Source organism: Bos indicus, chromosome 11 (assembly GCF_029378745.1).
Source record: "Bos indicus isolate NIAB-ARS_2022 breed Sahiwal x Tharparkar chromosome 11, NIAB-ARS_B.indTharparkar_mat_pri_1.0, whole genome shotgun sequence".
NCBI lineage: Eukaryota > Metazoa > Chordata > Mammalia > Artiodactyla > Bovidae > Bos > Bos indicus.
In genome coordinates, this window is record NC_091770.1 from 105,884,934 (window position 1) to 106,014,790 (window position 129,857).

The 129,857-nt window shown below is 62.8% G+C and overlaps 18 protein-coding genes and 1 long non-coding RNA gene across 44 annotated transcripts; 12 read left to right on the plus strand and 7 right to left on the minus strand.

Annotated features, from left to right (window-relative positions):
- Positions 1-236: 236 nt before the first annotated feature.
- On the plus strand, positions 237-26,465 carry GRIN1 (glutamate ionotropic receptor NMDA type subunit 1). Of its 16 annotated transcripts, none has more exons than XM_070799722.1 (21): positions 238-949; positions 3,171-3,305; positions 6,082-6,258; positions 8,119-8,181; positions 8,882-8,982; positions 14,693-14,814; positions 14,885-15,059; positions 16,703-16,847; positions 16,944-17,027; positions 19,121-19,262; positions 19,352-19,479; positions 19,664-19,828; positions 19,905-20,023; positions 20,136-20,248; positions 20,321-20,469; positions 20,585-20,742; positions 21,296-21,457; positions 21,569-21,678; positions 21,786-21,931; positions 23,132-23,242; positions 25,234-26,465. In XM_070799722.1, exons 1-21 carry the CDS (start codon positions 692-694, stop codon positions 25,348-25,350), a joined length of 2,880 nt encoding a protein of 959 aa, XP_070655823.1. In that variant the 5' UTR covers positions 238-691; the 3' UTR covers positions 25,351-26,465. The 16 variants fall into 16 exon arrangements, with proteins under 16 accessions (XP_070655821.1, XP_070655818.1, XP_070655823.1 ...); XM_070799725.1 differs by having other exon boundaries at positions 25,598-26,465; XM_070799720.1 differs by having other exon boundaries at positions 237-949; positions 23,132-26,465.
- On the minus strand, positions 26,462-28,386 carry LRRC26 (leucine rich repeat containing 26). The gene is made up of 2 exons (XM_070799749.1): positions 26,934-28,386; positions 26,462-26,855 (listed from the first exon to the last, which is right to left on the minus strand). The coding sequence occupies exons 1-2, from the start codon at positions 27,610-27,612 to the stop codon at positions 26,548-26,550; spliced, it is 987 nt and encodes a 328-aa protein (XP_070655850.1). The 5' UTR covers positions 27,613-28,386; the 3' UTR covers positions 26,462-26,547.
- A 180-nt stretch (positions 28,387-28,566) lies between these two features.
- On the minus strand, positions 28,567-29,605 carry TMEM210 (transmembrane protein 210). The gene is made up of 4 exons (XM_070799756.1): positions 29,421-29,605; positions 29,164-29,299; positions 28,915-28,944; positions 28,567-28,789 (listed from the first exon to the last, which is right to left on the minus strand). The coding sequence occupies exons 1-4, from the start codon at positions 29,506-29,508 to the stop codon at positions 28,612-28,614; spliced, it is 432 nt and encodes a 143-aa protein (XP_070655857.1). The 5' UTR covers positions 29,509-29,605; the 3' UTR covers positions 28,567-28,611.
- Positions 29,606-31,776: 2,171 nt separating this feature from the next.
- Positions 31,777-41,173, minus strand: ANAPC2 (anaphase promoting complex subunit 2). Its single transcript, XM_070799734.1, has 13 exons — positions 41,011-41,173; positions 40,180-40,802; positions 38,864-38,996; positions 37,868-38,042; positions 37,382-37,501; positions 37,035-37,152; positions 36,262-36,443; positions 35,737-35,878; positions 35,364-35,439; positions 35,087-35,290; positions 32,576-32,705; positions 32,129-32,364; positions 31,777-32,048 (listed from the first exon to the last, which is right to left on the minus strand). The coding sequence occupies exons 1-13, from the start codon at positions 41,119-41,121 to the stop codon at positions 31,836-31,838; spliced, it is 2,463 nt and encodes an 820-aa protein (XP_070655835.1). The 5' UTR covers positions 41,122-41,173; the 3' UTR covers positions 31,777-31,835.
- A 74-nt stretch (positions 41,174-41,247) lies between these two features.
- Positions 41,248-42,778, plus strand: SSNA1 (SS nuclear autoantigen 1). The gene is made up of 3 exons (XM_070799759.1): positions 41,248-41,378; positions 41,765-41,964; positions 42,253-42,778. The coding sequence occupies exons 1-3, from the start codon at positions 41,327-41,329 to the stop codon at positions 42,358-42,360; spliced, it is 360 nt and encodes a 119-aa protein (XP_070655860.1). The 5' UTR covers positions 41,248-41,326; the 3' UTR covers positions 42,361-42,778.
- A 1,069-nt stretch (positions 42,779-43,847) lies between these two features.
- TPRN (taperin) lies at positions 43,848-51,384 on the minus strand. Its single transcript, XM_070799735.1, has 4 exons — positions 49,474-51,384; positions 44,551-44,782; positions 44,354-44,460; positions 43,848-44,251 (listed from the first exon to the last, which is right to left on the minus strand). The coding sequence occupies exons 1-4, from the start codon at positions 51,295-51,297 to the stop codon at positions 44,189-44,191; spliced, it is 2,226 nt and encodes a 741-aa protein (XP_070655836.1). The 5' UTR covers positions 51,298-51,384; the 3' UTR covers positions 43,848-44,188.
- A 2,181-nt stretch (positions 51,385-53,565) lies between these two features.
- Positions 53,566-54,995, minus strand: TMEM203 (transmembrane protein 203). The gene has a single exon (XM_070799757.1). It carries the CDS (start codon positions 54,846-54,848, stop codon positions 54,438-54,440), a length of 411 nt encoding a protein of 136 aa, XP_070655858.1. The 5' UTR covers positions 54,849-54,995; the 3' UTR covers positions 53,566-54,437.
- Positions 54,996-55,122: 127 nt separating this feature from the next.
- Positions 55,123-63,555, plus strand: NDOR1 (NADPH dependent diflavin oxidoreductase 1). 5 transcript variants are annotated; one of them, XM_070799740.1, is made up of 14 exons: positions 55,123-55,346; positions 55,679-55,756; positions 59,184-59,281; positions 60,227-60,325; positions 60,410-60,511; positions 60,590-60,799; positions 61,058-61,179; positions 61,281-61,501; positions 62,194-62,301; positions 62,424-62,517; positions 62,594-62,740; positions 62,833-62,951; positions 63,035-63,129; positions 63,213-63,555. In XM_070799740.1, the coding sequence occupies exons 1-14, from the start codon at positions 55,212-55,214 to the stop codon at positions 63,355-63,357; spliced, it is 1,773 nt and encodes a 590-aa protein (XP_070655841.1). In that variant the 5' UTR covers positions 55,123-55,211; the 3' UTR covers positions 63,358-63,555. The 5 variants fall into 5 exon arrangements, with proteins under 5 accessions (XP_070655841.1, XP_070655840.1, XP_070655842.1 ...); XM_070799739.1 differs by having other exon boundaries at positions 55,124-55,346; positions 62,403-62,517; XM_070799741.1 differs by having other exon boundaries at positions 55,214-55,346; positions 55,728-55,756; positions 62,403-62,517.
- A 446-nt stretch (positions 63,556-64,001) lies between these two features.
- Positions 64,002-66,159, plus strand: LOC139185966 (ring finger protein-like; the record flags this gene model as incomplete). The annotated part of the gene is made up of 1 exon (XM_070799847.1): positions 64,002-66,159. A coding segment is annotated over one exon (1,059 nt), but the record flags the coding sequence as incomplete, so codon positions are not given.
- A 532-nt stretch (positions 66,160-66,691) lies between these two features.
- Positions 66,692-70,335, minus strand: RNF208 (ring finger protein 208). 2 transcript variants are annotated; one of them, XM_070799754.1, is made up of 2 exons: positions 70,234-70,335; positions 66,692-68,169 (listed from the first exon to the last, which is right to left on the minus strand). In XM_070799754.1, exon 2 carries the CDS (start codon positions 67,668-67,670, stop codon positions 66,870-66,872), a length of 801 nt encoding a protein of 266 aa, XP_070655855.1. In that variant the 5' UTR covers positions 67,671-68,169; positions 70,234-70,335; the 3' UTR covers positions 66,692-66,869. The 2 variants fall into 2 exon arrangements, with proteins under 2 accessions (XP_070655855.1, XP_070655854.1); XM_070799753.1 differs by lacking the exon at positions 70,234-70,335 and adding an exon at positions 68,376-68,660.
- Positions 70,336-70,405: 70 nt separating this feature from the next.
- CYSRT1 (cysteine rich tail 1) lies at positions 70,406-72,235 on the plus strand. Its single transcript, XM_070799758.1, has 2 exons — positions 70,406-71,261; positions 71,557-72,235. Exon 2 carries the CDS (start codon positions 71,565-71,567, stop codon positions 71,961-71,963), a length of 399 nt encoding a protein of 132 aa, XP_070655859.1. The 5' UTR covers positions 70,406-71,261; positions 71,557-71,564; the 3' UTR covers positions 71,964-72,235.
- Positions 72,236-72,385: 150 nt separating this feature from the next.
- Positions 72,386-74,678, plus strand: RNF224 (ring finger protein 224). Its single transcript, XM_070799755.1, has 2 exons — positions 72,386-73,908; positions 74,207-74,678. Exons 1-2 carry the CDS (start codon positions 73,820-73,822, stop codon positions 74,676-74,678), a joined length of 561 nt encoding a protein of 186 aa, XP_070655856.1. The 5' UTR covers positions 72,386-73,819.
- Positions 74,679-75,804: 1,126 nt separating this feature from the next.
- On the plus strand, positions 75,805-81,478 carry SLC34A3 (solute carrier family 34 member 3). Its single transcript, XM_070799736.1, has 13 exons — positions 75,805-76,254; positions 76,906-77,029; positions 77,268-77,357; positions 77,729-77,857; positions 77,938-78,081; positions 78,150-78,261; positions 78,350-78,545; positions 78,741-78,830; positions 78,926-79,013; positions 79,127-79,294; positions 79,372-79,488; positions 79,647-79,771; positions 80,893-81,478. Exons 1-13 carry the CDS (start codon positions 75,805-75,807, stop codon positions 81,355-81,357), a joined length of 2,298 nt encoding a protein of 765 aa, XP_070655837.1. The 3' UTR covers positions 81,358-81,478.
- Positions 81,479-81,890: 412 nt separating this feature from the next.
- LOC139185930 (uncharacterized) lies at positions 81,891-84,412 on the plus strand. Its single transcript, XR_011569532.1, has 2 exons — positions 81,891-83,507; positions 84,125-84,412. It is a non-coding gene; the product is annotated as an uncharacterized lncRNA (long non-coding RNA).
- Positions 84,413-85,351: 939 nt separating this feature from the next.
- TUBB4B (tubulin beta 4B class IVb) lies at positions 85,352-87,817 on the plus strand. Its single transcript, XM_070799742.1, has 4 exons — positions 85,352-85,514; positions 85,782-85,890; positions 85,968-86,078; positions 86,609-87,817. Exons 1-4 carry the CDS (start codon positions 85,458-85,460, stop codon positions 87,667-87,669), a joined length of 1,338 nt encoding a protein of 445 aa, XP_070655843.1. The 5' UTR covers positions 85,352-85,457; the 3' UTR covers positions 87,670-87,817.
- CIMIP2A (ciliary microtubule inner protein 2A) lies at positions 86,988-92,480 on the minus strand. Of its 5 annotated transcripts, none has more exons than XM_070799746.1 (7): positions 92,378-92,480; positions 91,353-91,452; positions 89,194-89,761; positions 88,973-89,099; positions 88,684-88,778; positions 88,283-88,400; positions 86,988-87,896 (listed from the first exon to the last, which is right to left on the minus strand). In XM_070799746.1, the coding sequence occupies exons 2-7, from the start codon at positions 91,406-91,408 to the stop codon at positions 87,808-87,810; spliced, it is 1,053 nt and encodes a 350-aa protein (XP_070655847.1). In that variant the 5' UTR covers positions 91,409-91,452; positions 92,378-92,480; the 3' UTR covers positions 86,988-87,807. The 5 variants fall into 5 exon arrangements, with proteins under 5 accessions (XP_070655847.1, XP_070655848.1, XP_070655849.1 ...); XM_070799747.1 differs by lacking the exon at positions 92,378-92,480 and having other exon boundaries at positions 89,194-89,456; positions 89,547-89,739; positions 91,353-91,621; XM_070799748.1 differs by lacking the exon at positions 92,378-92,480 and having other exon boundaries at positions 89,194-89,456; positions 89,547-89,761; positions 91,353-91,529.
- A 332-nt stretch (positions 92,481-92,812) lies between these two features.
- STPG3 (sperm-tail PG-rich repeat containing 3) lies at positions 92,813-94,770 on the plus strand. Of its 2 annotated transcripts, none has more exons than XM_070799750.1 (6): positions 92,813-93,407; positions 93,497-93,651; positions 93,754-93,888; positions 93,969-94,057; positions 94,134-94,428; positions 94,515-94,770. In XM_070799750.1, the coding sequence occupies exons 1-6, from the start codon at positions 93,301-93,303 to the stop codon at positions 94,646-94,648; spliced, it is 915 nt and encodes a 304-aa protein (XP_070655851.1). In that variant the 5' UTR covers positions 92,813-93,300; the 3' UTR covers positions 94,649-94,770. The 2 variants fall into 2 exon arrangements, with proteins under 2 accessions (XP_070655851.1, XP_070655852.1); XM_070799751.1 differs by having other exon boundaries at positions 93,497-93,587; positions 93,810-93,888.
- Positions 94,771-95,064: 294 nt separating this feature from the next.
- On the plus strand, positions 95,065-104,938 carry NELFB (negative elongation factor complex member B). The gene is made up of 16 exons (XM_070799849.1): positions 95,065-95,166; positions 95,275-95,425; positions 95,583-95,650; positions 96,841-97,332; positions 97,609-97,772; positions 97,955-98,054; positions 98,388-98,618; positions 99,230-99,415; positions 100,043-100,155; positions 100,688-100,790; positions 100,936-101,031; positions 101,169-101,311; positions 101,385-101,491; positions 103,571-103,712; positions 103,822-103,930; positions 104,079-104,938. Exons 1-16 carry the CDS (start codon positions 95,065-95,067, stop codon positions 104,223-104,225), a joined length of 2,454 nt encoding a protein of 817 aa, XP_070655950.1. The 3' UTR covers positions 104,226-104,938.
- Positions 104,939-107,451: 2,513 nt separating this feature from the next.
- TOR4A (torsin family 4 member A) lies at positions 107,452-109,809 on the plus strand. The gene is made up of 2 exons (XM_070799761.1): positions 107,452-107,744; positions 108,423-109,809. The coding sequence occupies exon 2, from the start codon at positions 108,460-108,462 to the stop codon at positions 109,678-109,680; it is 1,221 nt and encodes a 406-aa protein (XP_070655862.1). The 5' UTR covers positions 107,452-107,744; positions 108,423-108,459; the 3' UTR covers positions 109,681-109,809.
- The last annotated feature ends 20,048 nt before the right edge of the window (positions 109,810-129,857 follow it).

Consider the following 129,857-nt stretch of genomic DNA (forward strand, 5'->3'; position numbering starts at 1 on the left):
ACACACACACACACAAACTGGCACGAACACATTCGGTCCTGTTAAAGGACACAGGCGGCCGCCTGAAGTGACACGAACTCTTCTTACCTCCTCACGCTCGACTCCCTACAGGTGCGAGACAGCCCAGGTCTCACAGTCTCAGCGACCCCTCCACACGCGCGCACACACGCGCGCGCACAGACGTCCCCCTCTGGCGCGTGCTCTGGAAAACGCTCGCACGAACGCAGGCGCACAATCTGGCGCGGGAGGCGCCCCCGCTCTGGCTCCGCGTTGGGAAGCGGGGGCGGCAGGAGGGGCAGGCGACGCTGGTCCCGCTCGCTGCTCCGCAGTCGCCGCAGCCGCCGCAGCATTGGAACCGGGACCAGCGAAGCCCGCGGAGGAGCTGCCGCCGCCGTGTCCTCGCGGCGCGGGGCACCCGGAGCTGCAGCGAGACCCGCTTCAGCACCGCGGACAGCGCCCGCCGCCCGGGCCGCGCGCCGGGGACCCACGCGCGCCGGGGGCCGCCCGGCTGGCCGAAGCCTCGCGGCACGCGTCCCTCTCGCGGGTGTCGCAGGACTAAGGCTCCTGGGGAAGACGCGGCGCCCTCCGTCCACGGGATCGGGCGCGCGCAGGACGGCCGGGGCTTCCCGCTGGGGATGCACCGAGGGCCCCGTGTTCTCGCTGCCCAGAGTCAGGGCGCCGCCCGGAGCCCATGAGCACCATGCGCCTGCTGACTCTCGCCCTGCTTTTCTCCTGCTCCTTCGCCCGCGCCGCCTGCGACCCCAAGATCGTCAACATTGGCGCGGTGCTGAGCACGCGGAAGCACGAGCAGATGTTCCGCGAGGCTGTGAATCAGGCCAACAAGCGGCATGGCTCCTGGAAGATCCAGCTCAACGCCACCTCCGTCACCCACAAGCCCAACGCCATCCAGATGGCCCTGTCGGTGTGCGAAGACCTCATCTCCAGCCAGGTGCCCGCCCCCGCCCCCCGCCGGGCTCACGCGGTGCCGGCCCCTCCCCCTCCCCCACCCTTCCCCCCATCCTCCTGGCTTCACCCTCCTTCCCTGCCGCTGTCCCCGTTTCATTCCATCCTTCCGTCGCCCTCTCGCTCCCCTTGAGAAAGGACCCAGAGGGCTGGTCTTGTCAGCAGCTGAACACCGAGCCGTCAGCTCTGTGTCGGCCCCATACCAACCGCCTGCCACCGGGGCTTGCCCTCACCAGGCGTCCAGCTGGTGTGTGTGGACGTGTGGCCGTTTGTTTGGTCACTGTGTTGTCAGGGTGGTGGCGGGCATCCTGGGCCGCCCACGAGGTGCTGGCCTAGCCGCACGCAGGGTGCAGGGCTTTAAACCAGATGGGGCCCGGGGCCATCTTTATTCCTTCTTGGAGACCTCCATCCCTTCACCCTCCCCTGCCCCCATCCACAGTACTGCTTGACAGGGGAAATGGCCCACGTGTTGAAGCAGGGTGCTCTCTGGGGTGGGGATGGGGACGACCTGTGTGGGAGGCACCAGGGCTCAGCGGCTGGCAGCCCGCACTGTGGGGGGGAGGACACAACTGGGGATTTTGCCTGCAGAGCTGTCCGCCCCCGGCTCCGCGCCTGCTGCATCCCAATGAGGCAGCCCAATCACTGCAATGCAGCCCTTTATGTAAGAGGCGGACCGACCCCGGTCCCAGTGCTGCTCACACACACTCACCTGACAGGCGTGCCACATCCACAGACACTCATGCTCACATGTGCAAACATATTCATCCACGTTTGTGCACAGAGATGCGTAGACTTAAACTAGTGCCCACTCATGCGTGTTGGCATTGGGTAATCCACTGCACACCCATTAACACAGACGCCCACTCCCACGCATCTCCATGGGCACATGCATTCCTGTGCCAGATATGCAAACACGTGCTCAGACATGCTCAAGCGTGCACACACATGCACATACACAAGTAGACATGCTGGGGCATGCCGTACACACACACACCCCCAGCACACACTCGTGAGCACCGGCATGGTCACACTCATGCACACACATGCTCAGGCAAACACTGACCAGCCACCTCTGGATGAGATGGGGTCAGGGAGGGAGATGGGGTAGGGCCCTTATGGGGATCCCTCCTCCAACTCACAGCTTTGCTGCCTGTGGGCACCGTTCTCCCAGGGAATAGCCAGTGCCGGGAGCCACGGTGACAGCAGTAGCTTTCACTCACTGTCACACGCTGTGGGCCAGGCATGGGCATGGCAGCCATCACCCCCACCACGTGGGGCCAGCACACTCCCACCCATTTGCAGAAGCAGGGGAGCCCTGTGGCTCAGACAGGGGAAGGCACAAATGGGACAGACAGGGCCTTCCAATCCAAGGGCAGCTCAGAACTACCGGGCCTTCTGCTCCATCTCCCTGCCTCGGGCGCTGAGCCACTGGTCCAGGCGGGAAGTCCAAGCCTCCTTGAGGATGTGGTCGGTGCTCAAGTCAGCACTGCATCCAGCTCAAACCAAGTGGGGCTCAGCCTGCTGCTGGAACACATCAGCAAAAGGCCTGGGCCTCTGGATGGCTCCTTGTCCAGCTTCTCCCACTAATTCCTAATTCTTGGTCTGTAATGCTCCATGCAGGCCTTCTGGAGGCACCCTCCATCTCTGGAGCATTAGCCTCTGTCCACCTCTGACCCAGGATGGGGGGTAGTGGGAGCTCTGGGTGTGGGTCTCCCCGGCCCACAGCGTGGTGGCACGTACAGCCCCAGACAGGACTAAGACTGGCCTTCGTCCTCCCGTGCAGCTCAGGGCAGCCCCCCAGCGTGAGGGGCAGGAGGGGAGGCCCCGGACAGTAGGAGCATGGGGAGCAGTCTGTCATCTCCCTGTGTGTCTTCTTAGACCTTGGAGTCTTGTTTTTAAATTGTTTTTTGTTTTGCTGTGCTGCGTCTTAGCTGTGACACTTGGAATCTTTAGTTGCGATATGTGGGATCTGGTTCCCTGACCAGGGCTTGCACCCAGGCCCCCTGCACTGGGAGTGAAGTCCCAGCTACTGCACCACCAGGGAAGTCCAAGCCCCTGGAGTCTTGCTCTCTCTCCGCCTCCAGACGAGGCACCAGTGCCCCCGATACAGCCCTGCCCGCCGAGCTCCACCCCTGCTGCTGGCCGGCGGCTCTGGGGCAGGGCCTCCCGCTTCCCGCGCGGGCTGACTGTGTCCCCTGTGCCCGCAGGTCTACGCCATCCTAGTTAGCCACCCACCTACCCCCAACGACCACTTCACACCCACCCCCGTCTCCTACACGGCCGGCTTCTACCGCATCCCTGTCCTGGGGCTGACCACGCGCATGTCCATCTACTCAGACAAGGTAAGCCTGACCGCTGTGCCCCGTGGGCAGAGCCAGGGCCACCAGCAGCTTCCCGGGGAGAGGGTGCAGGGCACAGGCAGAGGGGCTCAGACCATGGGCTCTGGGCTCCAGATGATATATTCAGGCACACTCACAACTCACACCAGAATACAGTCTCACAGAGACACACAAACTCACCCACACACATGCACACCAGTACACACTCATAGCACTCACACTCACACAAACTCACAGATGCGAACATATCTGTACACTCACGCCTACACACACACAGTCACACACAGTCACAAGGACATTCACCTGCTCTTACATACGCATACCCTGATGTTCACACGTGTACTCACACCATCACCCACTCATTCATGCTTGTTTGCACACTCACATAAAACCACTGTGTTCACTCCCCCACACTCATGCCCCATCACACTCTGTGCCAGGACCACACTCACACACACTCACATGCACACTCACAGTGACACACGCCCGCACACACTCAGGCACACAGCCCACTGACAGGTGACAGGTGCCAAAAGCAAGCCCTGGGAAGCGGCAGAGGCCCTCGTGGGTCAGAAGAGGGACAGATGGGGCAGCTTCGTGGACCGCAGAGCAGGGGCACTTGGAAAAGGGGTTCTCCAGGAGGAGGAGATGCCCAGAGGGGCAGCGACGCCAGGGACCAGCCCCCACTAGAGGGTGCAGCTGCGACGCCAGGGACCAGCCCCCACTAGAGGATGCAGCTGGAAGAGGGTGGAACTTGGTGCCAGGTGAACCGAGGAGGCAGCTCACGGCTAGGGGCCGGTCTGGGGATTGCGGTCCTCAGGGCTGCCTCGTGGCCCTTGGGCTGGGGGTCTGGCTGGAGCCGTCTAATCGTGGAGCAGCAGCTGGGAGAGTCGAGAGGTCCCCGAGTCAGGCTGGCAGGAAACTCGCCCCCAGAGCAGTGGGGAACGTGCGCTGGCTCACACAGCTCTCCCGCAGGGCCTGCCCCAACTCTGAGAGGACCAGTCAGCTGGGAGCAAATGCCACCAAGAGGCTGGGGGGGTGGTTGGCCCGCTCCACGTTACCCTCCAGGCCTGGGGCCTCCTGAGTGCTCAGTCGCTCAGTCGTGTCCGACTCTGCAACCCCATGGACTGCAGTCTGCCTGGCTCCTCTGTCCATGGGATCCTCCAGGCGAGAACACTGGGTGGGCCACCTGCAGACAGACCGTGGACTCTGGCTCGGTGTCTGAGCAGAGGGGCAGAGGGCTGGGCTCTTGGGAGCCTTCCAGCTCTCCCCATCTTCTCCAGATTCATCCTGTCCAGAGCCCCAGGCTCTAGATAACACCGCTGAATCACAGAGGTCATCTCAGCCAGGCCCGGGTGTCCAGGGAGGTCAGGGACAACGGGGCAACGGCAAAGTGAGAGCAGAGTGAGGGAGCCTCTGGGATGACCCCCACGGGAGGAGGCCGGCGGAGGCCGGGGCAGCCCCTCTTCCTGAGGCTCTGAAAACCACAGTCACAGCAGAGCCTCCCGAGCTGCTCAGAGGCACGTACCCCTCAGCCGTGAGTGGAGGGCTCCCTCCTGTGCCTTCCAGCCTCTGCCTTCCGCACCTCTCTGGGCATCAGGCCCGAAAAGTGCCTCCAGGGAGGACAGCAGCCGTGCGCCCAGAGAGGCCAGGGCAGGGAGCTCTCTCCCGGGCAGGACGCGGGCCTTCACGGGCTCCCACCCCAGATCCAGACCATGGCCCAGCACGAGGGCACACCTAGCGGCCGGACCTTAGAGCTCCACCCTGACCCTTCTAGAGTCTGTGCCCAGCAAGCGGGCCAGAACAACCTGGGTCAGAGCCAGTCCAACACCCCAGCCACAACGCCCTGGCAGCCGTGTCACCTGCCGGAGGACAGACAGAGGCAAAGGGGCGTTCTTGAGCCCAGATTCCAAGTCCCGAAGAGGGAGCAGACGAACCCCTGGTTCAGGGTGGTCCCTAGGAGCCCTGCTCCCTGGACAGACGCAGAGGCTCCGCATTGAGGAGGGTAGAGCCTGCTCATCCCCTGCCCACAGGCGGCACCCTCAGAGAAGCAGGCGGGGCAGGGTGTGGGCCAGACCAACAACCTCAACGAGGCCAAGAGACAGCAGTGTAGCCCCAAGAGGGAGGTTTCCTCAGAAAGACGGTTATACAAATTCAAGAAGGACCCGTGGGGGTCTCTGCGATGCTGGGCGTCAGCAAGAACTTTCTGAGCCCGAGTAGCTGAGCTGGAGTGTCTGCGAAGAGGTGGGGAGTCACCCCAGGAAAAATTCCACAAACCCCCTGCCCAGTCTCAGTCAGGGGGCTGGTGGGCAAGCCGAGCCTGTTTCTCAGATGAGATGATGTGGGGTGCGGAGAAGTCACAGTGGGCGGGGAGGAGTCGGGGAAGCGGGGCCCCCGGGTCCGGGGACTGGACGCCGCGAGCAGGACCAGAGACCTGGCAGGATCTCCAACGCGTGCGCCCGGGCGGCAGTCCGAGCCCCGCGCGCCCTGGCGGGGTTCTCCAAAGCGCGCCCTCACTTCTACGGCCCGAGAGCCCTGGCAGGGTCTCGAAAGCGCGCGCCCTGGCGCGGTCTCCAACTCCCGCCCTGGCGGGGGTCTCCAGCGCGCGCCCTGGCGGGGATCTCCAAAGCGCGCCCTCACCTCTACAGCCCGCGCGCCCAAGCGGGGTCTCAAACGCGCGCGCCCTGGCGGGGTCTCGAACGCGCGCGCCCTGGCGGGGTCTCCGGCGCGCGCCTCGGCGGGGTCTCCGGCCGCGCCTCAGCCCTGCTGTGCCCCGCAGAGCATCCACCTGAGCTTCCTGCGCACCGTGCCGCCCTACTCCCACCAGTCCAGCGTGTGGTTCGAGATGATGCGCGTCTACAGCTGGAACCACGTCATCCTCCTGGTCAGCGACGACCACGAGGGCCGGGCGGCGCAGAAACGCCTGGAGACGCTGCTGGAGGAGCGCGAGTCCAAGGTGAGGCCCGGGCCGGGGCGCCGCGCGCAGGAGCAGGAGCCGGCGAGCCGCCGCTGTGTCTGTGGCCCGTGTGAACACCCTTCTCTTTCCATCGTGCATGGTCAGCACCACTCCGTCTGGCGAGCGCCCGCCCCAGCCTGTCCTCGGCTCATTTCACTCGCTTTTGCCATTAGTCGAAATCTCCTTCGTGTCAGTCCCTGCGGGGCGAGGGCAGGACCACCTGGAGCTCCGCAAACACCCCGCCCCGCCCCCTCCCCTCCCCCAGCCCGCTCAGGCCCCAGGCTCTGAACTCACTCGGGGGCGCCATCTCGCCCCCACACAGCCCCTAGGGCTCCCCCTCAGTGCGGTGGCCCCACGCGCCGCGTCCCCTCTGCTGTGACCCCTCTGTGTCCTCTTGCTGGCCTCACTGCCGCAGCTGCCCTCCGCCTAGCCGCTGCCTGTCAACCTCACAGAAGCCCCATCCAGGGAAGTCTGCCAGCCCCACACCCAGTCTTGGCCCTGCCCCTCTTCGGCCCCTTCTCTCCTTCCCGCCCAGGCTCTGGACCCCTCCTGGGGACCAGTTAGGTGCCTGCTTCTAATTGACTGTTCTTGTCCAGCTGACCCCCACCCCTAGGGCGGCGGCAAGACCAGAGTGGTGTTTCTGGGGGTCCAGGTGACCCCCCCCCTTGTCCACCCGCACTGCCAGAGGAAGCCCAGGGTCCCGCCTCCACCCAGCCCACAGCCCTGGGTGCTCCGCACCCGGGCTGTGCCCCTCCCGGGTTGGGTGGTGGCCAAGCCGGGCAGAGAGGCCCAGGCTGGGGAGGGCCCCGGGAAGCCAGACCAAGGGGTGGCGGGTGCACGCGCTGTGTGCAGAGGCGGAGTTGGCTTCAATAAGCTGAGTGCCAACCCAGGCTCCCCCCAAGGTGCCATAGGCCCCAAAGGGAAGGGCGGGCACTGGCTGGGGGGAAGCAGAGGGCAGAACCAGAGGGCCCTGGGGGTCTTGCTTTAGGGGACGGGCTGAACCTGGGAGGGAGGGCTGGCTCCCAGGGCTGCAGTAGGCGGGCGTGTCCCCTCCCGGGGTGGCTGCACGCATGCCCAGTGCACGCTCACACACACACGCTCCCTCTCTCAGGCGCATGCGGTTGCTCCCAAGACCATCCACTCACACTCCCGCCGTCCCAGACTCAGGCCCCAGGGGCCCTCCGCCCCCCTGGAGGTCCAGCAGGCTCACAAGTGGCGTGTGCCCATGAGCAGGCTCACCCCGAATTCACACTCAGGTGCCTGCACGCACACGTGCTAGACGCGCTGACCCCCACCCCGCCCCTGCCGCAGGCTCACTAGGCCGACATGCACGCATGGACGCCCACAGACGCGCCTGTGCTCACAAACTCCCGTCCTAACTGCTCAGTGCCCGGGGGCGGCAGGGCATCCGCCACGCGTGTCAGCGAGGGCAGGACCCTGGGCCTCCCAGAGGGGCAGAAGGGGTGCTGGGGGAGGGGACACCACCCCATTCAGGACTCCCATGGCTGGGGGGGTGCGGCGGGGACCCCATGGCAGGTGCATGGCAGGGTTGGGGGCAGGAGGGATCCCCAGGGGGTGTGTTTCGTTTGGACGCAGACAGGGCTTCCTTCTCTCCTGAGCTTGACCATTTCCACGAGTGCAACTCCATGCAGGCAGGGAGCCTTGGTGGCCCCCTCAGCCCGCACCCCTGCCCCGTCCCAGCCCCAGCCCCGCCCCGGCCTAGGTGTTTGCGAGCTCCAGGTACGTGCCCGTCTGCAGACGTGCCGAGGAGGTGGTGTGATTGCTTTAGCGCCGTCATTTTCAACCGTTTATAATCTTCTTCTGTGTCTGCATATTTTCTCTGTGCACATTATTCATCAGAGTAAAAAAAGGAACTATGAAAGCCTCGACCAACTGTCCTATGACCACAAGCGCGGACCCAAGGTATATTTGCATGGACGTGCACGCCACCCACGACTAGGGAGCCCCGGCCGGGCGCCCCGGCCACCAGGGCTGCCGTGGGCCCGGCCGCGCCATGCCGCGGCCGAGCAGACAGGAAGGAGAGCCCGGTCCAGAGCAGGCAGCCTAGGCAGGAGAGGCCAGTGCTGGCCGCCGGGCCCCCGCCCGCAGGCGGCCCGCAGGAGGAGCGGCTCTCTGGGGAGTGCATGTGAATCTCCGGGCCCCCGGGTTTCCTCGCGGAACCCAGGAGGGAGCCCGCCTGCCCGCCTGCAGTCCAGTCCGGGCCGCTCCCGCAGGGCCGGCGGACAGGCCCCGGAGGACCTCCCGAGGTTTTGGAAAAGGCGGCCCGTCTCCGCCGTTTTGGATTGCGTTCCAAAACTTTCCTGTTTCCTGTCCGCTGCACGCCTCTTTCTGAGTCTCGGTCCACTTCAACTTGCATGCTCAGTGCAAAAGTGAGGCCAGGAGTGAGAGGAGAGCGCGGAGCGCAGAGAGCGAGCAGGAGCGCGAGCGGAGGACGCAGGAAGGCCGGCAGCAGGGCAGGCAGATGGCAGCGCAGGCGGCAGGCAGGCCGCGGCGGCCCTAGGGCGCGGCCTCGGGGTTCCTAGCGGCTGCAGCTCGACTCTCGCCCCTGAGGCGCTGTGTCCCCCGCCCCGGCCTCCCGCTAACGCTCCTGCTCGCACTGCAGGCGGAGAAGGTGCTGCAGTTCGACCCGGGGACCAAGAACGTGACGGCGCTGCTGCTGGAGGCGCGGGAGCTGGAGGCCCGGGTCATCATACTCTCCGCCAGGTGAGGCCAGGCTGGGCCGTCCACCCCGGCCCCCTCGGGGCCAGGCCCAGGGTGCGCCCTGCTGATGTACGGCTTTGCCTCCCAAACGCCCCCTGCCCCCCACACGCACACACAGGGCCTTGAGGACAGCAGAGGGATAAGCCCCTGCCCTTAAGAAGGCAGAGGTGGTCTGGGCAGTAGTGGCTGACCGGGGTTCCGGGAGCTGGTCAGGGAGGGGTCCCAGGGAGGGGACGAGGGGCCTGCAGAGAAGGCCCATGGCAGGGAGAGGCCGGGGCCCTGGGGTGGAAGGGTTGGAGCGGCCGGACTAGGCAGCTACGAGAAGGGAACCGGTTAGGGACCTAACCCCTGGCTGCTGCTGGAGGGGCCTGGCCCCACCGTGACCTTGGAGCTGAGCCCCAGTAAAAGCCTGCCTTTGTGCAAATGCCTCTGTCCTGCGAAGGGAAGGCCAAGCCGCCAGAAATAGGAAACGGCAGTGCCCTGCTCCGTGGGACATGGGGGGCCTGGGAGACCCACCACACTGTCCGCCTGTCCCAGAAGCTTTGCAGGCTCCAGTGGGGGTGAGACCCGGGGTGCCCCGCCTCCTGTCTCCCTGGGATGGAGCCTGCTCCTTGGGCTGGAAGGCAGTGAGCAGGCACTAATCCCCGACCAGGCACACACAGCACACGCACTCACACACATCCACTGAACACACAGAACCCACATGCTGTCCACACATGCACCGCACACACATGTGCACGCGACCCGCTTCTCTGCCCTCGTGTACACATGTATGTGCCACATACACAGGACACTCACACACACATAGGCAACCGCCACACACCACACACGCACACTCACAGGACACTCACATACACACACAGGCACACCGCCACACACCACACACACACACTCACAGGACAATCACACACACACACAGGCACACCGCCACACACCACACACGCACGCACTCACAGGACACTCACACACACACACACAGGCAACCGCCACACACCACACACGCACGCACTCACAGGACACTCACACACACACACAGGCAACCGCCACACACCACACACACCCACTCACAGGACACTCACATACACACACAGGCACACCGCCACACACCACACACACACACACTCACAGGACACTCACACACACACACAGGCACACCGCCACACACCACACATGCATGCACTCACAGGACACTCACACACACACACAGGCACACTGCCACACACCACACACGCACGCACTCACAGGACACTCACACACACACACAGGCACACCGCCACACACCACACACACCCACTCACAGGACACTCACACACACATAGGCAACTGCCACACACCACACACGCACACTCACAGGACACTCACACACAGGCACACCGCCACACACCACACACGCACGCACTCACAGGACACTCACACACACACACAGGCAACCGCCACACACCACACACGCATGCACTCACAGGACACTCACACACACACACAGGCAACGGCCACACACCACACACGCACGCACTCACAGGACACTCACACACACACACAGGCAACCGCCACACACCACACACGCACGCACTCACAGGACACTCACACACACAGGCACACCGCCACACACCACACACACACACACTCACAGGACACTCACACACACACACAGGCAACCGCCACACACCACACACACACACTCACAGGACACTCATATACACACACAGGCAACTGCCACACACCACACACGCACGCACTCACAGAACACTCACACACACACACAGGCACACCGCCACACACCACACACACACGCACTCACAGGACATTCATATACACACAGGCAACTGCCACACACCACACACACACACACTCACAGGACACTCATATACACACAGGCACACCGCCACACACCACACACACACACACTCACAGGACACTCGAACACACAAACAGGCACACCTCAACACACCACACACACACACTCACAGGACACTCATATACACACAGGCACACCGCCACACACAAAACACACACACACTCACAAGACACTCGAACACATACAGGCACACCGCCACACACCACACACACACACTCACAGGACACTCACACACACACACAGGCACACCGCCACACACCACACACACACGCAATCACAGGACACTCATATACACACAGGCACACCACCACACACCACACACACACACACTCACAAGACACTCGAACACACACAGGCACACCACCACACACCACACACATACACACTCACAGGACACTCACACACACACACAGGCACACCGCCACACACCACACACACACTCACAGGACACTCGAACACACACAAGCACACCGCCACACACCACACACACACGCACTCACAGGACACTCGACCATACACAGGCACACCGCCACACACCACACACACACACACTCACAGGACACTCATATACACACAGGCACACCGCCACACACCACACACACACACACTCATAAGACACTTGAACACATACAGGCACACCTCAACACACCACACACACACGCACTCACAGGACACTCACACACACACAGGCAATTGCCACACACCACACACACACACACTCACAGGACACTCGAACACACACAGGCAACCGCCACACACCAAACACACACGCACACACAAGACACTCATATACACACAGGCACACCGGCACACACCACACACGCACGCAATCACAAGACACTCGAACACACACAGGCACACCTCAACACACCACACACACACACTCACAGGACACTCACACACACACACACACAGGCACACCACACACACACGCACTCACAAGACACTCAAACACATACAGGCACACCGCCACACATCACACACACACACTCACAGGACACACACACACACACACAGGCACACCGCCACACACCACACACACACACACACTCACAGGACACTCACACACACACACAGGCACACCGCCACACACCACACACACACACACTCACAGGACATTCGAACACACACAGGCACACCGCCACACACCACACACACACACACTCACAGGACACTCGAACAACCAGGCACACCGCCACACACCACACACACACACACTCACAGGACACTCGACCATACACAGGCACACCGCCACACACCACACACACACACACTCACAGGACACTCATATACACACAGGCACACCGCCACACACCACACACACACACACTCATAAGACACTTGAACACATACAGGCACACCTCAACACACCACACACACACGCACTCACAGGACACTCACACACACACAGGCAATTGCCACACACCACACACACACACACTCACAGGACACTCGAACACACACAGGCAACCGCCACACACCAAACACACACGCACACACAAGACACTCATATACACACAGGCACACCGGCACACACCACACATGCATGCAATCACAAGACACTCGAACACACACAGGCACACCTCAACACACCACACACACACACTCACAGGACACTCACACACACACACACAGGCACACCACACACACACGCACTCACAAGACACTCAAACACATACAGGCACACCGCCACACATCACACACACACACAGGACACTCACACACACACACAGGCACACCGCCACACACCACACACGCACACACACTCAGAGGACACTCACACACACACAGGCAACCGCCACACAACACACACACACACACTCACAAGACACTCATACACACACACAAGCACACTGCCACACACCACACATACACACACTCAAGACACTCGTACCCACACAGGCACACCGCCACACACCACACACACACACTCACAAACACGTGCTCACCTAGACACATGAGCAGACACACCACACCGGCACACGCCCCACAGCGGCACACATGTGCTCACAAACATAGACGTGTGTGCCACACAGTGCACAGGCCCTGCGCATGCACATACACTGCCCACCGAGGCACAGCGTTCACCAACCACATGCCCACCTCTTGAATCCACTCACGGCCTCTGGATTTCAAGTGGGAAGGAATCCGCGCCCTCACACACAGGACCTTGGAGCAGAGAGGCCAGAGTCCCACGGCAGGAGGAAACCAGCCGGCCCGGCACAGTCCGCCCCTGGAGCCCAGGGATGCCAGCAGTCCCCTGGGCAGGGCCGCTGCAGCCCTGGCTCACCCTGTCCCCAACCCGACACCCCCGTCTCCTCCTCACGAAGTCTGTTGAGAGCATTTTGCAGAGAAACCTCATTAAGCCAGTCTTAACTTTTGACCAGTTTTATATTGAGCATGTCAGAATTTCTAATTTGTTTCCAAAACTTTTTTTAAAAGTAATCCTCCTGAAATTGTCTTTACTGGGATCAGTTATTTCCATAAAACAGTTTGACGTCGATCAGGCTTTTGTCTGCAACTGCTTTCCTGAAGGTATCGATTTACACAGACACAAGCGTAGGTGTGTGCTCACCACCAAGTCCAACCTCACAGACTTGGATGTGAGCAAACGGGCCTCTCCACCAGGCCTTGGGGGTGCCGCGCCCCGACATGCACGCGCTGGTGCTGCCAGCCGTCTTGGCTGGGTGCAGCCTGAAGCACCTCTATTTTGGGTGGCGTTCTTGTTTAAAGCAAACACTGAAGGTTTGGATCTTGCCCTGAGAGAATTGGGGCTGACCCCCTAGGGTCCCTAGGGCTGCCTGGGTTTTCTGCATCAGCCGTTGTAAAAATAACCCCGCCCTCGGACCATCTCCTGAACTGCATTGTCCCCCACTGCCCATGCATTAGAGAAGCAAAGTGTCCGTCGTGTCCGGGGTCAAGTTCCACCCTGCAGGGAAGAGGAGGTGGGAGTGCCATCAGGCCCAGGGTGCTTGTCCTGACCAAGGGGAGCCCAGCCCTAGGGGACGGGATCCACAGAGGCTCAGCTGTGAGGAAACACCAAGAGCTCAGGGCAACGTGTGCCTACAAGGTGAGGCCTGTGCTCTGTCCTGCCAGGGGCTCTGCCCTGGCTGGCAGGGAGAGCACCCAGGGCTGGGCACCCAGAGATGCTTGTTCAGACTCCAAAAGGGAGAGTAGGTGCCCTCATCCCCCCAGTGGCTTCTGCTGCAAGGCTCAGGGCAGCACCCTGGCACTTGGTCCCAGCAGCATCCAGAAAGGTCCCAGCCTTTCAGTTCACAAGTTCAGGCATGGAACAAGAGGGGTGTGGTTTGCCCAGGAAACTGCAGGAGCACGGGCTCAGGGGTGGATTATCAGACATAGACCTGACCCTCCGCTTCCCACCGTGTGCCTTGGCTCCTCAGTCCCTGTCCTGCCAGGGATCATGTTCTGCCTGCCTCACAGGGAGGTTCTGAGAATTAAATACAAAGGTGCGTGGAAAGCATTCAGAATAGTGTCTGGTACGGGTGAGCAAGTTATCCATCAATAATGAGCCACCACCATCCGTGTCACCCTAACCCTGTCCACAAGAGCAGGGGGCCAGCAAGAGACCTCTGGCAAGCTCTGGGGGTCTGGGCCCCACCGCATCACTTCGGGGCTAGTCTTCGGGCCCAGGTGCAGTGCCGGCTGAGGGAGGGGCCGGGGTGGGGGCTGCCCCCATCTCTGCAGTGCCTCCAGAGCTCCCTGCAGACGAGGGGCGGGGGGAGGGGGAGAGGCAGGGGAAGGACACGCTGTGGAGGGGGACCTGGGAGTCGAGCAGCCGCCGCCGGCCGCGGGTGGGGAGAGCTGGAGTCCTGGCCGTCACCCCGCTCTGCCCCACAGCGAGGACGACGCTGCCACCGTGTACCGCGCAGCCGCGATGCTGAACATGACGGGCTCGGGGTACGTGTGGCTGGTGGGGGAGCGCGAGATCTCGGGGAACGCCCTGCGCTACGCCCCGGACGGTGAGTGCTGGGCTCCCGGGTCCCGGCGGGCAGGGGTCCCCCGCGGGCTCTAAGCCAGCTCTCGCCCCAGGCATCATCGGGCTGCAGCTCATCAACGGCAAGAACGAGTCGGCGCACATCAGCGACGCCGTGGGCGTGGTGGCCCAGGCCGTGCACGAGCTGCTCGAGAAGGAGAACATCACCGACCCGCCGCGGGGCTGTGTGGGCAACACCAACATCTGGAAGACCGGGCCGCTCTTCAAGAGGTAGGCGGGGCCACTCTCCAAGAGGTGGGCGGGGCCACTCGGTGGGGCCGCCCCCGGAGATGGGCGGGGCCGCTCTTCCAGGGCGGGCGGGGCCGCCCTCCAGAGTGGGCGGGGCCACTCTTGCAGGGTGCGCGAACTGATCTAATGCGGACTTGGTCCCTCTCTTCAAGAGGTGGGCAGGTCCGCCCCTCAGGGTGGGCGGGGCCGTTCTCTGAGTGGGTGGGACCGCCGTTCCCAGGTGGGCGGGGCCGCTCGTCAAGAGGTGGGCGGGGCCACTCTTCCAGGGTGGGCGTGTCTGATCCGTCTGAAGCGGGAGGGGCCACTCTTCCAGGGTGGGCGGGGTCGCTCTGAGGTGGGCGGGGCCGCTCCGTCTGAGGGGGTGGGGCCGCTCCGTCTGAGTGGGTGGGGCCGCCCGTCTAGGGTGGGAGGGCCACCGTTCCGGCACCCGAAGAGTCGCTCCAGCCCAGCGTGCTGCGGCTACAAACACAGCCTCCTTCCCCGCTCCTCTCTGTCCCCACTTTGTCTCCATCCTCACCTCCATCCCCGCTGTGATAACCATCTGGTCCATTTCCAACACTGACACCATCGCCTCGAATGTCACAGAAGCATGGCTGCCTCCATTGCCCCTGTCCCCACCTTTAAACACTGCAGCCAACCTGAGACGCCACCCCAGCCACCAGGATGACTAATAGCCCTGGGGAAGAGGATCCTGCCTCAGGCGGGCACTGGGAGCTTCCTCAGGCCCAGGAGGTCAGACAAGGATTTGGGGGATGGCACCCAAGCCTGCTTCCCTGGTGACTCAGATGGTAAAGAATCCGTCTGCGATACAGGAGACCTGGGTTCGATCCCTGGGTTGGGAAGATCCCCTGCAGGAGGGCATGGCAACTCACTCCAGTATTCTTGCCTGGAGAATCCCCATGGACAGAGGAGTCTGGAGGGCTACAGTCCATGGGGTCTTAAAGAGTTGGACAGACTGAGTGACTAAGCACATCCAAGTCTGCCGAGAGCCAGGGTTGGCAAGATACACAGTGAGTGGCTGCAGCAGGGCAGGAGTTAACACACAGAACCCTGGACACTGTGCGACTAGTATGGGGAGGCCCAGTCCATCACCAACACCCACCCCCAAGTAGCAGGTGAAGAGTCCTGGTCCATAGTGCCCACAGCAGGAGCACACACAACTGCAGACATGCAGCATATGTGCACATAGGCGCATGCGTGTATATGCAGATTCGGAGAGGCTCATGGAACATCACACCTGTGCCACAAGTACATGCACAGGGCTGCACCCCATACAAAGATCTTGTGTGTGCACACATATATGGCCCAGTGGACACACCACACACACACACACACTCACGTGTGCACATGCAGGAAGATGAGACCTCAACCCAGCCTCTTCCACTCACTGGTGAATGGGCCACCGAGTCCTACCTGGGCTTCTGCCACCTCATCTGTAAAGCTGTGAGAATCAAACGTCCTAGCCCACAGGAACCCCTCAAAACAGGGTCTAGAGCCAAGGAGCTGCTTGGCTGATGTGGCTGTGCTGTCCATCTGGCACCGGCGGACGGGCTCACCATCCAGGCAGCTCACGGTGGGAGCGGGGATTGCATCCCTGATTGTTCCAACCACACTTCCCTCTCCAGGGTTCTGATGTCTTCCAAGTATGCAGACGGGGTGACCGGCCGTGTGGAATTCAATGAGGATGGGGACCGGAAGTTTGCCAACTACAGCATCATGAACCTGCAGAACCGCAAGCTGGTACAAGTGGGCATCTACAACGGCACTCATGTAGGTGGGGGTCATGAGGGGGTGGGGGCTGGGGCCTTAGGGTCCTGGGGCCGAGACCCCTGCGTGGCCACCTCCATCTCATACTCCCACCCCCAGGTCATTCCCAATGACAGGAAGATCATCTGGCCGGGTGGAGAGACTGAGAAACCTCGCGGCTATCAGATGTCCACCAGGTTGAAGGTGGGGGCCCCGCCTCCCTGCCCCAGTCTCTGTACGCCGTAGCCTCCATCCTGTGCCACGGGTGCAGAGGGGACAGTGAGGGCCCTGAAAGTGACTACAGGTCCTGAGACCAGCCCAGCACCCACAGCCACTGCACACACCTGGCGCGGCGGAGGGGCAGGGAGAGGGAGTGGGTGCAGGAGAGGAAGCCCAGCTCCCCGGCCCCTCCTGACCCCATCCCGCTTAAGCCTGGGACAGCCATGTGGACCTGGGCTCCCCTGGGGACGAGGGACAGACGGTTGGTCTTTCTGTGGACTTCAGTACTCTGAGTGCTGAGCCCCAGTCCTGGAGATGATGCCCCCACACTCTTCGGCACTCCTCCAGGTGGTCCCAGCCCACCGCCCACCCTTGGCCTTCCTGGCCTCCTGCTGGGACTGGCTCAGACTGTCCTTCTGAGCCGGGTCTCCCCGAGCTGGCCAGCCCCTCTGTGACTCACTGGGCCTCTGGGAGCCCCTCCCCTGGGACCTCATCTCTCACAGCTTCTCTTCCTCATCCCGACTCTGCTACACTCCTTCAGGCTCATCCCAGGATGCCTCCCAAGAGTCCCTCCCACACTGACCCACACCAGCATCAGGCTGGTACCTGAGCTCACCAAAGGCAAAGAGCCTCACACCGTCCTTCTTGTGGTGTCCCCAGGTCCTCTCTTGACCTCCTCTGCTTTCTGAGCTACCCCACCCCCGTGGCCTCTCACCTGGACCTCTTTGTCTGCACTTGCCTACAGGGCACCAACCCTCTCTATGGGCAGAAGGGAGTTCCCCCAAGCCAACGCTCAGGAAAGACGCTTTGTGTTGAAAAGTCTGAGTGTAAAACAGACAAAACAGATGACCAAGATGGTCCCCTATAGGCTTTGAGAGCCAGAAGGCCTTTTAGAACTTTTTGTGTGTGTTCTTATTTTTTTGACATAAAATTGTTTATTTTCAAATTAGTTCTCATTGGAGGATAGTTGATTTACAGTGTTTGTTTCTTCTGTACAGCAAAGTTACTCAATTATACACGCACATATACCCACTCTTTTTAGGTTCTATCCCCATATGGGTCACTGAGCGCACTTCCCTGTGCTATGCAGTAGATCGCATCAGTTATCTATTTTACGTGTAGTAGTGTATGTATATGTCAATTCCAATCTCCTGGTTTATCCCTTCTCTGTCTCACTGATTTTTTAAAAGCATGAGCATATTACTTGTATAATAGAAATGGTGATGAAAGTTTTAAAGGCAAATAAGCCCCTTCAGGGGCTCCCAATCCCCTGCCCTTGGGGGAGCTGGTCACCCTGCAGGAGAAGGGGCCTCTCTCACCAACCCCATTCACCTCGTAGTCTCAATCCCAGCACTATGTCCCCTGGGACCTCTCATCCCGTGCAGTGATTGGTTCAGCTCCGCTGCCTATGTCTATCCTGCCTACTCCCAGCCTTCAGAGCTCTGAAGGACAGAGAGGAGAGAGTGCCCCCCGTGAGCCCCAAGGAGCCCCTGGATTGAAGAGGCCACAGCAGAAGGGCAGCCTCACTGGGGGAGAGGCAGGCAGGCAGGATAGATGATCAGACAACGACTCCCTGTGGGTGGAGGCTGAGGCCAGGAGAAGCTGGAAGAGCCAACAAGGGCAGTCCCTGCATGTCCCTAGTCCTGGGCAGGCTCTGAGTGAACATGCCCCTGTCTTCATGGCAGTGGGTGGGGGCAGGGGGTAGGCTTTGGGCTGGGACAGGGAGGTCCTCAGCCTCAAGAAGTCAGAGAAGGGGCTCAGGGCAGACTGGACGTCTGGCAGGCTCCACTGATCAAGGGACTGTTCCGTAGGCCAGGACCTGAAGGAAAAGTGGCCGAGAGAAGGCACAGTGTTCCAGGAGGCCAGGCACCCTCTGCACACTGGGCGAAGTGTTAGGTTCTGGCGCCCCTCCTGGGGGCAGCAGGCTGATCGCTGCCAGAGGGGGCCGTAGAGGGTGGTGCGGGAAATGTCAGGGATCTGGGGAGGGGGGCTCCAGGGAAGTCTGTGTGCTGAGAAGAGGGCAGCGCCCAGGACAGCCCAGGGCTGGTGGTCCAGGCCCTGTGTCCCCGCGTCCCCAGATCGTGACGATCCACCAGGAGCCCTTCGTGTATGTCAAGCCTACGCTGAGCGACGGCACGTGCAAGGAGGAGTTCACCGTCAACGGGGACCCGGTCAAGAAGGTGATCTGCACCGGGCCCAATGACACGTCGCCGGGCAGCCGTGAGTGCGGGGCGGGGGCACTGGCTTCGGGGGGCGGGGACCGCGCGCCGGCGAGCCCCTGCTGACCGCGTCCCGCCCCCACTCGCCAGCGCGCCACACGGTGCCTCAGTGCTGCTACGGCTTCTGCGTCGATCTGCTCATCAAGCTGGCGCGGACCATGAACTTCACGTACGAGGTTCACCTGGTGGCCGATGGCAAGTTCGGCACTCAGGAGCGGGTAGGAGTGGTTCTTAGGAGCCGGCGCAGGACCGGGTCCTGCTCCCCCGAGGGTCTTCTGCAGGCGGGGCCTGAGCCTGGGAGGAGTCTGGAGTGGGTGACCCCTGAGATGGGTCGGGGCGGGAGCCTGTATGGGGAGTGGGGCCCGCGGTGTCCGCGTCCCCACCGGCGGTGTCGCCCCACAGGTGAACAACAGCAATAAGAAGGAGTGGAATGGGATGATGGGCGAGCTGCTCAGCGGGCAGGCGGACATGATCGTGGCCCCGCTGACCATCAACAACGAGCGCGCGCAGTACATCGAGTTCTCGAAGCCCTTCAAGTACCAGGGCCTGACCATTCTGGTCAAGAAGGTGCGTGGAGGCCCGGCGGGGCGGGAGGGGCGTCCCGGGAGGGCCGGGGCGGCGCTGACGGCCTGTGGCCCCGCAGGAGATCCCCCGGAGCACGCTGGACTCCTTCATGCAGCCCTTCCAGAGCACGCTGTGGCTGCTGGTGGGGCTGTCCGTGCACGTGGTGGCCGTGATGCTGTACCTGCTGGACCGCTTCAGGTGAGTGCGGCCCGGGGACCGGACTCCTCTACCTGCGGGCGGGCGGAGCGGGCGAGGGCCGGGGCAGGCTGCCCCTTCCGCCCTCTCCCGCCCGCCCTTTGCGCCCCCGCAGCCCCTTCGGCCGGTTCAAAGTGAACAGCGAGGAGGAGGAGGAGGATGCGCTGACCCTGTCTTCGGCTATGTGGTTCTCCTGGGGCGTCCTGCTCAATTCAGGCATCGGGGAAGGTGAGGCGACGCCAGGCCAGGGCCCCATCCTGCCCCGCCGCCCGCCCCGAGCTGACGGTCCTCTGCCCGCAGGCGCCCCCAGAAGCTTCTCGGCGCGCATCCTGGGCATGGTGTGGGCGGGGTTCGCCATGATCATTGTGGCCTCTTACACCGCCAACCTGGCAGCCTTCCTGGTGCTGGACCGGCCCGAAGAGCGCATTACCGGCATCAACGACCCGCGAGTGAGGCCGGGCCCGTCTGGGGACTGGGGAGGGAGGCGCTCAGGCCCTCCGCCCCGTGGGGCGGGGTGGGGTGGGGCCGGGGAGCAGCCACGAGCCTGGCTCTCTGGCCCCGCAGCTGAGGAATCCCTCGGACAAGTTCATCTACGCGACGGTGAAGCAGAGCTCGGTGGACATCTACTTCCGGCGGCAGGTGGAGCTGAGCACCATGTACCGGCATATGGAGAAGCACAACTACGAGAGCGCGGCGGAGGCCATCCAGGCCGTGCGCGACAAGTGAGGGGCGGGGCGGGGCCAGCGAGGGGGCGGGGCCACCCAGGTCGCGCCGACAAATGAGGGGCAGGGCCAGTGGAGGCGGGGCGGAGCCATCCAGGCCGTGCGCGACAAGTGAGGGGGCGGGGCGGGGCCAGCGAGGGGGCGGGGCCAGCGAGGGCGGCTCGGGGCCACCCAGGTCGCGCCGACAAATGAGGGGCAGGGCCAGTGGAGGCGGGGCGGAGCCATCCGGGCCGTGCGCGACGAGTGAGGGGGCGGGGCGGCAGAGGGGCGGGGCCACCCAGGTCGCGCGCGACCAATGAGGGGCGGGGCCTGTGAGGGGGCGGGGCGGAGCCATCCGGGCCGTGCGCGACGAGTGAGGGAGGGGCAGGCGGAGCGCGAGTGAAGGGCCGGCAGGACAAGCTGGGGGCGTCCACATCTACAGTCAGTGTCCTGGCCGTGTGGGAGCCACTGGGAGGGGGGACAGACGGCGGGTCCCCAGCTGGCAGGAGGAAGGCTCGCGGGGAGCCAGGGCCACCTGGAAGCGTGGCCGCCGTGACCCCGCCCTTGCCCGCAGCAAGCTGCACGCTTTCATCTGGGACTCGGCGGTGCTGGAGTTCGAGGCCTCGCAGAAATGCGACCTGGTGACCACGGGCGAGCTCTTCTTCCGCTCGGGCTTTGGCATCGGCATGCGCAAGGACAGCCCCTGGAAGCAGAACGTCTCCCTGTCCATCCTCAAGTGAGCTGGCCTCACCCGCCCCCTCTCCGCCCCGCCCCGCCCCGCGAGCCCCTCCCGAGGCACACCCCGCCCCGCCCCGCCCCGCGGGGCTCACACGCCCCGCCCATCCAGGTCCCACGAGAACGGCTTCATGGAAGACCTGGACAAGACGTGGGTTCGGTACCAGGAGTGCGATTCGCGCAGCAACGCCCCTGCTACCCTCACCTTCGAGAATATGGCAGGTGGGCCCCCTCCCTCCGCCACTTCAAGGCCCCTGATGACCCTAGATGGGCGCCCCAGGAGCCACATCCGGAGCAGGCACAGCTGAGGCACAGGATGTCGCCCCCAGGGGTCTTCATGCTGGTGGCTGGGGGCATCGTGGCCGGGATCTTCCTGATCTTCATCGAGATCGCCTATAAACGGCACAAGGACGCCCGGCGGAAGCAGATGCAGCTGGCGTTTGCGGCCGTGAACGTGTGGAGGAAGAACCTGCAGGTAGGGCAGGCCGCCCTCCGAGGCCTGGTGCCCAAGGCCCGGCCCGGCCCGGCCCTCCTCCATCCCCGCAGGCGGAAGCGCTGGCTCTGGCTCCCAGGAGCCCAAGAGGCAAGGACTGGAGCTGGGAGCCACAGCCAAGGCCGCAGTGCTGGGGGCCGCCTGTGGGTGGCTGCCTCTGCGAAGCCAGGCTCCAAGCGTCCACCTGGCCCCTCTGTCTCCAGAGTCGCCCACCGAGGCCCATTCCGTAGGAAGGCAGACTGAGGCAGGGTAAGACAGGGACCCAGCTGGGTGTAGCATGTGAGTCCAAGGTGCAGTCCGCCATCCCTCGCCGCCCCGTGCCCCTCCAAGGACCCTGTTCCCTGCCACCCTGCTGTGCTCCATGTAACTGCAGTCTGAGCTGGTCAGCTGGTCCCGCCGGGCACCCCAGGCTGTGCTCGTGGGGCTTTGCTGGCAGCAGGGGACGGGCTGCCCACAGCCCACCTGGGCCGGGCTCGTGCCCCATGGTCCAGCCCCAGGCTGCCCCATCTCTTCTCTTTCTCTGGGTGCCTCCCCAGAGCCTGTGTCCTGGGAGGAAGCCGGTGTTGCAGAGAGGGAGGGCCGGGGGAACGGGGTCACCAGTGTTCCCACACCTCTCATCTGCCCACTCTTGCTCTTGGGACCTGGCTTGCTGCTCCCAGTGGCGGGCGCAGGGCCCACTCTGGCCATCAGACCCGAAGCCAGGGTCCCAGGAGCTGCCACTGTCTCTCTGTCACTCCAATCCATCTCGCCACCTGCCTTTGGTCCCCTCAGCCCCTTCCTAAATCTCGGTGCGCTTCCTCTGGGGTCAGAGTGGCTGGTGGGGCCTGTGGGGGTGACTCACCCAGTGTTCAGGGGGCTCCTCCTCCTTGGGGCACCCATACACCAGGGGCACCTTGGAGCCAGGGAACCAGGCGGACCTTTCCTGGAAGAGAGCCAGCTGAGGACCCCACCCCGCCTCCCCAAACCCAGTCCCAGCACAAGGAAGGTCAGGCCGGAGACCCTGGCAGCAGCAGAGGCCGCCTGCGAGCGTGGGGCCGGCGGCTGGTCCATCCAGCACAGGGAGGCAGGCAGGAGCGAGGGCCCGAGTGGCCAGCCAGGCTGGGCAGCAGCCCCCAGGAGCAGGCGAGGGCAGGTGTGGCCGCCACCCTCAGCCGTCTAATCACTTATACATATTCATTTTAGGATAGAAAGAGTGGTAGAGCAGAACCCGACCCTAAAAAGAAAGCCACATTTAGGGCTATCACCTCCACCCTGGCTTCCAGCTTCAAGAGACGTAGGTCCTCCAAAGACACGGTAAGGGGAAGAGCGCCCAGTCCCACGTGTCCGACTCTCCCCTCGCCCCCGTGTCTGTGTCCCGTGCATCAGGCCCGCCCTCGCCATCCCACCACCCGCCTCCGCCCGCGCGGCCCTTCTGCGCTCACCGCTGCCCACCCGGCACACTAGGGCCTCTCTGACTCTGGGCCCCTCTCTCGGCCCTCTGCCGCGGGCCTGCCCGCCGGGTCGTCTTCCCCGTGTGTCTCTGCGTTAGTCTGCCCCCCGTGCCATGACGCCACACGCCATCTTAAAGCCGTGTCATGTTGTTGGTCAGCTGGTCAGCCTCCCCACTCGGGGCTGTGCCCGCAGCCCCGGGTGCCCAGGGCCACCCCGTCCCGGGCTCCTCAGCCGTCAGGAGGCCACACCACCTCTCTGTCGCGTCCGTTCCTCCAGCTTCTCCCAGGAAGAGGCCCACTGCCCTCGCTCCCTCCCTGCGACGTCCGTGGAGGGGTGCCTGTGATGTCCCATCCGTCCATCTGTCTGGCCGCCAGCCCCGCCACCCAGACACCTGTCTCTCGTGTCTCACCAGAGCCATGCCTGTTGCATCCCCTCCATGTGGTCTCTGTGTGGGCCGGGGCTGGGGGGCCGGGCCCGGCTCCACCTGGGTGGACGGCTGGGGCCTGGAGTTGGCACAGGCCCCTGGCCACAGGGGCCGTCGGATGGGGAACGGGTGGGACCAGAGGTGGCGGCTCCCACCCCCGGCCGAGCAGGGGCCCTGCGGGAGGTGTGCGGGCAGCACCCGGGGGTCTGAGAACAGGGCGGGGGGGGGGGGCCCGAAAGCTGTGGCTGGCAAGCCTTGGGCACCGAGGCTCAGGGAGGGGAGACCCCCACGGAGGGGAGCGGTGCTTCAGCACCTGACCCCCAGCCCCTTCTGAGCCTGAGCCAAGGGTTCCCTGTCCTCCTGCCTGGGCAGCCCGGCACTGTCCCGGGTGTGTGTGCTTGAACCCCAGGCCTCCAAGACTGGCCTAGCCCTGCTGGGAGCGTCCCCAGGCGAGGAGGGCCCGCCCAGGGCCAGCACAGCCCTCAGCCCAGCAGCCTCCCCGCGGTTCGGAGGCGGCTTGTCCTCCCGTCCACAGGAGCCCCAGTTCACAGGCAGTACTACCCCACAGTCTTACGGTCCAGGCGGGAGCAGGATTTATAGGCCCTGCCCACAGCACAAGGGAAGAGGGGCAGACACAGGACAGACAGGGCGCGGCACAGAGCCATCCGAGTCTGGGGTGAGGCCGCCACCTGCCCCAAAGGGGCCCCTGAGGCCTGGCTACTCCACTCCTAGGGCTCAGCACAGGCAGAGTGGGTGGACAGGGGTGGCCTGAGGGGCTGAGAGCACAGGCCTGGCGCTGTGCAGCCTGGGAACTGGGTGGGGCCTGAGCCAGGGGCCCCTCCGGGGGCTGGGAGGGCCAGAGAGGAGCAGCAGTGGGGCAGCCAGGGAGGAGGTGCCCAGCAGACAGAGCTGTGGGGACAGGCAGGCGAAAGGAGGATCAGGGGAGTCACGTAGGCAGGGGGCCACTTTCCGAGGGCAGCAGAATCCCATCCCCGTCCCGGCCCGGAGCCCACTCACAAGCCCTTAGCTGGCCTGGGTGCAGCTCAGAGACCCTCAGGGTGCCTGTCCCGGGACACGCTCCCAGCAGACTCCTTGCCCCGAGCCTCCCTGGGGACCACCCTCCAGGCCAGCTCTGGTGCCACGTGGCATCTGGGGCTGGCCGGCCCTGCAGGGGTGACTGGGGACACTGCCAGCTGGGGGCTGGGCGGGGGAGGGCAGCCCAGCCCCCCACCGTTTCAGGCTGGGCACCTGCTCGGAGGGAGGCCTGGGTGGGGGGCTCTGTCGGGAGGGGTGGGGTCAGTCCGGCTGCTGAGATGCGCTGCCCCTGTCCCGTGGCTGGTCTGGGCCAGGGCGGCACTGGGCGCTCAGGGCTGGGGTCCCTGGCGGCCGGCGGGGCCAGCGGGTATTGATTGTTGGTTCTTATTTATAGAGCACCGGGGGTGGACGCGGCGCTTTGCAAAACCAAAAAGACACAGTGCTGCCGCGACGCGCTATTGAGAGGGAGGAGGGCCAGCTGCAGATGTGTGCCCGGCATAGGGAGAGCTGAGACGCCCTGCCCGCCCTCCTCTGCCCCCCTCCCCCGCAGACAGACAGACAGACGGACGGGACAGCGGCCCGGCCCACGCAGAGTCCCGGAGCACGACGGGGTCAGGGGGAGGAGCGCCCCCCAGCCTCCCCCAGGCCGCGCCCGCCTGCCCGCCGGTCGGCCGGCTGGCCGGTCCACCCGTCCCGGCCCCGCGTGTGCCCCTGATGGCCGGGCTAACGGGCGCCTTGTCTGTATTTCTATTTTGCAGCAGTACCATCCCACTGATATCACGGGCCCGCTCAACCTCTCAGATCCCTCGGTCAGCACCGTGGTGTGAGGCGCCCGGAGGCGCCCACCCGCCCCGTTAGCCCGGCCAAGGACACTGAGGGGTCCTGCTGCTCGGGAAGGCCTGAGGGAAGCCCACCTGCCAGAGACTGCCCACCCCGGGCCTCCCGTCCGTCCGTCCACCCTGCTGCCGGTGGGCAGCCCCTGCTGGACTGAGGCTCGGACGAGAGCCGCTGAGGACGGGCCAGAGCTGAGCTGGCTGGGCAGAGCCGCAGGGCGCTCCGGCAGAGGCAGGGCCCTGGGGTCTCTGAGCGGCAGGGGGAGCATCTGACTCAGCCCAGCAGAGGGGCTTGGTGCAGAGACTGGAGCCCCATCCTTCCTGGCCGCTCCCAGAGCCACGGTGGGCCTAGGCCCCGGCTGGCTGGGCCACCCCTCCCACGCCCCTGCGCCGCACGGCCTCCGCCCCACCTCCCCCTTCCTGCCTGTACCCCTTCTCCGCTTCACCCCATCCTCTGAGCTGGCCCTGCCCTTCCTGGACTGCAGACCCTGAACCCCATCCGCTGGCAGCGCCTCCCTGGGGCGCGCTCGGGCTCCCCACTGCCTCCCACCTCCGGACCCTGCGAGGGCTGAGCCTTCTCTTTGCCTCCTCCGCCCGCCACCCAGGGTGGGCTTCGCAGACGCTGGCTCGGGACTATCCTCAGCCCCGCCAGGTGCAGGCCCGGCCTTTCCGCGTCCAGGCGCGCCTCCCCCGTGCGGCCCGTGCCCTCCACCCCAAGGGCCCGGCGCGCGCCGACCCCCGCCCCACCCGGTGTGTGCAGTGGAGATGCCAAAAGGAATGTCACGAAAATTTCGAGCTGTGTCGCTTGTTGACGCCTGTCAGGAATGCGGAAGGGGCAAGCGGGTCGGGGGAGGTTCGAGGGCGGCCGCGGCCCCTCAAGCTTGGGCGGCGGTGGCCGCAGGCGAGGCCGTGCCGGGGCAAGGATCCGGCTGCCTCCTCTGCTGGCGGCGGGCGGCGGCGCGGCGGCGGCGGCGGTGGCGAGCGCCGCAGGCAGTGAACGCGGAGCCCAGGGCCAGACAGGCGGCCAGGCTAGCGAGGAAGGAGACGGGCCCGAGACCATAGATCACGGCCAGATCCCGGGCGGCAAGGGGCCGCGCGCAGTGGCTGAAGGCGGCGTCCGGGAAGGCGGTTAAGGGGCTGAGCGTCAGGCGCCCCGGCGACACGCAAAGCAGCGTCTCGGCCTCTGCGGGACACGGGCGCGGCGTCAGACGGTCGCGGGGGTAGCCGCCCGCCCGTCCCGCCCGCGCCCGCGAGGGCTCACCTGGCGCGTGCCGCGGGTGCCCGCGAAGCCAGGCGCAGAGTGGGCGCAGCGCGCAGCCACAGGTCCAGGGGTTGCCGCGCAGGCGCAGCGTGTTGAGAGCCGGCAGGCCAGCCAGGAGCCCGGACGCGAGCGCAGGCAGGTCGTTGTCCTGCAGGCTGAGCGCGCGCAGCAGCGGGAGCGCGCCCAGCACCGCGGGCTCTAGGCGTGCCAGCCGGTTCTCAGCCAGCGAGAGGGCGCGCAGAGCGCGCAGTGGCGCGAAAGTGCCGGGCAGCAGCGCCTCTAGCTGGTTGGCGCTGAGGTCTAGCTGCTCCAGCGCGCCCAGGCCCCAGAAGGCCCGCGCGTGCACCCAGCGCAGTCCGTTCTCGCGCAGATCCAGGCGGAGCAGAGCGCCGGCATCCACGAAGGCGCCGGGAGGCAGCGCGTGCACGCGGTTGTGGTTCAGCAGCAGCACGCGGACGCGCCGGTTCAAGCCCCCCGGCACGGCGGGCAGCGCGCGCTCCGAGCAGTTGGCCTGGCCCCCCGGCGCGCACACGCACGCCTCGGGGCAGTCCAGGGCGCCAGGGGTTCCCCAGGAGGCGGCTGCAGCGGGCGCCTGGGTCCAGACTGGCCACGGCAACAGCAGCAGTAGCAGCTGCAGCGGCGGCGGCGGCCCCCACGAGGGAAAGGAGGGACTCCACATGGGGACAATCGTGGAGGTCCGCTGCCCGGGTGTTACCAGAGCCGGTCCGTCCCTGCGGTGCCCGCACAAATATTAACTCTCAGGCCTGAGCACAGGCAGTTCCTGTCCCACGGCTTGTCCTGCGCCTAGGGCGGAGGCTGGGCAGACAGCCAAAGGCAGGGCACTGCCAGCCACCTGTCCCGAAGCTCTGAGCTCCACTTGGCTCCGGGCCAGCAGCGCTGTAAAGACCGCGCCCAGTCCTCACCTGTGTGGTTCGCCATCCTGTGACCCCAGGAGGCCTGAGCAACTGGACCACGCCATCCCCCACAATCTCTCCCTCGCCGAACTCACAACAGCGACACAACATGGGAGCCGGTGCGCCCTGCTGCTCACCCCCTCTGTCTCCACTCAGCAAGTGATCCCAGGGCGCACACAGCAGTCCCCACCTAGCACGGCCCCATCCCCATGGTGGACGGTTGAGGGGCCCCTGAGCCCAGGGTCCAGGAGATGTGGTGGGGGGCAGGGGGAGGACGGCACCCCTGAGGAAGGGGAGGCAGTCACCTGCCCCCCTCTCCTGCCCCCCAAGGGCTCTCCCGGAACCTCAAGGAGACGCGTGGGTGGGGCAGGGCCACCGGCCCAAGTCCTCCGGTCACATGCTGCTTCTCTGGACTCGGGCGAGTCACAGGTCCTGTCTTGGCATTTTCCCGGGGTGGGGCAGGGGCAGGGGCGGAGGCCTGCGGGCTTCACGGGACGAAGCGGCAGGCAGAGGCAGGGAGGACCCGGGCTGAGGCAGGGAGGACCCGGGCTGAGGCGTGCAGGAAGTGCAGACTCCCAGAGGTGTGGACCCCTGCCCGGAGGGTGGACAGCGCGAGCCTAGAGCGGGCACCCCACTGAAGAGAAAGGGGGCGACCAGATGCGTGCAGGGCCCCCCCACCGCAGACACTCCCCAGAGGGGCCCAGGGAGGACAGCACAGAGTAACTAAATACTGTTTAATTCCCCTCCCCCCAGCGCCCGAAGCCCTACTCAGGTGGGGGGGGCGGCTCCTCCAGGGTCGGGTCCATGGTGATGGTCATGAGGCCATGCTCTTCCAGGGGCTGCATCATGGGGACCGCCATGTCGGGGTCCATGAGGTGGGACTCCACGTGCACCGTGCGCAGGTCCATGCGGTCTTCCTGCACCCCGAAGTGCCCCACCATCCTGCGCAGCACGGCCTGGTCAGGCCGGCTGCAGGCCGCCCTGGCCACCCAGGCCTCCACCTCCCGGGGGCCTCCACCTCCCAGGGGCACAGCTCACCCTTGGGGCCCTCCCCTGGGGTCACTCACCTGCTGTCCATGTGTGCAGGGCACGTTTCACTGGGGTGGGGGGGATAAAGGTGAGGCGTGAGTCTGTGAACAACGCAGCTGGCCTCCAAGCGTCCAGAGGTGCCCCCCCTCCACCTCTCCCTAACCCAGTCTGAGAGACATCCTTCCCAAGTCCTGCTGACCTCACCCGGTGAGACTGGGAGGCTGGGGGGACAGCTTGACCCACAGTCCCCACCCGCCCCCCGCCGGTCAGCCCTGGGATTCACGCACCCCTTGGCTCGAATGACACCAACGGCCACGATGACCAGGGCGCAGAAGCAGCTAGCGCTGATGCCCGCCAGCACCACCAGCAGGGCGATGAGGGCCTCGCGGCTGAGGCCGAGGCTGCACTCGCAGTAGGCTCCAGCTGCAGAGACACGGCCGGGCAGCCAAGGGGCCCAAGTCACCTGCCAGTGGCCGACCTGTGAACCCCGCCCCCGCGGCCCCTGGGCCTGGCTGGGCATGGCCGGGGCTGGGGGAGGCCGCACCTGCAGCAGGGATGAGCAAAAGGGACAGGCACATGAGGCCGAGGGGGCCGCCGAGCAGGCGGGAGTCGGGCTGGGGACAGGCGGCCATGTCCAGCCCCCGGCCCGCCGCACGCCTCTGGCCGGAGCTCGGCGGAAGGCGCTGACCTCACAATGGAGCTGTGAGGCAGGGAGGGCGGGGGCAGGGCCTCTCCTGGAGCTTCGCTGCCCTGGGAGCTGGGCGCCTCGGGGAGCCCTGGGCAGTTGGTCCCCAGGATGGACAGGGCTGATAGGGCGGCCTGGAGTGCCCCGGCCAGGTCTGAGGCAGGGTGGCGGCGGGGCTGCCCTGGCCTTGGGGGAGGACCACTTCATGGGAAGCGGTACCACCTGTACTGGGGCCCCTGGGGGCAGGGAGGCGGCGGCCTGGAAAGCCCACAGTGGGCAAGCCCCAGCCTCTGTTTGTCAGGATGAGGGCTGCAGCAGCTTGGTGGAGGGAGGCTGGCCTGGGGTGCAGCTGACTAATGTCCCCACACTCCCCAGAGCAGGAGGCCTGGGCCTGGACCTGGCAGTGTTCGCAGAACACCCTTGAGCAGGCGGCTCTTAAACCACTATGACAGCGTCTGGAGCTCTGGGTTAGTTGTGTTGTTAGTTAGAACTCATGGCCAGCTCTGCGGTCTGTTCCCTGTGTGACCTTCCCACACACCAGACAAGTGCGGCTCGCGGGAGCTCCAGGTTAACCTCAGCCCTTCCCCTCTTCCCCTAAGGACCTGGCAAGCAAACTCAGGCAGCAGGAGGAAATACCTGTCCCACACCTGACCCTCCAAGGCACTGGGGGCTGCAGCCAAACCCTGGTTGCCAGGGACTTCCCTGACCCTCGCACGGTGCCACTTCCTGGGGGCGGCTCCTGGCACACCTCTGCGCCCGATGACTGAGGCAGTGACTTGAGACGCTGGGTTTCACACGCTCGTGCAGAGTCCAGAGGGACTTGGGGCAGGTGTGCCCATGCCCAGGGGCCGGCAATGCCACCCTGCCAGGCCGGTCCAGCCGGTTTCACCCAGGCTAGGACAACGAAGACAGGCCCAGCCCAGTGCCAGGCAGGAAGTCCTCTTCCCGTGACCACAGCACAGCCCCCGGGTGGTCCGCGTCCAAAGGGGACACCTGCCAGCCCCTCACATCCACAGACCCCTCAGGCTCTGCGAGGCCCTCCACGTCTTCCTTCAAACCCCGTGGCAAACCCCAACCTGGGGCGTAAGGAGTCTTAGAGCGAGCTCCTGGTGGCCCTGCGGTCAGGGCTCCGGGTGCCCCTGCCATGGCTGGGGTTCAGTCCCTGATCGGGGAATCGAGACCCCAGATGACCCTTGGTGTGGCCAAAAAAAAGGGAAGGGCCCTGGAAGCAAAGCCAGCACTGGGGCCCTCAAGCAGAACAGGACAGGAGGGGCGCTGGGGTGAGACCGGGGGAGCCAGGGGGCCTGGGACGCCCTGCGGAGGGGGTGGGCAGTGCAGACGCTTGTCCTGAAGGGCCTTTGTCACCTGGGGCGGCAGTGCCACCAGGCTTGAGCGGGTCCAGCCAGACAAGCTGAATGAATGAAGGTTGGGCCGCAGTGCCTGTGATGCTCAGCACAGCTTGAAGGCCTCAGGCCTGGCACCAACACCCACCCCACCGCCTCCTGGGAGCTGGGGCGGGGCCAGTGCTGGGCCTCCAGAGCGGCTGGACGGGGCCTGTGCGTAGCCCTGGGGGCGGCTGGCTCCCTGGGCCCGGCCTCTCCCTTGGGGGAACAGCCTGGCCCCCGGGCGCCCCCAAGCACACCTCAGGGGCGTGGGAGGGGTGGGTCTTTCAGAAAGCACGCCTCACTGTCAGCCCCCAGCACTGACTGCTAGACCACAGCGGGGACACAGGCAGCCCCTCGCGCTGCAGATGCGAGGGGCCGCCTGTCTGCCCACCCGCCTCACACATTCTGACAACACCCTGGGGCCACAGGAGTCCTGGGGCTCTCAGCCCAGCACTGGGGTCTGGACCCTCAGGCCGGGTAGAGGGAGGGGGACCCGAGTTCTCTCCAAGGCCAGCGGGGTGAGGCCAGGGCTGGGGGCCCTTGGGCAGAGATCCAGGAGGTCTGTTTCCCAGTTGGCTGCCCCTCATTGGCCGGAGCCACGAGCCTGACGTGGGTTTTCGTTAGCCACGGTGACCGGACACTCATGTGCCAGGACTCCTCCTGGCCTGGAGCCCACACAGGTGTGCAGCCCCCACCTGCTGGGGGGACCCGCTCTGCCTGGATGCGAGGAGGCCAGATGTGCAGAACCGGAGCACACGCCCAGAGTCGGCGGCGCGGGGAGGGCCTGAGCACGTGTCCCTGGGGCCACAGAGCTGACACGACACGGAGCATGAAGAACCATCTCTTTACTCGCATTCTGGGGGGGGGGCGGGCGGGGCCTGGCGGCGGCTCAGCCACAACTCTTGGGCAGGCGGTAGACGCCGGCGGAATAGACGAGCTGCTGGTCGCGCACCTTCCTCTGCAGGAAGCCCTGGAGCTCCTGCAAGTCGATCTCGGCCAGCGCGGGGCCGGTGACCACGAACATGCGCAGCATGCTGTAGATGCGCTCCAGCGACAGGCTCTCCAGGTTGGTCAGCATGGCCTGGATGTACGTCCAGAAGAGCTGGGGGAACAGCCGCGGTCAGGCCGCCCCGCCCCACCCCCGCCCCCCGCCCCCCGCCCCCGCGGGCGGGCCGGGCGCACCAGCAGCTCCTCCTCCTTCTGGTCGGCTTGCGAGGCCAGGCCCGAGTCGCTCTCGTCGTCGCTGTCGACCAGCACCATGTTATCTCGGTCCTGTGGCCGCTCTTCCTCCACTACCGAGAAGGTGCCGGCCGGCTCCTCGCGCAGCACGCCCTGCTGCAGCCACACGGACAGGCGGCGCCGCAGCAGCGCGGCCGGCATCTTCACCGCCTCGCTCAGCTCCTCCAGGCCCCAGCTGGCTGCGGGCAGGCGGCGGGCGTGGGCGGGCGGGCTCCGCTGTGCCCCTCGCGGGCCCAGCTCGGCAGGACCTGGGGGAGGGGCTGGCGGCGGGGAGCCGCTCGGGCCCGCCCACCCTCCTCGGGAGACGGGGCGTGTCCTCCTGGGGGCGTGGCTGAGGCGGGGCCGGCTGGGGTGGGGTGGGTCGGGGGTGGGCGCGGCTGGGGAGCTCACCTTGGTCCTGGAAATACAGCAAGACCACAGCCTGCACCGGGGTCACCGCCACGGACAGGGTGCGGTCAGCCAGCTCCACGTCCATTGTCACCAAGCCCAGGGTGTGCTTCCAGCTGAGCGTCCGCATGGCCTGGGGAGGACAGGGTCAGCGCGGGCCGTTCGGCGGGTCCCGCTGGACCAGGCTTTACAACCTGGGAGCAGGCGGGGAAGGGCTCCACCCCCACCCGGCGGGTGGCAGCTGCAGTGGCAGCCAAACCAGCACCCGGTGGGGTTCCAGTTTCCTCCCCTCAGCAAGCAGCACCCAACAGCCAGGCCACCGTGTCCCCACGAGACATGCCCACTTCTTGATCCCAGGATCTCAGAACGTGACCTGACCTGCGGATGTCGGTAGGGAAGACAAGGTCTGGGAGGGACGCGGGCCCTAACCTAATAGACCGGTGTACCTGTCAGAGGGTGGGTGCGCAGACACGGGAAGCAGAGTGGAGCTGGAAGATGGGGGAGGGACTGGTCTGCAGCCTCCAGGAGGCCCGCAGCCCCGCCCAGCCCTCCACCACAGACCCAGCCTGCAGGGCCAGGAGCAGGTCCTACCGCTCTGCCACCTGGCGAGCAGGCTTTGTCACGGCCACCGCGGAATGGTGATAGACCTCAGTGCGGGTGGAGCGTGCTGCTGGAGCAAGCACCTTTCCCAGAAACACAGCTCTGGCTGTGGCGCTGGGGGAGGGGAGGACTTGGAACGTTCTGAGCTGCGTGCTGGTGAAGCCAGGGTTGCCCTGGGGAGACTACAGGGAGAAACATAACCCAAAAGGCCCTTCCGGTGAGGCCTGTCGCGGCGCCCCTGGAAACGACTGCAAGGCGGCCGCTGAAGGAACAGCAGAGACAGCTCCGCTGGGGTGAGAGGGCTGGAGGGAGACGCGGGATGCTGGGCTGAGATTTCCAAGTGAAGTGTGGGAAGTGCAGCCTGCAGCTTCCTCACTGCTCGTGTGAACCGAGGGGGAATCCAAGGAGGACCGGCGAGCCCAAAGGAGCGCACCACGCCACGCACTCCGCGACAGAGTGCACCTCCACGGGGCCCGAGAGGTGAGCTGTGTCAAAGCCACATCAGCCAGCAGCGTCCTGGGACCAGCATGGGGGGAGCAGGAGAGGCATGGGAGCCCCAGTCCGGGCACTGGACGCTGAGACCTGCGTGGACGCCCACAGGCTTAGGCCTCAGCAGCAGGGCAGAGATGCTGGCCTGGGTCCCTAAAGGCAGCTTGTTAAGGTACGGTCACACGGAGTGGGGCCTGGGGTCCTCAGAGGAAGAGGGAACTCTGCACCAGACACTGGGAGAGGCCGGGTAACACGAGCTGGGGTCAGAGCGACGCACCCACAGCCAGGAGCACCTGGAGCTCGGCCACCACGAGGACAGAGGACCCTCTCTTGGAGCCTGTGGAGGGGGCACAGCCCTGCTAACACCCTGAATTGAGTTTCTGTTGATGTCACAGATGCCCTTGACAGATGCTGCAACTGAGAAAACAGGTCTCTGTCGTGTTTACGGCACCTGTCTGTGGTCTTTGTTACGGCCACCACCGGGGACACCGGTAGGGTGACTCTGGGCCAAGCGCTGCCCCGAGTCCCGCAGCCTCCACGGCTCTGAAGGGGACGTGATGCTGAAGCTCTCCACAGTCAGCAGCTGGCCGGGTCCTAACCAGGCGCTGTGGCTCCAAACCGTGACCTTTTCAACCCCAACTCGGGTCTGCAGCGGGACAGCTGTGTGGCCAGCAGCAGAGGCCATGACCACCCCCATGTATGCAGCACCGCCCTCGGGCAGGAGACCCGCTGGGGGGAGCAGAGGCCCCCCCAGGCGCTCCAGCACCCAGCTGGAGGACAGCTGTCTCATTGGGCGCACCAACCTGAGAAGGGGGCCGTGTCTGAGTCTGCCTTCGGACCCAGGGGGACGCCCTGGAGGAAGCTGGTGGGGCCTCTCCTGACAGGCGTGCTGGGGCACAGAGGGAGGCTGGGGAGGGCCCCTCAGATGTCTTTAGCCAGGAAGGGGTGTGTGGGGCTGAGGCGGGGAGCACAGGCGGGCTCCAGGACCCTGGCCCCCGCCGCCCTCCCCTGGCTCTGGAAGGAAGCCCCTAGGATCAGCTCTCCAGCGCTGAGCCTCTCCCGACTCAGGACCTCAGGTCTTCAACCTTAACAGCCACACCCAGCCCGCCCCGGCACCGGCTCACAGCAAACCCAGAGGAGCCGCCAAACACCCCAAGAGAAGCCAGGAGACTCCCTGGAGACACCCACCGAGGCGACACAGTGGGTGTCCTGGGCCAAGCACTGCCACCAGCCCTGGGTTCTGAGAACAAGCGGGCGGACGTTGCAGAGGCGGCCCAGGGTCAAGACTGGCGCCAGCACCGTCGGGCACAGCAGAGCGTGGAGCGTGCGCACACACGGGCTCCAGGGAGAGCGCAGAGGGCGTGGATCCCAGAGCAGACACAGGACTCGCCCGAGGCGCCCGCGGCCGCAGCAGCACAGCCCTACCTTCAGCTTCTCGTACTTCCGGCAGTACACCTCCAGGGCCTCCCTGATGTCCTCGGGGACCTCCAGCTTCTCGTCCTTGAAGGGCGGCCAGAACTCGCTGGACAGGATGACGGCATAGACTCCGAAGGGCGGCTGCTCCTCGGCGGGCCGCTTCTCGTCCTCCTCCCGGATGTTGGCGTTGATGCGGCGCGAGTCCGCCATGTCCTGGGGAGACGGGCCTCCTGAGGGTCTGGGCGGGGGCGGGGACCAGGCGGCTGCGGGGAGCCCGGGCGCCTACCTTGAGCATGACCTCACAGAAGTGCATCGGGGCCTCGCCAAAGCGCAGTTTCAGCAGCTCCACGTTGCGAATCTCCCTGCAAGCACGCGTCTCTGAGGGCTCAGTGCCCCTGCCCCAGCCAGCCCCTGCGGGCGACACCCAGCGCCCTGCACCCCCGTCCCCCAGCCCGGGGGGCCAGGCAGGGGCCCCAGGAGCGGCCACTCCACGTTCTTGGGCCGTCCCCAGGCACCCAGGCAGCGGTCGAGCACAGGCTGGTCCCTGCCGCGCCTGGGGACTGTGCTCGTCTCCACTGAACACTGGAGCTGACAGAGGACAACTGTCCTGAGTCAGGGCCACGCCTTCCCTGGACGCAGGGCGACCCCGCAGGCCTCACCGCTCAGGGCTGAAGCTGAACTGGTGCAGCAGGCGGTCGGCTAGCAGCGAACGGTACTCATTGATGAAGAGGTCCTTGCTGCCATAGATGCTGACCAGCAGGCTGATGATGTCTGAGGAGCGCCGCTTGGAGCTGGACTTCCCTGGAGGCCAGGCACACGGGCACCTCATACGTGGAAGCGGCACCGTCTGCACCGAGTAGCCTACCCACTGCACCCCCGCGTGAGGCCTGGCTCTGGGTCCCTGGTGCAGACGTGCCGAAACCTGCCCCTCCTCCAGCGGAAGCAGCAGGGCCAGGGGGCGGGGTGGGGGGGCAGGCAGGGCACCCCCTAGGGCTCTGATGGGGGCCACAGTCCACGTGGGCCCAGCCAGCCAGGGGAAGCACCCTGGGGAACCAGGCCAGGTCGGGCATGGACCAAGGACCTCCTAAAGCTCGAGTGCGTGCAGCGACAACCTGGAGGCGAGAGCTCCGACCCGACTGGGCCCCCCTACGACCCCAGGCCTCGCAGGGCTGCCTGACGCTGACCTGGATCTGCGTCCACAGGGTCAGGGACCCAGTCCTCCGGCTCGCCAGAGTCGTCCTCACTGTCCTGCCCGGTCTCTAGGCTCGCAGGGTCCGTCTTGGACAGCTCAACAGCCAAGTCGCCCGTCCCATCCGAGTCCCCCGTCAGCCCCGCCACGATCTGCCGCACTGTGTCCTCCCGCGTCCTGGTGAACACGAGCCCTCGTCGCCTGCTCCAGCCAACCCCGTGACCCCACCGACCCCCGCAGGCAGCACCCAGCAGGCACATGCTGAAGGCAAGGCCATCAGACTCCACTGCCACCCCCCAAATTTAAAAAGCCACTGTGTCCTGCATCAGGGGCTCAGACGACAAGACACATCCGGGCCAAGCCACGCAGGGCCAGGGGCCAGCAGGCTCAAGTCTCTACTGCCCCAGGGGCTCCTGGCTGGCTGCGCTCCTTGGCCAACAGTCAAGAGGCTGCTCCCCGGGGTGAAAAGGCCAACACAAGACCCGTCCCTCCCATCAGCCCTGGGCCAGCTCGCAAAGAGGCAAAGTTGAGCCTGTGTGTCCATCTGCGCTGACCTGGCTCTTGGCCGGCACACGGGTGTGGTGACCCTGGGCTGCAGGCCCACGGCCAGCACTGGCAAAAGGAAGGCGCCCAGCTGGGCTGCCCGACCTGGGAGGACGCCTGGTGCCCAGGGGACCACGTCCTTTCGCTCCACCAAGGCCTGCAGGGGCTCAGCAGCACAAGTGGGGCTGGGGGCCCTGAGGGTTCCCTCAGCTGCCCCGCGCTCACCGCAGGTACCGGCGAATGGGCTCACAGGCCACCTCCAGGACAACCATGGACGGGTCCAGCACGCGCAGCGCCTTGATAGCAGAGATGTACAGGGTGATGATGTCACACGTGTTCACGCCTGCGGTCGGGACAGGAGACCCCGAGCAACACAGTGACGCGGAGACAGACACCCCGGTCAGGTGACCCGCAGGTCCCACTGCGCCGTCACCCCCAGTACGTGATCTGCGGTACTGCCCCTCCTCCAGCCCCACCGCCGGTACTGAAGAGTGGACCTGTTCTCACAGGCTGCGGCAGAACCCCGCCCCCGAGGGCCACAGAAAAGCTTCTTCACCCCTCCCAGGCTCTACCTGGGTGGAGCAGCCGCGTCTCCAGGGCAGCCTTGAGGGACACGAGCAGCTGCGGCCTCTGGTCGGTCCTCTCCAGGCAGTACTTGAGGTCTTCCACAGCGGGCCTGGAGTCCGGGAAGTCTGTGGGGAAAGGCTGATCCTGGCACGTGCACACGTGGTGTGCCCACAGACAGGTGGACGGAGGCCTGGAGGGTGAGCGGCCACACCTCCACAGGCTGCAGAGAGAGGCCCTGCGGGGGGCCAGGTGTGGCCCCTGTGCCCTCAGGGGCCCGCACCCTTGAGCACAGCCACCCCGAGGAGCAGATGGACGGAGCAGAGCCCAAGGGCCAGTGCAGAGCTAGGGGGCAGACAAGGCGCCTCTCCTGCCCAATGTGGATGCTGGGTGGGGCCCGGCTGTGCTCCAGAGGCAGGGGTCCTGGTGTCCCTGACCCCCATCGCAGGCTGAGGGCAGAGGCGAGTGCAGGGGCTCCCGGCGGGCGGGCTGACCTCGGATGATGCTGAAGAGCTCCTCGATGCGCAGGCCGGCGTAGATGCGGTAGAAGAACCTCTGCACGTGGCACCGCCAGCGGCGCAGCGTGGTGCCCGGCTCCGGGGACGCGGGCCTGCTGGGGCCATCCTGCAGGAACACCTTGCCCAGCCAGCCGACCACTCTCTCAATCCACTGTCGGGAGAGCACAGGTGTGGGGCTCCAGGGCCCAAGCCCAGGGCAGAGGTGCAGCTGCCTGCCACGGGCTGGGCCTTGGGAGCCCCAGGCCACCTGTCCGAGACCAGGAGCACAGTGAGATCAGCAGATGGGGGCCTGAAGGGGCCTCCCAGGGCCTCCCCCCACACACACCAGCACCAGGCTCGTCTCCGGCCACACTAGCTCTCACAGAGAGCGCTGCGTCTGAGTGGACGGACACACCCTGGGGACCGCGCACCCGGCCAGCAGCAAGACGGCCCGGACAGTCTGCCGCCTGGGGACAGGACAGCTATCCCCGGGCCTCCAGGCGTGCGCTACACCCCGCTGCAGGGGCCCCAGCACTGAACACCACCCAACCCTCAGCACTGCAGCGCACACACGTCCTCAGGAGACAGGCAGCAGGATGTAGCAGAGGAGGGCAGGTGGGAAGTGAGGCAGGCTGAGAGCCCCACGGTTGGGCCCAGCTCTCCCACAATGTTGTGCAGCCCAGGGCAGGCCCCAGGCCACGCCCCAACAGCATGGACACCCCAAGGCCCCTCGCTGGGACAGCCCAGACCTTAGGGCTGCCTCTAGCCATGTGGCCCTGCACAGATCTCAGCAAGCACGTCACAGGCTCTTCCTCACTGGCGCCAGGGTGGGCCCAGGATGACCAGCCTCCACCCAGCACCAAGACAGCTTCAGTCACCAGCAGCGCCCTGATTCACCCAGGTCACCACACTCTGCCCACTTCTAAAGCCAAGGCACCTAGTCAGTTTTGCCAGCAGCCTCTTCTCGTCTGTGGGCGGGGGGCAGGGCCTCACCTTATGGAACTCTCGCAGGAAGGAGCGTTCGTACTCCCCCCGACAACGGTCCTCCATCCGCTCCCGGGTCACCTGGTGCAGGGTGCTGGTCACAGCCTCGGCGCTGACCCGCTCCAGCAGACTGAGCCTGTGCCTGGAGGAGAGGCCTGCCCGTGTTGCACACGGCACGCGCACCCGCCCCACACCCTCAGCACAGCCTCCTGCAGCCCTCCCGCTGGGGCAAAACCGCATCGGGGAATTCAAGGCAAAGCCGCTGAGATGACAGAGCACCGGTAAGGCACCTCCCGCTCTCCCCAAGGGGTCAACGTCTCTGGCTACTGGGGCGAAGGCCTCGTCCACCTCCTAACAACGGCCCTCAAACAATAGCTAAAGACGTCACTGCTCCGGCCACGTACACTTTTATTACGTACATCTGTTTACCACAGATGTAGCAGTCTCTGCTTCTCAGTGCTGATCCTGACCCGTGATGGCAGAAACCCCAAGAGAACAAAGCTTCTGTGGAACATGCCACACCCTCAGTCCCGTGAGAAGACTCTGACAGCTGTGCAGCTGCCACGTCACTCAAACTGACAAAACCATCATAAGGGGCCACGGGACGTCCCGAGTGGCCCAGGGGTTAAGAATCCTCCCAATGCAGAGGATACAGGTTCAATTCCTGGTTGGGGAACTAAGATCCCATATGTCATGGGGCAACTAAGCCCCACGCCGCAGCTTCTGAGCCCACAGGCCACAACCAGAGAGAAGCCCGTGCAGCACAGCAAGAGAGCCCACGTGCCACAGCCAAGACCCAACACAGCCAAGTAAATAACGGGAAAGTAGGTATTTTATAGAAGTAAGCATCCACAGAAAGTCAGGGACCCCTATGACACGACCTGGGTCGGACGACAGAATCCTTCCCTCCTCACAAGGCTAGAAAGGCCAGCACTTTGCCCAGCATGCTGGTCTAATCTCTGACTTGCTCTACAGAGAAGAAATAGCAACCGTACTTTTCTCAATTCCCAGACAAACGTCATTCCACTTCTGAGAGCTTACAATAGGCACAACAGAATTCTGCTGTGAAACTTAGAATCGTGTAGTCTCAGTGTAAGCAAAGTACAAAGTTCTGAGCCAGGGTGAATGACAAATGCACCCATGGCAAGAACAAGAGGCATAAACTCATAGAGCACACACACCCTGAGAACCCTTGGGAACCAGGGCAAGTGGCAGAGACCACCCCCGGCCAGCCATCCAGCTCTCTGCAGGGGCGGGCTGGACCCAGAGGGGCGAGCAGGAGCCGGGAGGGACAGGGACGCAGGGCGCGCAGGCGCAGTACTCACAGGACCTGGCTGAGCCGGTGGAACTGCTCCAGCGCCTGGCGGCACCAGCACCGCTGCTTGTCACTGCCGCAGCCCGCACACAGCGGGCTCTGCAGAAGGCGGTAGTACCGGCGGCGGGCATACCTGCTGTCCAACTCCCCCTCCAGTTCCGGGTCTGTGCCTCCTTCCCCCTTTCTCTTACTCTGCATGTAAACTCTCAAGAAGCGCCCATAGAGGCGCTGGATCATCTCCTGAAAAGCTCTGGGAGTCGAAAAGAACAGGACGCCTCGCAACGTGGTGTGGACCTTCTCCCGAAGCCCCTGAGCACCGGTGCCCATCAGCAAGCCCAGGCGAGTCCATTTCTCCAGGAGCTCTAGACTACGCAGGTAGGGATCCAGGCGGCTCTCCAGCAGACCGAAAGCATCGAGGAGCAACAGAAGGCACTGGGGTTCGTCCGCACAGTTCTCGCGCTGAGAGATGGCATTCCAGAACTCGAGGGAGATGTTGGCCTGCAGGTCGGTCTGCAGCACCTCTACGAACCACTCCTCCAGGACCGAGTGCAGACCGTGGCCCCTGAGCACTTCCACCGCCGCCCGGAGCTCCTCCTCTTTTGGAGGGACGGCACCGCTGGTCCGGGAGGACGCCTGCAGTACAGAAAACCGTGAGGAGAAGGGGACGCAGCGCGGAGGCGGAGAGGGTGGAGACAGGTAAGGACAAGCGGGAAAGGGACAGCGCGGACGGAAGGCCACGGGAACCCCGCCGCCCTTCGTCGCAGGGACGCAGGCCCACGCGAGGGAAGGGCTGTGGAACACGGAGGGAAGCCAGGACGGACGCCCTCTGCTCGGGCCTCACCAGTCCCAGCGCGGCCGGAGGCACCAGCCCAGTGCTCACGGTGTTCCAGGCCGCCAGCAGCTCCTGCGCAGGCCCCGCGTCACGGCCCGCCTCCGCCGCCGCCGCCGCCATCTGCGACCACCAGCCCTCAGAGCCGCTCGGCGAGGCGCGCCGCGATGACGCCAGGCTGGGCGCGCATGCGCGACGATGACGCACACGGTGCGCGGCGAGAGGCGCAGGGGCGGTGACGCTGCTGGGGGCGGGGCGAGCGGAGATCGTGCGCAGGCGCCGAGGGGGGCGGCAGCGGCGGTTGGGGCGGCGGGGCACGGCGGCGACCATGACCCAGCAAGGCGCGGCGCTGCAGAATTACAACAACGAGCTGGTCAAGTGTGAGTGGCCGCGCGGCGAGGCCGGCGGGCAGGCTGGGAGGGCGGCGGGGTCGCCGGCCTGCGGGCCCGGGCCGGTGCTGGCCCGCAGCGCGCGGTTGTTCCGGCCGGAGCGGCCCGGACGCCGGGCGGAGCCGCGGAGTGGGCGCCCCGAGAGCCGGCGTGTGTGGCGCGAGCAGGGTGCGGGGGCCTGGGCGCGCTCGGCCCCTCAGACAGCATGGGGGCTCGCGCGGGGCCTTCTGAGACGCCAGACGCCCTGGGACGCCGGCCGCCGGCCTGGTCTGGGCGCCCGGGCCTTCACTGGCCTCTCGCCTCGCGCGCTGGGGCCGGCGCTCCCGTTCCCGCCTCAGCCCCCGGCGCCCACCGCGCCCGCTCCCCGCCCGCCCCAGGCATCGAGGAGCTGTGCCAGAAGCGGGAGGAGCTGTGCCGGCAGATCCAGCAGGAGGAGGAGGAGAAGCAGAGGCTGCAGAACGAGGTGAGGCAGCTGACGGAGAAGCTGGCCCGAGTCAACGAGAACCTGGCGCGTAAGATCGCCTCTCGGAACGAGTTCGATCGGACCATCGCGGAGACAGAAGCCGCCTACCTCAAGGTGGGGCTCGGGTCCGGGTGCTGGCCCTGAGGCGCCTAGACAGGTCGTCGGCCCCCGTGGAGTGACAGCGCGGCCTGGGTCCTACTGTTGGCGTCTTGTCGCCGTGTCGCTGGCTCCAGACTGAGCAGCAGCGGCAGCCGGAGGTGTGAGCCGGCTTCCCAGGGTGTGAGCAGTGGGCTTTGGGCTATACTCAGAGGGGAGCAGGGCCCGGCATAGGAGAGGGCGCCGGGCTGTGGCAACCTTCCGACGGGAGGAAGAGTGTTAACTGGCTGGTGTCTCTGTCCGCAGATCCTGGAGAGCTCGCAGACTCTGCTTAGTGTCCTGAAGCGAGAAGCGGGGAACCTGACAAAGGCCACAGCCTCAGAGCAGAAGAGCAGTGGAGGCAAGGAGAGCTGATGAGGCCGCGGGTGGGGGTCCTGCCTGTGGTCAGCGCCCCCCGCAAGCCTGTCTTCAAAGCATCTTTGTTCTTCAGGGAAGCAGCTTTCTCCTTTTGTTGTCTTTGGTGCCAAGAGAGGCAACTGCCAAGCTCCATTGGCTCTGGGTGACAGGATGGCCCTGGGTGTAGCCCACCCAGTGGGGGTCCCAGTCCTGCACTCACGCAGGCTCTGGGGAGGGTAGCTCTGTGCAGGGCCCCCACACCCCCTGGGCTGCAGGGAAGGCCCTGCTTCTAAACTTAGCACCGCAGGAGTCCCCAGACTTCCTCCCTCAGCTGGTAGGTGCCCAGGCAAGTGGGGGAGGGGCCGGGGCCCTTCGTCACCTCAGAGCTTGCCCTGGAGGCCTGTGACTGTCAATAAAGTTTGTTTTTGTAAAGATCCATGCCAGCCTGCTGCCTGTGTAGAGTATGGGGCTGCCAGATGCAAACCGCACCCCCCCGCCCAAGTCAGAACACAAAACCCTGGTCCAGCTGACATGTGGTTCCTTTTGAAGGAGAGAAGAGGGCCTGGAGTGGCTTTCCCTGTGTCCAGCCTTGTTGGCCTCAGGGATAGAGGGTAAGGGTGCCCCTGAGCATTTCCTGTGACCTCTGCCACACCCGCTTCCTCTGAGCCTAGCACACAGCCCACACTTCACTGAAGGTGCCACTGCTCCTGGCCTCTAGCATAAGGCTGGGTCTAGGGGACCTTCTTGGCCTTAGAGCCCCCGGGAAGAGCTGCACTCCAGCCCAGGGACTCCGAACGCTGCGGGGCAGCACAGCACCCTTGCTTCCCACTCTCTCTGGTCACAAGCGGCGTCCGTGCAGCCTGGGGCCCAGCCCTCCATCCTGAGTCCTCTGGGCCCATCTCCTTGGCCTGTCAGCCCCGCTGGGGACCCCACAACTGCTGTCTCTTGAGGTCGGGCAGATTGGGAAGCATGTGTCAGTAAAAAAGGTCTTCAGAAGTCTGGGCCCACCCCTTCCAGGAAAACATCTTCCTCCCTCCCAAGCCTGGCCAGGTGGCATTTCTCCTGGGCTTGACATTCCAAGAGGAAAACCTTCAGGAAAACCTTCAGACCCGACAGCTGTAGTGCCCCCGCTCCCAGGCCCATAGAGTTCCAGCCCCCAAAAAGCTTGCCTGGCGTCCCGCCTCCCACCACAGCTCTCACTGAGCTGCTTCTGGGAGCAGGGGGAGCCCTAGAGACCGGGGTACTCACAGGGCAGACCCTCGCCCAGCCAAAGTGTGGCTGGGAGGGGAAGCAGGGCAATGAGGGCCACAGGGGTGGGGAGGAGCCTGGGCCACACTACGCTGTGTGGGGCATCATTCCGGGCCACCTCCCTGGGCACAAAAGTCCATGCTGGTCCTCCATCCGACCCCGGGTGGGTGGCCTCCACCACGCTGCCTCAATGTAGCCTCACGGACCGCACCCCTGTGCCCCCTCTCCCCAGCCCAGGACCATGCAGGAAGGCAGAGGCAGCTCATCCAGTGGTGTTTATTGAGTCCGTCATCAGAGGCAGGGAGACTTGCCGATCATCAGTGGCTGACGTGGGGGTGTGGGCTGGGGAAATCCAAGTCCTGTCAGCCTCCACCCGGACACAGTGGACAGCAGGACCCACCCCTCCCCACAGGCAGTGCTGCAAACCAGGGTCAGGAGTCCCAGGTGCCCCAAGCTCGGGCCCTGAGCACCAGCCCGCTCGTGAGGCCCCAGGCAGGGCGAGCGGGACGTGAGTGGGCAGAGCCTGGCAAGCTGGAGGGCGTGCAACCCCCGGGCACCAAGGGCTCAGCCTTGGCCGTGCTGGTCGGGGTGTGGGAGGTCAGAAGTAGAGGGCTGGCTCGCTTCGGAAGTCCGAGAGGTCGTTCTGACCGGCGGGGGTGAGCTGAGAGAGGGGTGTGGAGACAGTCAAGGGCATGTCCAGGCGTTGGAGCCCCCATCTTGCCCACCTTCCCTGGGCGCCCATCCACCACCTGGCCCTGCTCACCATGACCTCCTTGGATGGGGCCTCCTCCGCGCTCGGAGTCCGCTCCAGCACCTGCTCCGGCCACTTGCTGAAAGCCACGGAGTGCTTCGGTGTGTAGCTGGACAGGCCTACAGGCCGAACGGGCGCACGTGTGGCTGCAGTCCCACGGCCTGGGCTGCCCCACCCCGTCCTGCCTGCCCGCCCCGACGGGCACTCACCAGAGCTGCCGTCTGGCAGCCGCGGGCTCTCGGGCCCCACGCTGCTCACAAACGTGGCCCGGGGCAGGAAGAGCGCGAGGGGCTTCTCCGCTGCACCATCAGGGCCGTAAGCCTCCGCATCCTCCTCTGCGTCCCCCTCCTCCTCCTCCTCTGCCTCCGCCTCCTGCAGGGAGCTCTCGGGGGGGTACTCAAATGTGGTCTGCAGGCTCTTGTCGTTGAAGGAGATCTTCATCTGGGGGCAGGCGGCACATCAGCGAAGGCCCCACTGCGGGCCTTGGGGGTCCTCCAGCTGGACGGAGCTGGGTGCAGGGCCCCCCAGGGTGCAGTGGGGACGTCAGACCAGAGCAGGAGCCCAGCACTCCATTGGCCCCGCGGTAGGGGCTGCCCTTCATCAGAGAAGACCCTCCACCTGGACCCTCAGACAGATGTCCGCCTGCAGCCTGGGCCCTGCCCGCCCCCTCCCACCCCACGGTCCCCTCACTCCTAGTGACCATCACTCCCAAGGCCCAGACCCCAGCCAGCACCAGGAACCCTAAGCCAGGGGGTCTCCAGATGCCTCCAAGGTGGTCCCCAGGGTCGCAGGTCTGCCTCCCGAGGGAGGCAGGGCACCAGCCATATCTCCCAGCCTGAGACTTGCCGGCAGGAGCAGGTCCAGCTGAGGCCACACCCGGGAGCCCACCTCTGTGCTTCCAGCAAGCCCTTCCTGTCAGCTGGGGCCTTCCACCAGGCCTGCGTTCACAGCCCAGCTTGCCAGGCACCGGGATGATCCCACCCGCCCTGCTCAGCACAGACCACCACGGGTGGGCCAGGGCCTGGCACGCCCAAAACCAGGCCCCCAAGGGCCCACATGAAATCAGGCAGCTTGCCAGGCCCAGGAAGGGCGCACCAACTGCTGTCACCATTCTGCAGACTGAGGCAGCCAGAAGCTGCGCCGAGCGGGGTCAGTGACCCTCTTCTCACTCGGACTGCCCATGTGGTCTTTGCCTGCCCTGTCTACTCGGCAGGCCCTAGGAGTCTACGCTGGGGGAAGTCCTCTGCTTTCCACTCAGAGGCCTCAGAGCCCAGACTGCTGCAGGCGGGGAAGGCCCATGGGGTCCGGACCCTCCCTCTCCGGGGCCCAGGGCCAGGCCCCCACCGCCTGCTCGTGGGGCTCGGCCAGCCAGGCAGGGTGGTAATGAATACGGGAGTCGCCTGCGAGCAGCAGATGCGAGCAGCCCTACAGGAGCTCGAAATATTAAACTCCAGGGCACAGGACACCACAGCCAGCTCAAGTTCCTCCTCTTCCCCTGGAAGGAGCCGAGGAGGCAGCCAGGCCCCTGGGCGAAGAACCTTGGGCCTGGGGACAGCAGGGGGCAGGGGAGGGGTCTCAGAAGAGCCGGGCTTGCGGTCCTGGGCAGCAGAGGGCCCAGCCTTGGGGGACACACGCAGGGCTGCCCAGGACAGGCTGGCACTGCCCTGCTGAGCCAGGGTCCGGAAAGAAGGGCGGGGCTCCTGCCACCTCCCACGGGCACATACAGCTGTGGGCAGCCTTGCCCGCCTCTGCCCGGCCCGCAGACACCAACTGGGCAGGTCCCGAGCCCAGGAGCTGCTGCCCTCGCCCCGGCTGTCCACACAGACAAGCGGTCAGGGAGACGGGCAGACCACCACCATGGCCAGGTAAAAGCGGGATCGAGGTGTTCTGTCCTGAGACAGGACTCCATCCCTTCTGGGGATGGAGTCAACTGGCCACCCCTCCTCCACCGCCCCTGGAACTGGCGCTCTGAGACCTGGGGCCAAAGACCCCAGGAGGAGCCCAAGGCATGAAGTGGCTTCCGGCACAGAGGCCGCCCGGCCCAGGCCCACAGGGAGCGTACCCTGGATACACGGCGTCATCCCGAGGACCCCGGGCCCTCTGGGCCCATCCCCCACCGCTGGGGACAGGGAAGGGCCCGCTGCCAGGGCCCGGCGGATTAGCACGCTCTTGTTAGTCCGCATGACCAGCTGCGAGCAGGACACCAAGGGGGCTGGGCGCAAACAGGCCTCGAGCCTGGCACGGCCTGGCCAGGCAGCGGCCGGCAGGAGGGGTGGGCCCACAGGCCCGTCTCAGCCAGCTGGGGCACGCAGTGGGTCACGTCCCACCTCCCTTCAGTCCCCAGGCTCTGCGTGAGCTCAGGTCTGTGGGTCACAGGACACCCTGTGACTCGTGCGCTGGGGGGACCCGTCTCCAGACCCCAGGCGGACAGAATGGGCAGGGCTGCAGCCAGAGGCACCTGCACAAGCCTGGTCAGCTGAGCGGTGGGGACTTTGCCCCAGGTCGCCAGTGGGTGGGTCCTGGCTCCACCTACTTCACCGTCACCGAAGCAGCCTGTCTGGCATGCCCAGCTGGTTACCGGAGGGTATCCACCCTGCACTCTGGGCTGGGAGCTGGGCTCCAGCAGTCCCAGCCGGGGCTGAGCACCCACCTCACCCCGTACCCCTGCACCCACCATCCCCCACTCAGCCCAAGCTCCAGGGGGCCACAGGACCACCCCACACGGCCCCAGAGGAGTTCTCAGGACGGCTCAGGTGGGATGCCCTGAGTCAATGACAGCCCCACCCCCACCCACTCCCCCTCCCCGCCATCAGTGGGGAAGCTGAGAGGAGGGTCCGGGCCTGCTCCAGCAGTCCCAGGCTCTAGAAAGACCCGAGGACCAGAGGGGTGGGTTGGTTGGGGGCTTGGACACGGAGGCTCAAGCCCTCTGGGCATCATGCTGGGCTGGGCGGGCGATGGGCAAGTGAGGAGTGCAGAGGGGAGGGGAGGAGCCGCCAGACGGGCACCTTCTGGGGGAGACGCCCGCAGTGCCAACCCGGAGAGCCTGGGGCTGGGGCAGGGGCGAGAGGGGCGTGGCCGCCCCCTCCCCCAGCAGCCAGGAGGAGGCAGGGCGTCTGTGCCTCTGCCCAGAGATAACTAACTGGGGGCCGTGTGTGCCCCCTGGGCACGGCTCCAGGGTGCACGGCTGGCTGGGCACCCACAGCCCAGAGCAGGGCTGTGCCCTCCACGGACGTGTCACCGGCAGCCTCCGCCCGGGTGAGGAGCTGTGCCTCCCTGTCCCCCGGAAGAGGCGGCGGTCTAGCCCCCACCCCACCCGGGAGGCCCCCGATGTCCTGCTGACCTCCTGACCCCCACATCCCTGGACTTCGGGGTGGGAGCGGGGGCGGGAGAGCGATGAAGCCCCAGGCTGGCTGGGCACAGGGGCAGCGGGGCCATAGGGAGCGGCCATGGCTGGGGTGGCCCAGGTCACTGTTAAGGGCCGGGCAGCCCCACGCCTCCGTCCCACCCAATAGGCGTTCCGCTCTTCCTGGAAAGGGCAGCTGGTGCTTGCCCAGGCAGAAACTGCCCCCAGCAGCTCATGCTGCTACGGCAGGGCCCTAGCCAGACTGCTCGACCATGCTAAGCACCATCCATCTGGACCCCCAACCCCTGAGGCTGGCACCAGGACAGTGACCAGGCCGGTCTGAGGGCCAGGCCGGGCCGGGGCCTGCTTCCTCCCGAAACTTCCTGACGTCCTTCTCACCCCCACTCAACTACCAGTGACCCCCACAGTCCTGCCCCCAGGCTTTGGGCTGCAGCCCTCCAGACCCAGGAAGCAGCAGCAGGCTCCCAGTATGAGGGCCGTGGGGCTGGGACAGGGGCTCAACAGAGGGCTCCTCGACCTCCAGTGCCCTCAGGCCCACCCTCCGAACGCCTCCACAGCCCGAGGCCAGCAGGGGAAGGAGCCTCCAGCGGCAGTTGGGGCCAAGGGTCAGGACGCTGGAGCAGAACAGAGGAGAGAACAGCTATCGGGGTGGGGCTGTGACCATGGCTGCTGGACCCGAACAGAGCGTGAGGCGAGGTCAGGTGGCCAGGACCAGGCAGGGGTGGGGGCGCGCCGGAAGAGCGGCGGGGGATGGGCACGGATGCCTGATAGGGCAGATGGAGTGGCAGGAGAGGGTGACGGCAGGAGAGAGTGACGCAGGGAGCGAGGCAGTGCCAAGGCCGACCCTGAGGCAGGAAGGCGAAAGGAAGCAGACAGGCGAGGTGCCACGTCTAATCAGACAGCGCCAGCAGCATGGCGGGCGAGGGGGCTCCGTGACACCAGCACGCCACCGCCCCCCACGGCCCCAAAGACACTGAGGCGAAGGGCAGAGGCGGCCTCAGGACGGCAGGGAAGGAGATGCCGACCCAGGGAGAGTGCATCTGCCAGCAGCACCTGCTGATCACAGTCATGTGCAGCTGGCCTTGGAATCTGCCCCGGGGTAACACACTGCTGCCGGAATGACCAGGAAGAATCTGAGGAACGTCTCCTTGTGCCCAGAGGGTGCCAGGCCTCCTCAGTGAGGGCAGCCTTTTCATCACTCCCCAGCAGCTCAGCCCAGGCTCAGACCAGCCTGCCCCACACCAAGGGCTCAGTCAACCCTCACTCAAAGCCAAGTCCTGCTAAGTACGAAGCCGGTATGCTCTCTGGGGAGGCGAGTAGGAGTCCCACCCCATCCAAATCAAAGGGCTTCCTGCCCCTTCCCACTTCCACCCTGGCCCCTGCAACCTGCACAGGCCAGGACCCGAAGAACACGCCAGGCCACTCCTTGAAGCCAGGGCCCACCTGGGACAGGACTGCGCAGCCAATTCCAGAGAGAGCCACAAGAGTCAACAGGAAGACACGGCCCTGGCTAGACCCACCGTCCCCACCAGCCTCTCAATGTACTGAGCCCCTGGGTCCCTAGGATCCCACTAGAACCCGTGCCAGGGACTCCCCCAGCCCAGACTCTCCTGGAGCGTGCACAGCCACCAGCCCCCTCTGGTCCACGTAGACGCCATCCCACACCCAGCCCAGGTGTCCTGAGAACAGGCCACATGCTACACCCACAGATCTGTGACCTGCCACCTCTCCCCCTCCCTGCTGGGGACTCTGCCCCCTGCCCACTCACCTTCTTTCTTGAGGAGCCGGCCTTGGTGAGACAGGACTTCTGCAGGGCCAGGTAGCCGCCAATCACCTCGATCTCGTGCACGGTGGGGTAGCGCTTCTTCAGCGAGGTCCCCGCAGCAGCAGAGGGCTCCGAAACTCTGCCTGGTTCCTCTTCCTCAGCCTCCCTTGGCCTGGCCTCACCGTTGGCCTGCACGGCCCCTGGTTTCCTCTTAGGCACCACTGTGAAGGTGTTGCCACCCCGACGCTGGAGCTCTGACAAGTGGCCAGGCCTGGTTGGATGTGGGTGGTACTGGGGAGGCGCACCAACCCTGGAGCAGGGCAGTTTGGCTTCTTGGGGAACCTCGTCCTCTGAGTCCACCTCATCAATGAAAGTGATGGGCAGCCCTGGCCGCCCAGGCTCCCTGCCGTTCTTGGCCAAGCCAGGAGTCTGGAAGCCCTGGGCAGGCTCAGCTTCAGCAGCAGCCCGTGGAGACGGCGGTGGTGAGGGTGGCCTTTGCCACCTGACGGCAGGGTCCACAAGGGCAGTGGTGGGTGCGGGGCTGCCCCCCTCCTCGATCCTGGAGGGGCTCCTTTCCCCTGCAAACACACCATTCACTCCAGGCACCAGCTGGGCTTCAGGCTCCGGGTGCTGGGAGGCCCAGCCTTCTTCCTCTGGAGGTGCCACGGACCGCCTCCCTTCCCCAGGAGGAGCCCCAGAGGTCTTGCGCTTGGGGATGACTACGAAAGAGTTTCGAGAGTTCACTCGAAGACTGGCCAGAGCCCGGGCCTGGAGATCCCCGGCAGGGATCCTACCCATGTCTGGCTTGGGGGCTGGCCGTATCTCAAAGGAGTCATTGGCGCTGGTGGCCGCGGAGACCCACTGGCGCTGGCTGGGAGTGGCACTGGAAGGGCTGAGCGTGGGCAAGGCCGGAGCCGCGGCTGGAGTGGCACTGGGGGTCCCCGGGCTGGGGGACTGGTGGGCGGGGGCCTCCCCCGACTCCACCTTTGGCTTCCACTCGCCTGGCCCAGGCGCGGAGTCCTCAAAGCCCTTGGCAGCGCCGGCCCGGGACTCTGGGGCCCCGGGCCCGTTGGGGAGTGGGCAAGTGCCCGCACTATGGCGCAGGCCCCGCGGGTGGACAGTGAAGGAGTTGTTGCTGGTCTTGTGCAAGAAGTCGCTGCGCCGGGGCCTGGGGCCAAGGCCTGAGCCGCAGCGCTCCGGATCGGACTGGAAGCAGGCGGCGCGCTCGCCCACGCGTGGAACGGCCGGGCCCGGAGAGGGCGGCGGCGTGGGACGGACGCGCTCCGGGCTCCCGCGGCGGCGCGGCGCGGCCGGCGGGTCGAACTTCTGGAGCAGGCGGCTGACGCGGCCGGGCGGCGGCGGTGCCTCGTACACAAGCACCTCCGCGGCGCGGATGCGGGCGGTCCCGCCAGGACCGAGGCCCGGGTTAGGCGCGGGCGCGGGCGGAAAGCCGGGCGCCGACTCGATGATGAGGATGTTGTCGGCTCGGATGGTGCGCACGCCGGGCACGCAGCAGTACAGCTCCAGCAGCTGCTCCGCGGGCCGCGCTCCGGGCCCCGCCACGCCCGCGCCCCCGCCGCGCCGCGCCCCGTGCCGCCGCTCTGACTCGAGCCGCATGAACGGGTTTTCGCGCAGCGGGCCCAGACTCTCGGCCAGCACCAGCGGCTCGGTCGCCGGCCCCGCGGTCTCCGTCGCGCCCGCCCCAGCGACCGGCGCCGCGCCCCCGCCCAAGGCCGCCAGCTTAGCCCGCTTTCGCTCGAGGATCTCTCGCTTCCAGGCAGGCATCGCGGCGCGGGGCGCTGGGCCCGGCCGCCCCAAGCCAGCCATGCTGCGGAGTGGCCGCCGGAGCCAGCGCTCGCCAGGGACTGCAGCCGCCGCCCGCCGCCGGCCTTCGCGCAGCAGCCCCACCCCCGGGCCGCCGCCCATTGGGGGAGAGGCCCGTTCAGGCCCGCCCCAGCCCCGCAGCCCCACCTATGGCAGGAAGGGTAGTCGACCACGCTGATTGGACAGCGTTCTCCCCGACCCCGCCCTCCCGCCGACCTCAGTGGACAGCGCCCAGCACCGGAGTGGGTCCCTATTGGGGAGGCCCCCTGGGACACGCCCGTGACGCCTCACGCCCCGCAAGGGAGGCCCACACTTCCGCCTCTGCTCCCTAGGCCAGCCGCGCCCGGACGGCGGAACCAGGAAGGGGAGGGTTCTGCCCCGCAGGCCGGCTGGACCCCCGGGCCCCGCGTCGCGGTTGACCTTGGATGCGGTTGGTCTGTCCGCCTGTTATCCCGCGGAAAGCGCGGTGGGAGAAGGGCCAACCCAGGACTGGAAGGCTGTCTCGCTCCCGTGAGCGGTGCGCCGGTTGTACGCCAGCCTCCCTCTTCCTGGCCTAGGTGCCTATGGGTCCAAAGACTGCCCACCTGCGGTCCTCGGTCTCCTGCGGGACTTAGTGGAGATAGCAACGGCTGAAGCCCCACCCAGTGCTGAGTAATCGGTTTCTCAGGAATCTCTGATTTTTGCTGGCCCCTAGAATCCACTCTTGTTGCCCAAACAAGTAGTGGAAACTATCTACCCTTGGTCATCCAGGGCCCACCAAACACGGACGGGAGTGTGGAAGCCCATGACGCACACAGGCAGGCCCACAGCGCTCCAAGGCAGACAAGGCAATAATAGCCAGGCACATTCCATTCACCTGATGAACCGCCCAGTCCCAAAGCTGACTGAGGGCACACCTCCGTGTACTTGCCATGAGGAAGTTCACTGCCCCTGGAGGGCTGCACAGAGTTCACTACATTCTTTCAGGCCTGCTGGAGCCAAGGAGAGAAGGACAAATTGGGGGCATGGGCAAGGACCACTGTCACTTGTCTTTCCATCACCTCTCTACAGTCAGCAGATGTTCACAAATGACACTACTGCCTCCCACTACACTCACTTTTCAGAGACAAGGCTCCAAGAGCACCTGGGCCTCTCCAAAGACCCAGGGCAGGTTTCAACCCCGGGGCCCTTCTCCACTCGTGTCCCGTGGCAGTCTGCAGCTATCACCACAATAACAGTACTTGTAACAGCCCAGTCTATCCAGCTGGAGAAAAGAAACTGGATTTCAGCCTTCCAGAGCTCAAGTGTTCCTTCAGGACTCTCTTCAAATCACCTTCCCAGAAGGAAGGTGAACATTCTTGTGCTCATCCCTTGTATGCTGACAGGATTACCTAATCCTGAACTACCAGAATTCAACAGGGCAGTGACAAAACATACAAACTAAAAATAACATTAAAAGGAAACCTAACCCCAAGGGTCAGTTTGTATCTGGTTTTGACACAGGTTATGCCGATGCTGGGTAGGAGATGCTTCTGTAGCTGTGGCACAAACTAGACCAGCCTCCGACTCAAGCATCTCAGTGGCTCAGGCCGTGCAGCATCCATCCTAGGACAAGGGTCCTGAAGCTGTTTCACTAGAACAAGAGTCCAGAAAACATGTTCTGTAAAGGGCGAGACAAGGAGTAATTTAGTCCAGTGGTTCTTACTAGGAACAGCTTTGTCCCCCAGGAGATCTGGCGATGTCTGGAGACACTGGGCTGTCACAAGTGAGGGGTGCTCCTGGCATCTGGTAAGTGGGGGTCAGGGGTGCCACTGAACACCCTATGATGCCCAGGACAGCCTCTCCCTGCACACGCACACAACCAAAAGTGATCTGACCCAAAGGCCAACCGTGCCAGATCACAAGCCCCGCACTGCAGGCCACACTCACTGTCTGCCATGGTGTCTGCACAACCCTTTGAAAATGGAAGTTATTTCTAGCTGAAGGGCAGTACAAACACAGGCCCCAGGTCATAGCCTGCTGACTCCTGCTCTGCAGATCAGCGAGGCCTACAAGGACTCTGATGGCACACGAGCCGCCTGTTAGTCCTCAACGTGGGCCCACCCCTGGGGTGTCTTCACTGGCTCCCCAGGCAGGGGAGCAGGGATGCTCCGAGGGAACTACCCTGCCATCCAAGCAGAAGGCTCGAGCCAACTTCCAAGCCTCTCTTACAGCCTCAGCTCTGCACCACGTGCACCGCACAGCAGGGGCGTCTCAGCATCAACCCTCAAAAGGCCAGGCGACCACTGTATGTCTCAGCAAGGCATTCCCTTATTTTATTTTCATCTCAGCAAATGTGCTCATGTGGCACCTAACCGGCATCAAACCAAAGCCCTCAGAGTGACAAGCGTGGGCTGAGACAACTGCAAACTTCCCATGTGTAGGTCTCAATGCCTATTCACATCACAACACCTGTTCCTCTCTCTGGTCCCTTAGAGTGGCCTAAATGTCTCAAGTGCGCTAACACTGCCGGCCACAAGGTGGTGGAAAAGCTGGGATAGGAAGCCAAGCAGTGCCTTGAAAGCAAGTTCTTTTCTCAGGCGACAGTTCTCCAGATAGAGTCCGGGTCACGCTTATCTAACATCCTCCTGTCTGCCTGGGCTGGAATGAAGAAAAAGCCATCCTCCGCAGTGCCACTGGGAAGAAGACACAAGCTGGTTTACACTTTTTAGAGCTCAAGCATCTAAGAAAGTCTTGTCTGGGGAGATGGGGACAGCAAGCACTCAGGTCAGCACTGCTGGCCAGGGCAAACCCGAGTCCAGCTTTGTAGCCTTTGCACACGGCGTACTTTGCCAGGATCCATGAAAATACTCAAAAGAGCCCATGAGGATATTTTACTTATATGCAGTTCTGTCAGGAGTTCAGGATTGTCTGGCTTTCTCAGGATCCTTCTCAGGATCTCAGTTCAAAATTAGCTATTCAAAGCATGAAATAAGAGAGAATACACTTTAAGAATCAAGGCTTCTCTTTTTAGCCCAGCTGAGGGAACAATTTCACACATGACTGATCGAAAACCAGGCACGCATCAGGGCACAAGCTAGCTCTCAGACTCAGATTTCTCCTCTGGTGCGGTACACATGGGGACTCGGCGTGGGTCTCGGCACTCCAGCCTATCTTCTGCGAGGCTAGTTGACCCGGCAGGCACGGATCATGAGTAGCTGCAGGAGAATGAAGACCGGAGACGTGATCAGGCCGAACCAGAGCTCTCGCGTTTGCTCCACCAGCTTCTGGCACAACAACATCTCGAAGACGAACTTGAGACTGAGAACTGTGAGGACCCAGAAAAGGCGGAGCACGGCCAGCCGCTTTTCTCCATCCTGGAAGAGTCGCACAGAGACGATGGTGGTGAAGTAGGTGCTGAGCCCGTCAGCAGCGAAGAAGGGCACGAAGACGTTCCACCAGGAGAGGCCAGGAGCCAGGCCGTCCACACGCAGGGCCAGCAGCACGGAGAACACCAGTAGGGCCAGCAGGTGCACGAAGATCTCGAAGGTGGCGAAGCCCAGCCACTGCACCAGCTCCCGGAGCGAGAAGAGCATCGCGCCGGTTGGGCGCGGGCCAGGGCCCGGCCGAGCGTCCCAGCTGCCGAGCTACGCGGCCGCGCCCTCCTAGCCTCGCTGGCGCCTGCCGCCGCCGCGGCCAACGAGAGGCAGCAAGCGGCCCCGCCTGCCCCGGCCCTCGGCCCCGTCTCGCGGCCGACCCCCTGGCCCCGACCCGGGACCCCTCACAGGCCACCCGCCGACGCCCGCCACGCTCGGACGCCATGCCCCGCCGGGCGCGGCCCTAGGGCGTCACTTCCGGCCGATGCCGGAAGCCGGAAGTCGGAGCCTGTCGCGGGGGTCAGGGCTGGCGGCGAGTGCGGCGGGTCACGTCAGGAGCGCGGGGTTCCCCGGGGTCAGCCCATGCCGAGCGCACGGCTCCTGGTGCTCTTCGGCAGCCAAACGGGCACAGCCCAGGATGTGTCGGAGAGGCTGGGCCGCGAGGCCCGACGCCGGCAGCTCAGCTGCCGAGTGGAAGCCCTGGACTCCTACCCCGTGGTGAGGGCTCCTCGGACCTCGGCGGGGGTACCCGGCGGGCTTGGGGCGCCGGCCCCCAACGTGCTCGACCCCAGGGGGCTGCGTTTCGTCTGAGAGCGGGCCCTTCCATTACGGCAGATTTAGGGGCCGGGAACGCTTGGGAGCAGCGGCCAGTTTAGCGCATGGAGACAGGGGAGCGGTTGCCGGGGAGCCTGAAAGAGAAGGCCGGCCGGCCGCTCGCGAGCGCTGAGTCCCTTTGCCCCATTCCTCTGAGAGAAGGCGGGGAGCCAGGCTGCTGGGAGGATGCCTGGCCATTACAGCCCGAGGCCTTACATATGTGTCTTTTTGTTGAGGTGAATCTGATTAATGAGCCCCTGGTGATATTTGTTTGTGCAACTACAGGCCAAGGAGACCCCCCGGACAACATGAAGGTAAGGCTGACCTGAAGTGTGCTCAGGAGCTCAGATCCCTGCCCTTGGCCCTCACCCTGTATTCGTTGCCTGGAAAGACTTGAGAAGCACAGTGAATAATTGTTCTCCTGTGGATTTGGGAGGAGATCTTTGGGTGGAGCGGGGGCTCTGGGCGTCCTTCCTAATAAACTCTGCACCGCTTTAACTTTTCATGTTTTTTCCAGGGCCGTATATAAATCTGGTATGGGTCTTGTGTGTATTTCAAAGCTCACGTTCAGGGAACATTCTTCCATTCTTTGACCATCTTTTGAGCACACATTGTATTCCAAGCATAATATAATGCTGTGAATCCAGCTATGAGCCCAGTAGTCACATTTCTACTCTTGTGAAACTCAAAACATAGAAAAAGCAAAAGTTTAATGGGCAGTTACAATGCCAAAAAATGCATGCTGCAAGAGTGCTTGATGTTAATGGGAGCGTTAATAAGGGCTGCCCCCTCAATCTGGAGGTTCAGAGAGAGCTTTCTGGAAGAAAAGAGGCTAGGCTAAGTCTTGAAGGATAAGTGGGGGCTAGCCAGGCACCAGGCAAGAGGGAGCAGCCTCTGCAGAGGAGAAAAAGAGCCCAGCCGTGGAAGAGTCAAACGCGGTTCAGGATGGTCAAACCAAGGAATGAATCAGGCTTGGAGGGAAAAAGAGCAGGCAGCCAGGTTGGATGCCAAAGAGGTCAGCAGCCATGGGGAGGCAGAAGGATTTGAAACAAAGGGCCATGGAACCCATGGGGTGATGCAGTCACATGTGTATTCTAGCAAAACCAGCCCTTTTCTGCAGGGGGAGCAGGCTGCAGGACAGCAGGAATGGGAGTGGTGGTGGTGGGAGGTGGGCACAATGCAGCCGAGAGCCTGAGGCTTGGGGCAGGCTGGTGGCAGAGCAGAGGGGGGCAGATGCCCTCTAGAGGTGCTAAGAAGGTAGAGTTGGTTGAACATGGAATCGTACAATCGAATCTCAAAGATGAGAAAGAAGGTAGAATTAAGATGGGGATTTGGGCCTAGCTACTAGGATGGATGGTGGTTCCATGCACAGAAGCAAGAGAATCGGGAGGGTGAGGTACCCGGACGTTGTCCAGGTGGAGACACGCAGTCGGCCTGGAGCTCCAGTGAGGATCCTTAGTGGAGGCACATGTCACAGTGGCCAAAATATGGAGGAGAGAGGAAGGAGGTGCCTCCCTCCCCCAGGACAGGCTGCCCTTAAACACAAAGGCGCGGAAGGTGGAGAAAAACCAGTGAGGAGCAGGAAAGTGGCCCCAGCATCAAGAAGGGAGTGGGCCGTCTCCAAGGCTGAGGGCAGAGGGGTGACTGTGTCCAGAGGATGGTCTCTGGTGCTCAAAGCTGCGAGGAAATGAAGTAAGGTCAGCAAAGGGACGGCTGGCAACCTCGGGCACAGAAGCGTTTAAGGACGTCTGCATGTGAAACAACTCAAAAACGCTTATGATGTGAGGGGTGAAGGGGTTAAACGGAGAGTGGCTGTGAGACAGAGAAACCCAGGCCTGTTTAAATGCTGGTAGGTGCAAAAGGCAGAAGACTGAAGAATAGGCTTGGAATGGGCACACCAGCACGGGAGGAGGCACAGGAGAGGAGGCAGGTCTGGGGAGATCAAGGCAGGAGGTGTGTGGTGGATGCCAGAGACCAGGGTGTGGAAGGGGCCGGGGATAAAGACCTCCATGGGGTCAGCTGGGCAGAGGTCCTGACTTTGCAGCGAAAGCTAACAGCGTGAGCGTGGTGAGTCACACCGGGATGAGGGAGGTTACCGGAGGGCCGGATGCCAGGATGGACACCGTGGAGGCAGTCAGGATGGGGCCCTCCCAACCCAGCACAGAACAGGAGCGGGAGACCCCAGCCTCCTTGTCACCATGCTGAAGGACGCCGGCTGGGCAGGCTCCTCCAGGCAGCCAGGGCCTCGCCCCCTCTCTTGGCCAAGAAACGCACTGTGACAGGCCTGAACTTGAGGTTTCCTGTCATCTTCTGAAGCACAGATAGACCACAAAGAATGACCGTGTTCGAGGAGAGAGCCCTGGGAGGGGCAGGGAGCAAGAGAAGCACGCGCAGAGCCAGAGGGACAGACAGCAGGGCTCCACCTGCGAGGGCTGGGCAAGCCTGCTGCCCTGGGGCCAGAAACGCAAAGCCCGGGCAGAGCACGAGCTGGGGAGACCGCCTTAACATGATCCCGGATCAGAAGACAACGCTGAGAAATTCTCCCAGAAACCATAACAAAGTTAGGCAACAAGAAAGACGACATCAGGAGACTGAGATTTTCCCAGCAGCCTTGCAACAGGAAGGAGAACGGTGAGAGAATCACCATGGAAAGTGTAACAGGCCTAAAGGCTGGGTGTCCAGCCACAAGCCCACCATGTGCCCAGGAAGGGCTGGCAGGATGTGAACCGGGCTCCCACTGACGCCTGACTTGTGTGGGTTTCGACTGTTGGGCGTGCAGAGCGCCCAGGCACCTGGTATCAGAGCAGGCCACAGAGGGACACCGGCTTCCCAGCAGCGACCACCCAGCTGGACCAGCTCAGAGCAAACTCTCAGGGGCTTGGAGAGGACAGCTTCAACCTGAAGTGTGCCCCACTGTCTGCCAGCGGTGCAAGGGGAAGCCCAGCATCTTCACACCTCAGCAGTGAGAATCGCATCTTCCCTGGACCCTTGAGGCTTTCCACCGCCTTCAGGAGACAAGGTCTAAGCAGGAGATCTCAGAAGCATCTCTGGGCCTGCGGGAAGGCCAGGCCAAGACCTGGAATGGGAGGCGCTCCCGCACAGGCTGCCCAGTGGTGACCCTGTGGTCAGGGAAGGAGAGGGACTCGGGCTCCGACCCGGGGGCCACCTGGGATGAGTGGCCGCATGTAGGTGAGGGCGCACCAGGGGAGGGGGACGGTGTGGGACGTGGGCTGGCTCCGTGGGGTTAGGGAACGGGCACGGAGCAGCTTGATGGCCGGTAGCTCCAGGCCCAGGAGGGAAGATTCCACTGAGTAGGGAAATCAGAACAGAGAGGGGCCTCGGGGTCTGCTGTGCTGGCCCAGAGCCTCTTTGTGGCCGTGAGGCCCGAGGCGGGGCTGAGAGCTGCCAGGGCTGTGCTGCCCGCACACTAGGGGGCAGAGGGGTGGCCAGCAGATGGCCCGCTGGTGACAGCCCCGCCAGGCTCCCCCCACTCTGTGGGCAGCACTGGAGCCCAGCTCCAGCACTGCTGCCAGGCTAGCTTTCTTCCACTTCACCATTTTCTGTCTTTTCCCAGCTCATTCACTCCTACAGTAGAACGAGAAGCGGACTTGTAATAACAAAAGTATTAGGGGAGCAGAGCCCTGGGGACACCCGGGCCCAGTGGCCGGGAGAGGCCCTGAGCCCTGGGGAGGCCTGGCCCGGTGGCCGGGAGAAGCCCTGAGCGCCCCTCTCCTGCTGCAGAGTTTCTGGAGGTTCATCTTCCGGAGGAGCCTGCCATCCACTGCCCTCCGTCAGATGGACTTTGCTGTGCTGGGTCTCGGGGACTCGTCTTACGCCAAGTGAGTAAGGGAGGGTGGACCTGTCCCCCGCGTGCACACAGTGGCCTGACAGAGGGATGTGTGACCCAGCCCCCAGGGCACCCCCTCGAGGCCATGGCCCTGGCCACACTTCCTGGCCCCACAGACGCTCCTTGGTGGCAGCTTCTCCATGGCCAGAAGCCCTGGGCTTGAAGGATAGGGTGGTTCATGCAAGAAGTGGGCAGGGCAGCCAGGGTGGGGGGCCTGGCTGGGGCCATGCCTGAGACACGGTCCAGGCAGGAACTGGTGTCCAGAGCCAGACCCCAGGGCCTGAGCCAGCGTCCTCTGTCAACCCATAACATAGGGCAACAAGGGAGCCCGGCTCAGCCCGCCTTCATAAGCAGCCTTTGGGGAGGGGTTCGAGCTTACGATGAGCACGGAGAACCGGGAGGTGTGAGCAGGCAGGGTGCAAAGGGCCCGGCCCCCGGAGCCGTTCCGTGGCCACCGCTGCCTGCCTCTGCTTTGCTCTCATTCACCGTTTTCACGGCACGTCTGTGTCCTGAGCAGAATGCTGTCGCTTTGCACTATTTCCCAGGGAAGTACCAAGGGCTTTGTGTTCAAGGGTGCACATGGCGTGGGGCTCCTGCAACATTAAAACCCCTAACTCTGCAGCTCGGAGCTGAGGGAGGGGGTCTCTGGGTATAGACGTAGCCTGAGGTCTAGAGTTGTCCAGGTGAAAAGGACGGAAAGTGGGTGGCTTGTGACCCTCGTCTGGGAAGGGTCTGGGGGCTTTGTTTAGTGTGAAACGTAGACGTCTGTTCCCACTGCCGGGCGCACCCATGGGGCAGGTGAGAGACCCTTCTGTCCCTTAGGGAGCCAGCAAAGGAACCTTTGGAGCCTTGGGAGCCTCACCCCGTGCAGCCCGCTGGGCGTGTACCTCCCGCCTGTGCAGGGCCAGGGCCAGCACCAGCTCTGTCTTCTCTGTAGGTTCAACTTCGTGGCCAAGAAGCTGCACCGCCGGCTGCTGCAGCTCGGGGGCAGCGCCCTCCTGCCCGTGTGCCTGGGCGATGACCAGCACGAACTGGGGTGAGTGGGTTGGGGGTTGGGGGTGCCCTCCTGCGGGTCCAGCTGGGAGCAGGTCCCCAGAGGGGTGTGTACCTGATTCTGCAGGCCCGACGCCGCCATCGACCCCTGGCTGCAGGATCTGTGGGAGAAGGTGCTGGGGCCGCACCCTGTGCCTCTGAACCTTGACCTGAGCCCTCCTGGAGTCCTGTAAGTGTGGCCTTGGGGTGGCACCCACCCACACAGCAGACCTGGCCAGCAGTCTGACGAGTGTCTGGCCCTTCACAGTTGGCCCTCCAAGTTCACCCTGCAGTTCCTCAAGGACACCCCCAGCTCAGGCCCGGAGGAGCTGTGTGCGGCCGGAACAGACCCTCAGGGACCCCCTTCAGAGCTACAGCCGTTCCTGGCACCCATGGTCAGCAATCAGAGGGTCACGGGGCCCTCGCACTTCCAGGATGTTCGGCTGATTGAGTTCGACATCTCGGGCTCTGGGATCAGGTGCGGGTCGGCGCCGGGGGCCCATGGGGGCAGGGCTGCGCAGGAGCCCTGGTCCAGGTTTCAGCCGCTCTTCTCCCGAAGTGGGTGCACGTCAGGGCCGAGAGCGGGGATGACAGCCGGGGAGGCAGGACCCCTCCGTCCAGGGGCCCCCTAGCCTCCCTGGCCCTCGCCTCCTTCCTCTGCAGCTTCCCGGAGCCCCCAGCGTCCTCCCCCCGCAGGCGGGCCCCTCCCCAGGCCCTGGCTGTCCCTCCCACACAGCTTTGCAGCTGGTGACCTGGTGCTGATCCAGCCCGAGAACACGGCCAGCCACGTCCAGCAGTTCTGCCAGGCGCTGGGCCTGGACCCCGAGCAGCACTTCACACTGCAGCCCCGGGAGCCAGGTGAGCCCCGGAGGCCACGGTGCTCGCGCTGTGCGCTCCCCCACGCCCCCTGGCGCCCTGTCCCCGCGTCCCCGCCCCCAACAGCGTCCCATCCCCTGCAGGTGTCACCTGCCCTACGCGGCTGCCCCAGCCCTGCTCCGTGCGGCGCCTCGTGTCCCAGTACCTGGACATCGCCAGTGTCCCCCGCCGCTCCTTCTTTGAACTTCTGGCCTGTCTCTCCCCCCACGAGCTGGAGCGGGAGAAGCTTCGGGAATTCGGCTCTGCACGGGGCCAGGAGGAGCTTTGCGAGTACTGCACCCGGCCCCGCAGGACGGCCCTGGAGGTAGGCAGAGGCTGGGGGTAGGGTCCGGGGGAGGACCTGGACCCGGGGCCAGGGGCCAGGGGCGGGCCTGGGCCCCACGGGACGGCCCTGGAGGTGGGCAGGGGCCGGGAGAGAGCCTGGGCCCCACAGGACGGCCCTGGAGATGGGCAGGGTCCGGGGGAGGACCTGGGCCCCACGGGATGGCCCTGGAGGTGGGCAGGGGCTGGGGGAAGGCAGGGGCCAGGGGAGGGCCTGGGCCCCACTGGACGGCCCTGGAGGTGGGCAGGGGCTGGGGGAAGGCAGGGGCCAGGGGAGGGCCTGGGCCCCACTGGACGGCCCTGGAGGTGGGCAGGGCCTGGGGGAAGGCAGGGGCCAGGGGAGGGCCTGGGCCCCACTGGACGGCCCTGGAGGTGGGCAGGGGCCGGGAGAGGGCCTGGGCCCCACGGGACGGCCCTGGAGGTGGGCAGGGGCTGGGGGAAGGCAGGGGCCAGGGGAGGACCTGGGCCCCACTGGACGGCCCTGGAGGTGGGCAGGGGCCGGGAGAGGGCCTGGGCCCCACGGGACGGCCCTGGAGGTGGGCAGGGGCCGGGGGAGGACCTGGGCCCCACGGGACGGCCCTGGAGGTGGGCATTGGCTGGCAAACGGGCCTGGGCCCTTTGCCGCAGCCATGTGTGGCCCTGCCACCCACGGCTCCCCTGCCGCTGTCCCCCCAGGTGCTGTGCGACTTCCCCCACACAGCTGCTGCTGTCCCCCCAGACTACCTGCTGGACCTGCTGCCCCTGATCCGGCCCCGGGCCTTCTCCATCGCCTCCTCTCTGCGGGTGAGAGAGGAGGGCTGGCCTCGGTGGGGTGGGGGGCAAGGGGACAAGGGGCCAGGCGGTGGGGGGCCCATGGGGCAGGGCGCCTACTGTCCCCTCCCCAGGCCCACCCCTCGCGGCTGCAGATCCTGGTGGCCGTGGTGCAGTACCAGACCCGCCTCCGGGAGCCCCGCCGTGGCCTCTGCTCCAGCTGGCTGGCGTCCCTGGACCCTGCGCAAGGTGACCCTGGCTCTTTGGGGTGGGGGTTGGGCCCTGGGCCTGCGAGCCTCTTCAAGCTGCCTCCCTCACGCCATAGGACCTGTCCGGGTGCCCCTGTGGGTGCGGTCTGGGGGCCTGACATTCCCAAAGACGCCAGATGTACCTGTGATCATGGTGGGGCCCGGCACCGGCGTAGCCCCCTTCCGAGCAGCCATCCAGGAGCGAGTGGCCCAGGGCGAGACCGGTGAGCAGAGTCTGGGGCGGGGAGGCGGCCGGCTGAGCTCCAGGGGTGCAGGCCCAGGCTCAGGCCCTGCTCCCTGCCCCCCCCACCCCCAGGAAATGTGCTGTTCTTCGGATGCCGCCGGCGGGACCAGGACTTCTACTGGGAGGCCGAGTGGGAGCAGCTGCAGGCGAGAGGCTGCCTGACTCTGGTCACGGCCTTCTCCCGGGAGCAGGTGTGTGTGGAAGGGCGGGGAGGGGCACGGGGCGGGACGCCCAGGGTGCAGACTCAGAGTGCCTCCCGCCCGCTGCCCCGCAGGAGCAGAAGGTGTATGTGCAGCACCGGCTCCGGGCGCTCGGGCCGCTGGTGTGGGAGCTGCTGGACGGCCGGGGCGCCCATTTCTACCTGGCAGGGTGAGCCTGGGCCGCGGGTGGTTGGAGGGACGGGCCCATGGGAACGCCGGCTGTGCTGAGCGCTGTCCCGCCTGCCCTTCCAGCAACGCCAAGTACATGCCGGCCGATGTGTGTGACACCCTGCTGTCCATCTTCCGGGAGGAGGGCGGGCTCTCTGACCCCGATGCGGCCGCCTACCTCGCTCAGCTGCAGCGGACACTGCGTTTCCAGACTGAGACGTGGGCCTGAAGGGCCATCCTGCCGTTGGCCACAGCCACCCTGCCCGACGCTCTCTGGGGGCTGTCGTTGGCTCTCGCCCTGTCTGCTACCAGCTGGGAGGGTGGTCGACTCTCCTGCACAGACCCCAGCAGAGGGAGGACGCCATGAGCAGCACACACCTGCCCTCTCAGCTCCAGGAAAGCCTCAGCAATAAACGACGGGCTCTTGGTGGCCGCTTCCTGCCTGCTCTTCTTAGACGGAAGTGGGCCTCGGGCAGTGGGTGGTCCAGAGCAGGTCTGGATGGAATAGCCTGCTCTGCTGGGCACGGGCACCGTGGCTCAGCCCACACTGCAGTGCCTGAGTCTGATGATGAGGGTGCCAGCCGTTTGCCCACCTTGTGCAGACTCTGCTCTTGCCCTGAGGGCCAAGCAGGAAAAGCACCCGGCCAGGCTGGCATTGACCATCCCTTACCAGCCCAGGGAACAGCTGCCCAGGGCCCTCAGGAGGGAGGGGGGGGCGTGGCCTGGGTTGGAGGGAAGGGGTGTGGCTCAGACTGGTGGGGAGGGAGGTCTGAGTGGCTTCCGCACCCCTGGGAGGGGAATTCCTGTTGGAGGAGTTGGACTGGCCTGCCCACAAGGCCCCGGCCTGGAATCCAGCTGGCGGTCTCTGGCTGACACAGGGACTGCTTTGCCCACGGCTGGGCTTGGGCAGATCCTGTCGGGGACGGCACACTGGGCCCAGGAGCCTCCGGGAGCTGGCAGGGGCACGGGGACCCAAGTGAAGTTTCCTCGAGTGGGGCCCGGAGCCAGAAGGAGGCGGCGGTTGCTGCAAGGTCAGTGCCAGAGCCTGCCCCGGCTGCGGAGGGCCACGCTGACCTTCAAGGCCTCAACCACCCCTCCGCCACCCTGGGGTCCCCACCCACCCATCCCAGCCCCTGCCCTGGAGGCACCGCCCCTGAACTGTGCCCTGGGGTCCCCGCTGGTGGCCCTGCTGACCGCGGCTCGGGGTTCACCAGTCGGTCTCTGGGCCCCGAGCACTTGGACCCACTGCACCAAGTGCTGGTTGAGGATGGGTTGGGCAGCGGGGCCCTTGGGAAGCCCCAGGGTGCCAGGACTCCAGACAGTGAGCCCCTGCTGGGGGCCCCGGCCGCGGCCCCGCCCTGGGCCAGCCGCACAGAGGACGAGGAGGCGCAGCAGGAGGCGGAGGAGTGCCCCATCTGCACGGAGCCCTATGGGCCGGGGCAGCAGCGCCTGGCCCTGCTGAACTGTGGCCACGGCCTCTGCATGGGCTGTCTGCACCGGCTGCTGGGCGCTGCCCCCGGCGACCTGGGCCGCGTGTGCTGCCCGCTGTGTCGCCAGAAGACCCCCGTGCTCGAGTGGGAGATCTGCCGGCTGCAAGAGGAGCTGCTGCGGGCCGACGGGCCCCCACGCCCCGCGCCCCCCACCCCACCCCTGCCTGCCCGCCACGGCCGCGGGCCATGGGCCTCCCTGGAGCACCGCTACCAGCTGCGCTTCCTGCCAGAGGCCGTGGGCGGCCGAGGCTGCCTGCCCTTCCTGCCCTGCCCGCCCTGCCTGGGTGCCTGGCTCTGGGCCCTACGGGGACACGGGCCCTGTGCCCGCCGCCTGGCACTGCTGAGCCTGCTGGCACTTGAGCTGCTCGGCCTGCTGCTTGTCTTCACCCCGCTCTTGCTGCTGGGGCTGCTGTTCGTGCTGCTGGACGGCTCCCGCCGCTGACGGCCACGTGCCTGCTGCCGGCACGTCCTGGGCCTGGGCCTGGGGCAGCGGCTGCCGACTGACAGGAAGCCTTGGTGCCGGCGGCCCTGGCAGCACCCTGCCCTGAGGCCCGACGACCAGGATTGAAGAACCCAGGGCTGACCGGGGTGCTAGCCTTCATCCCGGGGCCTGGACAGGGCCGCCCCAGAACCTGCGTTTAGCCTCTGACCCAGCCTGAGACGCCTACTGCCCAGACACGAGCCACCGGTGTGCAGCACAGCACTGGAGGAGGTTCATGGCCAGGGCTCCGAGAGCCCCTCGATGGACAGGCCCCACCCCACTGCTGGACCTCCCACCCGGCTGGTCTGCAGGAGGGGGTGCCATGGACCTGAGTGTTCCCTGAAGGTCTGGCAGCCCGGGGGGCCCCTGCTGCACAGGCCCAGCTCACAAAGGGCCACCTCACCTGGGCTGTCAGGAGCCCAGCGGCCCCGAGCAGGCTGGGTGTCAGCACATGCCCCTCCACCTCAAGGGCCCAGGGCCCCAATGGGTCCAGGGCCCCACTGGGTCCAGGAGCCAGAGACTGCCAACGGGGCCCCGTCCTCCCGACCACTCCGCAGCACCCCTCCGAGACTGCCAACCGGGCCCCGTCCTCCCGACCGCGCCACAGCACCCCTCCGAGCCTGCCAACCCGGCCCCGTCCTCCCGACCGCGCCACAGCACCCCTCCGAGACTGCCAACCGGGCCCCGTCCTCCCGACCACTCCGCAGCACCCCTCCGAGCCTGCCAACCGGGCCCCGTCCTCCCGACCACGCCACAGCGCTCCCTCCGAGCCTGCCAACCGGGCCCCGTCCTCCCGACCGCTCCGCAGCACCCCTCCGAGCCTGCCAACCGGGCCCCGTCCTCCCGACCGCTCCGCAGCGCCTCTCCGAGCCTGCCAACCGGGCCCCGTCCTCCTGACCGCTCCGCAGCGCCCCTCCGAGCCTGCCAACCAGGCCCTGTCCTCCCGACCGTGCTGCAGCATCCCTCCAAGCCCACAGCCTGCACCTGATGGACACTGTCACAGCCCCGCCTTGCGGGCTCGTCAGTACAAGGGGCAGCTCTCAATAAACAGGGAGTGCTACCCATGCTGTCGTTCTTGCGTCGCCCTCTCCTCTCCCCTGCCTGCACCAGCTGGGCGACAGTTCCTTCTCCAAATGCAGTCGTCCAGTACCGGACAGGAGGCCCTCAGGCCCTGTGCCCCACTGTGGTTGCGGCCAGCCTTCGTCCCAGCCCCAGCTCAGACGGGCCCCAGGGCTGTGCCCACAGCGCCTCAGGGAGTCAGGCAGGCTCCGCGGCTCAGGTGGGCTGCCTCGTGTCCCCGCTGCGCTCACACCCAGTGGCCAGCACAGAGAAGGTCCCTCCCTTTGCCAGCCAGCTCTGCTCTGCCCAGCTGCTCCCACAGTCCTGCCCGGAGCACGCAGGTGGCTCACGCAGGTGCACACACACGCACACACAGGCCCCGCCTGGCCCCCACTGAGCAGAGCAGGCTGACCCCAAGTATCCAGCTTCGCTCTGGCTCCTCAGCCTGGACCCCACCAGGGCTGCCGCTCTGGGTGCCCACTCCCCCCGGCCCAGGCCGTGAGCAGGCCTCAGCTTCGGTGCAGGGCACGAGGTACAGGCTTTGGCAAAGAGTTTTAATGGCAGAGCTGGCTGCAGCGACAATGCCACATGGGTGGGGCCAGAAGCTGTGGTGGGCAAGGGGCTAGCGGGCAACAGGGCAGGGCCAGATCCCTGAAGCAGCAGGGAGCAGAGACCGGCGGGCGGGCGGGCGGGCGGGCGGGCGGGCGGGCGCTACATGATGGAGCAGGCAGACAGCGGGTTCCGCGCGTGGCACGTGCACGCAGCCCCGCAGTACTGCCGGAAGGTCTGGTAGCAGCTGCCCTCGGGCTCGCCACCCCACTGGCCACCCGACGGGGCGGTCAGCGCCTCGGGTGGCAGGCGGCTCAGGATGGACGTGTTGATAGCCAGCGCAGCCAGGCCGTAGTCAGTGAAGAGCACAGTCTCACGGCGGCAGGTGGGACAAGAGATGAACTTGTACTTGGGGCAGGACTCGTAGAGAATCTGCAGGCACTGCTCACACACGGAGTGCAGGCAGGACAGCACGCGGGGCCGCCTCTGCGTGGCGTTGTACGTGTGCCCGCACGTCGGGCACTCCAGAGGCTCCCCGGCAGCCGCGGCCACCGCTGCCGCAGGGGCCCCCGGGGCCGCAGGGCTGGGCCGGATCACGTACTGGTTCACGATGACCTCGTCCGCCGGCGCCACCCGGGGGAAGCCCAGCTCAGCGCTGCCCTTGCGGGGCCGCCGTGGCAGAGGCGGGGTGCAGGGTGCCCCTTCCAGGGCGGGCATGTCCCCCCCACAGGCCTGGTTGACGATGATCTCTGTGTCTGAGGGCCAGGCTCGCTTGGGTGCCAGAGCCGGGGCGGGCCGGGGCGCAGGTGGGAAGCAGGGGGTGGCCGCCTGCAGCTCAGGGAACTTCTCAGGGTGGACCATCTTCATGGCCTCCATCTTGAGGATGACATGGGGGCCCTTCAGGCAGGACATGAGGAAGCCTGGCCAGCCACCGCCCACCTCGGGCCCTGGGTCAGCCGGCATCCGGCTATCTCCAGTCAGACTGGGTGCTCGGGTAGGGGGGGGCGTTGGGTGGAGCCGGGGGGGCAGTGAGGGGACAGCATCCTGGTTGCCCTGTGGACTCCTGGGGGAGGCGGGCAAAAGCTTGGGGGGAAGGGCCCCCCCCAGAGGCCACAGTGGCTTCTCAGGTCCGGTGCGCGGGGGAGGAGGAAGGGGCGGGGGAGGAGGAGAGGGGCACGGGGGTGTGGGCGGCTGCCCTGGGCCAGAGGTCGGGCCCAGGGGCTCACCCAGGGTCTCTGGCCTCTGAGGCTGGCCAGGGGGCGTTGCAGGAGGTCCCCCTGCAGCCGAGATCAGCCGTCCCGGGGCCCGGACATCCGGGCAGGCAGGGGCTAGGTGGGCCCCATGGCTCCAGGACAGGGCGCCCAGGGAAGGCAGCTAGCCTGAGCGCTGGCCGCCAAAGGACCCGGGCGGCAAGCTCGGGGTTGGCGGCGGAAGCACAGGAGAGGCCGGGGCTGGGCCGGAGCTGCAGGTGAGAGACGCCGTGAGGTCAGCACCTGGGCCCACCCTCACCCTGCACAAAAGACCGGGCGCCCGACCTCTGACCCCGACCCTCGCCAGACTCGGAACCCAGCCCCTTCCGCAGCCCCTCGCACCCGAGGCCCGACCTCTGCCCAGAAGTGGGGGCAGGCGAGCGAAGACCCCGCGCTGTCCCGCCCCGCCCGCACTCACCTGCCCCAGCCTGGCGTCCCCGGGCCGGGCCGCGCGCCGCCGCCTCCGCAGAGGTTGTCTCAAAGGCAGGCCTGGATGCGGCGCCCGAGCCTTGGCTCGGCGGCTCCGGCGGCTACCTCGGGCGATGGCCGGGCCGCGGCGGCTCCCGGGGGCGTGGGGCGCGGGCGCGGGGCTCGGCGCGGCGGCGGCGGCAGGTGCGTGCGGAGCGTGGCGCGTTCTGCGGCGGAGGCGCGGGGACCGCAGTGCGCGCGGCGCCCGCAGCGCCACCCCCCGTCTGGGGACCCGCGCGGGGTCCGCGGGGCGGGGCCAGTCTCTCTGCCGCCCCTCGATCCGCCGCGGGCCTGGCGCCCGCTCTGGGGGTCGCCCTCCCCCTCCCGCCGCGGGCCCCGTGGGGGTCGGGATCCCCACAGCAGGCCCCCTCCCGTCTCCCCCACCTCCGGCCCGCCTGCTGACCCTGGGTCCTGGTCAAGCCCCCTGCCCGATTCTGGAAGGGAAGGAGTGCTCTGAGATCTCACAATACCAGAGGGAGGAAGGGGAGATGGAGCCCTAGGGTGGTCCCAGGAAAGCTGGCCCCGGGGCCCCCACCGTGAGACTGCCGTGTGACCTCTGCAGAGGCAGGGTCTCTGTCAGTCCTTCCCCTCGGCCCCCAGAGAATGCCTCGGGTTGTTCCGGCTCACAGGTGCCCAGCTCAGGCCCGCTGAGGGCAGAAGAGGGTGAGCAGGGGTGGGCAAAGCACACATAGAAGGAGTGGGAGATGGAGGAACCCTGGCTGGGAGAGTGCTCCAAGGACAGGACGCTGGGTGGTGTAAGGGGTACGCAGCAGGTCAGACCGACGGCAGGACAGGCCCCATGGGGCAGCTCATGGAGGACACGCACCTACACGTACAGGCAGGGTGGCCTTTCCGGCACCCTGGCAGGTCACGGGTCATCACACAGCTGTGTGCTAACCTGATCCCACCCAGCAAGGCCTCATTCCTTTCTGCTTCTTCCTCGGGCCAGACTTCCCTGCGCCCCAGGATACACCCTCTGCCTGTGAGGAGCTGTCAGGTGAGAGGGAGGGCAGGGAACTGACGTGGCCTGGGCCTCCAGAGTGCCTTTCTTTAACCTGTCGTGGCCACGACGTGGCTTGCCGGCGTTCCTTTGACCAGCACTGGGCCCTGCTTCTGACCCTGGACAGACCCAGCCCCTCTGGCCACAGCTGCTCTGCTCTGTTACAGGCCAGAGTGCCCCTAGCTATAGCCCTAAGCCCAGCTCCTGCAGGGCAGCAGAGCCCAGCGCGGTCGGCATTCCTGACGAAGGGCCCCACGTGGGCAGGAGGCTGGAAAGGTGTTCTGGGCCCACAGGCCCGACTTTGCTCTCTCTGAGACCTCAGTCTAGTGCCTGCCCTTCAGTGTCACCCACCACTCCAGTGTGAGAGCTGTGCACGTGAGCAGGTGCCCAAGGGAGGGGCAGCGAGGGGCCCTGGCCCGAAGGCCGGGAAACTGAGGCAGCCTCGGCCAAGGGAGGGCTGGGGGTCCAGCCTGGGCAGCCGCTCTGCTCAGCCCCCTCCTGCCCCAACTCGAGGCCCCGCCCCGTGCCCGAGGCCCCGCCCCTGGGCTGAGGCCCCGCCCCGCCCGGGCCTGGAAGCGCAGCGCCGGGCCGGCCCAAGCCCGGGTCTGGCGGCAAGGGGCCGGCTGACCCCGAGCCTGGTCTTTGGGAAAACCCTCGAGCGCGGAGGCTTCTGGGGACTACAGTCCGCACCAGCCGCCCGCTTCCTTCCAGGCCAGGTTTGCGCACGCGCCGGCCCCCGCCCCTCCGCCGAGGCGGACGCTGTGGGGCGGCGGGCGGGGCCCGCGGAGCCTGCGCGGTGGGCTCTGACCTGCACGTTGGGCCGTGCGCGGTGGGCTTGCGCCGTGGGGCCCCCGATTCCGGCTCTGGCCCGGTTCCCCCCGCATCCGGTGCCGCATCGGCAGAGCTTGTGCCCAGACCGGTCTGACTGGCCCCACACCAGCCGCGCGGGTCAGCTGGCCTCTGGGCCACGTCTGATTGGACGCTGCCCTTCCCGGAGGCGCCCCCCCCACCCCGCGCCGCCCCGAGCGCGAAGGACGAGGGGTGCGGGCCCGGCCGCCCCAGGCGGAGCTCGCCAGTGCCAGGCCCTGCGCCGAGAGCGCACGTCCACTGTGACCCCGCACACAGCGACCCCAGGGCATGGCAGGCGCCAAGCGCCACCTAGGACTTGAAGCTGGGGGAGGTGGGAGGGCCAAGGATGGGGGCCCTGAGAGACGGGGCCCCCCGACCAGAGCAAAACTGTAGTTTCAGAAATGAGCAGGAAACGCCACTTGTGTATGAAACTCATGTTGCCAATAGAGAGATAAGTAAGTTTTATCGGCAAAGGTATGCAAACCAAACATTTTTTATCAGTTAGAAATTCCGTAAGCCTCCGAGCAGAGCAGCGTGCTCACTAATGCCCTGGTTTCTGCCCGCGGGGGGAAGAGGCTGAGGTCACCGTGCAGGCCTCTCCCTCCACTTCAAAGCCGTGGCTTTGAGACTGTGGGTGACAGCCAGGCCCCAGACCATCTGCGGGCCTGACCCAGGCTCCTGTCCTGCATTCCAGTGACCTGCCAGCTCCCTGAGGGCCAGGACATGCCCCAGATGGGTCAAGGCTGAATCAGCCAGGCTGGCAGGGTCCCCAGGAGCCCAGGCCTGGCCACCGCCCATCCAGGAAAGGAAGGGTGGGTGGCCACTGTGCTGGAGGAGCTGGGGCCTCCTGGCATCTTGGGAACCCCGTCTTTGAGCCCCGCCCAAGGCCCCACCCCTCCCCAGGAGGGAAAAGGCAGCTACCGGAGGCTCAGCTCACAGGCGCGGGGACCTGGGCAAGAGGACAGCGCGCCGCCACCACCGCTCCAGGTGGGTCCTGGGCTGAGGGACTTCCCCATCCGCGGTAGGACCAGCTTAGCTGTGTCTCCCAGCCCCCCACCCCCACCCCGCTTCCAGCTCCATCACAAGGCCCTGCCACTCAAGGAGGGTGGAGGACACCTGGGGACAGCTGAGAGATGCTGTCCCTCACAGTCCCTGCACTCTGCCATCTTGCACACACACACAGGCCTTGCACACTCAGGCGCTTTCACGACCTGGCTTACCTTGGGATGCAGCTGTTGCCCTCCATGGAGCTGACTTTGTCTCCTTGGCTCACCTTTGCCAGGCAGGGCCATGGACCCCCACGAGACGCTCGTCAAGAACCCATATGCCCACATAAGCATCCCGAGGGCTCACCTGCGGCCTGAGCTGGGGCAGCAGCGGAAGGCGGGCCCATCCTCTGCAGAGTCGCGGCCTCTGCCCGTGAGGTCCTGCACCCTGGAGCCTCTGGAGGCCGCCCCGGGACCCAAGGGCCCCAAGGGGGCTGCCTCCATCCAGGGCCGGCCGGCCTCTCAGCAGCCCGGTAAGCCCTGTGGCCGCGGGCAGCGCCCGGCAGGACTGGCCTACGCCGGCCCACCGCCCGCCCAGCGCGGCGACGACATTGCCCATCACTGCTGGTGCTGCCCCTGCTGCTCCTGCTGCCACTGCCCCCGCTTCTGCCGCTGCCACAGCTGCTGCTGCGTCGTCTCCTAGCCCGGCCCCCGCTGGCCCCGAGGCCCGGCGCTGCCAGCCGGCCTCTGCTCAGGCGGCCACGGCAAGGGCCTGGACGGTTGGGACTGCCACTGTGGCGTTGTCACGGGCACTGGCCACTCCCCTCCCTGGACAGCTGCAGCCAACCCACCGGGAAGGCTGACAGGCCAGCCCAGGGCCCTGGAACGGAGCCCTGGGCACTGCCTGTGCTGGGGACTCCCTTGACCACCTCTTCGAGGCCCAGGCCCAAGCAATAAAGCCGTGCGAGCTCCGTTCTGGACACTTCTTCCTTGCCACTGTCCCCGTTGGGAGGGTCCCAGGCTAAACGCCACCAGAGACCGCCAGCCCCTGTGGGACAGTCACGGTGGGGGCAGCTTCAGGACAACCTGACCTGCGGCCTCAGGTTGGCCCATGGGCTGGACAAGAAGGCCAGTTGGGGGCAGGTTAGACAGCAGGAAGATGCTGTGCGTGGAACCGGGTGCCAAGCCTGAGACAAGCTCCCAGAGGAGGGCCCGGTTGGCAGCACCGTGGTGGGTGGAGCCAGCGCGGGCAGGTTTCCAGGGGTGGGAGCCCAGGGCCCAGCACCCGGCCCAGCCCACCCGTGAGTCACCGCCCTGCCTCGGCCGGTGCGTCTTCCTGGTTTCCCACAGAACACCCCGGTCCCGATGTCTGCCGTGTGCTGTTCCCCACTGCCCTGCCTCTGGGGCCCGGGCTCTGTGGAGGTGGGAACACAGTGCTGGGCCAGACCCGTCTCCCAGCTGTCTGGGCAGCACGGCATGCCTGCGTGGGAGGCCGGGGGCGCTGAGCCACTCGGGCCTGGGGTGAGGCAGGGAAGCGCATGTGCAGGGGGAGCATCCAGGCCAGCACCAGGTGCCTTGATGTTTCCGGGATGGGGCAGACAGCTGGAGGAGGCGAGCTGGCCTCGCAGGACAGACAGGTCCCGGTGACAGCCCTCCCCTGACCCCTGGTGACTGGCCGCGTGGCAGGACCAGTCTCTGGGTGTGGGCAGACATGTCATTGGCCTGACTACATGGGGACTCAGGCATGCCAGGTTCCCGGCCCCTGGCCCCTGGCTGGCCCCCACAGGAAGATGACCCCACCCGGGGCAGCCACAGAAACCCGTCCAACCAGCCCAGGAGGCCGAGGGCTGCCAGAGTGGTGGGAGTGAGGAGGGGCCCTCTGGCCCTTGGCCTCCTCCAGCGGGGGAGGTTCTGGGGTCTGACTCCTTCCCAGCCCTCCCCGACATACCCCATCCTGCTATGCCACCGGGCTGGGCCTGGGGCCTCGGCCAGGTGTATGCCAGGGGGAGGTGACCTCTGAAGGGGTGCCTGGGGCTTTCCATAGCGCCCTGTGTTGGGAGTTTCTGGGTGGTCTCTCCACTCCTGTGCTCACGGGCCTCCTCGTGGGGCTAGCTTGTGATGGGAACACCGAGGGGATGGAAAGGCACCGCGACAGTTCAGCACGGACACGCACACAGTGACTGAGCCACAGGGTGGCGGGGCCCCTCAGGGCGCTGAGCTTGTGGGGGTCCTGGCAGGTTTCCTGGAGGAGGTGACGTCTGAACCGAGTGCTGAAGAGCAGGCAGCACCCAGGTGGAAGCCAGAAAGCTTTCCTGTTGTGAGTGGTGGTCGAGTATGAGTGGGTGCAGATCCGGGTCGCAAGGCAGGAAGCTGGGCAGCGCTGCGCAGCGTGGGTGGGTGGGGGCGGGGCAGGCAGAGCAGGGGCGTCTCCAGCCCAGTTGGCAGTCTTGGTGGATCCAGTTGCAAGCGCTTTGTGGCTGAAAGGGGAGCCCACGCAGCCCGCAGCCACCACCTGCCTCCCCGCTGACTGGTCCACGTTCAGCCAGTAACGTGAGCCCCATGGAGGGAGCCCCAGGCGCCCCAGGTCCCCCCAGCCCGCCCCCGGCCACCCTCGATCTGGACACAGCCGCCTGGCAGAGCAGACGCAGGTAAGACAGACCTGGGGCTCGAGCAGGCGGCTGGGGGGTGGGTATGAGCCTGGGAGGGTGCCCGAGGGCCACCGAGACAGGACCGCAGGCCAGGGTGCTGCCTCACTGGCAGTCACGAGGACTGAGGCTGTGCCCAGGCCCCGGTGTCGGGCAGCCCCACTGGCCACTGCCCACCTCCCACGTCTGCAGAGGCCTGGATTCCTGTCCTCTGGGGCGGGGGGAGCACTTCCCGTGTGGAGCCCAAGCCCGGGGGATGCTTGCAGAGGCTATACCTTGCCCCCTCCATATCCCTCCCCAGGATGCTGCTGCCGGAGGGGCACTCAGCCTCTGAAGAGGCCGCAGCCGCTGGGCCCCAGCGCGGTGACTGCATCGTCTGCTACTCGGCCTATGACCTCGCCGGGCACCTGCCCCGCCGCCTCTACTGCGGCCACACTGTCTGCCAGGCGTGCGTGCGGCGGCTGGCCACGCCGGCCCCTGCGCAGCGCTGGGTCCCCTGCCCGCAGTGCCGCCAGAGCACGCCCATGCCCCGTGGAGGGGTGGCCATGCTGGACCTCGACCTGGCCGCCTTCCTGGCCATCAGGGCCGGACGGGGGCCGTCTCGCCTGGAGCCACAGCCCCCCGGGCCCTGCAAGGGCAGCCCCACTGTCACTCAGCAGCCGGCCAGGCTCCTCCCCGCGTCGGGCCCCCCGCCCCGCTTCCCCCAGCCCGGAGGCTGCTGCCCGGGCTGCCGCAGCCTCTGCTGGGATCCCTCAGGCAGCCCCCAGCTCTGAGCGCTGCTCAGCGCTGCCCCTCGGAAGGGAGCCTCGGCCTGCAGCACGAGGCACCGCCTTCCCGAAACAGCTCTGCGTGTTCGCCCCGGGGCCGCCACCTAAGGTCGTGAGCTATGCCCACAGCGCTGTGCGCCCCTGCAGGAGCTGGAATCCGGGCCAGGACCCCCAGGCCCCACGGTGGTCTGTGTGCACTGCAGGGGCGCTGCTGTCAGAGTCGCCTGCGAGCCCAGCCCAGGTCTGGACGCGGCTCAGAGGTGGCTCCTGAAAGGGTCTGGGGGCCAGTGTCCGGGCCTTGGCTGCAGGCTGGGGGGGCAGGCCCAGCAGAGGCCGCTCCTGGCCTGATCGAGGAGGCCCCCTCCTTACAGAGCCCTGAGCCCAGCGGGAGGGTCTCTGCCTTCACCCCCTGTGAAGCCCACCTGCTCAGTGCCCCCGGCTCCCGCCGTGACGGGTGCTGTTTGGGGAGGACAAGCACGGTGGCTGCTGCTGTAGGTGTGCAAGGAGCTCCAAGCCGGGGGGTGACTGCCGACGGGCGCTCACGACAGCCGCCCCCTCCCCGGGCCTGTGGCGTCCTCTGCCTTCCAGGGGCGGCCACACAGACCCTCAGAGGGACCAGAGACAGACCCCACAGGTCAGACTGCCACACGCCCACCCCCGCTCGGGAAGGGGCTGCTGCTCAGGATCCCTGGAAGGGCCGAGGGGCCCGCCCCAGCCGTGGGGGGCAGGATGGGAGGGACGGGCCAAAGAATGTGCTGAGAGGACAGTCAGAAAGTTCCTCCTTCCCGAGGACAAAGTCCCCCAGCACCGACGGTTGGTGGACAGCAGGCAGGGGCTCGAGACAGCAGCCAGCTGGGGCGGGGCTGGCCCCCGCGGGGCCACTCACCCTCCCCGCATCTCCGGAGCGGGAAGGGGCCCGACTCCAGAAACAGGCACCTGTGAACAAGGGGGCCGGACTCAGCTGGGGAGAGAAACAGGTGGGCTCGGGTGCCGGGCTGAAGAGCAGTGTGGCCTGGGGTGGGCCCTCCTCCCACTTGCAGGAGAAGTCAGTGACACCTGTGACTGTGACCGTTGCTGGCCACCTCTGGGGCTGCGCCGCTTGGGAGCTCTGCTAGGCCCAGCCCTGAACTGGATGACCTCGGGGGTTGCTGCCCTCCCTGCCCACCTGGTGCAAAGAGCTTCCTTCTGGCCATGTGACAGCGGCAGGACAGGCACGAGAAGGCCTGCAGAGACGAGGGCGGACTTCCCGAGGGGTCCCCAGGATGGCCGGCCAGAGTGCCAGCATCCCGCCTGCCACAGGTGGCCAGCACGCAGCATCCTGTCATGTCCCTCAGACGTCCACGTGCGAGAGCCCAGCTCTGGGGGCCAGCAGCCCAGCCCTGCTCACCCCTGGGTGACGGTGGGGCCTGGAAGAGGCCGGCACCCAGGGCTGCGATGGTACCCCTGGGGGGCCCTTGGCTCCTTGGTAAACATTAATGGGCTCAGTACACGGCAGGTCATGTGTGCGCCCAGCGGATCTTTGACCTGCAGCTGCTCTCGGCCCGTGTCTCCTCCCCGAAGGTGCCCCTCACTGCCCACACAGGTAGGAGCTTCTAGAACCAGGCGGGGGCCCAGGACACTGGGGTCAGGGCTGGGTGACCTCCAGGCCCAGGGCTTAGCGCCCACCTCACTCTCCAGCAGCTGAGGTTGAGCGACCAGCCTGGGGGCAGCCAGAGGGAGGGGTTACCGCAGGCTCCCCAGGACCTAGACCCTGGGGGTCCAGGCCCAGCAGGCTGAGGAAGGAGCCTTGAGGTGGGAGGGCGTCAAGCCCCTTGTCCTGCTCCCCACCACTGGGAGTGGACCCTTATCAAGTGGAGACATTGCTGTTTGGTACCAAATGCCAAAGTCTAAGCTGTGACTGTCTGCAGTGGTCTCTGTGACACCCAATAGGAGACGCCCCGGAGTCCCGACCACTTCTGGCTACACCCTAGTACCCTGGGTCACCCACTAGCCCTTCCTCCAGCCAGAACCAGCAGCGAGCCAGGGATCCCTCCACTCTGTCCCCCCAAACCAGACTGAATTTGCCTGACAGCCACCTGGGGTCACTATAGCCATCCCCCTGCAGACGGAGGAAGGGGGAGACCACTGAGGCCAACAGCAGGTGGGAAGGGGGGACGGTGGGAAGGTCTCGGGCCAGGACACCCCAAGAGCTGGCGGGCAGGGGGCAGCGTTGAACTGCCCTTCTTGCCAGCAGATCTGGGTCTGGGCCTGGGTCCGTTCCTGCCTGAAATCCATGCCGCATCCCCTCACCGGGGGCCCGGCCCCTCCCACCCCTCTGGACACAGTTGGCCTGGTGGACCAGAGGCTGGGAGACGCAGGTACCAGAGACCCAGGGGCCCAACCTCCGCTGGCATCCCTGCCCACCCACCTGGCCCCTGACTCATCGCACTGGGGAAGCTGGGTGAGGGGTACTAGCCGGTCCCCAGGAGAGCCCACGAGCCAGACCCCTCCTTCCCGCTCCTGTCCCTCACCCCAAGCCCCTGTGTTGTGGGCCCCACCTGAAGGTATCCAGGAAACAGCTAGGTCCCTGGCCCTAGCTGACCCCAACCCCTGCAGGGATCTCTGGTTCTGCCTCCATCCTGGAAGACAGAGACATGGACCCCTGGGCCCTCCCTCAGCTGAAGGACACCGGACAGGCCTGGAGAGGTAGGTCTGGAGGAAGCGGGTGGCTGGTCCGGCATGGCTGCACCTTGCTGGGTGTGAGTCTGGAGAGGGTTCTCGGGGAGAGAGCGAGGATGAGCTTTGCTCCAACAGGCCACATGGAAACGCTCCACAGACCCCAACCAGGCCACCCGGTCCTTCACTGGGACTGCTACAGGCTGCGCTGGCCCTCCTCCTCTGTCCTGTGGGCAGTTAGGCTCCCAGGAGACCCCAGAGGGCTGTCGGCCTCAGCATTCTGCCAAGGGACAGAGAAGGGGGGTTGAGGCCCTGCCCTGGGAAAGGGGAGAAAAAGAAGGGGCCTGGGAAAAGGGTGCACGGGAGGCCCCACCAAGGACCTCCCTGGAATGTGTCTTCAGACCTCAGTGCGGCCGGCAGGGCGCTGCGGGTGCTCACTGGCTTCCTCAAGGCCTGTGGGCTGCTGGGCGGCCTCTACCTCTTCATCTGCTCCCTGGACATCCTCAGCTCCGCCTTCCAGCTGCTAGGCAGTGAGTGACCCACCAGGTGGCTGTGGGCTGGTGGCCAGCCTGGCCTCCCCAGCCTCAGGACACCTGTCTCCCGGATGCAGGCAAAGTAACCGGAGACATCTTCAAGGATAACGTGGTGCTGTCCAACCCTGTGGCTGGACTGGTCATTGGCGTGCTGGTCACAGTCCTGGTGCAGAGCTCCAGCACGTCCTCCTCCATCGTGGTCAGCATGGTGGCCTCCAAGCGTGAGTGCCCCTCCCCTCCGGGGATGGTGGGGGGGTGGGAGTGGCTGGCTGACGCAGCGCCCCCACAGTGCTGACCGTCCGGGCCTCTGTGCCCATCATCATGGGTGTCAACGTGGGCACATCCATCACCAGCACCCTGGTCTCGATGGCACAGTCAGGGGACCGGGACGAGTTTCGGAGGTGAGCGGGGTAAGGGGCAGGCAGGGGCCGGGGCGGCGATCCGGATGGTGGCCAAGACCAGCACCCAGCTGCCTCTGTGTGACTCCAGAGCCTTCGGCGGCTCGGCTGTGCACGGCATCTTCAACTGGCTCACGGCGCTGGTCCTGCTGCCGCTGGAGAGTGCCGCGGCCCCCCTGGAGAGGCTCAGTGCGCTGATCCTGGGCACCGCCAGCCTGCAGCCCGGGGGGCACGCGCCCGACATCCTCAAGGTGCTGACCCGGCCGCTCACACACCTCATCGTGCAGGTGAGGCGGCTGGCTCCTTTCCGGCAGGCCGCACAGGCCAGGGCCTGGCTGGAAGGGCTTTGCTGGGGAGACAGGTCTGGGCCCGGGGTCGGGTGGGGCAAGAGAGGGGTCCAGCGCGGTGACCCTGGCTGCAGTCCTCCAAGCCCCAGGCCAGTCCTGAAGAACCGACGCTAGACCCGGATCCTCTGTCCCCAGCTGGACGCTGATGTCCTTATGGGCAGTGCCACGGGCAACACCACCAACCGGAGCCTTATTAAGCGATGGTGCGGCACCAGGGAGCCGACGGTGAGGCGCCGCTAATCCCTGACCCCAGACCCGCCCAATTACCCGGCCCCGCCTACTCTGAGCCCGTCCTGAGCCTCACCGCCTTGCCTTCCCAGACCGCGGGAAACAGCAGCTACTGCGGAGCGGCGGCGGGGGGCCCCTGCCCTGGGAAGAACGGCTCTGCGTCTGAGGAGCCCTTGCCCTGTGAGGCCCGGCCCCGCGCGCCGCCCCGCGCGCCGCCCCGCGCGCCCCCGCCGCCCCGCGCGCCCCCGCCGCCCCGTGCAGCTCGCGGCTCACCTGCCCCCGCCCTGCCCCAGGCCGCCACCTGTTTGCGGGCACGGCGCTCGCGGACCTGGCCGTGGGCCTCATCCTGCTGGCCGCCTCCCTGCTCGTGCTCTGCTCCTGCCTCGTCCTCATTGTCAAGCTGCTCAACTCCACTCTGCGGGGCCGCGTCGCCCAGGCCGTGAGGACGGTCATCAACGCCGGTGCGGCGGGAAGCGGGGCCGCCGCGGGGGTGGGGGCGGGGAAGCGGGACTCGGGGTCACCGGCCCTCGCTCCGCAGACTTCCCCCGCCCGTTTGGCTGGCTCAGCGGCTACCTGGCCATGCTCGTGGGCGCCGGCCTGACCTTCGCGCTCCAAAGCAGCAGCGTCTTCACCGCGGCCACAGTGCCGCTCATCGGTGAGCAGAGCCCGCAGCGCCTGGGGGTGGGCTCAGGGCCCGTGATGACCCCCGGCTCCCCCAGGGGTCGGGGTGATCAGCCTGGAGCCAGCGTACCCTCTCTTCCTTGGTGGGGAGTGGGTGGGCTCAGGGCCGGTGATGACCCCTGGCTCCCCCAGGGGTCGGGGTGATCAGCCTGGAGCGAGCATATCCTCTCTTCCTGGGCTCCAACACTGGCACCACCACCACGGCCCTGCTGGCAGCTCTGGCCAGCCCCTCGGACATGCTGCTCAGCGCCGTCCAGGTACCGCCCTCCCGCACCCTCCCTCGCCTGCAGGCCCCTCCATTCCCAACACGGGCCTGGGACTTCCGCTCTGGGTCAGTCCCCCTCCTGTCCGGTCCTGTAGGCTGGTGTTGGGATGTGTGTCCTGGGGCCTCAGGCCCTGGCTCTCCAGGACTCCACCTCTGGCTGCCCACTCAAGCCCACAGCCTCGCCTCCTGGGACCCCAAGGACCCTGTGGGACTTGTCCGGGTCCCAGGCCTTCCCCTCTTCCCCTGCAACCTCGTCATTTCCAGGACCCTGTAGCCCCAGGTCTTCTTCCCGGTTCCAGCTGGCGGCTCTCCTGAGGGACCGCTGTGGCCTCAAGCCCCTCCATCTCACTGCCTTGGGATGCCCTCCACCCCCAGCGGCCTAAATGGCACAGGTCCCCACTTGGACGACTCCCCAGCTCCCTCCGTTCTCCCCTACCCAGTCCCAATTCTGCCTCCAGGACGCCTCCCGCCAGCCCCCCAGCTCTGAGCCCCACGCCCAGTCCCATTCAGTCCCTCTGATTCTCTCCAGATTGGCCCTTGGGCCCCACTGCCTCCATCCCAGCGCCCTAATAGGTGCAGCTCTCGAAGGCCTGGATCTCACTGGGCTGCTGCCCACAAGAAGAGATAAACCCCAGCGCTCCCCCACTCCCACCTGCTCTCTCGCCTCGGTTCTGTCTCTGTCCATTTAGAACCTCCCAGTGCAGAGCCCTGATCCCCTCCTCCAGGAAGCCCTCCAGAATGCACCCACCACAGCGACTCCTCGACTTCTCCAGCAACCCCTGGAGAGAGTTGTGTTCCCTCCACGTGTAGCCCTGCAACTCCTCACAGGAGCCAGGCCAGAACCTGGGGCTGGGTGGCTAAGCCCACTGGGGGATGAGCATGAGTAGGGTCGCTGTGGATGAAGCATAGGCGAGTGAAGCCAGCTCAGGGGAAGGTGGAATCCACAGGGCCATCAGAGACATAGTTACCACATGGCGATGCCGTACTAGGCTCCTGAGCCTCAGGGCACTGTGGGGTGTGGGAAGAGCGTGCCCACCACAGTGACCATCAGGGAGGGGCATGCCTCCCAGGGAGCCCAGGCTCCTGAGGCCCTCCCTCCCTCCCTCCCTCCAGGTCGCTCTCATCCACTTCTTCTTCAACCTGGCGGGTATCCTGCTGTGGTATGTGGTGCCCATCCTCCGGCTGCCCGTCCCGCTGGCCAAGTACTTTGGGAACCTGACCGCCAGCTACCGCTGGGTGGCTGTCGCCTACCTGCTGCTCTGCTTCCTGGTGCTGCCACTGGCCGCCTTCGGGCTCTCCCTGGCGGGGGGCGCAGTGCTGGCTGCGGTCGGGGCACCCTTGGTAGTGCTGGTGCTCCTCGTCGCCCTGGTCACTGTCCTGCAGCGGCACCGGCCCGCCTGGCTGCCCCGCCGCCTGCGCTCCTGGGCCTGGCTGCCCCTCTGGCTCCGCTCTCTGGAGCCCTGGGACCTCCTGGTGAGACGCTGCTGCCCCTGCAAGGCCTGCAGCCCCCCTCAGGCTGTGGCCAAGGAGACCCACTGCTACGAGAACCCCCAGGTCCTGGCCTCCCAGCAGTTGTGAAGGGCGCACGTGCCTCAGCCCTCGCCCCACTGACCTCTGGCGGCCCTGGGGGATCCCAGTAGCTGCGGACTTCTGAGTCACCTGAGTCGCCTTCTTTGCAAATAAAAAGTCTGTACCCAGGTGTGGGTGGTCTTCTCTCTCCAATCCGGGGCTGCATGGGGAGGGGCACCCTCGACCCCCAACTTCCCCCTACCCCCGCTTCGACCCCAAACTTTCCCCACCCTACACCCCACCCAGCCCGGTAGGGAGCTGGGGGTGGGGCAGTGCCTTTGCCGCCCTCCAGCGGACACTCGGGGGCCAGCGCCGAGCCCGAGCAGGAGCTGGAAGTCCCTGGAGGTGCGGCCAAACAGCCGAAGCCCGAGCTGTGACTCTCTCTCCGCGGCCGCTGGCGGCAGAAGGCCCTGAGTGCCGCGGATCCGGAGCGTGGAGACCCCGCAGCAAGAAGCTCGGGGTCCAGGGAGGCTGGACGCGGGCCAGCGACGCGGGGTCGCTGCGGGGCCCCGAATTCCGCAGGTGCGTCGCGGAGTGGGGAGGGCACGGGTGAGGACCGGGTGGCCCCGAGGCGCCCCGCTCCCCCGCGTCCCCGCTCTCCTCCCGCGGCGCGGCGCCGCGCCCGCCGCTGCGGGGCACGGGGCTGCGGGGGCGGCGCGGGGCTGCGGGTCGGGGGCGCGGTGCCGGCGGACCAGTGCGCGGTTACCCATGTCCGCCGGCCTGCACCGGGGCGGCCAGGGGCGCCACCCCGCTGTCCTGGGCAGAGCAGGTGCTCAGTGCCCCCACCCCAGGGAGTGGATCCTGCCCGCCACGCCTGGCGCAGCTCGCCCCTGGAGGCCGCACCTAGGTAAAACATCTCTGGGCCAGGTGCCCACCCGGGACTGGCTCCCCTCCCCCTCCCCGTGCCCGCGCCGCGGGTTTCCACATAGCAAGGCTTTTGTCCGGAGCCGGGCGCTGGTAACCCGACACCAGCCGGACCCTGTGCCGCCACAGCCCTGAGAGGAGAGGGTTGGCGGATCCAGTCTCTCCCCCAGAACTCGGGCACTTTGGGGTGCCCATGTGCAGACCCCTAGGCAGCTCGGATCCGGGGAGGGCTGGGGCGGGTGTATGTGTTGGCTGGTTTCTCGGTTTGCAGCTGCGACCAGTGACCACCTTCTGATCCAGGGATGCTGCCCTGAAGATGGGAGCCACCTTCCTTCCCAGCCCCCCAGGTGTGCCTAGCCAAACCCGGTGGGGGGACAGGTGTGAGTGGTCAGGAAGATGAGACGGGGACCTCAGAACCAATTCCTGTCCACAGTGGCGTCATCTCCCTCGTTCCCGGGTTCTCATAGACCCCCCTTCCCGTGTCCCCCAGCCCCTCTCAGCGCCCCCATGTCTCCTATCCTCCCAACAAGCTTCTAGATCTCCTGAGCCTGGGGCTCACCCTGGCCTCCGGAAGAGCTAGCCACCTGCTCTGAGACCCACAAGGGGCCTCGTGGGAACAAGACCCCTGGGGCAGGTCCATGTACCTATTTTTGGCTTCCCCCCACTTTTGTGACCTCAGGACACACCTGCCCTTCTGACATCAGCCTGACTCCCATGGAAGTCCCTGAGGAGGGGCTGGTCCTGGCTGTTTCCCCAGGGACAGGGGCGGGGGGCTCCCCCTCCCCATTGTGGGAAGGCAGTGAGAGGGGAAGCAAGTACCCAGTGCGTGCACCTCTCCTTCCGGGGGTTGGGTGAGGCCACCCACAAAGGCTGACTGCTGGGTCTTTTGAGGCCGTGAACCAGTGTCTGCCTGCTGCTCCCGCCAGGCGGTAATGCAGCCTCCCGCTGGGACCATGGCCACTGGTAAACAGAGCTGTCGCTGAGGACGCCTTCAACAGCTGCCGGCTCGGGCGGGAGGGCCAGGTGTCCGGCACTCCCACAGCCCCCACCCACTCTGCCCTGCGTCCCGCTGGGCCACAGACCCCCACTGGGCCGGGACCTCCCCCCAGCCTGGACCCGGTGGCTCACAGGAGCCCACCGCCACCCTGCGGCAGGAACGCCCTTGGGTAAGGGTGGGGACCTGCAGGGCCTCCCCCGCCACCGGCCGCGCAGAGGCGCCTACTGTGGTCCTTGGCCGAGGGCCACAGAGAGGCCTGCTGCCTCGTTCCCGCCAGTGCTCACTTCGGAAGGACAAGGTGGGCAACCTGGTGCCGCGAGGGTCCCTGGGGCTCACACCTGGGTGGGTGACAGCTGTTTTGTTACCCGGAAAGCAGGGGTGCCATGGCCACGCTGAACTCCCCGCCCTGTGCGCACTGGTCACAGGAAGCAGAGACTTCTGCCAGTGGGGGTCTCAGCCCAGGGTGGGTGGCGAGGAGGGAAGGCTCTGACAAACATTTCAAAGTGCCCCAACTCACTGGCTCACTTGGAGCAAAGTCTGAGCTATTCCGTTTCTCACTCATTTGTGACGACTCAGTGCTGCAAGACCCTGGAGCCTCCCTGCTGCAGTGCCAGGGCCTCGCAGTCCTGCTTGGGCAGCTAAGCTACCTCGCAGGGCACTGTGAGAACCCTAGATACCAGGCAGGGACCCTGCACACCTGACAAGCCACTGCCTGTGGCCAGCACCAGCCGGGCCCACCTTCCTGGACTGGTGCAGGGGAAGGGGCGGGTCCCCTAGGCCCTTCGAGGACTATTACTTTGACATGCTGACTCACACTTCAGGTCAGGTTCAGGACTGCAGCTGCAGACCACTCTCAGGGTATGTTAAGACTCATCCCTATGCCAGTGTGCTACTTCCCAACCATTTCATCCCCAGATTAAGTATACCGTGAAGTGCCCTAACGCTGCAGCACGCCAGGAAACGGCGGTGTCCTGAAGTACACGGTGAAGAGCAAGCACACTCTCTTTAGGTAGAAATCACCAGGTATTGCCCACAACATCCATGGGCTGGGGAGCGAGGAGGGCAAGAACCTCACTGAGAAAACCAGAATCTAGAGAGGACCCGCGGCCACAGCGAGACAGACTGTCCACGGCGGACATTACGAAAATATAATGCAAGGGGACTGTTTTTAAAATGATTGATTAAAAGTGTGACTACATGCAAGTTAACTGTTTTGGGTTTTTTTTTTTTTCTCATAAGTTGTTTTTTTTTTCTCCAAACAAAATTCAAGGAAAAGTACAAGCATTTGTTCAGCCAGGTGTACCGATGTGTGGTTGCCCAGAGGCCTGGGCGCGGCCCTCGTGTCTCCACGCAGCTCTGTGCGCTCCTGGGGCCAAGGCACCAAGGCAACAGGCGCCAGGCCAGCGCGGTCTCCACAACAAGCCGCAAGCCGCTGCCGAGCAGGGCCCCATCCTGCCCCGCCCGCCCCGCGCCCACCTCTCTCCGGCCGGGCGCCGCGGCCGCACGCGCTCGCCCACCTGCCCACGACCTATGCGGGCCTGAGGACCGAGGAAGGGGGCAGGCGGCCCCCAAAGCTCAGGGGGCGGGCCCGGCGCCGCCGCCCCTCGGCCTCCGATCCCCGAGGGCGTCCGTGTGAACGGCCCCGCGCCCCTCCTCCGCTCTAAGACTCCGCAAGATGAGCCCGGCCGCCCTCTAAAAGGCGCACAGCGAGGCCCGGGCTCGCGCGAGGGCCACGGGGCGCGCCCCGCCCGCCTGCCCGGGGCTCGGCCGGCCCCCGCAGCGCCCCGCCCGAGCCCGCGCCCCGCCCGCGCCGGTCCCCGCGGCACTGCGGCGGTTACCAGGACGCCGGCCCCGCCAGCCAATAGCTGCAGGCTGTCGGCGTGCTCTGCGGAGCCGGCCAATGGGAGCACAAATCAATCATTTGAAACAGCCAATTGTCAGAAGACCGCAGAGCGAGGGGGGGGACTTGGATAGGGAGCGCAGAGGCCGCGACGGACCAATAAAGGGCGAGCGGCGTCGGGAAGGCGGGCCCTGGGCAGCCCGATTGACAGGGCTATAGCCAATCAAACGAGGCCGCTTGCCAGCCTCGCTCTGGACGCCCAATAAGAGGCTGGCGGGGGCGGGCGCGGCGGGTATATAAGCGCCGGCGCAGCGTCGGTTGTAGCACTCTGCGCGCCCGCATTTCGGCTTTAGCTCGGCTCTTTCCTCCGCAGCCGCCCCCGCTGCAGCAGCCGCCGCCGCAGCCGCCATGAGGGAGATCGTGCACCTGCAGGCCGGCCAGTGCGGCAACCAGATCGGCGCCAAGGTGAGCGGGGACGTCTGGGCCGGCGCGGGTCCTCCGGGCGGGGCGGGCTGGCGGCGGGAAAGATGGCGGCATCCGGCGGGCGGCGCCCCCGCATTGCGGCCCCTCGCGGGGCCGGAACCGGGGTTAGGGCAGCGGGCAGCGGCTGGGGTCTGAGGGGGCGGCGGGGGAAGGGAGGGCCGGGCCGCGCCGCGCCGTCCGGGGCGGGGTCGGCTCCGGGCACCTCCGGCGTGACTCAGCCCCGGCCCGGCCCGCCCGCGTCTCCCGTAGTTTTGGGAGGTGATCAGCGACGAGCATGGCATCGATCCTACCGGCACCTACCATGGGGATAGCGACCTGCAGCTGGAGCGAATCAACGTGTACTACAACGAGGCCACCGGTGAGACCCCGCGCCCCTTCCCCACCCCCATGCCGCCCCCGCGGCCTTCCCCTCGCTGACGCCCTCCCGCCCCCCAGGTGGCAAGTATGTGCCCCGCGCGGTGCTCGTGGACCTGGAGCCGGGCACCATGGACTCTGTGCGCTCGGGCCCTTTCGGGCAGATCTTCAGGCCGGACAACTTTGTCTTCGGTGAGCCGCGGATCGGGGTGGGTGGCGGCTGATAGCCAGGACGGCGCAAAGGTCAGGGGGTGCCCAATGTCGCCATCTTCAGGACTCGCAGAGCCGAGGTTCTGATCCACTCTTTATTCTTAGTAGAAGCTGGGTTCCAGGACGCCCTCCTCCTCTCTAGAGTCATTCAATCCCCTCACCTAAAGCGGCTTTGCCGAGAAGGCCCAGCTGTCTGCCTGCCGGGAAGGAGCAGGCAGATGTAATCTCCCTGCCGGGAAGGCTGAGCTGGAGGCAGTGGCAGCTCGTCTGCTCTTGGGAGTTGGCAGAGGCTGCCCATGGGAGGGGCTGGTTTGTTGTTTAACCATGTCAGCGTGACACCGTGGTGTTTTATCGCCTACGTCGTTACTTTATCAGTTTGGGGGCCCATCTGCTGTACCTGTAGGGTGGGTTTTGTGTGTTACCTCACTCTGTGTCGTTTGGTCTTTTTGGCACGAGTGATCGGTGGTGAGCACACGCCTGGCTGAATAGCAACCGGCTGCCCTCTCTTGCAGGTCAGAGCGGGGCCGGGAACAACTGGGCCAAGGGGCACTACACGGAAGGCGCAGAGCTCGTCGACTCGGTGCTGGACGTCGTGAGGAAGGAGGCGGAGAGCTGTGACTGCCTGCAGGGCTTCCAGCTGACCCACTCCTTGGGTGGGGGGACTGGGTCTGGGATGGGCACCCTCCTCATCAGCAAGATTCGGGAGGAGTATCCAGACAGGATCATGAACACCTTCAGCGTGGTGCCCTCGCCCAAAGTGTCAGACACCGTCGTGGAGCCCTACAACGCCACCCTCTCAGTCCACCAGCTCGTAGAGAACACAGACGAGACCTACTGCATTGACAACGAGGCGCTGTACGACATCTGCTTCCGCACCCTGAAGCTGACCACCCCCACCTACGGGGACCTGAACCACCTGGTGTCGGCCACCATGAGCGGGGTCACCACCTGCCTGCGCTTCCCGGGCCAGCTCAACGCTGACCTGCGCAAGCTGGCTGTCAACATGGTCCCCTTCCCCCGCCTGCACTTCTTCATGCCCGGCTTTGCCCCGCTAACCAGCCGGGGCAGCCAGCAGTACCGGGCACTGACGGTGCCCGAGCTCACCCAGCAGATGTTTGACGCCAAGAACATGATGGCCGCCTGCGACCCGCGCCACGGCCGCTACCTGACCGTGGCCGCCGTCTTCCGGGGCCGCATGTCCATGAAGGAGGTGGACGAGCAGATGCTCAACGTGCAGAACAAGAACAGCAGCTACTTCGTGGAGTGGATCCCCAACAACGTGAAGACGGCCGTGTGCGACATCCCGCCCCGCGGCCTGAAGATGTCGGCCACCTTCATCGGCAACAGCACGGCCATCCAGGAGCTGTTCAAGCGCATCTCGGAGCAGTTCACGGCCATGTTCCGGCGCAAGGCCTTCCTGCACTGGTACACGGGCGAGGGCATGGACGAGATGGAGTTCACCGAGGCCGAGAGCAACATGAACGACCTGGTGTCCGAGTACCAGCAGTACCAGGACGCCACGGCCGAGGAGGAGGGCGAGTTCGAGGAGGAGGCGGAGGAGGAGGTGGCCTAGAGCCGCCGGAGCCGGAAGGCCGAGGCCGTGGGAACTCTTTATTCACTCACAGCCCGCTCTGATAGTCTGTCTCACTGTGTGTGTGTTCTTTCCTGTCTTGACATCACGCGCTGTACAGCCACCACCATTAAAGCGTTTTCATAGTGTCCGGCTGCGCCTCTCCAGTTCCTTCTGATAGGCCTTGCGGGTGCTGTTGCCGAAGGTCAGTGCGTAGTTGTCCTGCATGGCTGTGAGGGGCAACGCTGCTGCTGAGCCCCTGGGCTCACCGCACGCGTAGGGCACACGCGGGGCTGCTGCAGGGGCCAGGGGCCTGTGAACATGCAGACTGGGGAGCCGGGGGTCGCCTCCCAGAGGTGGGCCCAGCCTGTGCACGGGAAACCCCCCAGGAGGCCAGCGTGGTCTGGAGGCACTTGGCCTCTTGGCTTTTAGTCAGGGCTGTCAGTGAGCCCCTTGTGCACTGGGGGAAGCCGGGGCACTGAGGGAACTTTGGGTCATTTGGGGTCGTCCTGTCCCAAGGGAACCTTGCCTGAGGTTAGGCCTGGCTAAGAGGGCCCAGCCCCTGGCCCCGCCCCACAGTGGCCTGTCGCCGTGACATCTTCCAAGAGGCACTCACAGGGTATGAAGCCCATGTAGAAGGGTATCAGGCCCTGGCTTCTGTAGATGGTGTTGCTGGGCCAGTGTGTGCTGGGCAGCCTCTCACCCAAGGCACAGATGGGATTTCTGAGCAGAAACTGGGAAAACAGGCAGGTCAGTGCTGCCATGTCCTGCCTCCCGAGCTGGAAACCATGGAGCAGAATGTCCTGGCGGTGTAAGGCTGGCATTTTGGGAAGTGAGTGGCTCAAGGGTCTTCCCTCCCCACGGCACTCCAGACCTGGGAGCCAAGACCTAGTCAGAAGGACATGGCTTGGGGGTAGAGGGGAGCGCAAGGGATAGCCTCTGGGCTAGGCAGAGCTTCCCCCAGGGAAGCCAGAGGGTGGAGACAGCCTTGCTCACCCAGGGGTGGTGTCCACACACCTGGCTCTTGTCGAACTCGTCCATAGCCTGTGTGACCCCATCGCGATAATTCATCCCCATCACCCAGGCAAACCGAGGGACAAAGCCTGCATAACCTGGGGAAGGAGGAGGTCAGTGTCCCCTGCAGGTCCCCACTTGCCCTGGGGGTGTCAGGGCAGTCTGTGCAGTCTCCTCCCCCTTCCTAAAGAGGAATGGGCCCTCAGAGTGCCCACCTTGGGAAGGGCCCAGGGGTAGCCTCCTCACTTGCTCTCCCCCGGGCCCTCGGGGCCTTGGTGGGGAGGGCACGCACCTGAGATGGCCTTGCGCTGGATCAGCTTGGGGTGGCCCAGCTGCGGCAGCCTGTGGAACCTGCCCACGTCGAGTGTCTCCTGCCAGTGGGCGAGGGGTGGGGACTCGTCCCTCCTGCAGTGGTACAGCTGAAATGGGGAGGCGCAGGTCACTGCCCAGCCCCTGCCAGGTCTGGCTGGGGTGGGGCCTGGTGCCCGTGTTCCTGGGGTGTCCCTCAGTTACCTGGTATTGTCCGGGAGCCTCGCAGGCAGGGGCGGTGCTCTTCCAGGCCTCTTCCCCTAATGCCAGCCGCAGCCCCGGGTGTCCAAGGTCCCTGGAGTCCCCCTTCCTGCCCGGAGGGCAGGGGGCGTAAGGGGGATAGGGCATGAAGCCTGCAGGCAGTGGGACTTGCCTGGATACATTCTCACCCCCCAGGGACCCCTGGGCATCCGCCTCCTGGGGTGGGAACCGGCCCAGCATCTCAAAGTTCTTGTAGGGCTTCAGACCTGTGTGGACAGGGCAGCTTTGAGCCACAGCAGGCAGGAGGGCATCCTGGGGTGTGGCAGGGCCGAGGTGCAGGGGTGCAGGCGGCTTACCAGTGTAGTGGGGTATGTAGGGCTCGATCAGGTCACGGCAGGGCACAAACGGTGGCTTGGGCTTGCTGAAGTCCTCGATGAACTTGGGTTTGGCCACGGGGGCCAGCACGGAGCAGGGGCTCTTCTGCACGCTGGGGTCTGTGAGCAGCTGCGCCGTGGTGCGCCCGTAGGTGTCCCCCACCCGGTAGCGCAGCTGCGGGTAGAAGCCGGCATAGCTGCAGAGGCGAGAGGGCGAGGCCGGGCCCCACCAGCAGGTGTGGACCTGGCCTGCGGGCCGCAGACGAGAGCCTCCACACGCCTGCAGAGCGCGGTCACGGCAGCCCCGCCATCGGGCTCCTGGGGCTCGAGTGGGCAGCTCAGGCCAAGCACCGAGAACAGGCCTGGCCAGTGGGAAGGGAGCTGTGTCGTCCTCCCCGCTGTCCGCCAGCCATTTTCCAGCAAGGGGTGGAAAGATGAGAGAATGGGGAGCTCTGCCCCCCAAAGCATTGCAGGGAGGAGACAGGCTGGGCCTTGGGCTAAGGCACAGGGGAGCTGGCAGGATACGGGGAGGGTGTGGGAGGACGCTGCTGGTGGGGGAGGTTCAGGCCTGTGGGAAAGTGGCGTGGGTGCTACGGCTGAGCCCTGAGGAATGGCCTGTGTGACAGCAAGGGGTGTGCGCTGTTTTCTTTTTAAAACTTGCCTGGTGGCACAGTGCAGGCGGCACGGGCTCAGTCCCTGGTCTGGGAAGATTCCACGTGCCACGAAGCAACCCACAACCACTGAGCCTGCCCGCTGCAGCTCCTGAAGCCTGTGCACCTAGAGCCTCTGCTCCGCCAGACAGCACTGCGCTGAGCAGCCGGGCACTGCCGTGGAGAGGGGCCTCCGCTCGCCACGGCCAGGGGGAGCCCCTGCACAGAGCCCCAGCATGGCCAGAAATAACAAATACTAACACATATATATATAAAATAAATCGATCAAAAAGACCCTGCTCAAGTGAATACAGGTCAGTCACGAGCTGAGCGAGGCTGAGCCTGAAGGGCAGGGCCTCTTCAGTGTCACCAGAGTTGGTTCTGTTCTCACTGGCCTTTTTTTGCATGTGGTCTGAGTGTGTGTCAGTGTGCACGCTGCGTCAGTGAGGAGGCCCATTTCTGTTTGGTTTTGGTCTTGCTGTGGGGCAGGCAGGATCCTAGTTCCCCAACCAGGGATCGAACCTGTGCCCCCTGCAGCGGAAGCTCGGTCTTAACGGCTGGACCCCCAGAGAACTCCCCGTTTCTGTTTTTGACGTGGGGACACCTAGCAAGGCGGCCTGTAGGCCATGCCCATCAGTTCACTCTGGGAGCTCATGTCCTCTTTATTTTTTAATTTATTTTTTCATGTTTTGGGGGCACAAGGCATGCAAGGTCTTAGTTTCTGGGCCAGGGATTGAATCCTTGCTCCCTGCGGTGGAAGCAGAGTCTCTAACCCCCAGACTGCCAGGGCTGGCCCAGCTCAGCTCTTCGTTAAAGCAGGACGCACTCTGGAGGGACAGGCCAGCACCCCCAGCTGTCATGCCGACCCCAGCCTCTGCTCTCCGCAGACGTGCGCCCACCTGGCACGGCTGCACCGGCAGGGCGGGCCGGCCAGGCCCCCGCAAACCTGCCCCAGCCCTCCTGACTGGCCTGCAGCCTCACCCCGCTCCCCGGGCACCCCGGTTCCCAGCTCCCGCCCAAGAGCCCCCTGCTCCGGCCTCAGCTTCCTGGAGACCCAGCTCTGGGATCCCCTCAGGGCCCTGGCCGTGCTGCGCCACCCCCCGGGGACCCAGGCCCGGCCCAGGCCTGTGGCGCTTACCCAGGGATGTAGTGAGGTTCTGGCGAGAAGAGGTTGTGCTTCTGAGGGGCTGTCATCGCGCCTCAGTTCTGCGGGGCTGCCTCCAGCCCCACGCCTGTGCCTGCCACCATCCAGAGAGGAGCCCTGTTGCCTGGCAACCATTGTGAGGAGGCCTGACTGCTGAGCTGCCCTGCCCGCACCGGTGAGCACTCCCCCCTCAAGGTGGGGCCACAGGCTGGGGCTGTCACACTGGGGACCTAGCACTTGGAGAACAGGAGCCCCAATGGCAGCCCAGGCAGCCCCGCTGGGCAGTGAGGGGCAGGCCTGGGCCAGGATGCTCACAACCCGCAGGAGGCCAGGGGTCCAGTGAAAAGCAGCCCCTCGGGGTGAGGCTAACTGAGCCCCCACCCTGAGCCCCCTCCTCAGACACGAGGCGCTGGCCACTCTGGAGGCACCGCCGTGAGGTTCAGCAAGTGACCTCCTGAGCCAGGGAGCCGCCGGGACTCGGTCCTCGGGGGTCTTTGCCCTGGAGCCGGCACTGCTGTTTAAGTCACCAAGTCAAGTCCGGTTCTTTGTGACCCCAGGAACTGTAGCCCACAGGCTCCTCTGTCCATGGGATTTCCCAGGCAAGAAGACTGGAAAGGGTTGTCATTTCCCTCTCCAAGGGGTCTTCCCGACCCAGGGATCGAACCCACGTCTCCTGATCTGTCACTATTTTCCATTTAAAACAAATCCTGATTTTGGGGGGGCGGGGGTGTAGGGAGGACTTTCTAAGCAAACAATGAAGAAAGGTGGCATAAAGGGGACAGTTAGCAGGTTCAAGCACACGTCAAAAAATAGTATAATCAGTACTAAGAGACAGGTGACAGAGAGCGGGAAGCGTCTCCAGCGAGTGTTGCGTGCAGATGTGGTATCAGTAGAAACAAGCTCCCAAAGCAAACCCATGAGAAGTTAACACTCAACAGAAAAGCACGTGAAACGTGCCCACAGTGAGGACAGAGCCTCGGTTAAACGAGTGAGGGCTCTGGCGGCCTGACGCTCCTCACCGGCACAGAGACCACCTCTCCCGTGGGGACACCGGCGGCAGGGCTCTGCCCCGCGGCTCCCACTCGGTCCCGAGGAGACGCGGGGCACAGGTGTGCGCGTCACCCACCGTGGCAGGGTTCGTCCCGGGGAACCCGAGCTGCTCCCCAGGGAGCGACCCTGGAGCAGGCGGGGAGCCCCTCGCCCTGATTAAAGGTGTGTTTCCTCAAGCGAGTCGCTACCGACAGGAGCGCCAGGCAGGCCTGGAGGCGCCCGATGGGAGGGCCTGGGAGAGGGAGAAACAGGCGTGCGTGGGGGACTGGGGGACAGGACATCCTTGGCTGTGCTGCCCGGGTGAGGCCAAGGCCGGGGCCGGGGCCGGTCAGCTGGTCGGCTCCGGAAGGCGCTGCGGGGGCCTGGCGCCCACCCGGCCTCATCGTGGCTTCGTGTTTCAGCCTCAGCAGCCCCGTCCAGGCTCTGCGCCCCCCCAAGGACAGTGTCCCCCAGCCTCACCTGAGCTGCCAGGCCTGCCTCCCCCTTCCCTGGGGAGTCCCCTCTGCCCTCCCCTGTGTCTCCTTCGGCTGGCCCTGCAGGCTCAGCAGCCCACAGCCCCTGCCCCCTTCTCTACCCTCTGCCAGGGCCTCAGTCCTTCCCAAGCACTACTAGAGTGGGCCCTAGGGCCTCGGGAGACCCAAAAGTCCAGGAGATCGGAAGGGTTGGAACAAGAAAGTGGAGGAAGGAGAAAGGTCAGCGGAGTTGAGAGTCACGGGGGCCTGCTGGGGGCAGCTGATCCCAGGGCAACCCACATCGCTGGTCAGGGGAGAGGCCACTTTAGGGCTGGACAGTGCTTCCCAGGGAGTCCCTGGCAACGGGGGACCCATGTCCAGTCAGTGAGGTCACAGAGCCCTGTGATGTCCCTAGGGGAGGGGAGCCAGAGACCCTGATAATGAATTTTGACCAGAAGGCGGTGAAATTCCTGGCAAATTTTCACATCAATGGAGGCAGACACTGGATCCATGGCTCCCTGAAGCAGAAGCCACCTGTGACTTCCCAGTAACTGCCCGCGCGGTGGGCTGGCTGGGGGGCAGTGGCCTGGCTGGCCCTCAGGCTGCGTGGATGGTGGCTGCTCGTGTCTCTTGCAGGCTCAATGCTGCTGTGCTGTTGTCGGGCCTGGAACTAGGGCTGGGGGCCACCTGGGAGGAGATGTGGCCCCCAGCAGTGCAGGAGCTCCAGGTGGGGCTCAGGACACAAACCAGCCCCCTCCAGGAGCCCCTCACTCGGAACCTGAGGGGGCTGTGTGAGTGAGGGCTCGGGCTCCCCAGCCCCGGGCTGGTCGGGGCAGCAGGCGGGGCGGGTGGGGGCCGCTGGGAGGACCCAGGCCCAGGGCTTGTCCCGCCAGTGCTGGAGCAACGCCCGCCCATCGTGACCGACCTGCATGTTCCCGGCCCCACCAAGTATCAGGTGCCAGATGCGTCGCTGCGAGAGTCCTCCCCGCACCCCCACTTCAGCATCGGCCGCAGGCACCCCACCCATGGTGCGTGCCCCTCCCCACACCCCCTCACCTGGAGAGGGACCCTGGCCACAGGCACCCCTGTGACCCTGTGCCCACTGCAGAAGGCGGAGGCCGCAGGGCGTGGCAGACTGTGTGGTTCCAGAGTGAAAGCCCCTTCACCCAGAAAACTGACTTCAACCGAGAGCAGAAGGTGGGGCCAGCCTGCAGGTCCTGGGTGGGGTGGGCCCCCCGAGGGGCAGGCCTGCAGCAGCCGCGTCTCCCCACAGTGGCCATCGCCTGCCGACTACCAGCTGCCCAGCCCGCCTGCCTGCCCAGCCTTCAGCTTCAGGGCCCGCCCTGCCTCCAGGCCGCCTGAGGCCCGAGCCCGCCAGGGGGTGCTGCAGGGCGGGCGCGCAGGGCCCCGGGCCCAGCCCCTCCTGCAGGCCCCTCCGCCCACAGGGGACGAGACGGGGCCTGGCCCCAGCACCTACAACATCCTTCCGGGCTGCCGTCTGAAGGGCCCGTGCCCACCCGCCTTCTCCATGGGCCGCTCGCCCCTGCTGGCCTCCTGGGTGGGCTCCTGTAAGGTGGGGGGAGGCGGGGGGCGGGAGGGGTGGACCTGGGCGGCACAGGTGGGCACAGTGACTGCACCCGCCTCCCCTCTGCAGCCTGCACCCCAGGCCCGGCCGCCTACGACGTGGAGGACTGCTACAGCTCACGGTTCCCCTCGGCACCCGGGGTGGCCATCCAAGGCGTGCGGAGGCCCAAGCGCCACAACACTGGCCCCTTCTGTGCGCTCTAGAGCCTGCGGGGTGCACCCGGCCTGCCGGGTCAGCACATGAAACCCTGCCCCCCGGGGGCCTTGCTGGGCCTCCCTCTGGAACTCAGTGCCCCCCACCCCCGGCCTGGCCTTCTGACTCTCTGGGCACGTCTGATCCACCCTCCTGACCAGCCAACCCCTCTGAGCTGTGGACGAGGAGGGCCCACCCTCTTGCTATATGCCGAGGTGCTGTTGGTTCGTCCGAGTTGTGTGTGCTTGGAGACCGCTGGCCCTTCCTGAGCCGTCCTGCAGAGTGGCCCACGGCTGACCTGCTGTGTCTGCTGTCCCCTGGCCAGGTCCCCTTCTCTTTCCCTTCAGTGCTCTCTTCTCTAGAGTGGCTGGTGTGGCAGCCTGAGCCTGCCTGGCCTGGGGCAGGGTGGGACGGGGCCCCGTGGGCCATGCGGATGCCCCCACCTAGCTGTGCCAGCCAGTGGAGGGGTCCAGCTGCTGGACTCCCTAAGGGTTGGGCCGCTTGTCGAGCTGAGGAGCCAACTGTTGGGGTGGGGGTGGGAGTCAGCTGCCATCCTGAGGTGGGGTCAGCCTGCTCCCCAGCCAGGTAAGGCCCAGAGGACCTGCTCGTTAGGGCCTGGCTCCACTTCTCCTTGCAGCTGCCCAAAGACCCTGTGAGCTCAGCTAGGGTCGTGCAGGCCAGGCTGCAGCCAACAGATGCCCTGGGCTTCACCGGGAGGCCCTGCCCCACCCACAGCAGCGGTCTGGTACGGGCTCTGCATCGCCATCGCCCCGCCCTCCTGCCCAGGGGTCAGCCCCAAGACTGCCTCCCTGCAGGGGCCTCCTGCAGCTTTGCGGTGGCTCCTGTCACCGCACCAGTTCCTCCAGAGGCCCTCCCCGTGTCCCCCAAGCCCTTGGCTAGACCCCCTCCTCTGTCTCTTCTGTCCAAGCTCAACCCTTTCCACAGGTACCACGATAGCTACTCCCACGGTGCTGGCATCACCCCATTTCCACAGGGAAGCCAAGAACAAGGGAGTATGAGTGCCATGCACCCGGGACCTCCTCCAGGGTGAGGAGCTGTGGGTCAAGCCTCGGCACCCTGGGAATCAGAACAGTGGGACTGCAGGCTTTGGCACTGGGCCCTGGGCTGACCGGCGGGCCAGAGGGCAACAGAGACAGAGCTGTGGAGCTCTGGCCTTTAGAGTCTGGCCCAAGGTCAGGGCACTAGGAGCCCTGCTCACAGGGGCACCACCAGCAACTCCTAGGACTCCAAGCTAGGAGTGGGACCAGCAGAAGGATGGAGCAGTGCCCCAGCTGGGCTGAGGAGGGTGCGCTTCTGGGAGAAGGCTTTCAAGGATGAGCCCGAGTTTGCTGGGCAGCAGGAAGGGAATTTCTGGCAGAGCAAACCTTGGAAGCAAAGGCACATGGAAATGGAGCAGATGTTACACTTGGTGTGGCCAAGCTTGGGAGGGCCTAAGGCTGGTGGGACGGAAGGAGGGGGCTGGAGAGATCGAGAAGCTGCAGAGGGCTGTGTGCGAGTCTAGGGGCTTGCACGCTTAGGCTTAGTAAGGGAGCCTGCAGAGGGTGCAGAGCAGGCAGTGTCTCCCGCCCTGTGTGGGCTTCTTGTGTTGCAAGGTGGGCTGTGGAGTGGGGCTGGACCTCAGCCTTGAGGGCCTGGCCCTTTGGGTTAGGCAGGGGGTTAGATGCTCGAGGGAATGAGAGGACAGCCGTCTTTGTCACACTGTCACTGCGTGCCCAGGTCTCTGCTAGGCACTTTACGTTGAGGCACTTCCCATTAGTTTGGTCTTTGCGACAGTTCTGTGGCGCGGGCTTCATCAGTTTGGACAGGGAGAAGCCAAGTTCCAGGATGAGAGGGTCCTGCAGCTGGTGGGCGCTAAGGTCAGCAAAAGGATTTTTCATGATTATTAAAACACAGATCCTGGGAGCCGCAAAGACACGGCACAACCAAATAAATATTAAAAAAAAAAAAAAAAAAGGCACTTCTACTGCAGGGGGGTGCGGGTTTAACTCCACGGCGCGCGGCCAAAAATTTCTTAAGTAAAACGCACCCGGCTAAAGCATCAGTTCTGAATCTCCTGAAGCAGGCCAACCCGCCGGTGGCAACGGCCCCCGGTGTTCCAGCCCAGCTCCGGTGCCTGCTTCCCAGGGGCCCGCTCGCCAACCGCGTTCTGGTCGGCGACAGGAAGCTGGCCCCGGGAGGCTAGGCGGGGCCGCGCAGGAGGGCGCGGCGGGCCCGGTGGGCGGAGCTTCGCCGGCGACCCGTGCGTCATCCGGGCACCGCCTTCGCGCTGTTTCTGCCGGGCGCGGGACGCGGCGCTCCTCCCGGGAACCCCTGCGCGACGGCGGCGGCGTTTCCGGGGAGCCCGTTGGCGGGCGGACCTGGCTGCGCGGAGCGGAAGTGGGCGGCTGCGGAGCGAGCGGAGCGGTGCTGCGGGTGGGACCTGGCCGAGCTGGAGGGCGCCGGGGAGCGGAGCGCGGGCGGCCCCCGAGGCCCGGGCGAGAGGACCGCTGCAGGGCCCGTGGCGAGCGCGGCGGCGCCGGGGGAGCGCGGCGGGGATGGGGCGCCGGGCCGGGTGGGGGCCGGGGCCTCGGCCCTATTTGCGGGGCTGCAGGACCTGGGTGTGGCCAACGGCGAGGACCTAAAGGAGACGCTGACCAACTGCACGGAGCCGCTCAAGGCCATCGAGCAGTTCCAGGTGGGGCTGCGCGAGGGGCCGGGGGCGGGCGCGCGTGTGAAGTGGGCGTATCCGTCTGCTCCGCGGCCCGGAGGGGCCGGACACGCCGAGCTCGGGCCGCTTCGACGGCCGGCGGGCGGCTCCCAGCGTCTGGTGCTACAGCCGGCGCGGCGCGGACACCCTTCTGTGCCTGCCTCTTCGACCGCTCGGGTCAGCCAGGACGCCTGCCCACGAGCGGCAGCGGCTGAGGTCTCTCTTGCCGCCCCGAGGAAGCAACGCCGCCCTCTGCTTCCTTAGACAGAGAACGGCGTGCTGCTGCCCTCCCTGCAGTCGGCCTTGCCGTTCTTGGACCTGCACGGGACTCCGCGGCTGGAGTTCCACCAGTCGGTTTTTGATGAGCTTCGGGACAAGCTGCTGGAGCGTGTGTCAGCCATCGCTTCCGAGGGGAAGGCCGAGGAAAGGTCAGTGAGACAGGAAGCCGCCTCCCCAGCCAGGAACCCTCAGTTAGCAGCACTCACCTCCCCGTGGCTACACATCCATCCTGAAAAGGGGGCCGCCGGTGACACCGCCAGTCCGGGGACCCGCAGGTGGCTACTTTCTCCTTGGTCTTGTGCCACGTTTTCAGTAATGTGAGTTTTCCCAGGTATAAGAAACTGGAGGACCTCCTGGAGAAGAGCTTTTCTCTGGTGAAGATGCCATCTCTGCAGCCGGTGGTGATGTGTGTCATGAAACACCTGCCCAAGGTAACAGCTGCCTGGCTGGCTCTCTCTGGGGAGGGTTCCTGGGCTGCCTGTTCCAGTAAAGACGGCTTCGGAGCACGGTTCCCTGCCCTGGCTTCTCCCTGAGCCAAGCAGACACTGAAGCTTGGCATGTGCTCCGGGGTGTGGAGCCCTTTCTGGGAAAAAGCTGTCTGTGGTTCCTGTCCATGCCACGGCCTGAGGGACTGGTCCCAGGTGTCCCCGTCAGTTGGGCTGGGCTGGATGTGGTCTCTGCTGTGGGGAAGCTGAGGCCTGCCAGTTGTCTGAGGGAGACCGTCGGGGCAGGGTGCTGCTGACGGTGGCCTGTGGGTTATGTAGGTTCCTGAGAAGAAGCTGAAGCTGGTGATGGCTGACAAGGAGCTGTACCGGGCCTGCGCAGTGGAGGTGAAGCGGCAGATTTGGCAGGACAACCAGGCGCTCTTTGGCGATGAGGTCTCCCCGCTGCTGAAGCAGTACATCGTGGAGAAGGAGAGCGCGCTCTTCAGCACGGAGCTCTCAGTCCTGCACAACTTCTTCAGCCCTTCCCCCAAGACCAGGCGCCAGGGTGAGGTGAGGCGGGGCGGGGCTGTGTGCAGGCCTCCCTGGCCAGCCCCTTCCCCATGAATGCCCGCCTGTCTGCTCTTGAAGGCCTGGGCTCGTCTGTGGGGCTGGCAAGGGGCATCGCAGCACCTTCCCTATGTGTGGATTTTTCTGTCTTTTCTGCGTTCTTCGCGCTGGGTGGCTTGGCTGGCCTTTTTGGCCAGCTCTCTGTCCGCTCTCAGCCCTGGGTTCTCCCTGTGTCTGTGTCTGATTCGTTTGTTGCTGCAACAAATGTTTTTTGGGCACTGACTCACTGCCACGGGTGCCTGGACCCTTCAGTGACCCCAGAAATCAGGGCACCTCCTGGGCTCCTCAGGCTCCTGAGGGGTGGACCCTACACGTTAGATGTCACACATCGGTCACAGAGAGAAAGCGGGAGCAGGGCGGCCGCAGCAGGCCCGGCCCGATGTGGAGTCTGGGGCCCGGGCTGACGCCCTCTCAGAGGAGCCTCGGGGCCTGACGGTTCACCGTCCAAACCAGAGTCGTTGCCCCCCAGTGTGAGCCGGCGTCCTGTGAAAGAGAAGCCTCAGGCGCGCGGGGCGGGGGTGAGGGGCGGGGTGTGAGGCCTGGCGTCCCGGCAGGTGGTGCAGAGGCTGACGAGGATGGTGGGGCGCAACGTGAAGCTGTACGACATGGTCCTGCAGTTCCTGCGCACGCTCTTCCTGCGCACGCGCAATGTGCACTACTGCACACTGCGCGCCGAGCTGCTCATGTCCCTGCACGACCTGGACGTCGGCGACATCTGCTCCGTGGACCCCTGCCACAAGGTGGACGCCCCCTTGGCCTCCCTCCTCCCCTGGGCCGCTGTGGTCCCGGCCCCTGGGCTTGTGTGCTCACCCGCCCCCTGCCCCAGCGGGGGGACCCAGTGTCGGAGCCCCCAGCCCCAAGCCCACTGCCCTGCTGCGCCACCCCCCACCGCTACCAGCTGCAGGGTCTGTCTGTCCACAGCAGCCAGGCCAGCCCCGCTGCTCTGCTCTTCCCGGGGTCTGTCTCCCCCTGCTCCAGAGCCTTTGTGGTGAGCTCCGTGTTCTGGAACAGGGCTTTCCGCACTGCCCTGTCCTGACGTGGACGCGGTGTGACCCCCACGGCATCCCTAGGGGCTTTGTGGTGTTATACACTCTGACCTGGCACTGCCCACCGTGCAGTGGGGACCCCGGGAAGGCCCGTTTCAGAACAGACACGCTTGGCCTCTTTCTCGCGCTGCCTGGCCTGTGGGGACGTGGGTCCTTGGGCCTGTTTGCTTTGTGCCGTCCTGTTCCTCACACCAAGCAGGGCCTTGGCGACACAAGGTGGGGGTCCTTGTGCTCACGCCAGGCTTGAACGCTCAGGCAGTGGCGAGAGCTACCTGGAGGCGCGGTCTCTGGCCGAGTTCTGACCCTGCTTTCTCCCCACAGTTCACCTGGTGCCTGGACGCTTGCATCCGAGAGCGGTTTGTGGACAGCAAGAGGGCCCGCGAGCTGCAGGGCTTCCTTGACGGAGTGAAGAAGGGGCAGGAGCAAGTTCTGGGGTGAGGGTCCGCTTGGGGTGGGCGCCTGTCCGTGGGCGTCCACCCGAGCCCGCCGTGGCCGCCATTGAGAGCGGTGTTTTTTCTCGTGAGTTTTAGGGGGACCACCTGGTGTCCGAGCCCGTGACTGAGAGGCCCGGCTGCTGGGGTGAGGCTGTGGCGCCTCGGCCGGGCCGGGCACCTGAGCTGGCCTGCCTGTGAGCAGACAGGCCTGCTGTGTCCAGAGGTGGCGGTCTGGCTACCAGCAAGGTGCTGTCTGGGTGGCTCCTGTCCCAGGTCTGGGATCGGGCTTGAGAGAACCTGACTGAATTTATGGAGCCTGGATCAGAATCTCGACCAAAAGGAGACCTTAAGTTTTTTAAAAAAACTCTGGTTTTTCAGTTTATTGAGTACGTTAAGGGGAAGTTGTGAACCGTGAGCTTTTAAAAAGTGGGCCAAAGTGGAGTGACTTGGTCTGCAGGAAGGGCTGGCTCCCAGGCCTGTGGCTCTGCAGGCTGGGAGCCTCCCTGGCTGATGCTGGGGCGTGTCATCACAGGGACCTATCCATGATCCTGTGTGACCCCTTCGCCATCAACACCCTGTCTCTGAGCACCGTCAGGCACCTGCAGGAGCTGGTGGGCCAGGAGGTGCTACCCAGGGTGAGTGCCCCCGGCCAGCCGCACGCTGCCCTTGGGGAGCGTGTAGGGGTGACCCTGGGGTGAGCCCATGCCCCCTCCAGGCAGAGGGTGCGTGCGGTCAGGGCGGGACGCTGGGCGAGCCGCCGAGGCCTGCATTTCCCTGCAGGACAGCCCGGACCTCCTCCTGCTGCTCCGGCTGCTGGCGCTGGGCCAGGGTGCGTGGGACATGATCGACAGCCAGGTCTTCAAGGAGCCCAAGATGGTAACAGGGTCAGGCGGGCTCCACCGTGAGGGGCCGTGGCGGGGCTTGGGGGTGCCGGGCCTACGGCTGGGGGGTGGTCGGAGGCCGGGGTCCGGGGGCGGGCGCAGCATGCGACAGCTCTAGGGCCTGCGCCCCAGGAGGTGGAGCTGGTCACCAGGTTCCTGCCCATGCTCATGTCCTTCGTGGTGGACGACCACACCTTCAACGTGGATCAGAAGCTCCCAGCCGAGGAGAAGGCCCCGGTCACGTACCCAAACACGCTGCCGGAGAGCTTCACCAAGTACGGCTGCGGGCGTGGCGGGGGAGGGCCCTGGCCCGCAGGCCGCTCGGGGGCTGACGGCGCTGGGGTGCAGGTTCCTGCAGGAGCAGCGCATGGCCTGCGAAGTGGGGCTGTACTACGTGCTGCACATCACCAAGCAGAGGAATAAGAACGCACTGCTGCGCCTGCTGCCGGGGCTCGGTGAGTGTGCGCGCGGCGGGACGCCGCTGTCCTCCCAGACGCCCTCTGCCCTCTGCCCTCGCCACAGCCTGCGGTCCCCAAGAGCCGGCACCATCTTTCCCAATGGGCGAGGGGCCTGGAGCTTCCCAAGCCGTCAGACCAGGGCGAGAGCTCCCCACCGAGGTGGCGCAGAGGCCAGTTCCCCCGGGGAACCTTGCTCTGCACGCTGGAGGGACCCTGCGAGCCAGGAAGACGGGAGGGCATCCAGGGGCCCTTCAGGAGCCAGCTGCAGGCTGAGCCGGGGTGCGGGCGCCAGTCGGGGGCACCCAGCCTGCCCAGCGCACACAGGTGCAGGGCCTCTGCAGGTTCGGTCCTGTCGGGGCGTGGCGCCTTCTGGAGAGGGCACGACACTGCCCCTCAGTGTGCACGTGGCACTGGCGGGTCTGATACTACGAGTTGCTTCCAGGCTTTTCTTTATGGAGGAGGGTGCCTGTCGTGGGTGCTAGTTTCTATACAGCCACCACCCAACTGGCGAACGGGAACTTAATTAACTCTCACGTTTCTGGGAGCCAGATGTCTACAGTGGCTCGGTCTCTCAGGGCTAAAGCAGGTATGGGTGGGGCTTGCTCCTCTTGGAGGCCCCGGAGAAGACCCTTCTTGTCCCCTCCAGCTCCCAGAAACCCCGTCCTTGGCCCTGGCCCCTTTGCCGTTCATCCGCCCAGCTTCTCCCATTCTCGTGTCTTTGGCTCTGACCTGGCCCTCTCGCCATCCCCCTCTCTCTCCTAAGGGGCCTGCCCGGGGCACGCTGGACCGACTCTCCCCGCGGGGCCCGTACCCCATGGGGGCGAGTTTGCCAGCTCCAGGATCAGCACAGGGAGTTCTCCAGGGGGGAGTTCTCTGCTGGGGGCCTTCCAGAAGCACAGTTCTTGGGACCTGGGTTAACGGCGTTTTTCCTATTCATTTGGGAACTTTTCTGTCCTCCTTGTTGAACCGCGTGTGTGTGGACGTGGGCTATCCTGGAGGCGGAGTCTCAGCATCGCCCGCCTGGTGGGCTGGGTGCAGGTGTGACCCCGCCCACTGGGCAGGTCTCCGGTCACGTTCTGGAGAGGAAGCTGCTGCTTTGCTGTTACTGCAAGGTTCTAGTAAAAATGGGTGTCGGTTTTAAAAAATTCTTTTTGCTTTTCAACGTTTTTTTGGTGGGAGTCTTTTATGAATTCAAGTGCAGATTAGTGAAGCCCAAGGCCCATTGCCCACCTGCAGGGGGCTCTGTGTGGCTTCTGTCCCGTCAGTGACGGGCTGGACAGAGCCCAGACCCCAGCAGACCAGGTCGGAACAGCCCAGTAGGTGTCTTGATGGGAGGTGGACTCTTAAAGCCGTGACCGCGGCACGGTTAGTCGGGGTCCAGACCCTGATGGTTTCCCCCATTGTCGTGTAACGTTTTCGTGCAGATGGTCTGTTCAGATCAGGAGTCAGACAGGGGCCTTCTTTCAGCTCACTTCTGCTGCCCCTCAGGTCTTGGGGTCTGCAGGGCTTCGTGCGGCTTGTCGGGGGTCCCTGGCTGGGGCTTTGCTGGCCACATCCCTTGGCACACCCACTGTGCGCCTGCCTCGGTGCGTGTGAGCCGGCGAGGCTGTGGAGGCCTCCGTCTGCTGTGGCGGGTGTGGTGGAGGCCGTGCCTCCCGCCGAGTCGGGGCTCTGTGCCTCGGCGGTGCCCACGTTTCCGAGGTCGCAGCTCCCGGTGACGGGGTGACCTGCTGGTAGTTACCATTGCTGTCTCTTCTGGGGTTTGACAGCCTGGGTTTTAAAAGAAGGCCCATTTGCTCCATTCTCTGCCCTGGAGCGCCGCAGTCTGGTGGGCTCGAGGGGCCGCCGCCTCGGCACGCATGTGTCTGCTGGAGTCCACTGCAGCCCGATCCCCTGGCCGCTGGGCGGGACCCCGCGATCGGATCCTGTCCCCTCCCCACCTCGCCCTGGACCCGCCTCCAGTTAGGCCCAGGCCGCCCGGGCTCCCCCAGCACTTGCCTGCCTGCCCCAGTCGGCTCAGGCTCAGGCCCGGCCGGGGAGGTGGGGGCAGCTGGGGGACGCCTGCTGTGCTTGCAGTGGAGACCTTCGGCGACCTGGCGTTCGGGGACATCTTCCTGCACCTGCTCACGGGCAGCCTGGCCCTGCTGGCCGACGAGTTCGCCCTGGAGGACTTCTGCAGCAGCCTCTTCGACGGCTTCCTCCTCACCGCCTCCCCAAGGTGAGTCCTCTCCGTCAGTCCTTGGCCGCTGGAAGAGGGGTGGGGTGGGGGCGGGGCCTCTGGGCCGGGGGCGGGGCCTGGGCAGCCTGCAGCCCTGCTTCTCCCCCAGGAAGGAGAGCGTGCAGCGGCACGTCCTGCGGCTCCTGCTGCACCTGCACCACCGGGTGGCCCCGTCCAAGCTGGAGGCGCTGCAGAAGGCACTGGAGCCCACGGGCCAGGTGCGCCCACCTGCCTGCACTCAGGCTGCGCTGCCTGTGCTGGCCTGACCTGTGCACGCGTGTGTGTGTCCCCTTGCTGGCCTGCCCATGTGTGGGGGGGGTGTGTGTGTGTGCAGACACACACACGCGCCCTGGGCCTCCCCCGCAGAGTGGAGAGGCGGTGAAGGAGCTGTATTCCCAGCTTGGAGAGAAGCTCGAGCAGCTGGACCACCGGAAGCCTAGCCCAGCCCAGGCCCCAGAGACGCCAGCCCTGGAGCTGCCTCTGCCGGCTGTGCCCGCCCCGGCTGTGCTCTGAGGCTCTGCTTGGGGCCGCTCAGGGTGGGCAGGGCCCCTGGTGGGGGTGTGGCCCCAGTCGGCCTGGAGAGGAGGCTCCGCATTCCTGCCTGAGCAGACCCTCTCTTGGAGGTGCATCGGCCGTTCCTGGGACGGGGTGCCAGCTGAGCGAGACCCTGGGGCCTCCTGTGGGCAGGGCACCCCTGCTCTGCACCTCAGCCTTGCCCTGAACTGGGTCCTGGGTGGTGTACACCTCCTGTGGGGGTCCCACGTCCCCGCTGCTCTCGGGTCCCCAGCTCTGCTCCAGGCCTCCCCGCTCCACCCGGCCCTCCCACTCCCACGCCGTGGAAAGCTGCCTGGTTCCTCCTCGAGTCGGGGGCTTCCACTGCTGTTGGGCAGACAGACGGGCAGTAGCAGGGACTGGGAAAAAGTCGCCTATTTTTCCAGGGGTGGGGCAGGGCCTGAGGCTCACGGGGAAGAGGGCAGGCCAGGATGGTTGGCACCGATTGGCAGAATCACGCAATTTGCCAGCAGGGGCGTCTGCAGACGGAGCCTGGCTCTCTCCAAGGAGCTCCTGCCCCTGCCCACAGCCCCGGGGAGCACGCATTAGGGAGGAAAACCCAGCCCCGCCCCCGCCCGCTGCCTCGGTTTGCCCTTGGAGCACGTGGCCAGGCGAGGGTCAGCTGTTGCTCACGGTGCGAGTTCACTTTTGTAAATAAAAGGTGTTTTGGTAAATCCAGCAGCCGAGCGGTTTCTGTGCACACCCAGGCGTGGTGGCAGTGCGGGCCAGTGAGAGCTTTCCTGGCGTGTTTCTGTCTCCCTGGGGACGGCCGTGACGCCTGGCCCCTGGGGGACAGGAGCTGTGGATGGCGGGGCCTGGGCCTGGCGGCGCTGGGGGCCACGGGACTCGAGACGGTCGGCCCTGGGGGGCCTGTTGCCGAGGGCCAGGCGCTGTGGAGGCCACCGTGGGGTTGACGGGTGCTCTCTGTGGGGCGGGGAGGCAAGGCCTGGGGGCCTGGGCATCGGCGGTGAGGAGGAGCCCGGGTGTCTAATGAGTGAATGGGGAAGGGGCGTGGGAGGGACAGGCTGGGGTGTCACCGAGTGGGTGGGGGGCCGTGCCAGGCACCCCTCATAGGCACAGGGTTCTCAGGGAGGAGGCAAGTCTGGGCTTCGGGCACTGGATCTTTTCCAGCTGCTGCTTTTCGCCCAGGAAGCAGGGAGCCAGGTCCTGGGCAGGAAATCAGGACGGGAGGGAAGGGAAGGAACTGGGCCTGGGGAGGGGCGAGCACCCAGGCAGGGCCCAAGTGACCCACCTGAGGCTCAAGGTCAGTGTGGACAGACAGGCCAGCGGGGCCAGGCTCCTGCCCAGACAGAGGGGCCAGGGGCCGGACAAGAGAGTGGGTGGCGTCCTGCTGGGTGGGGGCTTGGTGGGTAGAGGGCACGAGCTGTAAGGACAGGTGTGGGTGGAGGGCTGCAGGAAGGAGGAGGCCCAAGTGGGCGGGTGGGAGGGCGCAGCTGAGCTCAGGGACCCTCAGGACTGTGAGGGTCCTGAGGCTGGACTGGGCAGGGCAGTGGGAGGCCGGGGGCTGGGAGGTGTGGTCTGAGGAAGGGAGCGTCCACGCGGGAACTAGGGGAGGAGAGGAGGACGTGAGAGGTGGGGGCTCTGCCCACTTCCAGGCCAGCAGTTTGGGAACCTCAGCGCCCCACTGGACTGGCAGAGGGGTCGGGGTGGGCAGCAAGGTGCGGAGGGGTCTGCAGAGACCAGGTTAGAGACAGGGACCTGAATTCTGGGCTGGGTGGGGCGTGGGCTGGAGGAGGGGTGGGAGTACCTCCCAGGGAGGGTGCAGTGGGGTGGGGTGGGGGTGAAGGGGAGACGTCCCCCTGGAGGCAGGGGAGAGTGCAGGGGGAGAGGCCCTAGCCCTGGGCCCTCCAAGGCCTGACTTGACTCCTGCCACACCCCGTACCCCCCTCCTCACCCCCGTGTTGGGGCTCTGGACCCCAGAAGTTTTGGCAGGCCAGCATTTGGTAGAGGCAGCTGCTGACCGGTTGAGGACAGACCTGGCCGGGCTCCTCCCTACCCCCCAATCTTTTTCTGCATCTGCCCTTCAAGGCTTCTGCCCTCCCCTCAGGCAGAAGTGTAGAGACTACAGGAAGCCTGAAGATCCTGAAGGGCCCCACGCCCAGCAGAGGCCTGAACAGATAACGCCTTTCTGTCCTGTCCCCCTGAGTGGAGGCCACATGGGGGACGCCCAAGGGGTGCCTGGGTCCCTGGCTCAGCGCAGAGGCAGCAGGCAGGTGACAGGGGCAGGTCTGAGGCTGGGGGGAGGGTGTGCAGCAGCCGTGGCTTCTCAGTGAGGCTGCCTGAGAGCGCAGACACGTAGACAGGCAGGGGCCCCGTCTTCTGGGGACGGCGGAACCCCCAGCCCACAACCAATACTTCCCTGAATGCAGGTCGTGCAAGGAGGTGGAAGGAAGCTAGGGAGAGGGGAGGGGTGGTGCGCTGGGCAGAGGCACCCGTGTGGAGGAGGAAAGACAGGGAGGATGAGGGGCCGTGGGCAGGACAGGATCAGGGGGCTCAGGTCCGCCAGCGCCCATGGGACACAGCTGGGCTCAGAGCCAGTGTGGTTTTGCGGGCTCTACTGGTTAGCAGACCTGCCCCGGGCAGCCTGCAGACACAAGCTCCTGACCAGAGGGCGCTCCAGGCTGGCCAGCCTGCTCGGGTGGGGCCGCGTGAAGCTGGTGGCTGGGGAAGGACCCAGTCTCCACCTGCCAACTCTTGGCCCAAGTTCTTGCTGAATCTGCTCTCCCGCTAGGGCCGGAGCCGGTGTGGGGCTTTCTCCCCAGTTCTAGGGCTTCTGTCCGTGTGCTGCCCTGTCTCTGGGGGGGCTTTAGACTGGGGTACAGGGGACAAAGGCAGAGATGGGTGGGGGCAACGGAACCGGGTCCTGGCAGAAGAGGGAGGAAAAAGAAATGAACCCTATTTTGCAGGGCCCCCAGATTAGGCTTGAGGGAGCAGAAGGGGGAGAGGACCTCCCACCCCCTCCGCTCCTGCGAACAGGCAGCCTGGACACACCCATCCCCCTCACCACGGGCCCTGAGGCATCAGGTGCAGGAGGAGAGATCCCTGGGGAGCTTGGGGTCCGTGGCCCCAGGGGAGGGGAGGTGCGTCCTGGGGGTGTCCTGGGCTGGGCAGAGTTAGGAGGTCTGCAGGGCTGAGGAGGGTAGGTGACCCATCGGCTGGGGACCTGGGCAAGCCCGCCAGGCCTCCCCTCTGGCGCCACCGTCCAGCCTAAGTCCCGCCCGCGCCGCACCCCTGACTCACTTCCTTTGCAAAGAAGCGGAAACCTCCCCAGGGCTTTCTCCAGTCCGGACGCTCCCAGGGTACCCGCAGGTGTCGCTGACCCAGTGAGGCCCCTTACCACCCTGACCTGCACAGGGAAGCCCGCTCTGTCGGCTTCCTGAGTGGCCAGCCCCAGCCTCGGGCGTGGGCAGGCGTGCCGGTCTGGGGGCCAGTTGAGAGCCTGATCTGACGCAGCTGCAGGTACTGGGGTGGGCCAGGGCATCACCCCACCTTTCTCCAGCTATCTCCTCATGGACTATCCCTCCTTCTCTTTTGTTTTGTCTTTCTGTCCATCTTTTCACCCCACCCCCACCCGTCTCTTTTCCCGGCGCCCCCCACCCCCGGAGGGATGTTGGGAGGATCCTCCTTTGGGGCTGGGAGGCCTGGCCTCAGCTCGGGAACGGGGCTCGAGCCCAATCTGGAGAGAAGTCCCCCCCGTACGCCCCAGCCCAGGGTTCGTGTGTGGGACACCTCCGAGCTCCGGGGTGCTCGGACCTCTGCTCGCCTTGGCCTCTCTAGGCGCCCGGCAGGCAAGCTGCAGCAGGGGCGGGGCCGGCCTTGACCCTGCTTTACCCCTAGTTGGCGCCTGGCCGGCACGAACCCTTCCTCCAGGAAGCCCGGGAGGCCTGCCGGCCGATAAACTGCGCCCCCCACCCCCACCCCGCCCAGTCACTTCCTCAAGGCCCGAGGCTGTTTATGCAAGGACCCGAGAGATTTGCATTGGGGCCCCGTGGGGAGGCGTTTCCTGGGCAGAGGCTGGTCCCGGTCTCCCGGCAGCGGGCGCCCTCCGGGGGGCCTCGCAGCGGGGGTGAGATCCCGAGGGAGGGTCCCAGTCTGCCAGGCGGAAGTCTGCAGACCATCCCCGCCTTCCTGTTGCAGGGAGGGCGACCTGCATGCCAAGCACCGCCCCCGCGCCATGGACCGCGGCCAGTCCAGCCCCGAGCCCTCGGCCCCGGTCGCCCCCAGCCCGAGCGTGATCGCCCCCGTGCGCGCCGTCGTCCGCCTGCGCCACCAAGTGCACCTCCTGCGCAAGCGGCGGCCGCCCTCGCCGGCCGTGGCGCCAGACCCCGGGGCTGCGGCGCTGCGCGTCCCCCGGGAGCAGCCGCAGTTCTTCACCTTCGACGGGCCGGCGGAGCGGGCCTCGAGACCCGCGCGGAAGCGGCGCCGGCGCAGCCGCCTGGTGCTCTACCCCGAGACCTCGCGCAAGTTCGGGCCGCGAGCCGAGCGCCAGAGCCGCGCCCAGCGCTGCCTGCTGTTGCTTGTGGCCATCGTGGGCTTCCAGGTGCTCAACGCCATTGAGAACCTGGACGACAACGCGCTGCGCTATGACCTCGACGGGCTGGAGAAGACGCTGCAGCGCGCTGTGTTCGGGCAGCCGGCGGCCGTGGGCCGCCTCGTGGCTCTGCTGCGGGACTACCTGGCCACGCACGTGCACAGCCGCCCGCTGCTCCTGGCGCTGCACGGGCCTAGCGGCGTGGGCAAGAGCCACGTGGGCCGCCTGCTGGCGCGCCACTTCCGCGCAGTGCTGGAGGACGGCGCGCTTGTGCTGCAGTACCACACGCGCCACCACTGCCCCGCGCCGCGCGCCGCCACCGGCTGCCGCGAGGAGCTGGCGCGGCGTGTGGCCGATGTGCTGGCGCGGGCCGAGGCGGAGGAGAAGACCCCGCTCCTGGTGCTGGACGACGCGGAGCTGCTGCCGCCGGCGCTGCTGGACGAGCTGCATGGCCTCCTGCAGCCTCAGCGGCCGCCGCGCTTCCACAACGCCGTCTACGTGCTGCTCAGCGGCGCGGGCGGCGCTGAGGTCACGCGCTTCGTGCTGCAGAACGCGTCCCGCGCGGGGCGCGCCGACGGGGCCGAGGAGCTGCGCGCGGCCGAGGAGGAGCTGCGCGCCAGCCTGCACGCACTGCTGGTCCGCCAGCACCCGCTGTGGGAGGCCGCGGCCATCGTGCCCTTTCTGCTGCTGGACAAGCGGGACGTGGTCAACTGCTTCCGGGACGAGATGGCCGGGGAGGGCTTCTTCCCCGAGCAGGCCCGCGCCGAGCTGCTGGCCGCGCAGCTCAGCTACTACCGCGTGGCCGGCCGCGAGTTCGCCGTCAACGGCTGTAAGCAGGTGGTGGCCGCGGTCAACCTCTTGTAGCGCAGGCGCGCCTGGACGCGGTGGCTTGCCGCGGGCACCACGGGACATCCGCGTGGCCATGGTCGTTGGAGGGGGGAACTGTGGGTATGCTACGGCCTGTGAGGCCCGAATAAATCTGTCCGCAGCGCCTGCTGCCGGCTCACGATGGGACCTGGAGTGGGGGGGCCGGGCCGGGTCAGTTCTGACCTCTTCTGCCAGTGCCAAGCCCCTCAGCTCCCATCTGCCACCTGCTGGTCTGTAACTCAGCCAGCATCCCCAACGCCGGTGTGTCCCCTGGAGCCCACACCCCAGGAGTGGGCCATCTGTCCCTGTGGTCTAGTGGGCAGATGGCCACAGACAGCGAGCAGCCCCTCGAGGGTCGCACAGGGGTCCCTGCAGAGCTGGATATGAGCACGACTCCAGAGCACCCGCAGTGGCCACACCCGCACTCGCGCACACGAACCCCCCACCCCACCCCACCTTACTCGCCACTTTTCCGGCAGGACCGCCTGGGCCGGCCTGGACTTCTCATGGCCTCCTGGGCCCAGGGGGTCCCCGAGAGGAAAAGGGCTGGGTGGGCGCTCCACCCAATGAGCTGATCCAGGGGAGCCCCCTGAATGCTCCAGAAGGGGCCTCAGGGTGACCCAAGTAGGTGGTGGGCCCACATGGGGGTCTTGCCCACCCGAGCAGCCCAGCACCCCGCCGGCTCCAGGGTGCGGAACTCTAATAGGGCTCCCTCCCTGGTCCCCAGTGCATCCCAGGCCTGGGGCCGGGCCTCATGCCTGCCATCCCAGCTCCTGCCAGCCTGGCTCCTCCCCAGCCCCAGGCCCTCCAGGCTCCGGCCTCCGGAGCAGGGGCAGGACTGCAGGAGCCTTGGTGGCTCCTAGGGGAGGGGGGCGGTGAGCGCTGAACTTTGGGGCACCTCCTGTGCTGGGTTCCCAACGGAGCCAGTGCGGTGGTTTCAGCGCTGCTCCTTGATGGGCACAGGGTCAGCCTGGAGCAGCCCACTGGGAGGAAGGAGCAACCTGGGAGGTAGGGGGCCTGGAGCACAACCGGGGAGCAGCATCGACGCAAGAGGGGGGCCGGCGGGGGTGCTGCCAACGGCGAGGGGCTGTGCTGGGGCTCCAGACCCCACCTCTGCACTCAGCCTTGGCCCTGCCCTCCTGAGGCCTCAAGGCCCACAGGGGCTGATGTCTCTAGAGCCCCTGACAGGCCCCCTCCCTGAGGGTCCCCCAGGGTCAGAGCCCTTTCCTTCACCCGCCCTTCGTGGTGGTCAGCTTCAGACGGTGAGCCGTCTGTCCAGGAGGGGATTGGGGCCCTCCCGGCAGAGGGAAGCGGTCAGCCTGTCCAGCCAGCACTCAGACCCTGGGCCCCAGCAGGAAGGGATGGGGAGGGGGCACGTCCTGCCCCGAAAGGCCATCCTCCTCCCAGCTCCGGGGCTCCCGGGGACGCCCAGTCTGCAAGCTGGTTCTAAACCGGAAGCCAGACCTGCAGGCATCTAGTGGACACAGCCGGAGGAGCGGGCTCCCGGTGACGGCCGTGCTTGCTCTTTAATTTTCTGTTGTTGGGTCTCTACTTCCCCAGAGGCTCTTAACCATTTCAGGAAGAGGAGTTTGCTATTGCAGACACCTGCTTGCTCAGCAGGTAGTGATCACAGGCATGTGTTTATCCAAAACCACTGTGGCCGATGTGTTAAGTGACCGTGGCTGAGCTGAGACTGCCTTGGAGTCGGCTAACTCTCCTAGCGTCCAGGAGGGATTCCTGATCATACGTTTGCTGGTGCTCACTCCTGTCCATGGGAGGAAGGATCTCCCTACAGAGGGAAACCGAGAGGGAAGTCGCTCAGTCATGTCCGACTCTTTGCGGCCCCGTGGACTGTAGCCTACTAGGCTCCTCCATCCATGGGGTTTCCCAGGCAAGAGCACTGGAGTGGGTTGCCATTCCCTTCTCCAGGGGATCTTCCCGACCCAGGGATCAAACGTGGGTCTCCCACATTGCAGGCAGACACTTAACCGTTTGACAGAGAGAAAGACGTACAGCAAAGTGGATCAGTAACACACACACACATGTTCACTGGTGCTCACTCCTGTCCATGGGAGGAAGGATCTCCCTACAGAGGCAAAGCCAGAATCTCTTAGTTGAGTTCAGTCGCTCAGTCGTGTCTGATTCTTTGCAGCCCCATGAACCGCAGCACGCCAGGCGTCCCTGTCCATCACCAACTCCCGGAGATTACCCAAACCCATGTCCATTGAGTCGGTGATGCCATCGAACCATCCCATCCTCTGTCGTCCCCTTCTCCTCCTGCCCTCAATCTTACCCAGCATCAGGGTCTTTTCCAATGAGTGAGCTCTTTGCATCAGGTGGCCAAAGTATTGGAGTTTCAGCTTCAACATCAGTCCTTCCAGTGAACATCCAGGACTGATCTCCTTTAGGATGGACTGGTTGGATCTCCTTGCAGTCCTTGGGCCTCCTGCGAATTCCTGCTTAAGGCAGTTACAGAGGTTTAATGGGATGGATCCACGTGAGGCTTCTGTTCAGTTATGCAGGGAGAACAGAACAGTGAACACAGCAGGGCACACCGTCCTGTTTTCCAGCCATCAAGACGAGAGGCTGCCCACGCATAACGGCTCTCCCCCAAACTTCCACATAAGAAGGTGCACGCAGGGAGTGTGCATACACAAAGCTTCAACCAGTGTGATGGAACCTGGGATTCCTTCACCAGTCAGAGGCACTGACATCACTTCACCGAGGCTGAGATGTGATCACACACCAGGAAGCTACTTAGATGTGCCCGTGTGTCAGCAAGTCTACAGGTGACTCAGCTTGCATGGGCAGCCCCACAGAACTGTCCACGCAGGTATTCAGAAGCTCTTGTTTTCCCATCCCAGAGTCAGGTCGCACTGAAGCAAGGAATACGTTTAGGTGGGCTCAACTCCCTACTCTATCAGAATACGTTTAGGCGGGCTCGGCTTCCTAGCTGTGTCATGTGGGCCCGAGGAGCAGTCTGGACAGACAGCAGCGTCTGGAGCCCCAGTGAAATTACCTAGAGAGTGAACCAAAGGGTCCTCACTTCGTTGGGTGGGCTGAGGCTTCCGATGGCAAATCGGGCAATCAGAGAGGTGGTCCCCTTCTCCAGAAAGGAAAGTGTTAGTCACTCAGTCACGTCCAGCTCTTTGTGATCCCATGGACTGTAGCCCACCAGGCTCCTCTGTCCATGGGATTATCCAGGCAAGAATACTGGAGTGAGTAGCCATTCCCTTCTCCAGGGGATCTTCCCAACCCAGGGATCGAACTCAGGTCTCCTGCATTGCAGACGGATTCTTTACTGTCTGAGCCGCCAGGGAAGCCCCCTTTCTCCAGGGATTGGGAAGTACGAAGGAGGGAGTTGTCCTTCCGAGGAGGGAAGTTGTGGGGGAGGGATGAGGTGAGGGGCTGTGTTGAAATGAAGGTGCACAGACTGGATCCAGACATTGTGGGGAAGCTGGTGTCCCCCTGCTTCAGATCCTGATGGGTGTTTATCCTCAGGTCTGCAGACGCGTGCAGGTCCAGCTGGGATTTGGTGCTTCCTTTAGACGTGACACTGGGCCTGGAGCCTCCTCCCTGGAGTTGGGTGGCACAACGGCTAGTCACCAGGCCCTCGCAGTGCCCTTCAGGCGAGGCTGGAGGGGGTCCTTTTAGGGGTGCCTTTTCTAGGACCTCCGGCCTCTGGGGCATGGTGTGAGGGTCTTGGTCTTCCGAGAGGGCACGGCAAAAGGGGTGCTCTGCCAGAGCCCAGTGATTTTTATTCTTTGAGTTTTTTAAAAAGTCAATTGATGTATGATTGATTTACAACGATATGTTGGTTTCAGGGGCACAGCACAATGTGGCTCTCTGTGCTAGAGCAGGTCCTTGTTGGTGATCTCTTTTCTGTACAGTCGTGTGTATGTTAATTCCAACTGGTTACCTTCTTAAACTTTTTATTTTTTTGCTGCACCACGCGGCACGTGGGATCTTAGTGCCCCAGCAAGAGGTCGAACCCAGGCCCTTGACAGTGAGAATGGGGATTTCTAACCACCGGACGACCAGGGAGTCCCCTGCTGGTTATTCTCAACAGCGGCAGTGCAGAAACGTTTCTCCCTTTCTCAGCTGCGGATCAGAGAGGCAGAGCCACGTGCGCTGGGTGTTCTGTTCCGGGGAGAACAGACCCCATCAAACCCGTGCAGATAGGTCCACTGTCATGAAAAGCTGATATTCAATAAGAGTTTCAGAGCTTTTGGGGGATCAGGTAGGGAGAAAAATGTAAATGTCAACCTTTGATGCAAGGATGCACTTTACCGAAGCGTAAGGTATAGAGTGCTTAGGGCTTCCCAGGTAGCGCTAGTGGTGAAGAACCCGCCTGCCAAATGCAGGAGACGTAGGGGACTCGGATTCAATCCCTGGGTCGGGAAGAACCCCAGGAGGAGGGCATGGCAATCCACTCCAGGCTTCTTGCCTAGAGGGTCCCATGGACAGAGGAACCGGATGGGCTACAGTCCGTGGGGTCGCAAAGAGTGGGGCACGACGGAGCGACTGAGCACGCGTGCACATGCAGACAGCTTAAAGGAGAGGGGAAAGGGGCACATGGTGTCTGGAAAACAAAATATAAAGGCAGTTGGTTTTCCGTGAGGCTTTTACAAACGCTTACGCAGTTCAGTCCTATGAATTCAGTTCAGTTCATTTCAGTCGCTCAGTCATGTCCAACTCTTTGCAACCCCAGGGACTGCAACACACCAGGCCTCCCTGTCCATCGCCAACTCCCGGAGTTTACTCAAACTCAGGTCCATTGAGTCAGTGATGCCATCCAACCGTCTCATCCTCTGTCGTCCCCTTCTCCTCCCACCTTCAATCTTTCCCAGTATCAGGGTCTTTTCAAATGTCAGCTCTTCGAACCAGGTGGCCAAAGTATTGGAGTTTCAGCTTCAGCATCAGTCCTTCCAATGAACACTCAGGACTGATTTCCTTTAGGATGCACAGGTTGAATCTCCCTGCAGTCCAAGGGACTCTCAAGAGTCTTCTCCAACACCACAGTTCAAAACCATCAATTCTTCAGCACTCAGCCTTCTTCACAGTCCAACTCTCACATCCATACATGACCACTGGAAAAACCATAGCCTTGACTAGACAGACCTTTGTTGGCAAAGGAATGTCTCTGCTTTTTAATATGCTGTCTAGGTTGGTCATAACTTCCCTTCCAAGAGGTAAGTGTCTTTTAATTTCATGGCTGCAGTCACCATATGCAGTGATTTGGGAGCCCCCCAAAATCAAGTCTGCCACTGTTTCCACTGTTTTCCCATCTATTTGCCGTGAAGTGATGGGACTGGATGCCATGATCTTAGTTTTCCAAATGCTGAGTTTTAAGCCCACTTTTTCACTCTCTTCTTTTACTTTCATCAAGAGGCTCTTTAGTTCTTCTTCAATTTCTGCCGTAAGTGTGGTGTCATCTGCATATCTGAGGTTATTAATATTTCTCCTAGCAATCTTGATTCCAGCTTGTGCTTTATCCAGCCTGGCATTTCTTGTGATGTACTCTGCATATAAGTTAAATAATCAGGGTGACAATATACAGCCTTGACGTACTTCTTTCCTCATTTGGAACCAGTCTGTTGTTCCATGTCCAGTTCTAACTGTTGCTTCTTGACCTGCATACAGATTTCTCAGGAGGCAGGTCAGGTGGTCTGGTATTTCCATCTCTTTCAGAATTTTCCACAGTTTATTGTGATCCACACAGTCAAAGGCTTTGGCATAGTCAATAAAGCAGAAATAAATATTTTTCTGGAATTCTCTTGCTTTTTCGATGATCCAGCGGATGTTGGCAATTTGATCTCTGGCTCCTCTGCCATTTCTAAATCCAGCTTGAACATCTGGAAGTTCACGGTTCACGTACTCTTGAAGCCTGACTTGGAGAATTTTGAGCATTACTTTGCTAGTGTGTGAGATGAGTGCAATTGTGTGGTAGTTTGAGCTTTCTTTGGCATTACCTTTCTTTGGGATTGGAATGAAAACTGACCTTTTCCAGTCCTGTGGCCACTGCTGAATTTTCCAAGTTTGCTGACATATTGAGTGCAGCACTTTCACAGCATCATCTTTTAGGATTTGAAATAGCTCAACTGGAATTCCATCACCTCCACTAGCTTTGTTCAAAGTGGTGCTTCCTAAGGCCCACTGGATGTTGCATTTCAGGATGTCTGGCTCTAGGTGAGTGATCACACCATCGTGGTTATCTGGGTCATGAAGATCTTTTTTGTATGGTTCTGTGTATTCTTGGCACCTCTTCTTATTATCTTCTGCTTCTGTTAGGTCCCTACCATTTCTGTCCTTTTTTGTGCTCATCTTTGCATGAAATGTTCCCTTGGTATCTCTAATTTTCTTGAAGCTATCTCTAGTCTTCCCCATTCTGTTGTTTTCCTCTATTTCTTTGCACTGATCACTGAGGAAGGCTTTCTTTTTTTCTTTTTTCTTTTGGTAAGAAGTGCATTTATTCAGATACAGAAAGAAGCACACTCCACAGAGTGTGGGCCATCACAGAGGGTGAATGTGGTGGCCTGAGGAAGACTTTCTTATCTCTCTTTCCATAGTTCTTCAGGCAGTCTGTCTATCACATCTAATCCCTTGAATCTATTTGTCATTTCCACTGTATAATTGTAAGTGATTTGATTTAGGTCATATCTGAATGGTCTAGTGATTTTCTCTACTTTCTTCAATTTAAGTCTGAATTTGGCAATAAGGAGTTCATGATCTGAGCCACAGTCAGCTCCCGGTCTTGTTTTTGCTGACTGTATAGAGCTTCTCCATCTTTGGCTGCAAAGAATGTAATCAATCTGATTTCAGTATTGACCATCTGGTGATGTCCATCAGGACGTTTGGAATCCTCCATTTTAATGGCACCCCTTAAGGTGGACTAACTTAAAACAAAATTCCCCTTTACAAACATAATGCATGACTTAGCAAGATTTCAACAAATAGTAACAGAAAGCACGTTTTCTCCTAGGAGTTTTGGAGTATATTTCTATATTATAAAAAATCGAGGGCATTTGCTATTTTAATGTTTCTTTCTAGTTATTTATTTGCTCCATAGTTAGGGGTTTAGCAGTAGGATCCTAAGAAGATTGATTTTAAAGGGGCAGGTTTCCACAGCGGACAGGAGAGGACAAAACTAGGGTGGTGGAGTCAGATGCAAAGCGGGTGGAGTCTGAGAAGAAGGAAGTGGAGAAGACACAAGAGGGCGCCAGAGACAAACCCGCTGGGGGAAGGGATCTCAAGGAGCCCGAGGCTTCAGAAACTTCATCCTTGGTGAGGACTTTGCTGTCTTCTGGGGAGTGCGGCAGTGACATTATTTGGGGGATGAGCTAACTGGAATCCAGTGATTTGTTTTATTCCTTTTGGAATCTGGTCTAGGACTCCAGCAACTTTCTTGGGTTTCCAGAACTTAGGGAAAAGGGATCCTGGGCAACCGAACTCTCTGAGGGTGGCCCTCCCTCAGGGGCTCCGGCAGGTCCATGTTTAAAAGCTTGAACCCTGACAGGCTCTCCCCCCGCAACATGTTCATTTTTTATAAAGTGGGCCAAACAAACTAAAAGTAATCTGGAATTAAGATGGCCATTACAGGGAACTTTCAGATCAGATCAGATCAGATCAGTCGCTCAGTCGTGTCCGACTCTTTGCGACCCCATGAATCACAGCACACCAGGCCTCCCTGTCCATCACCAACTCCCGGAGTTCACTGAGACTCATATCCATTGAGTCAGTGATGCCATCCAGCCATCTCATCCTCTGTCATCCCCTTCTCCTCCTGCCCCCAGTCCCTCCCAGCATCAGAGTCTTTTCCAATGCGTCAACTCTTCGCATGAGGTGGCCAAAGTACTGGAGTTTCAGCTTTAGCATCATTCCTTCCAAAGAAATCCCAGGGCTGATCTCCTTCAGAATGGACTGGTTGGATCTCCTTGCAGTCCAAGGGACTCTCAAGAGTCTTCTCCAACACCACAGTTCAAAAGCATCAATTCTTCGGCGCTCAGCCTTCTTCACAGTCCAACTCTCACATCCATACATGACCACAGGAAAAACCATAGCCTTGACTAGACGGACCTTTGTTGGCAAAGTAATGTCTCTGCTTTTGAATATGCTATCTAGGTTGGTCATAACTTTCCTTCCAAGGAGTAAGCGTCTTTTAATTTCATGGTTGCAATCACCATCTGCAGTGATTTTGGAGCCCAAAAAAAGAAAATCTGACACTGTTTCCACTGTTTCCCATGAAGTGATGGGACCAGATGCCATGATCTTCATTTTCTGAATGTTGAGCTTTAAGCCAACTTTTTCACTCTCCACTTTCAGTTTCATCAAGAGGCTTTTTAGTTCCTCTTCACTTTCTGCCATAAGGGTGGTGTCATCTGCATATCTGAGGTTATTGATATTTCTCCCGGCAATCTTGATTCCAGCTTGTGTTTCTTCCAGTCCAGGGTTTCTCATGATGTACTCTGCATATAAGTTAAATAAACAGGGTGACAATATACAGCCTTGATGAACTCCTTTTCCTATTTGGAACCAGTCTGTTGTTCCATGTCCAGTTCTAACTGTTGCTTTCTGACCTGCATACAGATTTCTCAAGAGGCAGGTCAGGTGGTCTGGTATTTCCGTCTCTTTCAGAGTTTTCCATAGTTTATTGTGATCCACATAGTCAAAGGCTTTGGCATAGTCAATAAAGCAGAAATAGATGTTTTTCTGGAACTCTCTTGCTTTTTCCATGATCCAGCAGATGTTGGCAATTTGATCTCTGGTTCCTCTGCCTTTTCTAAAACCAGCTTGAACATCAGGAAGTTCATGGTTCACATATTGCTGAAGCCTGGCTTGGAGAATTTTGAGTCTTCCAAACTCATTTTTCTTAAGATTCAATTGGAGCACTGTGGTTCTAAAATTGAACAAAAGGAATGGGATATTTATTTTTATTGGTACCTGGAAATTTGCGCACATTTGGAAATTTCCAGGTACCAATGAAAATAAATATCCCATTCCTTTTGTTCAATTTTAGAACCACAATGCTCCAATTGAATCTTAAGAAAAATGAGTTTGGGAAGACCTAAAGTTCCCTGTAATGGCCATCTTAATTCCAGATTACTTTTAGTTTGTTTGGCCCACTTTATAAAAAATGAACACGTTGCGGGGGGCAAGCCTGTCAGGGTCCAAGCTTTTAAACATGGACCTGCCGGAGCCCCTGAGGGAGGGCCACCCTCAGAGAGTTTGGATGCCCAGGATCCCTTTTCCCTGAGTTCTGGAAACCCAAGAAAGTTGCTGGAGTCCTAGACCAGATTCCAAAAGGAATAAAACAAATCACTGGATTCCAGTTAGCTCATCCCCCAATAATGTCACTGCCGCACTCCCCAGAAGACAGCCAAGTTCTCACCAAGGATGAAGCCTTGACCCAGAAAGGATGAAGCCTCCACGTAAGAGGATAAAGCCGTTCCAGAGCCCGAACAAGTCAGAGAGCTCAAGACGCAGAAAGAATGGAGTGTGGAGTCCAAGATGAGACCCAGGGAAGTGATGAGCATGAGGGGCTCGCTCAGTTCCAGGGTCCATAGTCTCTTGGGGCTCACCTCCTTCAGATCCCACTTCTTTTTTTTTTTATTGTCACCTTCAATTTTATTCATCACTAAAAGGATGATGGTCAGCGTTCCAGGGATGCCCCATGCACTGGCATGGAACAGCAGGGCTTTCTTCTCAATAGCTTCACTACCCCACTTTGGCACAGCTGCCAAGAACCATGTGATGGTAAGAATCACCCACCAAATGCTGCCAGCCATAGTAAAAAAAATGGAGTATCATAAAAAGCATGATACAGGCTTTGTCATGAGATCCTTGGGTCACTGTGGAAGCCTTATACTGTGCAGGGCTGGATGCATTGTGGGCGACTCGGTCCTCAAGCAAAAACCCAATAAAGAAAATTAATGACACCATCATGCAGCAGACGGTGTAAATTATAATGGGTCTTTCAGGATACTGGAATCTTATCATATCAATCAAAAAAGTTAAAAAAGTAAACAACATGGCAGAGAGGCAAATGACGGAAATCAATCCTATGAAATACAGAGCAAATGAAAGCTCTTCTCTCCTAAAGTACATATTTGGACAGGGAGGTGAACAATCACCCATGTGCAAAAAGGAACAGCCAAGATCAGGATCAATTTTCAACTCTCAGGGACACCAAAAGCCAGAGTCCCTCACACTGCCACTGAGGCTCCTTCAGTAGGATCGCCAGCTAAATTCAGGCCCACCAGCCGAGGACACGGCTCACCACAATCTGGGAACCTCCATTGCTAAAACTGCCATCTGTTGGTCATAGTGATTCTGAAGATTGGGCATGAAGGCAGTGTTATAAGGCAAATCTTGGCACATCCTCAGGGTAATAGGCTCAAAGAAAACAAACTGTGCCCACCTGTTTGGCCCACAAACATAGTCAAGGGCCACAGATAGCAGACGACCCAACTCATAGCCACGCTTTCTCGATTGAATGGGATTCAGATGATCAGGCCTACTCAATATGTATTTTAGATCTTTGTACACCTACAGGTCTCAGCTTGAAAGTACTTCTTCTATCTTACTGTTAAGTTCTTCAAACAGAATTACTCTGTACTGCCAGAGGTTTGTTAGCTTGGTCTCACAAAAGGCGTTTGTTTTTGGTTTCACAATATGGGAAAAGGACATCATCTTGCCTCTTCTTTTCATTTTCTTACATCGGGTACCATGTGGCCAACGTGTCAAGTTGATCAACCACATTCCCAAACAACAGATTCCATCTTAGGAGAAGAGCTATTTCTTCCTTTGACTGAAATATTGCACACCTTGGGGCCAGGCTCCCCGGGGGCTGCGTGCTGGCCGGGGGCGGCCGCAGGTCCCTCAGGTAAATGGAGCCTGCAAGGACCCCAGATTCCACTTCTGACACCATATATATCAACCTTAATAAGTGATAGCCAGTTATTTTACCAGCAGAAGCAAGTTTATTCGAAAATAGCAGAGGAGTTGCAATTCAGGGTATTAGAAGTATGATATACCAAAGGCAAATCCGGAGAACAAGACGGGGAACTTGATGTCATGGGGAACAGGGCAGCTTGGCAGGGGCCATGACAACCAAAGAGCCCATCTGGAGGAGAGGCAGAGCGACTTCCTGACCAGGGGCAAAACCGGCGCCCTCTGCATGACACAGCCTTACCAGAGTACAGAGTGCAGAGCTTTAACCGCTGCACCTTCAGGGAAGTCCTTGTCAGATTCTTTGAAAAGCCTTTTGGGATTTGATCAGAATTGCATTGACTCTACAGGTCAATTTGGGGAATAACGACCCCTTTACACTATTTTGCACTTATTAAGGCCTGATTGAATGTCTTTCAGTAGAGTCTGTAATTTGCCGAAGACAGGTCTTGCTCATTTTTGTTTGACTTATTCTCAGAAACAATACATTTTTGGTTGGTATTGCTGTGTAATATAACATCCATCAAGAAATGTCTATAAAACAAAACACATGTCTGGTGGGAAGTCCAGTGGTTAGGGCACAGTGCTTTGACTGCCATGGCCCAGGTTCAGTCATTGGTGGGGAAGCTAAGATCCCGCAAAACCATACAGTGTGGCCAAAAATAAAATAAAATACAGCTTCACTGTAAAGCAAACACTCTTGTGCTCACCATCCAGGCCGAGAAATAGGACACAGCCAGTCTCTTGGACGAGCTGGCCTCCCCTGTACTCACTGACCCCCCACGCCTGCCCCACGCCCTCTCCCCACCCTGCTCTATGACACCCAACTCTCAGGATAATTACCATCTCGTTTTCTTCATACTTTAGCCACCTAAATTTACAGCCTTAATCAGTCTGGTTGAGCTTCTATTTTATGTTGTAGTTTTCTTGTCTGTTTATTTAAAAAAAACAGTTTGAATGAGGTATCATTTCCATGCCACAAAATTTACCCATTTTAAGTGGACAATTAATTGATTTTTAAAAATAAAATGGGCGAGAATAGAAATCTCTTCAAGAAAATTAGAGATACTAAGGGAATATTTCATGCCATGATGGGTACAATAAAGGACAGAAATGGTATGGACCTAACAGAAGCAGAAGATGTTAAAGAAGTGGTGGCAAGAATACACAGAAAAACTATACAAAACAGATCTTCATGACCCTGATAACCACAATGGTGTGATCACTCACCTAGAGCCAGACATCTTGGAGTGTGAAATCAAGTGGGCCTTAGGAAGCATCACTACAAACAAAGTTAGTGGAGGTGATGGAATTCCAGTTGAGCTATTTCAAATTATAAAAGATGATACTCTTAAAATGTTGCATTCAGTATGCCAGCAAATTTGGAAAACTCAGCAGTGGCCACAGGACTGGAAAAGGTCTGTATTCATTCCAATCTCAAAGAAAGGCAGTGCCAAAGAATGCTCAAACTACCGCACAATTGCACTCATCTCACACGCTAGTAAAGTAATGCTCAAAATTCTCCAAGCCAGGCTTCAAAAGTACATGAACTAAGAACTTCCAGGTATTCAAGCTGGATTTAGAAAAGGCAGAGGAACCAGAGATCAAATTGCCAACATCTGCTGGATCATAGAAAAAGCAAGAGAGTTCCAGAAAATCATGTACTTCTGCTTCATTGGCTATGCTAAAACCTTCGACTGTGTGGATCACAACAAACTGGAAAATTCTTAAAGTCATGGAAATACCAGATCACCTTCCCTGCCTCCTGAGAAACCTGTATGCAGGTCAGGAAGCAACAGTTAGAACTGAACATGTAACAACGGACTGGTTCCAAATAGGAAAAGGAGTATGTCAAGGCTGTATATTGTCACCCTGCTCATTTAACTTCTATGCAGAGTACATCATGAGAAACGCTGGGCTGGAAGAAGCACAAGCTGGAATCAAGATTGCCAGGAGAAATATCAATAACCTCAGATATGCAGAAAGTGAAGAAGAACTAAAGAGCCTCTTGATGAAGATGAAATAGGAGAGTGAAAAAGCTGGCTTAAAGCTCAACATTCAAAAAACTAAGATCATGGCATCCAGGCCCATTTTCATGGCAAATAGATGGGGAAGCAATGGAAACAGTGATAGATTTTATTACCTTGGTCTCCAAAATCACTGCAGATGGTGACTGCAGCCATGAAATTAAAAGAAGCTTACTCCTTGGAAGAAAAATTATGACTAACCTAGACAGCATATTAAAAAGCAGAAACATTACTTTGCCAACAAAGGGCCATCTAGTCAAAGCTGTGGTTTTTCCAGTAGTCATGTATGGATGTGAGAGTTGGACTATAAAGAAAGCTGAACACCGAAGAATTGATGCTTTCAAACTGTGGTGTTGGAGAGGACTCTTGAGAGTCCCTTGGACTGCAAGGAGATCCAACCAGTCCATCCTAAAGGAAATCAATCCCGAATATTCATTGGAAGGACTGATGCTGAAGCTGATGCTGCAATACTTTGGCCACCTGATGCAAAGAACTGACTCATAGAAAAGATCCTGATGCTGGGAAAGATTGAAGGTAGAAGGAGAAGGGGATGACAGAGGATGAGATACAGTTGGTTAGCAGCACCAACTTGATGGACATGAGTTTGAGCAAGCTCCGGGAGATGGTGGAGGACAGGGAAGCCTGGCGTGCTGCAGTCTGTGGCGTCAAAGAGTCTGACACGACTTAACAACTGAACAGCAAGAATTGATTTTTAGTAAGTTTGCAGAGTTGTGCAAATATCGCCACAATTCAGGTTTAGAATGTTTTCATCATCCAGAAAGCCATCCTGCTGATCTTCCACGAGTCCCTGTTTCCACCTGTTTCTCTGAAAACCACTAATCCTCTTTCTGTCCCTACAGGTTGCCCTTTTGAAAATGCATTTCATGCAAATGGAATCTTCTGTGGTTTTTTGTGTCTGATTTCTTTCACTTAGCATGTTTTTGAGGTTCACCCGTGCCCTAGGACATACTGGCAGATGCTGTCTTTCTTTCTATTGCTAAATAGGATTCCATTAAATGGATCAAAGGCACTTCCTTTACTCACTCACCAGTTAATGGACATTGGCACTGTTTCCATTTTTTGGCTTCTATGCATAAATGGTGCAAGAAACATTAGCCAAAAATTTCTTTGTGTGGACCTGTGTTTTTATTTATCTTGAACCAATCTCAAGGAGTGGGACTCTGAGTCATATAAATTTTTGTGTGTGTCATTTTGAAAGAAACTTCCTATCTGCTTTCCAAAGTGACTGCCGTTCTTCATCCCACCAGCAGTGTGTGAGGTGACGGTTTCTCTGAGTCCTTGCCAAAGCTTGTTACTGGCAGTCCTTTTTGTCGCTGATACTAGTGTGTGGCTTCAATTCGCATCCCCCTAACAGCTAGTGCTGCTGACCATTTTCCATGTGCTTATCAGCCATTTCTATCATTGGAGATGTTTGCCTCATTATTGACTTGCAAGGGGTCTTCATATAGTCTAGCTGTAAGTCTCTTTACCAGCTACATAATTTGTAAATATTTTCTCTCAGTTTTTTAAAATAATTTTAAAATGTTTTGTTTTTAGATTTTTCTTGAAATATAGCTGATTTCCAATGCTGTGCTAGTTTCAGATGGACAGCAAAGTGGTTCAGCATATGTGTATTCTTTTTTAAGATTCTCTCCCATTAAGGGTTATTACAAGATACTGGGTAGTGCCCTTAAAAATGTCTTTTGGAGTACAGAAGTTTTTAATTTTTATAAAGTGATATTTATTAATTTGTTTCTATGCTGGATCATGCTTAATCCAGGATCGTAAAGATTCGCTGTTTTATTCCATGTGGCTTTATGGTTTTAGCTCTTATATTTAGGTCTGTGAATAACTTCTGTACTAATTTTTGTATATACTGTGAGGTGAGTAATCCAAGTCTATGCCCCAACCACTAACGCTGAAGAAGCTGAAGTTGAACGGTTCTACGAAGACCTACAAGATCTTCTAGAACTAACACTCCAGAAAGATGTCTTTTTCATTATAGGGGACTGGAACGCAAAAGTAGAAAGTCAAGAGATACTGAGAGTAACAGGCAAATTTGACCTTGGAGTAAAGAATGAAGCAGGGCAAAAGCTAATAGAGTTTTGCCAAGAGAACACACTGGTCACAGCAAACATCCTCTCTGAACAGCACAAGAGATGAGTCTACACATGGACATCACCAGATGGCCAACACCGAAATCAGATTGATTATGTTCTTTGCAGCCAAAGATGGAGAAGCTCTGCTAAGTTGCTTCAGTCGTGTCCGATTCTGTGCGATCCCATAGATGGCAGCCCACCAAGCTCCCCCGTCCCTGGGATTCTCCAGGCAAGAACACTGGAGTGGGTTGCCATTTCCTTCTCCAATGCGTGAAAGTGAAAGTGAAGTCCCTCAGTCGTGTCTGACTCTTAGCGACCCCATGGACTGCAGCCTACCAGGCTCCTCCATCCATGGGATTCTCCAGGCAAGAGTACTGGAGTGGGGTGCCATTGCCTTCTCTGGAGGAGCTCTATACAGTCAGCAAAAACAAGACTGGGAGCTGACTGTGGCTCAGATCATGAACTCCTTATTGCCAAATTCAGACTTAAATTGAAGAAAGTAGGGAAAATCACTAGGCCATTCAGGTATGACCTAAATCAAATCCCTTACTATTATACAGTGGAAGTGAGAAACAGATTCAAGGGCTTAGATCTGACAGAGAGTGCCTGATGAACTATGGATGGAGTTTAGTGATGTACAGGAGGCAAGGATCAAGACCATCCTCAAGAAAAGAAGTGCAAAAAGGCCAAATGGTTGAGGAGGCCTTTACAAATAGCTGAGAAAAGAAGAGAAGCGAAAAGCAAAGGAGAAAAGGAAAGATATAAACATTTGAATGCAGAGTTCCAAAGAATAGCAAGGAGAGATAAGAAAGCCTTCCTCAGCGATCAATCCAAAGAAATAGAGGAAAACAACAGAATGGGAAAGACTAGAGATCTCTTCAAGAAAATTAGAGATACCAAGGGAACATTTCATGCAAAGATGGGCACAATAAAGGACAGAAATGGTATGGACTTAACAGAAGCAAAAGATATTAAGAAGCAGTGGCAAGAATACACAGAAGAACTGTACAAAAAAGATCTTCATGACCCAGATAACCACATTGGTGTGATCACTCACCTAGAGCCAGACATCCAGGAGTGTGAAGTCAAGTGGGCCTTCGGAAGCATCATTACGAACAAAGCTAGTGGAGGTGATGGAATTCCAGTTGAGCTATTTCAAATCCTAAAAGATGATGCTGTGAAAGTGCTGCACTCAATATGCCAGCAAACTTGGAAAACTCAGCAGTGGCCAAAGGACTGGAAAGGGTCAGTTTTCATTCCAATCCCAAAGAAAGGTAATGCCAAAGAATGCTCAAAGTACTGCACAATTGCACTCATCTCACACACTAGCAAAGTAATGGTCAAAATTCTCCAAGCCAGGCTTCAAGAGTACGTGAACCATGAACTTCCGGATGTTCAAGCTGGATTTAGAAAAGGCAGAAGAACCAGAGATCAAATTTCCAACATCCGCTGGATCATCAAAAAAGCAAGAGAGTTTCAGAAAATCATCTACTTCTGCTTTATTGACTACGCCAAGGCCTTTGACAGTGTGGATCACAACAAATTGTGGAAAAATTTTCAAGAGATGGGAATACCAGACCACTTGACCTGCCTTTTGAGAAATCTGTATGCAGGTCAGGAAGCAACAGTTAGAACTGGACATGGAATAACAGACTGGTTCCAAATAGGGAAAGGAGTATGTCAAGGCTGTATACTGTCACCCTGCATATTTGACTTATATGCAGAGTACATCATGAGAAACGCTGGGCTGGATGAAGCACAAGCTGGAATCAAGATTGCCAGGAGAAATATCAATAACCTCAGATATACAGATGACACCACCCTCATGGCAGAAAGTGAAGAGGAACTAAAGAGCCTCTTGATGAAAATAAAAGAGGACAGTGAAGAAGTTGGCTTAAAACTCAACATTCAGAAAACGAAGATCATGGCATCTGGTCCCATCACTTCATGGCAAACAGATGGGGAAACAGTGGAAACAGTGACAGACTTTATTTTTTGGGCTACAAAATCACTGCAGATGGTGATTACAGCCATCTGTAATTAAAAAACGCCTACTCCTTGGAAGAAAAGCTATGACCAACCTAGACAGCTTATTAAAAAGCAGAGACATTACTTTTCCAACAAAGGTTCATCTAGTTAAGGCTATGGTTTTTCCAGTGGTCATGTATAGATGTGAGAGTTGAACCATAAAGAAAGCTGAGCACTGAAGAATTGATGTTTTTGAACTGTCGTGTTGGAGAAGACTCTTGAGATTCCCTTGGACTGCAAGGAGATCCAACCAGTCCATCCTAAAGGAAATCAATCCTGAATATTCATTGGAAGGACTGATGCTGAAGCTGAAACTCCAATACTTTGGCCACTGATGTGAAGAATTAGTGATGCGAAGAACTGACTCATTTGAAAAGACCCTGATGCTGGGAAAGATTGAGGGCAGGAGGAGATGGGGACAACAGAGGATGAAATGGTTGGATGGCATCACTGATTCGATGGACATGAGTTTGAGCAAGCTCTGGGAGTTGGTGATGGACAGGGTGGCCTGGCACACTGCAGTCCGTGGAGTCACAAAGAGTCGGATATGACTGAGCGGCTGAACTGAACTGAGCTGTGAGGTGAGAGTCTAAATTAATGTTTTTCCCTGTTGATATCCAATTTTCCCAGCAGCATTCTTTGAAAAGACTATGCTTTCTTCATTGATTTATCTTGACACCTGTGTCACTTAGGGTTCAACCAGAGAAAAAGAATCAGTGGGGGATATGTATTAAGGTATTTGTTTCTAGGAATCGGCTACAAGATGGCTAACTAGACAAGTTAAAACAACTTAGAGCAGGTGTTGGAAATGGCAGGCTGAACCTCTGGCATGAGTTATCCATGGATAGAATTGCTTATTTTTCAGAGAAGCCTCAGCTGTTCTCTTAGGGGCTTTTAAAGAACTGAATTGGACCCACTCCAGTATTCTTGCCTGGGAAATCCTACGGACCACGGAGCCTGGTGGGTACAGTCCACGGAGGCTGCAGGTGAGTCAGACACGACTGAGCGACTAAACAATAACAGGTCGTGTAGGAGCCTTTGCTTTACCTGGAATCAAGTGATTATGGGCGTCATCTACAAGTTGCCTTCACAGCAACACCTAGGTTATGTTAGGTTATGTTTTGATTGAATAACTGGGGGTTGTAGCCCGAGCAAGCTGACACAGTACTGTCTCTCCTGGGACACCTGGTGGTCTAGTGGTTAGGACTGCACAGTCCCCCTGCAGGGGCGTGGGCCGGACCCCTGCTCTGGGAGGTAGGATCCAGCAGACCATGTGGTGTGGCGCCCCCACCAAAAAAGTGAACAGAAACAACCACCAAACTGGCATGGTACTTCCGTAAAAAATTAATTGGCCGTTAATGTACAGATTCGGTTTTGTAATTTCAGTTCTTTTCCATTGATCTGCATGTCTGACCTTATGCCAGAAGAGCATCTGTTTGATTCTTTAAGTTTGTGGCCAATTTTCCAATCGGGAAATGTGAGTCCTTCCACTTTGTTCTTCCTTTTCAAGATTTTCGTTGTTGTTGTTCTGGGTCCTTTGCCTTTCTATGTAATTTTAAGGTTGTGTGTGCTAAGTCAGTCACTTCAGTCGTGTCTGACTCTGTGCAACCCTATGGACTATAACCTGCCAGGCTCCTCTGTCCACGGGATCCTCCAGGCAAAAATACTGGAGTGGGTTGCCGTGCTCTCCTCCAGGGGACCTTCCCAACCCAGGGATCGAACCCAGGCCTCTTATGTCTCTTGCATTGGCAGCCGGGTTCCTAACCACTAGCACCACCTGGGAAACCCAATTTTAAGGGCCAGCTTGTCAATTTCTGGTCATCCCTAGTGGCTCAGCTGGTAAAGAATCTGCCCGCAGTGCAGGAGACCTGGGTTAGATCCCTGGGTTGGGAAGATCCCCTGGCCAAGGGAATGGCTATCTGCTCCAGTATTCTGGCCTGGAGAACTCCATGGACTATACAGTCCATGGGGTTGCAAAGAGTTGGACACGCTGAGTGACTTTCACTTCGCTTGTCAATTTCTGGGGAAATAAAAGCTTCCAGGTCTTGATGGAAGTCGCAATGAGTCTAGAGATCAGGATGGGGATAACGGCATCTTTTGCATTTTCTTTGCTGGGGCCACTTTGGGTCTTAGTTGCGGCATGAGAGGCCTGCGTTGTGTTATGCAGGGCCTTCCATCCTGGCTCACGGGTTCTCTAGCTGCAGCACGAGGGCTTAGCTGCTCCACAGCATGTGGAGTCCTCCCCAGCCAGGAACTGAACTTGTGTCCCCTGCACTGGCAGGCGGGTTCTTAACCACTGGATCACAAAGGATGTCCCTCTTGGTATGTTTTAGACAGCAGGCTTTTTTCCATAAGAGTTCTTTATCAGGTAAGTCTTGCTGATATTCTCTCAGTCTGTGGCTCGTCTTTTTATTATCTGGACAGTGTTTTTCCCAGAACAGAAGGTTTTAATTTTAATGAAGTAATGAGTTTATCGATTCTTTCTTTCATGGATTGTCCCTTTGGTTTTGTATATCAAAAGTCATCGCCCAACCAAAGGTCATCTGGATTTCCTCCTGTGTTATCTGGAAGAAGTTTTGTAGGTTTGCATTTTACCTTGGCGTCTGATCCATTATCAGTTACTTTTTATGAAGGGTGTGTTTTGGGTCTAGATTAACTTTTCTTTTCATGTGGATGTCCAGTTGTTCTTGACAGAATCTTGTGGATTTTTCATTTCAGCTGTGTCTTTTATCTCCACATTTTCCATTTGCTTATTTTTTTTTTGTCTTTGAATCACTTATTACAAAGAAATATTATTTTCAGTCTTGAAAGTTTTAGAACCAAAGCATCTTCTCTGACTGAAGAAATGTTTGCAAACAGTGAAAAGTGATGGCAGTCCACAAAAGCATTTTGAAGATCCAGAGGCGAAGCCTCAGAGTTGCTCTGGAAGCGTCAGTGGCTGAGATGAAGGGTCGCACAGCAACGTTTTCTTTAGAATGCCAAGCTGGGAGTCAGCTCTTGCTGCACGAAGATCAGTCAAAGCCAGAACGATGGAGACTGCAGTGGAACTTGGGGACGCACCTGGGTCTTTCTG

Coding starts and splice junctions, on each gene's coding strand:
- GRIN1 (XM_070799717.1), top strand. CDS start 692: ATGAGCACCATGCGCCTGCTGACTCTCGCCCTGCTTTTCTCCTGCTCC. Junction 8,182..8,881: donor ACCACAAGCGCGGACCCAAG/GTATATTTGCAT, acceptor CTCGCACTGCAG/GCGGAGAAGGTGCTGCAGTT. Junction 8,983..14,692: donor GTCATCATACTCTCCGCCAG/GTGAGGCCAGGC, acceptor TCTGCCCCACAG/CGAGGACGACGCTGCCACCG.
- LRRC26 (XM_070799749.1), bottom strand. CDS start 27,612: ATGTGGAGTCCCTCCTTTCCCTCGTGGGGGCCGCCGCCGCCGCTGCAG. Junction 26,856..26,933: donor GCACCCGCGGCACGCGCCAG/GTGAGCCCTCGC, acceptor CGTGTCCCGCAG/AGGCCGAGACGCTGCTTTGC.
- TMEM210 (XM_070799756.1), bottom strand. CDS start 29,508: ATGGCCGCCTGTCCCCAGCCCGACTCCCGCCTGCTCGGCGGCCCCCTC. Junction 29,300..29,420: donor TTTGCTCATCCCTGCTGCAG/GTGCGGCCTCCC, acceptor GTGTCTCTGCAG/CTGGAGCCTACTGCGAGTGC. Junction 28,945..29,163: donor GGTGTCATTCGAGCCAAGGG/GTGCGTGAATCC, acceptor CCCCCACCCCAG/TGAAACGTGCCCTGCACACA.
- ANAPC2 (XM_070799734.1), bottom strand. CDS start 41,121: ATGGCGGCGGCGGCGGCGGAGGCGGGCCGTGACGCGGGGCCTGCGCAG. Junction 37,153..37,381: donor GACGCGGCTGCTCCACCCAG/GTAGAGCCTGGG, acceptor TCCCGACCGCAG/GCGTGAACACGTGTGACATC. Junction 32,365..32,575: donor GCTGTATTTCCAGGACCAAG/GTGAGCTCCCCA, acceptor GCCTGCCCGCAG/CCAGCTGGGGCCTGGAGGAG.
- SSNA1 (XM_070799759.1), top strand. CDS start 41,327: ATGACCCAGCAAGGCGCGGCGCTGCAGAATTACAACAACGAGCTGGTC. Junction 41,379..41,764: donor CAACAACGAGCTGGTCAAGT/GTGAGTGGCCGC, acceptor CGCCCGCCCCAG/GCATCGAGGAGCTGTGCCAG. Junction 41,965..42,252: donor CAGAAGCCGCCTACCTCAAG/GTGGGGCTCGGG, acceptor CTCTGTCCGCAG/ATCCTGGAGAGCTCGCAGAC.
- TPRN (XM_070799735.1), bottom strand. CDS start 51,297: ATGGCTGGCTTGGGGCGGCCGGGCCCAGCGCCCCGCGCCGCGATGCCT. Junction 44,461..44,550: donor GCTGCCAGACGGCAGCTCTG/GTGAGTGCCCGT, acceptor TTCGGCCTGTAG/GCCTGTCCAGCTACACACCG. Junction 44,252..44,353: donor CCCCATCCAAGGAGGTCATG/GTGAGCAGGGCC, acceptor CCCCTCTCTCAG/CTCACCCCCGCCGGTCAGAA.
- TMEM203 (XM_070799757.1), bottom strand. CDS start 54,848: ATGCTCTTCTCGCTCCGGGAGCTGGTGCAGTGGCTGGGCTTCGCCACC.
- NDOR1 (XM_070799737.1), top strand. CDS start 55,508: ATGGAGACAGGGGAGCGGTTGCCGGGGAGCCTGAAAGAGAAGGCCGGC. Junction 60,326..60,409: donor GATGACCAGCACGAACTGGG/GTGAGTGGGTTG, acceptor CTGATTCTGCAG/GCCCGACGCCGCCATCGACC. Junction 62,302..62,402: donor CCATCGCCTCCTCTCTGCGG/GTGAGAGAGGAG, acceptor TCCCCTCCCCAG/GCCCACCCCTCGCGGCTGCA.
- RNF208 (XM_070799754.1), bottom strand. CDS start 67,670: ATGCCGGCTGACCCAGGGCCCGAGGTGGGCGGTGGCTGGCCAGGCTTC.
- CYSRT1 (XM_070799758.1), top strand. CDS start 71,565: ATGGACCCCCACGAGACGCTCGTCAAGAACCCATATGCCCACATAAGC.
- RNF224 (XM_070799755.1), top strand. CDS start 73,820: ATGGAGGGAGCCCCAGGCGCCCCAGGTCCCCCCAGCCCGCCCCCGGCC. Junction 73,909..74,206: donor GCCTGGCAGAGCAGACGCAG/GTAAGACAGACC, acceptor ATCCCTCCCCAG/GATGCTGCTGCCGGAGGGGC.
- SLC34A3 (XM_070799736.1), top strand. CDS start 75,805: ATGACCTCGGGGGTTGCTGCCCTCCCTGCCCACCTGGTGCAAAGAGCT. Junction 77,030..77,267: donor CCAGAGGCTGGGAGACGCAG/GTACCAGAGACC, acceptor CAACCCCTGCAG/GGATCTCTGGTTCTGCCTCC. Junction 78,262..78,349: donor GACCGGGACGAGTTTCGGAG/GTGAGCGGGGTA, acceptor GTGTGACTCCAG/AGCCTTCGGCGGCTCGGCTG.
- TUBB4B (XM_070799742.1), top strand. CDS start 85,458: ATGAGGGAGATCGTGCACCTGCAGGCCGGCCAGTGCGGCAACCAGATC. Junction 85,515..85,781: donor GCAACCAGATCGGCGCCAAG/GTGAGCGGGGAC, acceptor CGTCTCCCGTAG/TTTTGGGAGGTGATCAGCGA. Junction 85,891..85,967: donor GTACTACAACGAGGCCACCG/GTGAGACCCCGC, acceptor CCCGCCCCCCAG/GTGGCAAGTATGTGCCCCGC.
- CIMIP2A (XM_070799744.1), bottom strand. CDS start 91,493: ATGGTTGCCAGGCAACAGGGCTCCTCTCTGGATGGTGGCAGGCACAGG. Junction 88,779..88,972: donor CCAGCGCAAGGCCATCTCAG/GTGCGTGCCCTC, acceptor CTCCTTCCCCAG/GTTATGCAGGCTTTGTCCCT. Junction 88,401..88,683: donor ACGAGTTCGACAAGAGCCAG/GTGTGTGGACAC, acceptor CTGTTTTCCCAG/TTTCTGCTCAGAAATCCCAT.
- STPG3 (XM_070799750.1), top strand. CDS start 93,301: ATGAATTTTGACCAGAAGGCGGTGAAATTCCTGGCAAATTTTCACATC. Junction 93,652..93,753: donor TCGGAACCTGAGGGGGCTGT/GTGAGTGAGGGC, acceptor TTGTCCCGCCAG/TGCTGGAGCAACGCCCGCCC. Junction 93,889..93,968: donor CCGCAGGCACCCCACCCATG/GTGCGTGCCCCT, acceptor TGCCCACTGCAG/AAGGCGGAGGCCGCAGGGCG.
- NELFB (XM_070799849.1), top strand. CDS start 95,065: ATGCGGATGCCCCCACCTAGCTGTGCCAGCCAGTGGAGGGGTCCAGCT. Junction 95,167..95,274: donor CTGAGGAGCCAACTGTTGGG/GTGGGGGTGGGA, acceptor TTCTCCTTGCAG/CTGCCCAAAGACCCTGTGAG. Junction 99,416..100,042: donor CCGTGGACCCCTGCCACAAG/GTGGACGCCCCC, acceptor TTCTCCCCACAG/TTCACCTGGTGCCTGGACGC.
- TOR4A (XM_070799761.1), top strand. CDS start 108,460: ATGGACCGCGGCCAGTCCAGCCCCGAGCCCTCGGCCCCGGTCGCCCCC.